General features: G+C 38.8%; 7 protein-coding genes across 11 annotated transcripts; 4 read left to right on the forward strand and 3 right to left on the reverse strand.

Annotated features, from left to right (window-relative positions):
- Positions 1 to 3119: 3119 nt before the first annotated feature.
- Positions 3120 to 8476, reverse strand: LOC121982049 (protein LOW PSII ACCUMULATION 1, chloroplastic-like). Of its 2 annotated transcripts, XM_042534908.1 has the most exons (11): positions 8058 to 8476; positions 7731 to 7976; positions 6587 to 6690; positions 6066 to 6201; positions 5709 to 5940; positions 4923 to 5080; positions 4605 to 4793; positions 4398 to 4498; positions 4060 to 4156; positions 3794 to 3890; positions 3120 to 3589 (listed from the first exon to the last, which is right to left on the reverse strand). In XM_042534908.1, exons 1-10 carry the CDS (start codon positions 8118 to 8120, stop codon positions 3816 to 3818), a joined length of 1401 nt encoding a protein of 466 aa, XP_042390842.1. In that variant the 5' UTR covers positions 8121 to 8476; the 3' UTR covers positions 3120 to 3589; positions 3794 to 3815. The 2 variants fall into 2 exon arrangements, with proteins under 2 accessions (XP_042390842.1, XP_042390841.1); XM_042534907.1 differs by lacking the exon at positions 8058 to 8476 and having other exon boundaries at positions 3120 to 3583; positions 7731 to 8023.
- Positions 8477 to 40525: 32049 nt separating this feature from the next.
- LOC121982050 lies at positions 40526 to 49891 on the forward strand. Of its 3 annotated transcripts, none has more exons than XM_042534910.1 (7): positions 40526 to 41297; positions 42777 to 42894; positions 44546 to 44898; positions 44978 to 45076; positions 46559 to 48285; positions 48371 to 48455; positions 49758 to 49891. In XM_042534910.1, exons 1-5 carry the CDS (start codon positions 40615 to 40617, stop codon positions 48087 to 48089), a joined length of 2784 nt encoding a protein of 927 aa, XP_042390844.1. In that variant the 5' UTR covers positions 40526 to 40614; the 3' UTR covers positions 48090 to 48285; positions 48371 to 48455; positions 49758 to 49891. The 3 variants fall into 3 exon arrangements, with proteins under 3 accessions (XP_042390844.1, XP_042390845.1, XP_042390843.1); XM_042534911.1 differs by having other exon boundaries at positions 49753 to 49888; XM_042534909.1 differs by lacking the exon at positions 49758 to 49891 and having other exon boundaries at positions 48371 to 48608.
- On the reverse strand, positions 49771 to 50163 carry LOC121982052 (putative glutaredoxin-C14). The gene has a single exon (XM_042534912.1). The coding sequence runs from the start codon at positions 50080 to 50082 to the stop codon at positions 49771 to 49773; it is 312 nt and encodes a 103-aa protein (XP_042390846.1). The 5' UTR covers positions 50083 to 50163.
- Positions 50164 to 62051: 11888 nt separating this feature from the next.
- LOC121982053 (phosphoacetylglucosamine mutase-like) lies at positions 62052 to 76726 on the forward strand. The gene is made up of 11 exons (XM_042534913.1): positions 62052 to 62708; positions 62936 to 63018; positions 73298 to 73376; positions 73464 to 73726; positions 73932 to 74051; positions 74140 to 74282; positions 74351 to 74590; positions 74687 to 75096; positions 75172 to 75347; positions 76116 to 76212; positions 76314 to 76726. Exons 3-11 carry the CDS (start codon positions 73313 to 73315, stop codon positions 76478 to 76480), a joined length of 1680 nt encoding a protein of 559 aa, XP_042390847.1. The 5' UTR covers positions 62052 to 62708; positions 62936 to 63018; positions 73298 to 73312; the 3' UTR covers positions 76481 to 76726.
- Positions 63534 to 64766, reverse strand: LOC121982054. Its single transcript, XM_042534915.1, has 4 exons — positions 64568 to 64766; positions 64347 to 64465; positions 63888 to 64242; positions 63534 to 63802 (listed from the first exon to the last, which is right to left on the reverse strand). The coding sequence occupies exons 1-4, from the start codon at positions 64689 to 64691 to the stop codon at positions 63633 to 63635; spliced, it is 768 nt and encodes a 255-aa protein (XP_042390849.1). The 5' UTR covers positions 64692 to 64766; the 3' UTR covers positions 63534 to 63632.
- Positions 76727 to 78010: 1284 nt separating the features above from the next.
- On the forward strand, positions 78011 to 82199 carry LOC121982055 (superoxide dismutase [Cu-Zn]). 2 transcript variants are annotated; one of them, XM_042534917.1, is made up of 9 exons: positions 78033 to 78114; positions 78292 to 78372; positions 78526 to 78614; positions 78748 to 78849; positions 78954 to 79049; positions 79206 to 79237; positions 79354 to 79429; positions 81754 to 81807; positions 81941 to 82199. In XM_042534917.1, the coding sequence occupies exons 3-9, from the start codon at positions 78539 to 78541 to the stop codon at positions 81961 to 81963; spliced, it is 459 nt and encodes a 152-aa protein (XP_042390851.1). In that variant the 5' UTR covers positions 78033 to 78114; positions 78292 to 78372; positions 78526 to 78538; the 3' UTR covers positions 81964 to 82199. The 2 variants fall into 2 exon arrangements, with proteins under 2 accessions (XP_042390850.1, XP_042390851.1); XM_042534916.1 differs by lacking the exon at positions 78292 to 78372 and having other exon boundaries at positions 78011 to 78114.
- Positions 82200 to 83377: 1178 nt separating this feature from the next.
- On the forward strand, positions 83378 to 84395 carry LOC121983297. Its single transcript, XM_042536238.1, has 2 exons — positions 83378 to 83757; positions 83916 to 84395. The coding sequence occupies exons 1-2, from the start codon at positions 83479 to 83481 to the stop codon at positions 84183 to 84185; spliced, it is 549 nt and encodes a 182-aa protein (XP_042392172.1). The 5' UTR covers positions 83378 to 83478; the 3' UTR covers positions 84186 to 84395.
- The last annotated feature ends 59784 nt before the right edge of the window (positions 84396 to 144179 follow it).

The following is a 144179-nucleotide window of genomic DNA, read 5'->3' on the forward strand; positions in this document are numbered from 1 at the left end:
CTATCCGTTGGATTTAGTTCAAACTCGATCTAATTTTAATTTAGTACACTTACTTCGTGTTTTACTATTTAATTCATCCATTTATTATTATATATTTTATTTTAAAAATTCAATATTTAATATTCTAAATCGTGATATTCCTTTGTAAAAGTAGCACCAATGAATAATTTAAGTTGAGAGCTTTTTAAATGTGATTATTTTTTTATAAATTGCACGGACGATTGCATCTAAGGATGATCATTCCATTAATTTGGTATAGATTTTTTTTTTTTATTTTTTTAAATAAATTCAGTATTATTCGAAATAACTAATTTTTTATTTAATTCAGTTAATTTAATTGTACTAAAAATTTTATTAAATTTGGTTAATTAATATTAAATTAATTTTTAATTAATTTATACATCGAATTAATCAAATGTACACTATCCATCCTATGTGATTATGTCACTCTATTTATTTTAGAATTAGCCGGATGGTAATAAAGGAATAACTGATATAAAAAATAGATTATTATAAATAAATAGATATCTTATAAAACGACTCAAAACTAATAATCTTGTTCTAATATTTAGGAGAAAAAACTTTCAGAAACATGTTTTTTTTAAATCTCATTGAAAAATATAATAACGACGTATACCTTTTAAAAGGACCATCATTTTTGAGGCATTCAATCAAAGTAAAGTCACAGTCTAGCTAGACTAATTTCTAAATTACGATTCCACCTTTTATATTATTATTATTTTCATGTTTTTTTTCTTAATCCAAATTAATTAATTAGCTAACATGATTGCAAAGAGGCAAGACAAAACATATACTTGGATAAACCCAATTAATTTCATTAAGTAACCCTGAGATGATGATTCTGGTACTATAAAAAAAAAATTATTGATCATTAAAAGTAAATCAGAAAACATTTATAGTGGGTAGCTAAGAAATTTAGCATCCTTTAATTGTGTGTCCCACATTCCTATAAATGTACCATACTTAGGGATCAAATCATGGATAATTAATGACAATCTTAATATCTTGTCACTCACCAGACTCTGAGGACAAGAAGACAAAATATATAAAAAAAAAAAATGATAATCCGAGTTAATCTTATTGACTATCCTTGGGATGACCGGTCCAGTTCCATGGAAGTTTCCCATCGACCACCAGAATAAATCAGGAAGTGCACGTGGTGGCTAGCTCAGAAGTTCAGTATCCTTTGATTGCACTCTTCATTTATAGGAAAAAAATCTTATAAATACGTCATAGTTAGGAATCGAATCATGAATATCTGGATGATAACTTAAATATTCTACTACAACACCATAATAACACGGAGGATAAGACAAAACATATACGATCATGCATGAGGTGGAATTGAATCAATCGTCTCGTCATTACCTATTTGTAATTAACTCAAAATGTCAAACATCATCCAAATCTACGCACTTAGTTATAATAATAATTATTATTATTATTATTATTCATCGATTGAACCAAGAACTTTATGTACTATACAAACAAAAGTATATTCCATAAGAACACCGAAATATTTAACTATTCACAAAGAATTGATTTGTCATTCGCATAATGACAAGGGGGAGGATGAACTTTATGTTTGGAGTTCGTCATTCCTTCGCTTTCCTAGACCCTAATTGGAAGATGCTCTTTTGAAAAAATAAATATATAGTTTTTAAAAAATAATAACAATAAGGGACCAATTCGTCTACTGTCAGTGGTCGATTTTGTCGTGTCAATGTTTGACGTTATTGTTTTCTTGTTTGTGTTGTTGGATTTGATTCTCTAATAACACCTCACAAAATTGATCTAATTTGTCTTTTGGTGGAAGGGGGAAGCATAAATTCTTGCATTACCTTTGCTATTTTCATATATCTTCCAAAATAAATAATTAGGATGTTTGATTTATGGACTTTTAGAATTTTTTTATATTCTTGTTCTTTTTTGTTTATTTTAATTATCTATGCTGTCTAAGAGAATGTTTTTTTCTTCTTATTTTGATAAAAAGTAAATAAAGATTAATTTTGAGGATTTCTATTAAAATTTGTTGAGATTTTTAAAATAATATCTTAATATCATAGTTAATAAAAATTGGGTAATTTTTAAAACAATGAGTCTACTTAAGGAATCTTTATTGTTGAGCTCTTCATTGATGTTGATATATTTCGTCTTTCCGGGAGCACAAAAGCATCTTGTCATCGTGTTTGCCTATAATTAGAACTTGAAGGATAGAAAAGGAGAGATCTTGATGCTCTAAGGCTCTACCTCAACCCGCTTAAAGGAAAAGCACCATCAAAATACTCTTTATTCAAATCGACACTTTAAAGTTCAATGACTACTAGGAGACTTTAACACTCATGGAAAGTTTAGATGTGGCAAGACTCTACCTCCCTATTCCTTTTGAACTAAAAACGCCTAAAGGAATCTTGCGTCGATAGCGATGTTATTCAATGGTCTCATTTAAAAGAGAAACATGATACCTAAGTGTTGGTTCCATTCTAATTCTTTTAAGTACAAAAACTATGCATCCACAATTTTATTAAAAAGACAAAAAAAAAAAAAAAAAGTAAGAATAGAACCAAAAAAAGGCTACTCAAATCCAACAATTCAAAGTCATTTTTCGGTTGTATAAAATGATGATGATGATGATGATGATGATGATGATGATGATGATGATGTATTTTCATCTAAAATCCGAAATGAAAGTTTAAAAACACTCAAACTAATTTTAAAATTTTGAAAAAGATTGTTGGCATTTTGTTTGCATCAAAATTATAAAAATTACAAGTATTCATATAAATTTATGAAAAATCTAATATCCTAATTTCTTAATCTTTCAAAATTTAATCAAAGTCACACTAGTTTGAAATCGATATTGTATTTTTTTTTTTTTAAACGAAATTATTACAGTCCATCCGATTATCAATATGGCGTTTTAAATTTTGAATTACAAAACAATCTTATAAATTTTTTTTCAAAATTCCTTTCGCGTTAAACTAGATTTTTTTTCACATTAAGAATAACGTTTATTTGTTTACTTAAATATTTTATTTAAAAAAGAAATCATTATCAGTGATGTTTTATCTTTCTTCTTAGAAAAAAGAATATACAACTTCTATTCAAATGAGCTTGACGAGGGCATAACTTGAAGCATCAAGTTTATACAAGCTTCATAAAATGAGAGATCATGGCCTTTGCAATGTGCTCGTAGGCCCCAAACCCATCTCCATTTACAAAGGCAAGATCGGGCTCTCTAGTTACATCGTGTGGATGGTCGCTCGGGCATATCTCTCTTTACAGAAACGCAATGGCATTATCTTATTTCCAAGAGAAAACGAGATCGATCTCATATCCTTTCATGATTTGGTATCCTTATGGACACTTAGTGTGATCTTAGGCATGTTACAATGCCCGCGAGATGAAGAGATGACAAGGTGCTAGTTGGATTCCCTTCATGGTAAACGCTAGATCCTCTTGCCGGACTTGAGAACTATGAGATTGGTCCTTGTTTGCCGGAACCGGTGATGGAGTAGTAGACAAGCTCGAGTTGCTAATCTTTTCAGCTAAGTTTGAAGTTCTGTTTCTACACGCGATCACCAAATTGTAACAAGGTAGCATGCAAAGAGAATGAATCAGAGGCCTAGAAACTTGGAGGTTTTGTGCTATGACATTTCAAAAGGATGTAACAAGAACACTAGCATCCAACATACAATTTTCATATATCAAACAACATGCGATAAAACCGACATCTAAATTTCATAAATCAAGCTAAAAGAAAGAAACATACTCCATTTGCAGTAGAAATGGATTCATCTTTCGAGTTTGCTGAGCAAAGCTTCTAGTGGCGGTAACTCTTTGACGATCTCCTGCCAATCTGGCATGCCCTGGAGAAAGAAACCGTAGAACCATGACATAATTTTTCTACCTTATTGCCTTTTCACAAAATAAGGCCTGTTTGGCAGTAAATGATAATCTACTGGACAATCTAGTACGAGAATGAAAATGGTGACTTGTGAAAGCACAATGTTCTTGCTTTGTATCTAAAAGAAATACCTGTCCTGATTTTCGAACACGTCCATCGAGACGTAAAACTATAAAAACATCGTCACCTGGTTCAACTCCTTCAGATTTTTGCTGGTCGCGTATCCACCTGACCATTGGTAAACACGGTTATTACACATGGACTTTGCCAAAAAAAACACAAATGATGGTTTCTTGAGATGGTTTGATTACATTTGGTACTGAGAGCATACAGATGAGCAGTTTACATATCAGATGGTAAAGTGAATGGCGCTCTACTTAGATTGCATAACTATCCTATTAGAATCTTAAGTTCATATTCAGATAGCAAAAACTGCATGTAATCTATATAGAAAATCAATATCACTAACCTCTCCCATTCATAAGGTGAAACTATATCAGCCTTGAAGCGCACTTCAGCTTTTAAACGTGACTTTACAGTTACGGATTGAGTTCGCTTATCGAAATCATCCTAAAAGTCATGCACAACATTATGCAACGACCTCTTCTCAGCATTTAGCTTCTAAGCTACATGGTCATGTACTCTGAATTTTAGAAAACACACACAATGAACTAACCCCAATGGAAGGAAGAGATGATGCAGATTTTGCAGGACCACCGAAGCCTTTTTTCTCAACAATACCCTTGCTGTAATCACCCCAAACAACAGGAATTAGAAGCACACCTCGCTTAAGCAGTTCAGTTCGGAACCTCTCAGCTTTCTCCATTGCCCTTGAGACAGTCTCCTTCTTCCCTGCCAAAATTACCTAAGCCATTGTTCAATAAGACCTCCAGTCATTTTCTGTCATATGCAACTATATTCATTAGAATGTGAATCTTACTGAAGGAAATCAGTATTCTGACCAAAAGGAAGCTAAAAAACATGTGATACTGACCGGTCGACAAGTGTCACGAAGCTGCACTAGTTCAACAATCCGATTGGTTGAAAGACGCAACGGCAATCTTGATAGAGTTTCATCACGTGATATTTGGGCAAGTTGTTCCTCTTCTTTCTTGTTGTCCCAGATAAAAAATGCCACAAGAATAATGATGCCTAGAAAGTGCTGATTCAAAAGCTTGATCAATTCAAACAGATTATTTACTAATGCCAATAAAAGTGCAAATTTGAAGAATTGAAGGAAATCATAAGAGCTTGACAAGATGAATCCCGACGGAGACTAATCATAAACAATTTATTAAGTAGCAAATTACATTCAATTTCATATTATACATTTGTGGAATGGAACAATGGCTTTTTAACCTCAATTAATTGCAGTATCGGTAACTTCCAACCGTTCCACAATGGAAAGAGTTCCACAGTGACCTATGAGTAAAACCAAACCTACTATCTAAAGAAATTCCATTTTATATCTCAATCTAACTAGATTTACTTGGTGCAGACTGTACAGGACAAATGGCAATGAACAATTTCTACCAGAATATAGGGTGGTCAAAAAGTGGAATTTGTCTACCAAAGAAATTGTTAAACAGGTCACATTCACAATTGAAACTGTTCAAAAGCTTGTTTCAGGGATTTTAAATAAGTGCAAATAGCATAAGGCTAACAAAGAAGCATCTATGACAACTTCTTGAACACTGCATTCATCTTGTATGTTCATTGAATCACACCACGCTGAAAGAAGATGATAAGTGATTCATGATAACGAGCTTATGCCATTTACCGCCAGCATTAATGGAGACATTTCCAGCAGTCTCCCATAGATCAGGAGCACCTTCACCACCATTAATTGCAAGAATAAGCCGTGGAATGGTAAAAAACAATGAAATTCCAGCTGCAGCAGTTAAAGCCACATAAAAGAACCTTCTCACACCACGAAATGGTGCTTGAACTTCACTAATAAGTTTCAGATCCCTTCGAAATCCATAACCAATTTCTTCACCACCCAGCCTGGCCTACAAAACCATGGAAAGAGATGAGTTGTAACCATAGCTGATAAGAGTGAATAGAAGTATGGGGAACTAATGAAGATGACAAACTGAGCAGAGATAATTGTCATCACAGATTGTTCAAAGCAAACCTCTTCTTGCAGTTCTTTGAATTCTGGCAATGCTCTGAATGAGGCCAAGTCAGGATCATCGAGAATAGTGCTGAATTTGAGATTATAATCTCGCAAAGCAGTTCGCAGACATTCTGCTGCTTGCCTACCTTCACCTCTGAAAGTAAAAAAAAAAAAATATTAAACAGAAATTACTTGATGGAGAAAATAATGCAGACAATCATAGAAAGGAAGAGTTGGATACTGTGGTTCTAGGAAAAAAAGAAAAGCGCAAGACAGAGAATGCTAGAACAGAGTTCTACCATTTGCTCTCAAGGATTATGTTACATTAGAATAAAGTGAAAAAAACTTTCTATTTAATTTCTCAAATGCAAAAGAAGAAACAGAGTTTCTACTGAACATATAAGTTCTTCCATCTTAATATAATCCATCTCTCTTTTATCAAACAATTAATCCGTTGACAATGGAACAAAGTTACCACTCTGCAAATTCAACAAAGAAAGTTATGCTGAATTCAAATGTCCTAAGCAGATTTAACACACCTGTATGCATGGCAGCATGCTTTGTTGTACAATGCTGCTTGCGATTCCTTAGGATTTGGATTTAAAGTCAGTGCATTCTCGAACTGCATTAGGGCTTCTTTTACCTATCACATTTCAAGCATGCTCAAAAATTTAGATAAAGATACAAGATTATGCAAGATGACAAAAATGGAATCAAGTTTTTCTTTGAATCAAGGAAACAAAACCTACTCTGAACCTGAAGGCTTGTCCGAGCAGAAACAGGAGAGAACTAAAAAAACCTTTAATTTTATTGGAACAATCAAATACATGGACATAACTTGGGAAATCACAAAATAGAATTAGTGAGTTCCTTCCTTTGTAGTTCTCTTTCTTGAGATAATTTGTATCATTCTATAAACTATTCTTATTGATACAAAAGAAGCCCCTCCTCTATTAGTTTATCCTATAATTTATGAAATTTGTAATCCATAGGAAGAGCAACAGTAAAGATCGGTGTATATGGCCAGTATTATCATCAGTTAGAAATTTTCTAATGTTCTTTTCTCTTTCTTACAGTTCTATCTATTATCCTCTTTCCTTATTTTCGCATACTTGGTCCTCTTTGCTTTAGCTTCACCCGGTCACCCCTAACTTGAAGCTGGTTCCTTCATGCCTCTGGGTTTTGGAATTGTTCAAACCTTCCTTTGAATGGTTCACAGCTTCATCAGATTCTTTGTCATCTTACACACCATAATTCAAGTCTTCCTCTCAGTCGATTATAGAATATAATTAATCTTTCCCCATTCAAAGAAATGCAACTAATCTTTAAATTAATTTAGTCCATTTTATCTACACTAAATCTTTCCTATTTGTCACTTTGTTTTTCTCAGTTGCAGACACATCTCATCCTAAACTACAACTCAGAACAAGCCCTTCCCTTTCCTAATGTAGAAAAGGTATTTGAAAATTCCAAATTTTGATAGATATTCAACAACTTATCAAATCTATGGTAGACACATTGAATGAAATTAACCTACCGTTTAAATTAAACAACGATTTAACAACAGGGAACTCCACAAAAAAACGACACTTAAAAATATTTCATGCCTCGGTAGTTTTCATTTATGATCCTAGAAAACCCAAAAATGATCACAAAAAAAGGGCATAAAGGAGCTTTAAGTACCCGCCCTTTGGAGAACAGTTCGAGTCCATCATTAACGCACAACTCCGCCGTCTGCGCCGTCTTCTCCGGCGAGGAGGAGGAGGAGGGCGGAGTGGAAGAGGAGGGGGAGGCAGAGATGGGGATAAAGCGACGACGGATTCTGAGATGAGACTTGCGCATAGTCCAAGAGTTCGACTTGGTGCCGCTGAGGAGATGTTGCTGGAGAGCGAGGGAGGAAGCCATGGCGGCCATCGGCTCTCGCCGGAGCTCGAACAGGACGACGAAAAGGATTAGAATGCATAAAACAAAAAAATAAATAAATAAAACAGATAAGAAAATCATTTTTACAATTATTCTTATCCACATATACGGCGGATGGAATCCAATCGTCAATATCAGCAGCTCTTGCATGGGCCGTCGATATAGCGATCGTCGGAGAGAACCCCGGAGCTGTCGGCTTTTTGTATTTTACCTTTCAGAATTTTCATAATAACATTTTGCTCCAGTGCGGCGATGGCGGCGGCGGAAGAGGAGGGGAGGCCGGAGTGGTTGGTGTACGGGCTCGCAGCACGGGGGACTATGGTGCTCGCGGAGCACGCCGAGCGCACCGGAAACTGGTCAGAGATACCCTACGCCGATGAGCTCTCTGCCTAGACCTACTGCGGCCACACCTTCGTCTTCCTCGTCCATAAAAGGCTACGGTAATTCCCCAATTAGTTTCATTAGATGGTCGATAGGGATATAGATCCTTGTGGTAAGGAAAAGCATCGACTTGATTAAGTTTAAGAAATTGCCTGTGAGTTGTACTGCGTGCATCTCCTGCGCAGTGTCAGATTGATTGCACACTGATCCGGTGGTAAGGGGGGCCCATCTGGCCGGAGATCAAAATGATCAACATCTGGTAGACGTTCGACCGAATGAATTATCTTCTTGATCAGTAGTAGGAATAATCGATCCGGCATTTCGATAGCTCGGCTTAACGCCGAGTTTCCAACGCTCATAAGGGAAGAGCAAGAAAAAACGGAAGCCAAGCGGTCATCCCGCTCGGCTAACAATAGACACGGCATTCGGTCGAGCGGACATCTGCCGGGAGGGCGTTAGCCGAGGTGGCCTCCGCTCGGTCCGGGAAAAGCACTAGTCGAGCGGCTCCTCCGCTCGGCCCGGTAAAGGACAGAGAGAGCAAGTGGCAAGATCTTCCTAGGAACTAGTATTGACGACAAGAGGCATGGTCAGCGGCCTGGTCAGACAGAGAATCGTACGATGGAAAGTTCCACTGTCACATCAGAGATATGCTTGTGCTATTAAGGTAGGGTGTCGGACATGCTTTTCTAACACGTCCATTCCATGTATGCTTTGAGGAGCGTGCACGCCTAGGGAAGCGTGCACGCACCCCTGGGGAGCCTTATATAAGGACCCCCAGACTTCGACGGAGGTATGCTCACTATTTTACCGTAGCTACAGTTCTCGTTTCTTTTTTGCCTACTTCTTTTCGCCGAAGATTTGGCTTGAGCGTCGGAGGGCCATCGCCGGGGAACCCCTCCCCGGTTCGGCGATGTGTTTGCAGGTTCATGGCGGAGAAGGATCTACGTCTTCGGAGTCTTCGACCAGTCAATAGGAGCACCACATCCCAGCGTCCATCGACTCAGCTCTCGGACAGGATCAAATTGGCGCCGTCTGTGGGAACACACCTGAATCCGAGGCAAGGAGATGGAAAAAGCTGGACGCCAACACACTGTGATGCTCTCTCAAGAGGAGCTTGACGCACTCATACAAGCGCAAGCAGCCAAGATAATAGAGCAGCAACAGAAGGCGCTGGCCGAGCGGTTGGCGCAACAAGCAACCTCAGCATCTGGAGGCCGAGCGGCGCACGAAGACCGGCTGGAACAACTCTCCATATGGGGTCAAAACAAAGGTCTGACCGGTACACAAGTAGAGGCGCCGCTCACCCCGATCTCATTCCATCGAGCCTTGTTCCAGACGCCCTTTGAGATCGCGCAAGCGAATCGAGATCGGTCTTCCTTAGACGAGGCTCCCGCTCGGGATGCAAGGAAGGGCAAAACGCCCCGAGCTGACTCATCCTCCGAGCGGATCAATCGTCAGTTCTCCGAGGCAATTCTGCAAGATCCTTTGCCAAGGCACTACGTGCCCTTGGCAATCGGCGAGTACAACGGGTCGACTGACCCAGACGACCACCTCGGTAAGTTCGACAACACTGCAACCCTTCATTAGTACACGGATGGAGTTAAGTGTCGGGTCTTCCTCACTACATTATCCGGCTCAGCCCAACGTTGGTTTCGAAGATTTCCGGACGGGTCAATTCAGAGCTTCAAGAACTTCAGGACGGCCTTCCTCCACCACTTCGCGAGCAGCCGGCGCTATCAGAAGACCAGCGTCAGTTTATTCTCTATGAAGCAAGGGCCGAGGGAGACTCTTCGGGCCTACATTCAACGCTTTAACCAGGCGACCATGGACATTCCCACGGTCTCATCTGAGACTATAATGCATGCCTTCACTCAAGGACTCATCGACGGGGATTTCTTCCTCTCGCTCATCAGGAAGCCGCCCCGCGACTACGACCACATGTTGAAGAAGGCTAGCGAGGATATCAACGTGGAGGAAGCTCAGGCGGCCCGAAGGAAAGAAGCACCGTCAGAACCATCGGTGCACGTCAAGCGAAGGCTGCCGACCAACCACCAACCTCCGAGAGGGCCCCTAGCCGATGTGGCACGACTGCATCAAGAAGCAAGACCACATGCCGTCCAGCACGTGGCAGCCGAACGTCCCAGACCCAAGGGGAAGGTATGGACTCCTATGTTCTGTTCCTTCCATCAGTCTGCAACCCACAACACCCGCAACTGCCGAGGAGTCCCCGCAGTCGCTCAGCCAACTCCCAGGAGTTATCGACGACGGTCGCCTTCCCCCAAACTGCGATACAGGCAGCCTAGTACCGGACGGCGAGAAGAGAACAGGCAGTCACCTGAACGGCGACATCATCATCAAACAAGGAGTGATGACCGCGCCCTAGCCTCACATGGGCAAGTTAGGAACTCCGCTCGGGAGGAGGAAAATCGAAGCAACGCCGCTCGGGGTGAAATCAACATCATAGCTGGTGGACCGACCAACAGAGATTCCAACCAAGCCTGAAAGTCGTATGCTAGACGACTGGAGATTCATGCTGTAGGATGTAGCCAAGAGAGGGCGAGTGAGCCCGAAATTAGCTTTGGCCTCAGGGATCTTGAGGGGATTGAAGTACCGCATGACGACGCCCTCATCATCCATGCGGTAATTGCCAACTACACCATTCATCGCATATTTATTGACACAGGGAGCTCGGTCAGCATCATCTTCAAGAAGACCTTCAACCAGCTTCAAATAGACCGGGTCGAATTGCTACCAATGACGACTCCTTTGTACGACTTCACCAGCAATGAGGTCCAGCCGATCGATCAGACAAGGTTGGCTATATCGCTTGGAGAGGAGCCGCTCCGAAGGACCAGGACTATCACCTTCATCGTCGTGGACGCCCCGTCAGCCTATAACGTTATCTTGGGCCAACCAGCCCTTAACGAATTCCGGGCAGTGGTCTCGACCTATTGCCAGAAGATCAAGTTCCCTGTGGAGGACCAGGTCGAAGAAGTCAAAGGAGACCAATTGGCCGCTCGACACTGCTATGTCGAGATGGTGAAGGCGGAGGCTAAGTCCGCTCGTAAAGTTCCCCGACACGAGGTAAACACCATAACCGAAAAATCCCCTACTTTACTTTATGAAGAGAAAGAAGAGGTGCAGATACACCCTAACCGGGCGGAGGCAATGACTTTCATAGCGGCCGAGCTGGTCAGATGTCTTTAGCGAAATCATAATGTCTTCGCCTGGTCCACTCATGAACTACCCGGCGTTTCCCCAAGCATAACGCAGCATGAGCTTCACATCCGGCCGGATGCTAAGCCAGTGAAGCAAAAGAAAAGGGACTTCAGCGCGGAGCAGAATCAGATAATCCGAGCTGAAGTAGAAAAGTTGTTGGAGGTCGATCACATCAGAGAGGTCCAGTTCCCGAGCTGGCTCGCAAATGTAGGTCTCCAAGTCTGGCAACAAGTGGAGGGTCTGCATCGACTTTCGAGACCTCAACAAGGCCTGCCCAAAAGACTTCTACCCACTGCCGAGGATCGACCAGATGGTGAATTCCACAGCTGGGTGCGAGCTGATATACATGCTAGACGTGTTGGAATGTATACTAAAAGTCTAGCTTTTGTATAAATATTTATTTAGAAATAAAGAATCACATTGGTCAAATGTCTACATTTATATGCTAAGTGTAGTTGTTCAATCAATTTATATTGTAGATAACATGGTGTGCGGTGTCACACATAGAAGATCATGTTATCGGTTCCTTATAAATTATAAATAGTAGTTCACGACTAAGATGGTTAGGAACAAACCATTAGAATAGTCGTAGTATAATTTGGTATTAGTTTATCTTGACTATAAAATTATACTAGTGCACTCTGAGTATATTGAGCAGGACCATTTGAGGTAGTTTCTTTTTATACTGACTAAATAAAAGAACAATACCTCTGTTATTATGGAAGTATGTGCTCTTAATCCTAATATAATAACAAGCACATATACTTAATATTTATTTCTTTGATTTATCAAAGGGTGTGATTTAGTTCGATAAATCAATAGGCTCGATAAGTTGGAAAATGATATTATTTATAGTGTGTGTTATTGATTATAGAAGGAAACTGTGTTCTAGAAATCTAGGTTAATAATGTCCCCAAGAGGAGCTCATAAGGATTGTCATGTTAAACTCTGCAGGTGGATTTAATCCGACATAACAATAAGGTTGAGTGGTACCACTCTTGGACTATGAAATTAATTAAAGTGAGTTGTCAGTAACTCATTTAATTAATGGACATTCGACATCTTAAATACAGGGAGATTAACACACTCATGATAAGAAGGAGCTCATATAGTAATGGGATTGGTGCGGTAGTTCAATAATAACTCTTCAGTGGAATGAGTTATTATTGATGAACTCAAGTTGGGTGTTCGGGGCGAACACGGGAAGCTCAAGTTCATCGGGAGACCAAAACCAATTCCTCCTCTCGGTCCCTATCGTAGTCTCTTATTTATAAAGTATTATACTCACTCATACCCACTTTCTTACCCACCTTAAGGTGGTCGGCCAAGCCTAGCTTGAAGCCCAAGCTAGGGCCGGCCAAACCAAGGTGAGTTGGTTCCATTGGGTGGCCGGCCCTAGCTTGAACTCAAGCTTAGGTGGTCGGCCAAAATAAAATAAAAGGGATTTTGTTTTTAAAATTTTTCTTATGTAGAAGTCATGGTTTTAAAAGAGAGTTTTAAATTTAAATCTTTCCTTTTATAACTTCCTACAAAAGATTAAGTGAAAGGTTTGATATCTTTCCTTATTTGTAGTTAAAAGGAAGATTTTAATTTTTGATAAAACTTTCCTTTTATGAAACCATCCTCATGATTTTAAAAGAGAGTTTTAAAATTAAATATTTCCTATTATAGTTTCTACAAAAGATTAAGAAAAGATTTGATATCTTTCCTTATTTGTATTTTGAAAGGAAGATTTTAATTTTAGAGAAAACTTTCCTTTTTATAAATCATCCACATGTTTTAATAGAGAAATTTTAATTTATAAAACTTTCCTTTTATGACCAACCATGAAGAGAATTTTCAAAAGAGAAATTTTTATTTAAAAATTTCCGGAAACAAATTAGGAAATTTTAATTTTATGTTTAAAACTTTCCTTATTTGGAGGGATTAAGGTGGTCGGCCATTAGAAGTTTAATAAGGAGATTTTAATTAAATTTTCCTTCTTAAACAATGGCAAGCAATATAAGGAAGTTTTTATTTATAAAACTTTCCTTATTTGTCAAGACCAAAGAATATAAAAGAGAAGGTAGAGGTGTCTTACCTTACAACATATGATCTATTATTCCTCTCTCTTTTCTTCCTTGGTGTGGCCGGCCCTATTCCTCTTCTCCTTTCTTCTTCTTGTGGCCGAACCTCATCATCTCTTAGAGCTCTTGTGGTGGCCGGATTTTGCTTGGAGAAGGAGAGAAAGGAGGCTTTTTTTCTAGCATCCCTTGGAGCTTGGTGGTGGTGGCTGAACCTCATCCTTTCTTGGAGTTATTGTGGTGGCCGAATTTTGCTTGGAGAAGAAGGTGGCTTGGGTGGATTCTCATCTCGGTAGATCGTCGCTCACACGACGTCCGAGATAAGAAGAGGAATACAATAGAAGATCGTGAGGTCTATAAGCTATAAAAGGTATAACTAGTTATTAGTTTCCGCATCATAACTAGTTCATCCTTTTATTTAGATCTTGAAATACCAAACACAAGAGGCTAGAGATTCTAGATTTTCGGATTTGTAATTCGAAGTTGTGTTTTTATTTTATTTTTCGATCTTGTGATTCGATTGTTCTTTTTGGTTAAATCTAAGATTACTATAAAGAAATTAAATATTGAATTTCGTTAAGAGACTTTGTCGAGGCAGTGGTGGATGTTCCCATACCCAAGAAGGCCAAGTGTCTCGTCATGTTTGACCTGGGAGCCGATTTCCGAAATAAATATTTAATTGAATTTGTAACATAGGTGAATTTGGATCTATAATGTTAAGTATCGTTTGCGATCCAAGTCTAAACCACTAAGAACAGATAAGTTAAATTTGGAATCAATAATGTTAAGTTCCATTTGCGATTCCGAATTTAATTTCTAAAGAACACAATAGGTTGTTAGGAAAGGTTCGACAAGTGTACAAAATTTTTGTACAGTGGAATCAGTACGATCTTCCGATTAGCAACCAACAAGACGCGTATCAAGGGTGCCATCAAGTGCTGCTCGCCCGGGAGGATCAAGAGAATGTGAGTTTCATAACAGTGGACGACATCTACTGCTACAACGTGATGCCGTTTGGACTAAAGAATGTTAGGGCTACCTACCAAAGGCTCATGAATAAGGTATTCCAGCAGCAGATTAGACGGAACATGGAGGTGTATGTTGACGATATACTCATCAAATCCCTCCGAGCTGCAGACCTCTGTGCGGATATAGAAGAAACTTGTCAGACACTCCGCGCATATGGAATTAAACTGAATCCCAATAAATGTCTGTTCGGCGCGAAGGGTGGAAAGTTCCTCGACTACATCGTCACCGAGCGGGGCATCGAGGCAAACCCTGGTAAAGTGAAGGTGCTGTAAGATATGCCACCACCAAGGAATTTGAAGGAAGTTCAGCGTCTCACCGGTCGGATAACTACATTATCTCGATTCATGTCTAAGTCTGCCGACCGGAGCCTCCCTTTCTTCAAGATATTGCACCGAGCCACCAAGTTCCAATGTGACGAAGAATGCGACAAGGCGTTGGAAGAACTAAAAGCATATTTGAATTCTCTGCTTGTATTAGCTAAGTCAGCTGTTGGCGAGCCGATTCGCATTTATTTATGCTCGACCGAGCACGCTGTCGGCTCAACGTTGGTACGTCCGAACGGCGAGGAACAACCAATGTACTTCCTGAGTCATATATTAAAATATGTTGAATCCCGCTACACTGGTCTCGAGAAACTCGCCTTTGAGTTGGTGCTCGCCGCTCGGAGGCTCCGACCATACTTCCTCATGCATACGATCATAGTAATGACCAACAACCCTCTGGGTAGAGTTCTTCTCAATCCAGAGGCATCCGGGTGGATGATTAAATAGACAACGGAGCTTAGTGAATTTGACTTACAGTATCAGCCCCGAATGGCTATCAAGGCACAATCCTTGGTAGACTTTGTCACTGAAGTACAAAATCTCGAGCAAGAAGCTACTTGGAGGATATATGTGGATGGATCGTCCACTCGGCAAGGGAGTGGAGTCGGTGTGCTGCTGATCTCCCCCCAGGAAGAGCGAATGTATTTGTCCGTTCGGTTGGAATACCGGGCAACCAACAACGAGGCCGAATACGAAGCACTCATAGCCGGCCTGCTGGCCGCTCGGCATGTCGGAGCAATCAAGGTTTTGATTCACTTGGATTCTCAGTTGACCGCTCAGCAGCTCACCGGGACATTCAAGATAAGCAACGCTCAGCTCAGACTCTACGCTAAGGCCTTTGAAAAAATAAAGGTCAACTTCCGGGAGGTGGTTATTCAGAAGATTCCCCGAGCAAAAAATCAAGTGGCGGACGAACTGGCTAAGCTCGCTAGCTCCATATCGCCAATTGTCATATCTCAGCCGATTGAGCAGGTATCTTTGGTGGCACACGTCGATCGGATGGAAGGACTCACCTTCCCAAATGATTGGAGGACAACGCTGATAGAGTTCCTGCGGTCGGGTATTACGCCGTCTGATCGGGAAGAAGCCCACCTGTTGAGAAGGAGAGCAAGAAGATTCACGATGATTGGGGACTAACTATACAAGAAAGTTTTCTCCCGATCCCTACTCAAGTGTGTCGGACCAGAAGACATCGATTACATTCTACAGGAGGTGCATCAAGGAACTTGCAGAGGACACCCTAGCGGTTGGTCATCGGCCAGAAAGATACTGCTGGCTGGATATTTTTGGCCAACCCTCCAAGCAGACGCAGCTCGGACAGTGTCTACCTGTTGGAACCCCAAGGTTGTTTTGGTGTGATCAACAAGTTAAGTTAGGTCCTGTGTGTTTTTAACCTTGTGTCTAAGTGTGCAGGAGCTTAAGAACACAGGTACTCGAGCGGAAGACGTAGCTAGCGAGAAGGACGGCACGTGGTGCGTCCGAGGGATAAAGACTGCGGAAGAGTACGCTAGCGGACGAGAAGGAAGCGTGCAGTGGTTCCGAGGGATGAAAGCTGGAGCGGAAGATTGCTCGGAGAGAAAGAGACGCAGCTAGCGAGAAGGTCGGCATGGGGTGCGACCGAGGGACGAAGACTGCAGATGAGTACACTGGTGGACGAGAAGGAAACACGTGGTGATTCCGAGGGACGAGAAACCGGAACGGAAGGCTGTTCGAGAAGACCGGAAGTTGGGTTTGAGTGAGCCCTATTCCGGATAGCAGAAATCACCCAAGCTGGAGTAGAAGACCCGGGGCTAGAAAAAGTCAATGGGGTTGACTTTTTTCCTCCGGGGCGCCCGGAGCTGACCGGGGCGCTCGGAATGTATCGGGGCGCCTGAAAGTCGATATTTGACCAGACCGAGATTTGGCTCGATCTGAGCGTTGGGGATAAAGTTTTATCCCCCCATGGCATCCGGAACCCTTCGGGGCGCCCCGACCAAGGCTATAAATATAGCCTTGGTCTAGAAGCTTTTGAACTCACTCAGAAACTCACTTCCAACGCTTGTGTGCTGTAATTTAGAGTTAAACTTCTGTTTTCTGCGCTTCAACGTTGTAAGAGGCTTCTCCGCCTGAAGGAGTATTTAGCGTTTCAACTTCCTTGGATTAACAACCACATCGGTTGTAACCAAGTAAATACTTGTGTCTCTTCTTTTAATGTTCTATTTACTTTCTGCTTACTTATTCTTTATGCAAGTATTAGTTTAAGAGTTCGAGAAGGGTTGGTTTTGTTTTTGTTTTTACAGGCTATCCAATCCCCCTTCTAGCCGGCCGCCAGCGGTCCTACAAGTGATATCAAAGCCGAGGCGCCTCAGAAGGACTAATCGTCGTCTGAAGCAACAAAATGATGGCCGGAGCTAGCATCTATCCACCAGCATTCGAGGGGGAGTTTTCTTTATGAAAGAAACAAATGGAGGTATATCTAAACACTGATTTTGGTATTCGTTTAATAATGAAATCTGATTTTGAAGCACCAAAGACAACGAATGGAGAAGAACTCGAAAACGCCTCTGGAATGATAAGCAATGTAACGAGTATATGGCAAACGCCCGGGCAGAATTTCACATTCTAAGCGTAATATCAAATGAAGATCTCGATAGAGTTGGCGAATATAAAAGCACAAAAGAACTTTGGGAAAAGTTCTTAAAACTCTACAAAGAACAAGTCAAAGTTGAATCCAACACCGATCCATCGTCAGAAGAGTCTGAAACCGAGGTAAGTGCTGTGACAGCCCCAACAGCCAAATTTCATCCCAAGGACACAGAAAGCTCTTCTTCAATGAGCATCAATGAAGGGAGAGAATCTTTGAAAGAAAGCAATTCAACAGGGGGAGAATCAATGGCCAAGAAGGTAAGTCAGATATGGACTTCATCTTCTAATCAATTGAGTGATTCAATCAAAATATCATCGAAAGAGTTTTTCGAATTAGAAAATCTACTATCAATAGATTTTAGCAAATTAGAATTTATGACAAAATATTTCTGCGAATTACAAAATATTTTTTCGAACGAATTTTGCAAAGTAGAAACATTGCCGAAAGATGTTTTACAAATTATATTGTCGAAAAATTTTATCAAGTTAGAATTTATATTATCAAAATATTTTTGTGAATTAGAAATTCAAAATATAACAAAAAATATTAAGTTAAAAGAAATAGCTTGTCGATTAAAGAATCTTGACAAACTAATAATAGAAATTAACATGATACAATTTTTTGCATGTTTAATATTAGTCGCTTTAAATTTGAAAAAGTGTGATTTGAGAAGTTATAATAAATTAAAATGAAAATTTAAAACTTTTTGATAATAGCATTAGAATTAAAAAAAAACATAATAATAAATGCTTAGAAAGATTTTGATTCTCTTCTAAATTTTCTCAAAAATATTTTTCTTGCATAAAGTTTTTTGCTTAGAAAGTTCTTAATTTTGATGACGAAAACTTAGCAATTGTTAAAATAAAAAAAAAAAAAATTTAATTGCAAAAACTTAGAAATTTTTCAAAAGATATTTTTAACTTACAAATTTTCCTTGAGAAATATTTTCCAGAAATCATTGAAATAGATTTTTTTTCTAAGTGTCAACCCTTAGATTTTTCTTACAACCTCAAATTTTTATGTGATCAAAGGGGGAGAAGAAAAAGTATAAGTCTAGGGGGGGTAGAAAATTGAAAATTGAAAATTTTTTGAAATTTAATTTTTCTATCTTGTTGCACGTTATTGCAATGTAAATTGTTTAATTTTCATGTCTATTTTTACCCTAACTTAACTTGGGTTGATCACATCAAAAAGGGGGAGATTGTTGGAACCCCAAGGTTATTTTGGTGTGATCAACAAGTTAAGTTAGATTATGTGTGTTTTTAACCTTGTGTCTAAGTGTGCAGGAGCTTAGGAGCACGGGTACTCGAGTGGAAGACACAGCTAGCGAGAAGGACGACACACGGTGCGTCCGAGGGACGAAGACTGCGGAAGAGTATGCCGGCAGACGAGAAGGAAGCGTGCGGTGGTTCCGAGGGACGAAAGCCGAAGCGGAAGATTGCTCAGGGAGCAAGAGACGCAGCTAGCGAGAAGGTCAGCACGAGGTGCGACCGAGGGACGAAGACTGCGGATGAGTACGCTGGTGGACGAGAAGGAAACACGCGGCGATTCCGAGGGTCGAGAAGCCGAAGCGGAAGGCTACTCTAGAAAACCGGAAGTTGGGTTCGGATGAGCCCTATTCCGGATGGCAGAAATCACCCAAGCTAGAGCAGAAGACCCGGGGCTGGAAAAAGTCAACAAGGTTTACTTTTTCCCTCCGGGGCGCCGGGACCCTCCGGGGCGCTCGGAACGTACCGGGGCGCCCGGAAGTCGATATTTGACCATATCAAGATTTGACTCGATCTGAACGTTGGAGATAAAGTTTTATCCCCCCAGAGCGCCCGGAACCCTTCGAGGCACCTCGACCAAGGCTATAAATACAGCCTTGGTCCAGAAGTTTTTGAACTCACTCAGAAACTCACTTCCAACGCTTGTGTGTTGTAATTTAGAGTTAAGTTTCTGTTTTCTGCGTTTCAACGTTGTAAGAGGCTTCTCCGCCTGAAGGAGTATTTAGTGCTTCAACTTCCTTGGATTAACAACCACATCGGTTGTAACCAAGTAAATACTTGTGCCTCTTCTTTTAATGCTCTATTTACTTTTTGCTTACTTATTCTTTATGCAAGTATTAGTTTAAGAGTTTGAGAATGGTTGGTTTTGTTTTTACAGGCTATCCAACCCCCCATTCTAACCGGCCACCAGCGGTCCTACACTACCTGCCTGTCCTGCCAGAAGTACCACAACCTCTCGCACCGACCCGCGGAAGAAATGACAGCGTCCACAGTATCCTTCCCGTTCAAACAGTGGGGCATGGATATAGTGGGGCCCTTCCCCGTGGCGATCGGCCAGCGAAAGTTTCTGCTCATCGCAATAGATTACTTCTCCAAATGGGTCGAAGCCGAGCCGCTCGCCAGAATAATCAAGAAGATGGTTCAGAAATTCATCTGGCAACACATCATATGTCGGTTCGGAGTTCCGTGTTGGCTCCTCTCTGACAATGGAAGACAATTCACCGAACAACGACTCAGAGAATGGTGCGAAGGCTACGAGATTCAGCAGGCCTTCACTTCCGTAGTATATCCACAGAGCAATGGGAAAGTTGAAGTCGCCAATCGAAAAATTTTATGAATTCTTCGACCTCGGCTCGACCACATCAGAGGCAACTGGGCAGACGAGCTGTCGGGCGTACCGCGTACTATGGGTAATTCACACGACTCCAAAGGAAGGGACGGGGGTGACACCGTTCCACTTGGTCTATGGAGGCGAAGCAGTCGTCCTTGTTGAAGTTGGAGTCGAGTCCGACCGGGTGTAGCAGTATAGCGAGGACAACGCCGAACGAAGACTTCTAGAGCTGGATTTGGTGGACGAGGTGCGCGCCAAAGTAGCCGTTCGGTTAACAGCCTACCGACAGAGAATGCGCCAGAACTACAACAGGCGGGTAATACCTAGATCTTTTCAGGTCGGCGACTTCGTGTGGAAGAAGGTGAAGTCGGTCGGAGATGTCACCAAGCTGGAGGCTCCCTAGGTCGGACCCTTCAAGGTTGTGGGCAAGCTCCGGTCTGGTGCTTATTACTTAGAGGATGAGGACGGGCGGAGGCTAGAGCGACTATGGAGTGCAAACCACCTCCAGCCGTACCGAGCTGGGTGAAAGGTGCGCTGATGTAACTAATACCATGTAATCTTTATTTTTTCTGCATCCTTCGGCTGCAGGATTAAAATCTAAAGCAAAGGTTTACAAAGTTATCGCCGAGCAGACAGCCCGCCTGGAAGACCGTCGAGCGGCGACATTAAACCCTAGAGTCGACACGGCAACTATAAAAACCCCGCTTGAAGACCGTCGAGCGGCGACATTAAACCCCAGAGTTGACGCGGCGACTATAAAAACCCCGCTTGAAGACCGTCGAGCGGCGACGTTAAACCCAAGAGTCGACATGACGACTATAAAAATCCAGCTTGAAGACCGTTGAGCGGCGACATTAAACCCTAGAGTCGGAGCGGCGACTATAAAAACCCCTCTTGAAGACCGTCAAGCGGTGACGTTAAACCCCAGAGTCGACGCAGCGACTATAAAAACCCCGCTTGAAGGCCGTCGAGCGGTGACGTTAAACCCTAGAGTCGACACGGTGATTATAAAAACCCTGCATGAAGATCGTCGAGCGGCGACATTAAACCCCAGAGTCGACGCGGCGACTATAAAAACCCCGCCTTGAAGACCGTCGAGCGGCGACATTAATCTCTAGAGTCGGAGCGGCGACTATAAAAACCCCGCCCCGAAGATCGTCGAGCAGCGACATTAAACTCTAGAGTCGGAGCGGCGACTATAAAAACCCCACCTTGAAGACCGTCGAGCGGCGACGTTAAACTTTAGAGTCGAAGCGGCGACTATAAAAACCCAACTCGGAAGACCGTCGAGCAGCGAAGTTAAACTCTAGAGTCGAAGCGGTGACTATAAAAACTCCGCTCGGAAGACCGTCGAGCGGTGATGTTAAATCCTAGAGTCGAACGACGACTATAAATATCCGTTCTGAAGACCGTCGAGCAGCAACGTTAAACCCTAGAGTTGGAGCGGCGACTATAAAAACCCCGCCGTGGAGACCATCGAGCGGCAACGTTAAACCCTAAAGTCGAACGATGACTATAAATATCCGTTCTAAAGACCGTCGAGCAGCGACGTTAAACCCTAGAGTCGGAGCGGCGACTATAAAAACCCCGCCATGGAGATCGTTAAGCGGCGACGTTAAACTCCAGCCTTGGAAAATCGTCTAGCATAGACGCTAAAATTGAAGTCGAGCGGCGACTATATGTAGGACCGCTGGGCCGGCTAGAAGGGTGTTGTTAGATATCCTGTAAAACCAAAAGAATAACCCTTCCTCGAACTCTTCAAGCTAACACTTGTAAATTAAAATAGCAAAGCAGTAAATTAAAAGCATAAAATAAGAGTCACGAGTATTTACTTAGTTACTACTGATGTGGTTGTTAATCCAAGGAAGATCAAGCACTAAAAAACTCCTTCAGGCGGAGAAGCCTCTTACAACGTTGAAGCGCAGAAATAGAAGCTTAACTACAACTAAAGCGTACAAGTGTTTGGAAATGAAATGCTCGTGATTTTTTGAAAAACTTCTGGACGAAGGCTATATTTATAGCCTTGGTCGGGGCGCTTAGAAGGGATTCGGGCGCCCTGGGGGGGATAAAACTGTATCCCCAACGTTCAGATCGCGTATGACGCGATCTGGTCAACAAATCAGGTCCGGGCGCCCGGAAGGGTTCCGGGCGCCCCGGAGCCTAAAGTCAACCAATGTTGACTTTTTCATCCGGGGACCACTGCTCCGGTTCAGTTTGCCTCGGTCAGGGTCTTCTACTCCAGATCCGTTCGCTTGGGTGATCTCTGCCATCCGAAAAATGGCTCACCGGAACCCAACTTTCGGTCTTCTCGAACAAGTTTCCCTCCGACTTCTTGTCCCTCGGAATCACCGCGTGTTCCCTTCTCGTCCGCCGACGTACTCATCCGCAGTCTTCGTCCCTCGGACGCACCGCGTGCTGTCCTTCTCGCTAGCTGCGTCTCTTGCTCCCCGAGCAATCTTCCGCTCCTGCTTTCGTCCCTCGGAACCACCGCGCGCTTCCTTCTCGTCCGCCAGTGTACTCTTCCGCAGCACCTCATCCCTCGGACTGCCGTCCTTCTCACTAGCTGCGTCTTCTGCTCGACTACCTGTGCTCCTAAGCTCCTGCACACTTAGACACAAGGTTAAAACGACACAGAACCTATCTTAACTTGTTGATCACACCAAAATAACCTTGGGGTTCCAACAATCTCCCCCTTTTTGATATGATCAACCCAAGTTAAGGTAGGGTCAAAAATAGACATAGAATAAAATAATTTATTGCAATCATATGCAACAAGATAGAAAACATTAAATTTCAAAAAAAAATCCAATTGTTAATTTTCTACCTCCCCCTAGACTTATACTCTTTCTTCTCTCCCTTTGATCACATAAAAAAAAATTGGGATGTCAAGAAAAAATCTAAGGGTTAAAGACTTAGAAAATTTTGAGAATTTTATCTTTAAAAAACTTTAGAATTTTTCTAAGTCACAAATATCATAGAACATTTCTAAGTTTTTATAAAAATTATTTTTGAAGATAAAAAGAAATTTAAGCAGAAATTTCTAATTCCAAAAAAAACTTTTAACTTAGAATTTTTTTTTTAAAAAAAATCGTTCTCAAGTTATTGTCGTTTCTTTAACATAATCATGATATCTAAATTTTCATTTTAGTTTATCATAATTTCTTAAATGATAATCTTTCATATTTAAGGTAAATAATATTAAACATGCAGAAAATTCTTTTGACAAAATATTTGGTAAAAGATCTTTCAAACACGTTTCAAGTTTGCAAGATTCGTTTGACAAAGTATTTTGTAACTTGCAAGACTCTTTTGGCAATACTTTTATTTGGCAACATTCTTTCAACAAAATAATAGGTAAAAAATCTTTCGGCAATTTTTCCATTTTTGCAAGATTCGTTTGACAAAAGATTTTTTAATCCGAAAAATTTTCCCGATGATATAAAAAATTCTTTCAGCAATGTGCAAGATTCGTTCGAAAAAATATTTTATAGTTTGCAGGAATTTTTTAACAAAAATTCTAATTTGCAGGAGTCTATTAATAATAGATTTCTTAATCTAAAAAACTTTTCCGAAGATTCAATTTCTGATTCGAAAAAATCTTCAAGCAATTTTTCAATAAATTTATCCAATTGCTCAAAAGGTGGAGACCATACCTGACTTACCTTGTCAGCGGTTGATTCTCCCCCTGTTGAGTTGTTTTCTTCCGATATCTCTCCCCCTTCATTGATGCTCACCTGGGATGAGCTTTCTGTGTCCTCGGGATGGAGATCGACTATCTCGACAGTTTCCTCATTCTCGGACTGCTCTGTCGACGGCTTGGTGTCCATCAAGGAGTCGAATTCGACTTCAGCTGGTTCTTCGTAGATTTTCAAGAACTTTTCCTAAAGTTCTTTTGCGTTCTTGTATTCTCTGATTCTGTCGAGATCTTCTTTTGGTATTACGGTTAGAATGTGAAATTTAGCTCTCATGTTTGCCATAAACTCCTCACGTTGCTTGTGAGTCCAGAGACGTTTATCGATTTCTTCTCCATACGCGTTCTTCGGTTCTTCATAACCAAATTTCATTATGAAAGAAATACCAAAATATGAGTTAAGGTATACCTCCATTTTTTGTTTCCATAAAGCAAAGTCCCCCTCGAATGTAGGTGGGTAGACGTTGGCTGCGGCCATCACTTAGTTGCTTCGTTCGGCGGTTAGTCCTCCTAAAGCGCCTCGGCTCTGATACCACTTGAAGGACCGTTGGGCCGGCTAGAAGGGGGTTGTTAGATATCCTGCAAAACCAAAAGAACAACCCTTCCTCGAACTTTTCAAGTAACACTTGTAAGTTAAAATAGCAAAGTAGTAAATTAAAAGCATAAAATAAGAGGCACGAGTATTTACTTGGTTACAACCGATGTGGTTGTTAATCCAAGGAAGATCAAGCACTAAAAAACTCCTTCAGGCGGAGAAGCATCTTACAACGTTGAAGCGCAGAAACAGAAGCTTAACTACAAATAAAGCGTACAAGTGTTTGGAAATGAAATGCTCGTGATTTTTTGAAAAGCTTCTGGACCAAGGCTATATTTATAGCCTTGGTCGGGGCGTCTGGAAGGGGTTCCGGGCGCCCTGGGGGGATAAAACTTTATCCCCAACGTTCATATCGCGTTTGACGCGATCTAGTCAACAAATCAGGTTCGGGCGCCCCGGAGCCTAAAGTCAACCGATGTTGACTTTTTCATCCGGGGACCACTGCTCCGGTTCAGTTCGCCTTGGTCCAGGTCTTCTACTCCGGATCCGTTCACTTGGGTGATCTCTGCCATCCGGAAAAGGGCTCACCCAAACCCAACTTCTGGTCTTCTCGAGTGGGCTTTCCTCCGGCTTCTCGTCCCTCAGAATCGTCGCGTGTTCCCTTCTCGTCCACCGGCGTACTCATCCGCAGTCTTCGTCCCTCGAATGCATCGCGTGCCATCCTTCTCGCTAGTTGCGTCTCTTGCTCCCCGAGCAATCTTCCGCTCTGGCTTTCGTCCCTCGGAACCACCGCGCGCTTCCTTCTTGTCCACCAGTGTACTCTTCCGCAGCACCTCGTCCCTCGGACTGTCGTCCTTCTCGCTAGCTGTGTCTTCTACTCGACTACCTGTGCTCCTAAGCTCCTGCACCCTTAGACACAAGGTTAAAAGAACACAAGACATATCTTAACTTGTTGATCACTCCAAAACAACCTTGGAGTTCCAACACTATAAACCCTAGAGGTATGATCCTAAGCGAATATTTCAATAATAGCATGGGCGCCACAGCCGATTGGGAATACGCAACCAAATGCTTGGAAACAAATAGCATATGAAAGAGACGCAAAGAGATTTCATTAATAAACAATGCCAAACGGCAGGAATACAGTTAAGGCTTACAAAAAACAAGGCTTACAAAAAATACTATCAGCTCCTCGCTCACTCAATATAGTCAAAAGCCTCATCAGGGATACCCTCAAGAATCTGGACTCGGTCAACATTTCGATCGGAGAAAGCTTTAGGGAGGTGGTCGTTCGCCTTCAACTGGATGAGCGTGGCGTCGATGGCCAGCTCGAACAAATAGACGATACGGTTGGTCGCCTTCTCCAAAAATGGCTCCGAGCGGAGGTATTGATGTTTCATAGCGGCAAAGCGAACTGGCTCGGCCTCCTGGTAGGTCTTTAGAGCAGCACACAAAGCCTCCAATTCCTCTTCAAGGTGCTTCACTTGACCTTGAAGTTCGGTCTCCTTGGTCGAACGGCTCTCTCGCTCGACAACCAGGAAGTTCTCCGCTTCTTTCAGCTTCTCGGCCAACCGCCTAACTTCCTTGTTCTTTTCTTCTAAGTCGGCAATGGCCTGCTGTTTCCGCGTGGAGGCCAGCTCAAGCTTCCTATCGTAGGTCCTCAACTAAGCCTCTATTTGACCCAGCCTACTGGCCTGCTCGGCCGATTTCTGCTGCTCCTCGGCGAAAAGTTGTTGGGCCTTCTCCAGCTCGGTCTTCAGGCGAGCTTACGATGATCCCTGGGAGGAGCCTTCTCCAGAAATTTTAAGCCTCTTCAGTTCATCCTCCACTTGTGTCAGTCGTTGGCACATAGCAATGTTCTCCATCTAGTACTGAAAGCAAATATCAATGCCAAGCAGAGGTAATATAACAGTTTATCAAAAATACTAACCTCGGTGGACATCTCCAGATGGCTGTCAGCCAGCACGCCCGGAGGTTTCATGGCCGCTCGCGCCCTCGGCTCCTCCTAGATGCGGGCGAGCCGACCTCTGATGTAGACTTGGTGTTGGGGAGAGCTGGGTTGGTTGCCCGGCGCCAGAAGATCCTCCGTTGGGAGGTGGAGCGTAGCAGTAATGGATCATCGTTCGGCCGGCGTTGACTGAGCAAAAGCGGATGGACCGGAAGTTTGGGCAGACGGTACCGGCAGAATAGCAGACCGAGTCACCTTCCGTCTGGCTGGCGGTAAGGAGGTAATCGGTTGAACGAGAAGTGGCTCCGGCAGCTCAGCCACGGACGGGGTCCGATCGGAGGAAGTAGCCTCCACTGTTGTGGGAGCTATAGTTGGGACACCTCCCCCCGCAGAGGTTTGTACGACCGAAGTGGCGGACCGGGAAGGTGACACAAGGTTAAGACCTAACTTAACTTGTTGATCACATCAAAATAACCTTAGGGTTCCAACAATCTCCCCCTTTTTGATGTGAGCAACCTAAGTTAAGCTAGGGTAAATAGAGTGCAAAAAAATAAAAAAATTGTAATTTACCTCCCCCTAGACTTAACCTTTTCCTTTTCTCTCTTTGATCACAAAAAAATGGGGTATCAAGAGAAAATCTAAGGGTAATAATTTTGAAAACTTTGAAAATTTTGAAACTTTGAAAATTTTGAAACTTATTTCAATACTTTTTAGAAAAAAATTCTAAGTAACAAAAAAATTCTTAAAAAATTCTAAGTTTAGACAATTTTCCAAGAAAAATATTCTAAAGATAATTTAAAATTTTTGCAAGCATAAACATTTTTAAGAATTTAAAACTAATTGAGTAACCTTTTAAAGTATTATTTAATTTTAATTTAATGCTTTTTCAGTTAGTCAATTAAACGTTTTATTTCAATACTTGGCTTCCAGACAGTAGTGAAGCACTAAGCATTCTTGGTTATTGGAGCAACAACTACTTTATAGACAAAGCCTCATAAAGAAATTAAATGTTTAATTTTCTCGCTGAAAGGATAAATTTAATTAAAGTTTAAGTTAGACAAGACTTTGGAACCCAATATATGTTCCAGTCAGCTGGATTAACTAAGAACTTTTTGGGGACATATTTCTTTGAAATATTCCTAATTTTTCCTTTGTGATATCTATAATATCAATTTAAATTAGTGAATTTTCTAAAACTTGTATTTGATTAACATGTATGATTTTTCAAGTTATCTACTTGTCTTTTTAAATTTTCATTTTCTAATTTTATTTTGTCTAACTCTTCTAATGGGCAAGATTTAGATAGAATTAATTTTAAATTTTTAATCTCTTTTTCAAATTTACAGCAATCTTTAGTTAATAATTTAACGAACTTAAATAATATATCGAGAGGAAGAGATCGTACCTGACTTACCTTGTCGATCTTGTTAACCGTGTCTCCCCCTGAACTGCTATTTTCTTTTGACGTAACTCCCCCTTCATCGATGCTCTTGATGCTCATTTCGAACAAGCTTGAATTGTAGTCCTCGTCTTGATGACTTGCCATTAATGCAAGTATGAAAAAAGCCTCGACTTCTGATTCGGATGGCGTATCGTCCCACGTCGCTTTTAGTGTCTTGAATTTGTTCGGTTGGATAAACTTCTTTCCTTTGTCCTTGTTTCTTAGCTTGGGGCAGTTGTCCTTGACGTGTCCTTCTTTGTTGCAGTGGTAGTATCAGATCATCCTTTTCTTTCTACCTCGCGGATGGTTAGTTTTTCAAGATTTACATAATTTCTTAAAGCGCCTTACCATCATTATCAGTTCCTCATCGTCGAGAGAAGACTCTGACTCAGGTTCGTCTCTCGATGTTTTGAGGGCGACGTTGTGCTTCATCTCCTTCGTACCTGCAAATCTCGATTCATGCATTTCAAATGTGGAAAATAATTCTTCTAAGGAAATAGTTTCTAAGTCCTTAGATATATAAAAAAACATCTACTAGGGATGCTCATTTTGTGTTTCTATGGAAGACATTAAGAGCGTACCTTAGCGATTCTCAGTTACTTAACTTTTCTCCGAGATTCGAGAGTCTAGTGATGAGCTCCTTAATTCTCGAGTGGAGATGCGCAATGGTTTCGTCCTCTCTGAATTGCAGGTTGGTGAGCTGGTTACAAAGTAAATCTCGTCTCGCGAGCTTGGCTTCAGACGTCCCTTCATGTATCTCAAGGAACTTCTTCCAAAATTCCTTTGTTGAGTTGTAGGTGCCGATCCGGTTGACTTCTTGTGGCGGAAGGACGCTTAGCTGATGAAACTCTGCTTTGTCGTTTGCTACGTAGTCGGCCTGCTCCTTTTTCGTCCACTGGTATTCCTCCTTACCTTCGGGTGCTACAAAACCAAACTTCATTATTAAAAGTAATTCAAAGTTGATTTTAAAAAATATCTACATTCGCTTTTTCCAGCTAGTGAATTCCCCTTCGAACTTCGACGGGTATATGTTTGGTCCGGCCATTGATTCGGTGCTTCGATCGGCGGTTAGTCCTCCTGAAGCGTCCTGGCTCTGATACCACTTGTTGGATCACGTTGGCCGGCTAGAAGGAGGGTTGAATATCCCTCTGCAAATTAAAACACAACCCTTCTTGAACTTTTAAAAGAACACTTGCATATAATTAAATAAAGAAAGCAATAAACTAAAAGAAAAGACTCACATACTTGACTTCGTTACAATTGGGGAGGTTGTTAATCCAAGGAATGAATCTCACACTAAAAAGATCTCCTTCAGACAGAGAAGCCTCTTACAGCAGTGAAAGCGCAAAAAGAGAAGCTAAACTATAAATGGAAGCTCACAAGTGTTGTATTACTAATTCTTGTTCTATTGAAACACTTCTAGACCAAGGTTGTATTTATAGTCTTGGTCGGGGCGCTTAGAGGGTCCAGGCGTCTGGAAAGGAGATAAAATTTTATCCCCTTTGCAACGGATTGTAGTCAAACGCGATCCAGTCAAAATCAGGTTCCGAGCTCCTGGAATCGCTCAGGGCGTCCGGAATGGGTCCGAGCGCCTGGACCACTAAAGTCAACTTAGTTGACTTTTGGTCTGGGCCCTCTGCTCCGGTGCTGCTCACCTCGGTCCGAGGCTTCCGCTCCAGCTCCGCTCGCTTGGGTGATTTCAGCCAACCGAAATAAGGCCCACCCGAACCTAATTTCGACTTTCTCGAGCAACCATCCGCTCTAGCTTCTCGTCCCTCGAAAATGTCGCGCGCTTTCTTCTCGTCCGCCCGCGTACTCTTCCTCAGCACCTCGTCCCTCGGAAGTATCGAGCTCGTCGACTCTCTCCCGTGCCGTCCTTCTCGTTAGCTATGTCTTTTACTCGACTCCCTGTGTTCCTAAGCTCCTACACACTTAGACACAAGGTTAAAAAACCGCATGACCTAACTTAATTTGTTGATCACATCAAAATAATCTTGGGGTTCCAACATTTTATACAACTGATCTCCGACAAAGGTGAACCATCCGACTCTATTTTTCAGTAGACGGGCTTCCTCCTGATCGGCTACTGTGACTCCCGATCGGAGGAACTCTATTAGTGTCGTTCTCCAATCACTAGGGCGGGTTATCCCTTCTGTCTTGTTGATATGTGCCACTAATGAGACTTGCTCGATCGGATGCTCTATGGCGATCGACGTCAAGGAGTTGGCTAATCTTGCCAGCTCATCTGCTGCTTGGTTCTCCAATCGAGGGATCTTCTGTATAACGATCTTCTTAAAGTTGGCCTTCAGCTTCTCAAAGGCTTCCGCGTAGAGCTTGAGCCGGGCATTGCTTATCTCAAACACCCCTGAGAGCTGTTGAGCAGCCAACTGAGAGTCCGAGTGGATGAGGACTTTAACGGCTCCCACATGTCGGGTCACCTGTAAGCCGACTATCAATGCTTCATACTCAGTTTCATTATTGGTGGCTCTGTAGTCCAGCCATACGAACAAGTACACATGGTCTTCTTGTGATGAGTTTAACATTATGTCAATCCCGCTACCTTATCGAGTGGACGAACCATTTACATATTGTTGGATCGTAGAAGTCGCTAGAAGGAGGGGGGTGAATAGCGATTGAAAATTCGTTATCAAATTAGAGTAAGCGACAGAAAAAGCACAAAACACAATGCTAACACAAACCAGTTTTACTTGGTTCAGAGCCTTCGTCGACTCCTACTCCAAGGCTCGCACTCATCGAGTGCTTTCATTGGGTAATTCACTAGTAGTTCGAAAAGTGTTTACAAATAAAAGTATAAGAACTCGTTTAAAAGAAAAAATATACCGACAACAATTAAAAATAACTTGAGCCGCAAGTTGTCGGAGAAGCGTCGTTGCGTCGCATAAGCAGAGCGCAATAGAGCAGTCGTAGGAAGCAGTTGTTATTTGTATCTATGGAGGAAGGTTCCTTTTATAGGAGTGCTCCGGGCGTCCGGATCCCTTCCAAGCGCCCGGACCATGATGTAGGCCCGGCCAATCAACGCACTCCATATCTGCGACGGGATAACTTTTGTCTCTCGGGCGCTAAGACCACCATTTTCCAGAAAACTCCTTTTCCTGCAAAAAAAATATTAGTCCAAGGCATAATACAATTTATACTACCCTGCAAAACAAAGTGTTAGCAAATATAATAAAAAGGGTAGTAATTAGACTCTGTCTCATCGAGACCAGAATCTAGTCACGATCTCAACTTAGATTCCTGAAATGGTTCTAAGTTGGATCGTTGCCTATTGTTCTCTTGAACGGGAAACACGTCCTCATCAAGTCACTCCCCTCTAGTGATTTAACTTACCTGTCAAACATCCGATCAACTCATCGACCTGTCTGGACTTCGTGCCAGCTACCTGGTCAGCTCGTCAACCTACTTGAACTCCCCTACAACACTAAGTTAGCACAATAAATAAGGCAAAACAGTGTTAACAGAATTCAAGTATAACCTAGGGTTATCTCCCCCTAGGGTTGCCTAGTTTCACTTACTAGGACTTCCATTGCCTAACTTCACTCACCAGGACTTCCTCCACCTAGCTTCACTCACTAGGGTCCGGCTTCACTCACCAGGACTTCTACCACCTAACTTTATTCAGTAGGGTCTGACTTCACTCACCAGGACTTCCACCACCTAGCTTCACTCACTAGGGTATGGCTTCACTCACCAAGACTTCCACTACCTAACTTCACTCACTAGGGCCTGACTTCACTCACCAGGACTTCACCATGCCTAACCTCCAGTTAGGACTAGTCACTTAGTAGACTTCTCACTTGCCTATCCTTTGGTTAGGACTTACATTTATTAGTCATCTAGTTCTAACTAGACTTCTCTCTTTCAAACATCAAGTCTTGTTTAGATCAACCCTTGGTCAAACTGATCAGACTTAGGTATATTGTCAAACATCGAAACCCTAGAGGTTGATTGCACCAACACATATATCTTCTAGGTTGTCTCCGGCTCAACATTCTAGACCTTTGTGACGAAATTATCTAAGGCTTGGGCCTTGATTACCGTCCAGGGTTGATATTCTATGTCAAATTCGCTTAGCTCGATCGTCCATTTGATTAGCCTCCTAGATACCTCAGTATTGAGAAGGACCTGCCCCAAGGCATTGTTAGTCAGCATAATGATTGAGTGTGCTAGAAAGTATAGACGAAGCCTTCGAGCGGCGAGTATCAGTGCAAAAGCTAATTTTTCTAGGTCGGTGTAGCGAAACTCTGCATCCTTCAATATATAGCTTAAAAAGTATACAAGCTGTTGTTCCTGGCCATTTTGCCTTACTAAAGCCAACCCAATCGCATGTTCGTTGGATGATAAATAAATCCAGAGTGGCTCACCCACAAACGGTTTAGCTAATACAAGTAAAGAATTAAGATACTCCTTGAACTCTCCTAATGCCCGATCACACTTAGTGTCTCATTGGAACTTTGTAGCCTGGCAAAGAACCTTAAAGAATGGCAAGCTCCAGTTGGATGACTTAGATATGAATCTGGATAGTGTTGTGATCTGACTTGTCAGCCGTTGGGCTTCCTTTAAGCTTCGAGGCAGAGACATGTCTTGTAGCGCTTTAACCTTGCTTGGATTGGCCTCAATGTCTCGCTCGGTGACGATGTAGCCCCGCTGAACATACATTTAGCCAGGTTTAAGTTTATCTCGTCTAAGAGTTTAGCGGGTCTCATCAATATCTGTGCATAGGTCAGCAACCTAGAGAGATTTTATCAATATATCGTCCACATATACCTCTATATTATGGTTGATCTACCTCCAGAACACCTTGTTCATGAGTCACTGGTAAGTGGTGCCCGTTCTTGAGTTTGAACGAAATGATGTTGTAGTAGAACGTTCCATTGGCAGTGATAAAGCTGACCTTCTTCTGGTCTTCTCGAGCGAGTGGCACTTGATGATAGCCCTGATAAGTATCAAGCATGCAGATCAACTCGCAGCCCGTAGTAGAGTCTACCATTTGGTCTATCCGAGGTAGCGGATAGAAATCCTTTGGGTATGCCTTATTCAGGTCACGAAAGTTGATGCAGATCGGTCATTTATTTCCCGACTTGGAGACTAACACTATGTTAGCGAGCCAGCTCGAGAATTGGACTTCTCTTATATGGCCGGCCTCCAGCAGTTTTTCTATTTCTACCTGGATGATCAAGTTTTGCTTCGTGCTAAAATATCTTTTCCTTTGCTTTACCGATCGAGCGTCTTGTCGGACGTGAAGCTCATGCTGGGCGACACTCGATGAGATTCCAGGAAGCTCGTGTGTTGACCATGCGAATACATCGTGATTTTGTCTGAGGTAGGCGACCACCTCTGCCTTCTTTTCCCCCTCTAGGTCGGCGGCGATAAAGGTGGTGGCCTCCGTTCGACTTGGGTGGATCTGAACCTCCTCTTTTTCTTCGTATATCAATGTAGGAGGTTTCTCAGTGATTGTGTTTACCTCCATGTATGAATTCTTCCGAGCATTCTTGGCTTCCAACTTGACCATTTCAACGTAGCATCGCCGAGCGACAAACTGATCGCCTTTAACTTCTCCCACTTGGTCGTCCACTGGGAATTTGATCTGTTGACAGTATGCAAACACCACTGCCCAAAATTCGTTGAGGACTGGTCGGTCCAAAATGACGTTGTAGGCCGATGGTTCGTCTACCACAATGAAGTTTGAGATCCTGGTTCTCCTCAGCGGCTCTTCTTCGAGCGAGATGGCCAGCCAGGCCTGCCCGAACAACAATACCTCATTGCTTGTGAAACCGTAGAACGGGATTGTCATAGGCAGCAACTCGTTTCGATTGATTTGTAATTGATCGAACATTTTTTTGAAGATGATGTTCACCAAACTCCCTGTGTCAACAAAAGTTCGATGAATAGTATAATTGACAATTACTGCTTGGATGATCAGCGTGTCATCGTGAGGGATCTCCACTCCCTCTAAATCTCTGGGATCGAAGTTGATCTCGGTCCCTACGGCCCTCTCCCTGCTACACCCCACGACGTGGATTTCCAGCCGACGGGAGTGCGCTTTCCTGGTTCTGTTGGATTCGCCACCGGTTGGCCCCCCGGCGATCATGCCTATTTCTCCTCTGGCGGCATTGCTTCTGTTTTCTTCTTCCCAAGCTGAGGGTCTATTATGCTCAGCGGGGAGTCGAGAGGGACCCGAGTTATCCCTCCGTTGGTATTGTGGATCGCGTTGCTTGGGTGTCCTTCTTTCGTCCTCCCGTCGCCCCGTGGATCTGTGTCTATGGCGCTAATCGGGTGACGGAGATCGGCGGCGGTATCCTCTAAGCGTCGATCGACTAACGATCGGTGTCAGATTGTAGCAGCCACGCGTGTTGTGTGTCGCTGACTGATGAAAAGAGCAAAACATAGGCGTACATACCTTGTCGTTTGTAGTCTTGTGACGACTGGAGGCCACATGCTGCACGACATGTGTCCTGCCCTCCTGGTGTGGTCGCACTCCCTCTGCCCTTAGCTCTTTGGGCGGTTGGTGGTTGCTCGACGGTCGGCGATCGAACATCACTGGGGGTTCAGTTGGCATTTCCTTTTTCCTTGCCGCTTGAGCTTCTTCCACATTTATATATTCAATGGTCTTCTTGAGCAGGTGGTCGAAGTCCTGAGCAGCTTTCTGATGAGTGATCGGAAGAACTCTCCTGGTGAAAACGTTCATCAGCATCTCGGAATAGACTAATGGAATGTCCATGGCCACCTGGTTAAAGCGCCTGATGTATGCTCTGAGCTCTTCCTTGGGTCCCTACTTTATGACAAAGAGGTTGACGCTCGTCTTCTGATAGCGTCGGCTGCTGACAAAATGGTACAGGAATGCAACTCAGAAGTTCTTAATGATGCATATTGATCCGTTCGGTAATCTTCTAAACCAGTGTTGTGCCGATCCGGAGAGGGTGGTGAGAAAGACTCGGCACTTCATCCCATCCGTGTACTGGTGCAGCGTGACTTCATTATCAAACCTATCTAGATGATTATCTAAATCGGTCGATCAGTTATATTCCCCGATCACCAGCGGGGTATAGTGTCTGGGCAGATGGTCATGAAAGATCTCATAAGAGAACTGCTGATTGATCCGTTCGAGCGAAGCGTGGTCTCAGGGCGCCTTGCCTTTTCGTGCATCCCGAACGGGCGCATCATCTGAAGATGATCTCCGTTCTTGGTTCGCCTGTGCTAGTTCTGAGGGAGTTTAATTTGAAACAAGGCACGATGGAAGGGGATTGGCATAGGCAGCGCTTCCCCCTGTGTGTCGGTCGACCTCCTATTCTGCCTCCATATGGAAACTTGCTCCGCTTGATCTTCTAGCCCCGCTCGTCTTCCGGCTATTGACGTTGCAGGCTGTGATGCTTGTCGATCAACTAACGCCTGTTGTTGTTGCTGCTCGACCATCTTCGTTGCTCGGGCTTGCATGAGCATGTCGAGCTCCTCCTTGGTGAGCGTCACGGTAGTGAGTTGTCCAGCGTCCTCCATCTTCTCAACTCGGATATAGGTTAAGTTCCCACAGACAGCACCAATATGATCATGTCTTAAAGTCGATGAGATGAAAAGCTAGGGATGTGGATGTCCCGCTGATCGCTCGTAGACTCCGCTCCACCTTACAAGATAGGTGACGTCAGTGGTCTCCGGTGTTGGCTCTCCGACGCTCAAGTCAGTCACCGGTGATGATGTAGAATGCGTAGCAACAAGAATGAAGAGTGTAGCACAATAGTGTATATCGTGTACCTCCGTCGATGTTTGGACCCCCCCCCCTTTATATAGAGCTCCTGTAGCGTGCGCACACTTCCCCAAGTGAGAACGCTTCTCAAAGTTTTTCCTAAAAAGACTTGTCAGTAAAGTATCTCTAACACAATACCTTAACAAGCCGAGCATATTTCTGATGTGACAGTGGAAGCTCCTGTCGTACGATCTTCTTGTCGGTCATGCCTGATATCAGCGGCACTAACTCTCAAAAGGATGTCGAGAGATAACACAGTGGGTCTGTTGCTGTGTCGAGCGAGTTAGCCGCTCGATCGGAACTTTACTGTACTTGTGCCGAGTCTGCTCGGCCAGAACTCCGCTGAGCCGAGTCTTGTTGCCTTGCCGAGCGGGATAGTTGATTGACCAAGATCCTATATATTGTCTCCTCCTCTTGGTGTCTAATAACACGTCATCGAGTATCGGTGATTTGACACCTCTTCAAGTCAAAGGTGGGATCAGACTGGAGCCTTCTCCTCCCGGTTGGGGGGTCTCATCGTCCGACCAGCCAATGCGATTATCTTGTGTTTGGCCATATGATACCTGAATATTGATCGCTTTGACAGGAGGCGCAGCAGTATGATCCGGCCATCAGGCCCATCTTCTTCCAGACCCTGGCCCTCCCTCTCGTCTTCGGCGGCTCGCCGGATGACCCGGTGGTGGCCGCGAGCCTAGAGAAGCTCGGCGCCATGCTCGGCGTGACTAGCGGAGGCGGAGTACCTCGCTGGCGACTTCCCCAGCTTCGCCGACATCTGCCACGTTCCCTACACGCACTACGTGATCAAGCACATCCCTCATGGGGCAGGGCTCTTCGAGGCGAGGCCGCGCATGAAGGCGTGGTGGGAGAGGTTAGCGGCACGGCCGGCGTACAAAAAGGTGGCCGCCGCCATGGTGCCGTCGCCGAACTCACTAGGGCATGACCTGCGGTGTTGTCTGTAATTCCAGATTGACTTAAGGGTATATTTGGAATTCGACTTATGTTCGGTGAGATCAGATCGCTTCAAATTAAAATAATTAAGTATATTAATTTATCAATTTAGATATATTAATCAAAACTTGAATCAAACTAAATCTAATTTAATCATTTGGCAACACTAATACGTTTATTAAAAAAAAAATATTGTCCAAGTTTCAGAATCTGTGGAAAAAATCAATTGATCCCGATTCGGCGATCCAGATTGATTCATTTAGATCAGTTTTCTCAAGCATGTTCTCACAGCCATTTAAGTATAGCACAATGCTGCTAGAGCAATTTCAGATCTAAGCAGAAATAAATGGGGCTCAAGTGGAATCAACAAAGAATCCTACAAATTTGTTATTTCAAGCAAAATCAACATCTAGAATCACTTGTGTCGAGCACGCTGCGATGATAAAGGGTGCTTCTTGGAGTTACACTATTATATCCACACTATAAATTCTATAAATGATTAATTCTCAAATGACAAGTGACCCTTCAACAATGAGCAAATAAGAGTACAAAGGGAATATCATTCTCCCAAATCCCAATCGTGGGCAAGTAGATGCCTATAGTTTTAAATATTTGCAAGTCGATATCTAGGCACCACTTTTATGAATTTTAATTTTTTTAAATGATGTTGTAGTATTTATAACTATTATAATATGGATATTTTAATTTAATCAAATACTAATAATATTATATTATAGTAATTATAAATTATAAATACTACAATATAAATATTTTATCTTTATCAATTTTGAATTATTATAAATATAATTTTTTTTTATCTTAATTAACACTAGTTGATATTATATTATAGGAATTATGTAATAGATATCAAACTATAATTGCTACCTAGTAATGATTGCTACAATAGTGGCTATAAGACTATGTTTGGTTGGATGTAATGTAATCTTACTTCTAATGTAATCAAATTTATAATGTAATGTAATCTTGATTGCATTACTACGTTTAGTAATGTAATGTATGTAATCTTTGATTACAAGGATGATTACATTCTTTTGTTTGGTGTCCATTATTTTTTATAAAGAATGTAATTCGTATTATTATAAAATGACAAAAATATCCTGCGACCTCTACCGATGGCCGCCGCACCTGGGCGTCGGTGGTGGGCGGTGGTCGCCGGGGCGGCGGTGGCGACGGCTTCCGGCGGCGGCGGGTGGTGATCGTCGGCGGCCGACGGTGGTCGTCGGCGGTGGCGGTCGGCGATGGTCGCCGGCGGCCGGTGATGACCGGCAGGTGGGGTCGACGGCGGTGGGCAGCGGCAGCCGATGGCAGTGGATGGCGGCCACGGTGGACTAGGGGTATATTCGACATTTAAATTTTAGTTAAACGATGACCTCGTAATGTAATCCGATTACATAGTATTTGCTTTGTAATCCAGATTACAAAACTTTACTACTTTTTGTAATTCAGATTACATTATGACTGCGTTTGGTAGAGGATAATCTGCCTTGTAATGTAATCCAGATTACATTACATTACAAGTTAAAAATGAAACCAAACAAATTAATCAGTCTTGTAATGTAATCTGGATTACAAAATATAATGAAATTTTGTAATCTGGATTACAAAACAAACACATTGTAATCCGATTACATTATAAGGTCATCGTTTAACAAAAATTTAAATGTCAAATATATCCCTAATCTGTCGCCGTCAATCGGCGACCGACGACGGCGGCGACCGCAAACTCCGACAGAGATGTAGCGCCCACCGGTAGAGGTCGTAGGATATTTTTGTCATTTTATAATAATACGAATTACATTCCTTATAAAAAATAATGGACACCAAATAAAAGAATGTAATCATCCTTGTAATCAAAGATTACATATATTACATTACCAAACATAGTAATGTAATCAGGATTACATTACATTATATTACAAATTTGATTACATTACAAGCTCAATTACATTACACCCAACTAAACGTAGCCTATATTACAAGTTTAAAATTAAATCAAACAAAATAATCAACCTTGTAATGTAATCTTGATTATATTATAAGGTAGATTATACCCTACCAAACGTAGCCTTAGTGTATTTAAGTCATTTTTTTTTCAAATACTATAGTGTTATGGCACGGGTAAAATAAAGCTGTGATGTATATTATTTTGCTGATATATTAAAAAATCTCTTTTGATTTTTTTTATAAAAAATGCCTGATTTTTACTTAAATATATTTTATCCTAACAAAATTTAATTTATTTACATTAAAATTGAATTACAATTTTTTTTTAAAAAAAAATTAATCAGATTGGGGTAACGTTGAGCCTGGAATGATTAGTTCGACTCCATAAAAGTTTTCCATCGGCTATCAGGGTAAATTGGGAAGCGCTTGCAGCTGGCAGCCCAGGAGTCTAACATCCTTTAGTTACGTATCCCATTTGGAGGAAAATTTTTTACAAATTCGTCATAGCTGGAGCTTGAACCACGGGTACCTGAGTGATAACCTGAATATTTTATCACTATACTATAGCTCCTGGGGGCTAATTGCAATTTTTAACGAAGTGGTACATGCAAGTTATAAAATGTGTCGTTTGGCAAACCTAATTTTCATAAAATCATCTAATACATTTTCATTATACTCCTCATTTCATTACTCTAGAGTCTAGAAAATGTACTTTCTAATTTATTTTGACAGTGAAAATTTTTTATAGGATTAAATCAGTCATCTCAAATTCAATGTTATTGATATGATTAATTATTTTTTAAAAACAAAATCTTTATTCTTTAAATTTTTTATTTATGTATTAAAAAAAAGCTAAAATACCTTTAATCCTCCTATATTTCCTGTCCAGTAGCATTTTACCCGTATATTTAAAAATCAACATTTAATCCCCTTTAACCATAAGTCAAATATAAGAAACCTTGTTGAAGGTGTGTGTGTTTTTTTTTCAATAATAAACTCAAGAGAGAAAAATTATGTTGAATTGATCATTATATTCTTTGATAAAATTTTTTATAAAATTAATACATACACCAACATAAGTAATGAAAATAATAACTCTTTTAACGACCAAAAATCATTCCATTATCCTCACCAAATAAAAAAAAAAACAAGAATTCTAAATTGATGAATCAAAATCAAAGAAGATGAAATAAAATTTAATATTAAAAATCTCCTCCTCATTATCAAATGTGACATACAATGAATAAAAAATAATTGTGCCATTGTTTTATTTATTATTTTCGATAATAACCTCAAGAGGGGAAAACACATTAAATTGATTATTATATTCTTCGATAAAAATCCTTGTAAAATTCATACATGTACCTGCATAAATAATAGAAAAACATTAATCCTGAAAGTGATAATTAGCCAAAAAGTTATTCCACCACCTTCACCAACCTTAAAAAGAGTTTTAATTCTAAATTGATGAACTAAAATCACTCCTACTTTATTGTACGTCATATTTGATGATGAGGAAGAGTATTTTAATGATGAATTTTGTTCCATCTTTATTTTATTTTGAATCATTAATTTAGAATTATGATTTTTTTGTTTAATGAGATAGTGGAATGAATTTTTTACTGGTTATCCTTTTTAAAATTGTTATTTTTCTATTATTTATATTGGTACATGTACGAATTGTGTGAGGATTTATACTAAAGAATATAATAATCAATTAAATATGTTTTTACTATTAAAAAATGATAAAAAAAAAGATAAGTGTGAGGATTTATACTAAAGAATATAATAATCAATTAAATATGTTTTTACTATTAAAAAATGATAAAAAATAAGGGTGTAATTATCTTTTATAAGATTTCTTATTTTTAGTAAAAATTGGTTAAATATTATTTTTTTAAATACAAACAGATAAAATGCTATGGGATAAAAAAACACAAAGGTTAAAAATATTTTAGCCTTTAAAAAATTCAAATTAAGATAGGAAGACAGATTTTGGTATAATGAGCAATCCCAAAACTCAGTTAAAATAAAAACCCTTGTCTCCGGTCTCCACGATGTGCAGCATAATCCCTCTCTCGAGGGTTTATGGAAACCAAATCGCTCTAGGTCACACTGCTCATGGCCTTCTCTCCTGCTTCGCTTCTTCTCCGCCGCTCCTCCGTCGCCGCCCCCTTATCTCCTTTGACCTCCCTCCGTTCGTCCCTCCTTGTTTCCCTCGTAAAAGTCCCTCCTTTTTTCACCTCCGCGCGCTCCCTCTCTGCCGCTCCACTCCCGCAGCACTCGTCTGACTCCTCTGATCCTCTTGACCCCCCTCGATCCTCCCTTTCCGCCCGCCTCTCCTTTGTCCTCGACCAGATCGACTCCATCGATCGTGATCGCGCTGATAAGGAAGCCGCTCTCCAGCGCATCCGCGCCTGGCACCAGGCCAAGGCCGCGCCGCCGCCCTCGCCTTCCCCGCCTTCGCCCCCGCTCCCGTCGCCTCCATCCAATGATGATGGCACTCCCATGGACCCAGCGCCTCGTGCGCTAACTGATACGAGCACGAATGGGAGTATGAGAGATGTTCTTAGGCAGGAGGTGGAGGTCGTACACCCCTGGCCCGAGTGGATTGAGCTGATTGAGAGATTGTCGCAGCAAAATTACTTTGACTTTCGCAGGACAGACGAGGAGCGCGTCGCCGCGAATTTGTCCATCGACCTTTCGTCAATAAAGGAAGAAGTGGGGTCTGATTTCTCAAGGGATTGGACCGCTGTGAGGAATGCTTGTTCGAATTTTGGCCGTGACCGCTTTGATATTTTGAGGTAGGCGGGAAATCTTACTCTTTAAGTTTTTTGTTTTGTTTATCTTGGAGGTGCTCGGTGATCTCGGATTTGTTCCTTTTCTGTGACTTCGTTTACATTTGGATCTTTTTGGTTGCACCATCATATTTTGTGGAAGAAAATTGGTATTTGAATAATGCAACTGTAGACTCATAATTTGGTTTGAGATAAAAGTTCAGACTCAAGAAGCATCTGCCACATTGTTAGTTTAGAAGGAATCAATAGATGGATGAATGTGTAGATGGATGGACACAAATGTCTATTATTTCAGTTGAAAGGATGGATCAATCAAAGGATAAACAGAAGGATAAAGTTTCTGATTTCTCTCATTTTTGGCCTCCCAAATTAGGCAAACTGAGAGAGAGGGGTGGATATTATAATTTTTACATACTATTTTAATGTTGTTCTTATTTGTTTCAGTTTTATAACCTACATTGGGCGCAATCTGATTTTTTTTGTCCTTTTTCAACTTTCTCTCTTACAGACACCCCTATGTCTCTTCATGTGTCTCATATTACGCCTCTCTTTCTCCCGATGTGTCTGTGCATTTCCTATCTCTCCTCTCGTTTCTTAGGACAGATTATTCAAAAAGGCCTTCATACTTTAATTCCTCTTTTCCCAACAACAAATCATCTAAAATTGACTAGTAGTTAGTTGACCTTCATTTAGATATAATCTATTTAATGTAATTAAGTTGATGATGATGATAATGATGATAATAATAATAATAATAATAATAATAATAATAATATTGATTTAACATTGTCTAGAGTTGAATGATGGGAATATCAATGTTTACTTTGACATTTTAATATTCTTACAACTGGAAGAAAGTTTGAAACGTTTGAAAATTAGCGAGACGAAATGAGAGAGAAATGTGAAAGGGGTTACAAACAGAGTATGGTATTGCCATTTTTCAATTTTATTACTTGTTCTTTGGTTTATCACTCCAGAACAGTTCAACGAATAGGTGTTAAATGAACAGGCAGAAGGACAAATTAAACATCCATCCAACCATCCATCCATCCATCCTCATTCATCTTATTTCCTTGAAGAGATGGTTAATAAAAGGGTGAATATGATGGAAAGATGAAATGGAGGGACGATAAGGAAATTATCCATGGAGTTGTTTCCTTGAATGAGCATATATAAAGAGGATGAATGATTGCTTTATTTATAATTGTGTGTTAATTAACTTTCCATCCAGTTGAGTTACAAAGGATGGATACTCAAATTCATGTCCTAAAAAATATATGATTTCCTTCTTTTTTGCCACCTCTGTTTGTCAAAAGGGAACAAGGGAGAGATTTTCCATCCTTTGACTTCTCTCTTGATCTTAGGCCATCCTTCAACTTCTTCATTCATGTAAATAATCCCCTAAGTTTTAGCTGGCATTGGATATTGTTATTGTTTATGTCATAATTCTTTGCATGATTAAGTTTAATGATAATTGGAATGTAGGTCATTGTCAAGGAATGATATTCAAGTTCTGGTGGGTCATGGATGCCCAAGTATGAGCCCAAAAGTTGTCTTCTCAGCAAAGCTGTTAAGAAAGCTTGTGCACCTTGACGAAGGAGATGTATGTAACACTTTCTCCGTAACATTATATTCACGAACTCGATGAAAGCTTGTTGCATAATGAACTGCTCTTAGCTCATGCCTCATTTTCTATGATTATTTCCTATTTTATACAAAGCTTGCATCACCAGATTGCTAGAGACAGTCCTATATTTGAACTTTGAAGGTTGTTTTATTTTTAGGCTTATTGACCTTCTTCTGACAAAGCATATGTCTTAGTTACCATGGAAATGCTGAAACACAGCTGAATGATAGTTGGATAGGATTGTGGAGGTTTTTGGAATGAAATTAATCAGAGATCTGAATGGCGCTTGAATGAACAACCGTGCTTTACTTGCAAATCTCTGTTACAACTGTTCCTTTGTGCAATGGCATTACACCTCCCATATATGTGAAATGTGATGATTCTGATTGAAGCTAGGAGGCCTTGATATTTTCAGGTGTAGATTTACTACTGACTGCAGTAAAGATAGTCTGGGTTTTGCATTTGCAAGCATATGGCTTGTTTTAGGTCTTCCAAGCTTTATACTCAATTCGTTAATCCATGTTCTGGAACCATTAGCGCATCCCAAGTTCCATCATGAATTATATCATAACTTTCCAAATTTGTTGTAGTTGCGAGCCATCTGATTCATGTTAGTACTGACTCCAGCTGACCTAATAATTGATGAATGACACTAATATGGATGATACTTGTGTAGCATGGACACTCCAATTTTTTTTTTTTTTTCAAGTATCGGACACGAACATGACACACAAATACACGTGTCAAATATGGCAAAAATTGTGTCATTGACTTTTTAAAAGTTTGACCAGTCGGATATGGCTAGGACACGGATGGGATACATTTCCGGATTCGTTTGGGCTCAATTGCAAAAATTTAAAAGTTGCAAGGGTTAAATTGAAAAATAATAAATTTCAGAGGACTAATTAATAAATAAATTAAAATGAATTGGGCCTAAAAGTCCTAAATTAGTCCTTTCTTTGATTTTTCTTTATTTGTTTAAGATGGATTTGGTGTTTTATATTTTGTTATGTTTACTTTTTTGTTAGTAATGGATATTATGATTGATGTAATATGGTTTTCTATTCTAGGATTTTTAATTTTTAATACTATATATATATAATTTTTTTAATAATCGCTATATCCTAGCCGTATCGTGTCTTATATTTTAAAAATTTTTCGTATAGCTGAATCCGTGTCATGTCCGATACGATACCCGTACCCATATCCATGCAACATAGGATGATCCTGATTCAAGCAATAGTCAGCTAAATTAGGTTAATAGGATAAAGAACATCTTTGTTAATTCTCTAGGATTGCTAGAGTTCTTAGCCACTACTAGTGTCATGTCAGTTTAAATAAGTGTTAGGGAGCCAGATCAGTTTCTACTTACCAGTCTATGTAACTATCTTCATTATCAAAAACTGATGATAATCACAAGCAACTTAAATATATGAGATGAATTCAACAAATGTGTTAATGTTTTAGAAATATGAGAAACATAGCATGAAAAATGAGCTTTCTTGTTAATTTTCCATCTTAAACCTTAGACTGAAGACCAGATGCAGTAAATTTCTATCTATTTCCATGTTTGAATCATTTAGATGAAGTAAACTGCACAGATACTGATGCTTTACTTTGACCTCAGGTATGTAGTTCATGCAGCCTAAGGAGCAAGTGTGGCAGAGGATATATCTTACCACGCAAGGAGGATGAAGCGCGCACTCTTGATGTTGTGCGTATCTTACTGACATTTGGTTTTAATCATGTAAAAGAAACAGTTGAAAATAAGCCTCTCATGAAAATGATATCTGTAAAAACTGTAATCCGCAAGTTGCTACACGAGATTGTTAAGTTGAGTGCGATTCCAATAGATCCCAATCTTCCACCTCCTGTCATCAAGAAGCCTCCTCCTAAGGTAAAGCAAACCCCTCCACCACCGAAAAAAAGAGTGGGGAGAGATGATGTAGAAATGAAGAAAGGAGATTGGCTTTGTACCAAGTACATCTTTTACCTTTTTGTTTGTGTTAGATTTTACTCCCTGTCGTTTTTTGGCTTAAGCTAATTATTTTGAATTCAGGTGTAACTTCATGAATTTTGCTAAAAATATTGTCTGTTTGCAATGTGATGCTAAACGACCCAAGCGGCAACTCCTCCCTGGGGAATGGGAATGTCCTAAGTAAGTGCATTCTATCTTTGGCCTTTTACCTAATGATATATTTTCGTTTACTTGAAAGTGTAAATAGACACACAAAAGGAGGGATGAATTGAGTGTTTTTGTTTTAAAAATGCTAAAATTTTCTAACTAAATATAACTTATACTAACAAATTTAAATAACTATGGCAAGTAATTCAAAAGCTAATAACCTAATACAACTTGTGAACTACAAACAAATACTCATCTAGGTACAGAGTTTAAAATTTTCAAATGCACAAGCTGTTTTTGTTAATTTCCTTAGCTTAGAGTTGCATTGATATGTAATTGCTAACCTTGTGCTAGAATGCTAGCATACACCTTCTCCATGGTCTTCCAACCTTAGTAGATAGCACAAAGTTGGCATTAACCACCAAGCAAGAAACTCCTCAAGACAATTAGTCTCTTAGCTACGTTCAGCTTGTTCGAGAATTGATGTTCCTACTAGAATGTTGTGTCTTACACTCAATGAAAGCAATTTAACTTATATTTATCCTCTAGATTGAATTATCTCAAACTGTGGTTGCAGCTAAGGACTATTTATAATCCATGAAGGTATGTAAAATAACAATTTTAGCACAAAGCAATGAGAAGTTAATTCTCAATAATGGAGTCATTTGTTGATAATTCTAAGCTTGCTCACACACCAATAAGAGATAAAGTATATGCTCAGTAGGATCAAATTGCTCTAGGAGGATTTTTGATGTATCAAGTAGGTTAAATCTTATTAAGGTTCATTAATTAATATGGTATACTAAGATCAACTTGTAGTAGAGTGGTAAAACTAGTCTTTTTGAGATGAAAAAGGATGGGTTTCAATAATTGAGCTTCAATAACAATTAACTTTGGCAACCAGTCAACCAGTTATTGGTCAATCAGTCAACTGATTTCTGAGGTGATTAGCAGTCTATCTACTGAAACTGGTACTTCTTGCCTTCACCACCCTATTTAGACTAGTTGAGATATATCCACGAGTTAAGTCAAAATTATGTCATTTCAAGTCACCCCCATCCTCCAACGTATCTTGAGCCATATTGACGTGTTAGGTTAAAGTTTGTATTCTTTTTATCAACTGTTTAGAATGTGTTGGTTTAGGATATATGGTTTTATAGAGAAAATATTAAGATAGCATGGACAAGGAATCAAATTATATCACTTCCTAAACCCGACATATGATCTACAAAGCATCTTTGAAACTTTCCAAATTTCAATGAATTCTTTGTTGTTTCCTTTTCATTGATTTATTTTGTGCTTAACATGAGTATGTTGATTACAATCCTACAATACAATTGCAAAGTGCAATTTAACAACGTTGTTTGTTATCATCAACATGGCTGTCAAGATGATCAGGGTATGAAATTTTTGCTTACATTACTATCTCTCATGATTGGCTACTTATCTTTTATACAAAGTAATTTTTACACTTTGAAGTCATTGATAATCTATTACCCTTTATCCTCTCTATAGGTGCAATTTCTTGAACTATAGACGAAACATGGCATGCTTTCATTGTGATCACCAGCGTCCCCCTGATGAATATACAGAAAGTCAAGTGCATACAAGAGATACAAGAGATTATAGTCCAAACACAAGATTGGAGCGGACTACCAGATTGCAAAATGTCTCTTCAGCCTGGAATTTTGACTTTGATGACAATGAATCTGATGGAGCTGATGTTGCAGCGTTTGAGTTTGCAGATCCCCATAAGAATGATCAAGGTTCTTTGGGCAATCAGTCTTATAGGGGAACTGATTTGGAATATAAAGATGATATGGTACATAATGACAGGGTGTCAAGAACCACAGAACGAGACCACCACTTTAAGGAAGATAATAGAAGGCAATCTGCCTTGGACTCTCGTAGAACAGGATTTGATGATTTTGATGAAGAAGAGGATGATGATGTAGATAGTTATGAACTTGATAGGACCCAAGCAAGCGAGGTTTCTCGGATGAATTTTTCGGAGCTAGAAAAGGCATCAGATTCTGAAGGCTCGGAAGCATTTGATCATTATATAAACTCAAAAAATCATGCTTCAAAAGATACTATGTCTGATTCTGAGGATGAAGGTACTGCTGAACATCCTTATTGGAAACCTGGTCATGATGAGGATTCTGATCAGATGGCTGGTGGCAGGGGTCACCTGCGACGTAGGGAGATGCCATTTGGGTCAGATGATGACTTCAAATCTGATTCTGATGAAATGGACGACAGTTTAGGGTCAAGATATGGGAAAGGCCACCAAGGAAATCTAGGTAGGTCCAGAGAACGAAAATTTGCCAATTCTGGTGACAGGTACCCTGCTGGTATGGTGTCTGATGATGATGACTTATCCAGAGATAGTAAGAGAGGAAAATTCTCTTCTAGAGGCTCACAGAGAGAATTTGGAGCTTCTGATAGAATGGGTGGCAGGAGGAATTCTTTCTCCCGTGGCAATTATGGTTCTTCTAGAGGACCACGCATGCATGGAAATGGTGACAGGTATGCTGCTGGTATGGTGTCTGACGATGATGACTTATCCGGAGATAGTAAGAGAGGAAAATTCTCTTCTAGAGGCTCACAGAGAGAATTTGGAGCTTCTGATAGAATGGGCAGCAGGAGGAATTCTTTCACTCGCGGCAATTATGGTTCTTCTAGAGGGCCACGCGGTCATGGAAATGGTGACAGGTTCACTTCTGGCATGGTGTCTGACGATGATGACTATTCTTCCAGAGGTAGCAAGAGGGGACAATCCTCTTCTAGAGGCTCACAAAGAGAATTTGGAGCTTCTGATAGAATGGGCAGCAGGAGGAATTCTTTTTCTAGAGAATCACGAATGCATGGAAATGGTACTGGAACCAGCCACAGAGGTTTCCGAGAAAATGATGGATTTCAACGATTCGATAGCCGAAGGCGAACTAATGAGGGAGGATTTGGTACACTGGACCAAAAAAGAAATAGGTCTGGTAATGGAACAAGAGGCTCACGAAGAAATGGTAGAGGTACGGATTGGGAGTAATTTCTTCCTAATGGCTTTTCAGACCGAGGGTTGGAACAGAACTGATGACGATGGCAAGTGCTTGTACCTCACATGTCCAATGCTGCTGCATTGAGTAGCCTTACATGCCTTAGCATTGCAACTGTGAGACCTCCATTGAAATATGCTATCTTTTCCGAATGACCGAATTCTTAATTTCTTAACTATTTTATTGAAGGTGAGAGTATTTAGTTTCCTCTACACTGAGAGATGTATTTTTTTTTTTAATGAAAATGTTTTATAATCTGCCTTTGTTTATCCAGATGATACATGCACCCTGCTACAATGAAATTCTTGTCACTTGATAGGAGTTGATAAGCATCAAGATATCCTTCAGTCCTGGCCAAAGTAAGCTGTATCTCTTTCACCAGCTGTGAGACTTCTTTTTCACTTCTTATTACTTTCTTCCATTTTGACAAACTGCAAGATTATGAGCATTGAACATGCAAAAAAAAAAAAAAAAAGTGAAAAAAAAAATCTATCAGACCTATCAGAATAAAATCCAAGTCCCTGTGTCAGTTCCATCACGCACAGGCATGTCAAGAATTTGTTCTTGTTGGGTATCTGTTGAAGATAATATTCATGGCCTTAGTCTTTATCATCTTTTGTGATATTGTGATCAGGGATTTAAATTGCAGAAATAGTACATTTAAAGTGGTTGGATTCCTTTTTTGAGATCATGTATCGACTGCAGTTTAGTACGTTGGATTGTCCTTTTTTTACTTATGCCGCGAACTGATCTTGGGCCGCGGTATTTAAATTGCAGAAATAGTAGATGCTTTAATCCTAATAACGTGAATATTCTTTGCTGTTGATTGGATGCTAAAGAATAGTTGACATGATATATATATAATCAGTGGATGATAAGACAAGTCATGTCACTCACCATCCATGCAATGCAATCGATTTGACTCGGGCACAATTTATTTAATTAATCATGACAATAATATATATATATTTTTTGAGTTTTTATGAATCACTGATTCTATGTTGTATATTATTTGTTTGACAGATCATGAGTCTCCTCATTTAGAGTATTTTTCAACTTTGTAGAATTTTGAATTGCCCTGTTTTTTCTCTAGATTTTTTGGAGGTGGAGATTTAGTCAATTTAAACAAATAAAAATAGTATTTTTATGATTTTTTTCTGAATTATTTATTTTTCTTTTGTTTTCTAATTTTTAGAGTTTGAATTTCTTGGAACGTATATCCATTTTTATTTAATATAAGTAGAGGTAGATATTTAAATTTGTTAAAATAAACAAGTTTTAGAATTTCATTAACAGGGATGGCTAATTGTTACCATGAAACATGCTAAACTTGAAAAAAAAAAAAATACTTTTTAATATTCAAGATAATTAAAAGTTAATTATGGGCAGAAACATATCACAAAGGAACACTATTATCTCTAGATCTCAAGAGAGAAGATTGATGAGCCAATTCACAAAAGATATTGATTTCTAATTAACATGCTAAAAAGCTTTATAATTTCCTTAGTAATATTTGAGACTAGTAGTTAAGAAAAGTCTAATTAGCATCAATTACATCATGTGAAAAATTACATGAAGTAATCTCATGAGTGAGCTTTTCTTTCAAGTCGTACATCTCTATACTTTATTTATTTTTTTGCATTTGGCTTTATTGAGTTAAGCAAGATCTACTTGTCAAACCCAAAGCGCGCCCGCATCGCGAAGGAGAGGGACCAGCCTGCCCCCGAGGTGCAACGACATGATTTTGTCGGTCGATCCAATCAACTTCCCTCCAATGAACACGACTGGCACCGGTGAGTTTCGCCCCACGAGCTTAGCCAGAGCTTTCTCCATCTCTCGCCCCCACGGGACCTCGTCGAGCTCATGGATAGCGGCATTGACACCAAGGTCATGGAAGAGGCTCTTCACGGTGTGGCACATACAACACGAGCTCAAGCTAAACACGACGACTGCCCTCTGCGACGCCAACTTCATCACCTTGTCCATTGCTATGCACAATGAAACCCTGCTAGACTACAACCAAACAAATCCAAGTGTTGGAGGCTTAGGCTTGTTGCTTGACTTAGCTTTTGTGTAGGCTTGCTTTTATAGAGAGGAGAAGTAAACAAAAATTGAAAAGCGTTTGGATTTTTGTATTAATTTTTTTTTATCATTGCTTTGATATTGACATTTTGATTGGATAATAGCAAGTTTACTTTTTGTGGGGTGGTATGAGATTGAGGAATATTTTGGTGGCTACCTAGTGAATATATCAGTTGACTTTTAGATTCCAAATGCCTTGTCATTTTGATAAAGGTTTCAAGCACCTTTTTTTTTTTTGTCTTTTTTTTTTTTTACTATGGACGATGCTCATTTTGGAACTACCGGACCTTCACCTTGTGAAGTTTGAGAAAATTAGGGGAAGCTTCAAGACTTACTAATCAAATATACATCGAATGGAAGAATAAGACAAAAAGATTAACATGTAAATTTAGTTGAACTAAACATTCCCTTTTACCACTTGTATTGAGATTCGTCACACTTTGTAAGCTTAAATTAACATGGTACTCTTGTGAGGTGATGTTAAATAAAAATATTAGATGATTATAGATTTAGATATGGAGTCCTAGGGAAGATTTATTGTATACAGTTATATCTTATTTTTTTTATAAGAGACTATTTTTAAAATTTGAATCTATGATTTTTGATCATAAAATAATAATTTTACGATTATTCCAAAACCCTCTTCAAATAAGTGGTTCTTAAATATCTTTTATTATACCGTCACAAAGTGAAATATCTTTTGATATGTGAAAATTGCATTCTAAGGGCGTGACAGCTAATATAACCAACTGGATTGAATTGACATAATATCTTATAGATGTCATTGAATATAGGTCCCTAAATCCTAAACCTTGGTACATTTTATTAAATCTAGCAATATATATATATATTTTTAAATACATTACAAAATAAAATATTTTTTCTAATGATTTTGAAGGAATCTTTGTGCAACATGACCAATCATCTTTATGTTAAGATAAAGTCTACAAAATATATAAGTTTATATATATCATAAGATAAACCTAGAATTTTGAAGAAAGGAGATTGATGAACTTATTCTGTTTTCTAATTGCCTTTGGAAGATACCTCCATATCTACTGATCACAGAGATCAGGGGATGTGGTTGCTCCTGCACTATCAAAATCTCTGCCCCAGGAATCCATCAACCTCACTTGATTTGGACTGCGTGATCCAATCCAACTCAAGCTGACTCATGCGAGGGAATACAATTCCTTGTAGGGACAGAGGCATGTCGTGTATCCCTATTTTGTGTTCCCTTGGTGTATAAGGATTTCGTTTGGATATCTAACCGCTCGAGATAACAATCGATGGCTATATCTGTCGCAAGGCAGCCCACACTCTTCTTGGAAGGGACTAAATCACGGCTTCATCCAGTAACAATAGCGCATACACGGAACAATCGATGACTATATCAGATATATGCAATATGTTTCACTCATTTAGCACTTGACACTCCTTAATGTGTTTGCAATTTGTCATGTAAGGTTCGAGCTAAAATTTTGCAACTTTTTCTACTTGATGGTCGACAAGATTCGAAATTCGTAGTAGACTTGCAAAAGATGCCATTTATATCTTTAAGCACATGACAAAAATGCTCAAGTTAATGATATTTAAAATAATTGAAGTCTTGCATTGAATTATGAAGGAAACCGAGCAATAGTTTTGTTAAGGCTTCTCTGTAGGTCAAACCTAGTAGACGAACATACATTACTTACATATACCCCTATCCCACCTCATTTCCATACCAATTCAATTTCAAAATTTCAAACTCTTCTTATCTTTTCATATTTCAATTCTTCAATTCAGAAGCTAGTGGCTCCGGTTAACAAAATGGCGAGTCTTTCTTTACATTTTATGTAACCGAGTTGTGTCGAAACGTGCTACAGGCGCATCCGCAGCGCACAAGGATCAGTTGTGAGGCCAGTCTTTGAAAAGGTTGTGCCAGGCCATAGCCATTCCAACAATGTGCCTGCGAGAACATGAGGCGGAGGCTCAACCTACAATGAGAGATGTAGTGACTCTTATTCTTGTCTTCACAAACTCATGAACCCAATCACATATCTTTCTTTGAATGCAACTAAGGAGCAGGTGTTCCTGTCCACAGAGCAGAGGAGAGGTTAATAGGAATCAACATGAAGCTCAATTACAGTTGTGGCCGATAGCATACAACTAGTGAATCAAATATCATCGTTGCAATTGGAATGTCAAAATGAAAGAAAATAGAAATAAGGATCCTGAATCCACATGGTCGGAATAATTCTGCAAACGGTAAACCCCTATGACTGTCCTACACCATTCGGAGAGCACATGGTGGGAACAAGAATAACACAGAAAGTCATAAAATGAACTTGATTGAAGACTTCTAATACAATAACTTATATACAAACGTTGGATGAAATATAGTGTCTATAGTAGCATATCAACAAGGTTTACTCAAAGATTAATAGGGTGTAGAAGAATTTGAATAAGTTGAAGGAAGCTATTTTTAATTCTCCCAGTAATAACCGCTCCACTATTTGATAATGTTCAAGTAATGAACAAATTTCCAGTTCAAATGGCCTGCATCTCATCAAACTGGTGTGATGCTCTAGTCTTTGTGTTTACTTGGTAGCATTAGCAGTGGAAAGCTGTTCTAAGTTGCGTAAAGGTGGTATATCATACATATCAAACCGTTATTTCATACCATGTTCTGTATTAAAAAATTCAATATTTAAAAACTATATGCAGATTGAATTTTTATATATCAAAATTTTGGTATACGAAATTTTTAGTATGATTAAATTTTATATTGTTTATATTAAAATTGTTCGGTATTTTGATATTTTCAATATATCAAAATTATAAAATATATATATTTGTCCAATTAAATAGTTATCATAAATCACTTGTTGAATTTCGAAAATTAGGAAATATTATAGTGTTCGAAAACTAATAATACAGTGGTATTGATTTTTCAAAAATAATGTGTCGGCAACGCTGTGTTGTTAGTTTTATAAAATAAGCAATGTATTACTATTGTTTGAAAATCGATAATTTATAAAAGAATTATTTGGTATTTTGATATATATATAAAAAAATAGTAAATATATATCGATATCGAAAAATTCGCTATGATATAAATCTATGTCAAATTTTTTGATATAAATAATATATATCAATATAGTACATATGATATACCTAAATTTTTAGTATTTTCCCCACGTCCAAAGGCTATTATCTCATTGCATATTTTATCATGATCGAATTAGTGACTGAATTACTGAATGAATATCAAACTCTAGTTAGAGACTTTTTTATTAATTCAATGTTTAATATAGTGGTAATAATATTAAGTCTTTAGTTAATGATTAAAAAATATATCAATCTATAATTAATCACTGAATAAAATTTGAACACTAATTTAGGACCAATATAAAATCTGATCACTAATTTAGGGGCTGATATAAAAATTGGTCTCAAATTAGAGACGAGATTTTACATCAGCCTCTAAATTAAAGGTCCAGACATTATGTCATGTTGGTATTTAACTGTTCGATGTGTAACGGAATATGTGAAAAATAGATTAAATGTCTTTTAAAATTTTTTTCACAACAAAATAATTTTGTTTAGATTGAACAAGTGATCTTGTTTAATTATAAGAACTTTTATAAATTCTCTTATAATTTAACGTACAAACATTATAATATTTTATTTATAATTCTCTAAAAAAAAAATTAGAATCATCATCTTGAGTTCGTGTCTAAGATTTGTAGGGCAACGAAGTTCTTTCAACTTCACGATCTTCCTCATCAATTTTTCGAATCAACCGATGGACAAAAGTGTGAGCTAACTCTCCTAACTTTTCTCACAAAAATCAACTATAGAATTTTTTACCAAAAATTCTTTTCCACTTACCGGGAGAGAAAGCGACATGTATTATATAGCACAGGAGGGAGGGGAACGGGTATATAAAAGTAGGAGAGAAAGAGGGGAACGTGTATTATAAAGTGGGAGAGAAAAAAGGGAAGTGTGTATTATATTTTGTGAGAATATTTATAATATTTGTCAAATATTTGATTTATCTCTTTTATATTTTATTTATAATCAAATTACAAATATTACAAATAGAATATCTAAATATTTGATTTCTCTCTCATGTATATTTTATTTGTAATCAAATTACAAATATAATATCTAAATATTTGATTTCTCTTTCATATATATTTTATTTGTAATCAAAATGCAAATAGAATATCCAAACATTTGATTTCTCTCTTTTATATATATATTTTTAATCAAATTAGAATATTCCCTTTAATTAAAATAATAAATAATTTTATTAGTTAATAAATTTTATGAGAATAAATAATTAATCAAATTAATTAATGCCTCATTGCCAACTCTAAGTGTCAACTCCCCATCAGCAAGCTCCCTCAAAGAACTAAGTAGTTGCATAGAAGAACAAACATGATTAGTGGCTCCTGAACCAATTATCCAGGAGGAGGAATCATCCTCTACTAAACACGCTTCTAAGACAAGTAAATCAAATTTATCTTTCTTCTTCTCCTTTAACTCTACGAGGTATTTTGGACAATTCCTTTTCCAGTGTCCATCTACACCACAGTGGAAACATTTTCCTTTAGGCTTCTTCTCGGCCTTCTTGTAATTGGGTTTGTTGTTCTTAGACCTATCCTTTGTCTTTTTGAATTTACCACCAAATTTACTACCCTTAGCCATTTTTCTCTACCTTTTGAAGAATTGGGTTTATCAACAATATTTGCTTCAGCCTTGTTCTTCACTAGTCTTGAGATAGCTTCAAAGGTTTGTAGTTCATTCAGCAGTTGAGTCATCCCATAATTCATCTTATTCATGTGGCAAAAGGCGATTCGCTCGCCCCCAGCGCCCCCGCCAACCTGTCCCTAGGCCAACACGGAGGAGGTAAATCACGGGTGGCTACTAGCCATTAGTGCAAATGGTCAAGACATGGGGGAGGTTATGCTCGGTCACGCCGAGTTTCGACCCCAAGACCTCATGTGGCAACACCCCATGCCTTAACCATCTCACCGCCCCGAGGGGACTATAATTTAGCTTATTCATGATATAGTTGCTGGTGAATGGGATGAAGTCACTAGGGAGCGAATTCAAAATTATGCGCACTTGTGTGCTCTCATCAATTACAACCCCATGCATCTCAGCCTCAGAAAAATAATTTGTCATCTGCATGACATGATCACGAACATGAGTGCCAAGAATCATTCTAGCATTCGTGTACTTTCTTATGGCCTCATGACGAGCTTGCTCAGATTGTTGCCCAAACATTTCTTGTAGATATTCCATGATCTCAAAAGCACACTCTTTGGGCTCCATCTTGCTTCTAAGTGCATCAGACATGCTTGCAAGCATATATGCCTAACCTTATTGTTGGACGCAATCCAACGGTCATACTGTTCCCTAACAACACAAGCGACATTTGCGGGTGGTATCAGTGGGCATTCATCTGTAAGAACAAACCTATTGTTTTCACTTACCAACATGATATTAATGTTGCTCTTCCACTTAGGAAAGTTTTTCCCGATCAAAGTATTGTTTGCGAGTAAAGACATAATTGGATTTCCCATTAACATTATTGCTGAATTCAAATAATAGCATAAGTTTATTAAATTGTTTGAAAAGAATATCCATATGTATATATTTAGGAATAGTAAACATGATGTAAGAATGCAAGGATAAAATCCAAAATCCCATATACTATTCCTTCGATAATTCAACTATCCACGAACAATGATGCCATCGTTGGGAATGTCACATTGTTTGCTTAGTCAAATCAAGACTCTTATTGATTAACATATGTGTACCAAAATAACTTTTATTTATACATATATTAACTACCGAAAAAAAAATCGGTCAAAGATATAATCAACAATTTTGATCTCATATCTTTATGAGTAAAAACCTTCATTTCAAATTTTAGACTTAACTCAAAAGTGCCACCGTAAGGGCAGGTCAAATTTGAAATACATTAAAAATTCTATCATCAGAGATCTAGCCTTGATATTGAATCAAAACGGACACCACTCGTAGGGTAACGAAATCAAAGCGTTAAGAGGTGCCATTCTAACTCTCATGGTGCTAGACCAACGAAGGAGACCAATAAATAATTACTCATTATTTAATTTCTTAGATAACTAATTATCCACAAATCTTAGATTTTAATAATCATATTATTAATTAGACATCTCATGTCATAATTACCTAGGTCTATAGAATTCTCAATAATTCTAATTAATTGTGGTCATGTATTACATAAAACTAACATAAACAATTTATGAATTACGTATACATGATGTTTGCGACATGCAACATGCGATATGCCGTAATGCATAGGATAGGCACATCTAATTCTAAATGACATATTACTATCACAAACATAAAACATCATTAAATAAAATATGGAACTGACTTAAACTTGTATTATTTAATTGCCTCTAATTAGTAGTTCTTGACCTTGAACTATTTTGTCAAAATTATAAAATTAACTAATTGAATTAACTTTATCAACTTTTTGAATCCAATTATTTAACTTTCGATAATTACATTAATTATCAAAACTATTAAATAAATTGATTATTTCGAATAAAATAATTATTTTATTCCTTTTAGTTTGATGATTATATTAATTATCAAAAACTATAACTCACTTTTGATAGTTATATTAAATATCAACTATTAAATATTTAAAATTGTTAATTCAATTTTGTCTACTGAAGTAATTGAAATATTTAACTTTTGATAATTACATTAATTATCAAAACTATCAACTAATAAAATAATTTTATACTAGAAGAGACTAATAATTGTATGGTGGATTTAGAAAACTATTCATTCATAAAAAATAATTTTGGCCTGATCTAAATAATAAAATCAGAAATAAACGGAGTCATAAAATTAACCAATCCCTATCATGTATTAATAAAAAATATAATTCACATTCAATCAAACATTGAACAAAACATGTGATCATTCATATAATTAAAATATCATAATGTTTTCTAAGAACCTAGTTCTGATACCATTTGTTAATTTTTAACTATTCGATGTGCAACAGAAGATGTGAAAAATAGATTAAACGTCTTTTAAAAAAAAAATTTCACAACAAAACAATTTTGTTTAATTATAAGAACTTTTATAAATTCTCTTATAATTTAACATACAAATATTATAATATTTTATTTACAATTCTCTAAAAAAAAATTAGAATCATTACCTTGAGTTCGTGTCTAAGATTTGCAGGTCGCTGAAGTTCTTTCAACTCTACGATCTTCCTCACCAATTCTTCGAATCAACCGATGGACAAAAGTGTGGGCTAACTCTCTTAACTTTTCTCACAAAAATCAACTATAGAATTTTTTATCAAAAATTCTCTTCCACTGGAGAGAGAGATATGTATTATATAGCACAGGAGGGAAGGGAACGTGTATATAAAAGTGGGAGAGAAAGAGGGGAACGTGTATTATAAAGTGGGAGAGAAAAAAGGGGAACGTGTGTTATATTTTATGAGAATATTTATAATATTGTCAAATATTTGATTGATCTCTTTTATATTTTATTTATAATCAAATTACAAATAGAATATCTAAATATTTGATTTCTCTCTCATATATATTTTATTTGTAATCAAATTACAAATAGAATATCTAAATATTTGATTTCTCTCTCATGTATATTTTATTTGTAATCAAAATGCAAATAGAATATCCAAACATTTGATTTCTCTCTTTTATATTTTATTTGTAATCAAATTACAAATAGAATATTCCCTTTAGTTAAAATAATAAATAATTTTATTAATTAATAAATTTTGTGAGAATAAATAATTAATCAAATTAATTATTTAAGAGTATCCATCCTAATTATACGAAGATGGTTTGGGACCATGGACCCATAATTTCAAGCTCCAATAAATTTAGATAAAATTAATTAAAACTCTTTAATTAATTATCTAATTTATTAACTCTAAGATTATTCCACTAAAATTCGGAATTGCACTCTTGAGAATTATGGAGCATTTTTACTCAAAAGATTTGAACAGTCCATTGATATAATCATTACATGTCGATCAACCCTCCGTTCATGGTTCACAAATAGAGCTGGGTGAAATTACTGTTTTACCTCTCTGTTTGTATCTAAAACCTTAAGTACCATTGATTCACTAGTGAACAGTTAATTCATAATCTAATTATGAATTAGAGCGCTCCAACTATTCAGTGCTAGAATCAACACTCAAGAGAACCATTTTAGCATCCTTTCGGAAGTTACGGATTCCGTATCTATAAATCATATTCTCAGCTGAATGTATAACTAAGTTTCCAAAATGTAAGTGTTACACCTATTATTTAAAATAGGTTTTAACAAACAAATCAAGAGACCTGTTAATACAAACAAGGAGTCTATGACAACTCAGGATTTAGATTGATCTACATATGATCATCTTAGCGATGTTGATTCAAGTCTTTGTAACGGTACTTAAACATAGACACTTAAATCACATTTGGTTTTTGTCCTATATAATCATATTATATAAATGCCTCTGCTTAGTGTCATTACACTGACTGTCCGGATAAGATTATCATATTCATAATGTTAGCAAACTGCATTTATGATTACCAATTAAAGATCTATACTTTAATTAATCATGGACATTTTAAATATATTATCTATGGTTTTAATCCTCTATATAACAATATTATATACTAAAATTATAGTTACAATAATATATTATGGATTTTATATGGATATCCATTTTTATATAAGTAAACATAAAATAATCAAATAATAAAATAAATGATTCTTTTATTTAATTCAATAATTAATAATAAATATTTATTTTATGGGCATATTCCCATTACTTGACTTTCTAAGTAGGAAAATACTGTGTTCAATGAAGCTAGCATTTACTTTAATTCACAGGATAATTAAAATCGAAACAAAATACTATAAATAAGAGATTGATTAGTAAGAGGGAATTGTGCAGATCATGCAGTTAGTTTGGGCCATAAAATGTACAATTCTAAATACTTATTTGATTAAGAACGAATGACATGGAGAATTAGTTCAAAGTTTACACCCACATCTTCACATACTTTTTTACAAAAAGGCTAATCCGATAATCCTAATATATTGCCGCTATGTGTCATCATCCTAAACCCCATTACTTTTAAGCGAAACTATTAGTGGACTAAATTAATCACTGAAAAAACTCTAATTATGAGATTCTCATAAACATCATTAATCATGATCCATAAGTTGCATATCAATAGTGCTAATTATATTAGCTTTCTGTTGTTCATTACAAACATAAAGTGACATCAATGACAATATTTTAGAACAATTACTCGGCACAAGTGTTAAAGAACTAAAGAAAATATCTAACTCATATATAAACTGGCAAACTATGAATCTATTTGGAACCAATCACTACAAAAAGAATAATAATTAGTGACCCAAATACTCAGTTGCTAAGTGCACTTATCGATCGATTAGCAATCAAATATTTCGGTCATGTTAATTTATCCACCGACCTCATTTTAGTGAATTCTATCGTTAAATTTAGTGATAGAAATTAAATTTCATTATTAAAATTAACAACGAATTTAATTTTCTGTCACTGAGTTGGTGACATAAAAATTTTCCATTGCTAATTTTAGGTCAAAATTAACCAAAACACCACTAGAAGATATTAAAATCTTGTATTACATCGTATTGATTTAATTCAGAACCTTAAACAAAATAACATTTAAAATTCAACCAAATTAAAATAATATCTACACCAATCATTAATATCAACCCTAATCAAAATAATATTATTAACAACATCCAAATATACACATTTAGCATATCAATATTATTGTAAGCACTATACATTGAAATTTACTTATATTAATTAAGTCCCAAGGATGTAGCACAAACAATAGATACATGACATCTCTAGCGGACTGATACTAGGAGACCGTTAATATACTTATATTTAATGATATTAATCAAAATCTTCTTCGTAACTACAAATATCTCAATTTGTTATCCAATCTTCAAAATTCCAGCAATTCTTCATGATTTTCTTAATTTACAATTGCATATAGGCAATTTCATTCTTCTCTTTCCCCAACTCCTCTAGAAGTGATTCAATAGCTCCATCCGTCATGATTATAATTATAATATTAAGACAGTAAAAATTGGTTTTGAATAAGACAATAAACATAGGATAATTATAACATTTTGCTTATATGCACCGTCCACTTATTATGAACATAAAAAATTGCATCTCAACAGACACAACTCATGCATGCAACTACAGGACTATCTAAGTTTCCACAAAATATTTGAAAAGCAAAATAATGAAAAAAATAATAAATTCTTCACTTAACACAGAGATAAACTTTATCTCTGATTAGCAAAGGAGCACATCAAGATAAAAAAGATAAGTAAAAGAAACAAATAGTCATGTATGATTAAAATCAAACAGTATTAATCAATAAATCAAAATGGACATTCATTTATAATGTATATAAAACAAAGTTATTTATTTAATGAGCACAAAAAGTAGTAAAAGAAACAAATAGTCATGTATGATTAAGATCAAACAGTATTAATCAATAAATCAAAATAGACAGTCATTTATAATATATATAAAACAAAGTTATTTATTTTATGAGTAACTCACTCTTGATTTAGCGTGAATACCAGGAGTTTGCTAATGTATGATCCTTATTCAATCAAGAAGAATGTTGAGGCGCTCAAATCTGGGAGAGAACCGTGCTCCATAACAAATAACTAAAAACCAAGCGTAAAAAAAATTTACCCCCAATTCAAAGCAGAACTAGTAATTTTAGTAGTGCTACTAATATACAGAAGGATAACAACTAATCTTTAGATTGTTGTCCAATAATTAATTAAAAGCATGCCACAAAGGTGAGGCAAAAAAGAAATAAAGAAAAATCACTTGCCACGACACACTTGGCTAATTGAAAAATTCTTCCCTCAACGGAAACTTTTATGTAAGGAGACATTTTCCACTTCACCATGAAGAACGACACATGGCCAATTGGGGTTTCAGCTTCTTGCCCAACTCTCTGAGAAATAACAAAAGAGCAATGATATACTCAAGAAAAAAATCTTAAAAAAAAGATACATAAATTCATGGTCCACCATTTCATTTTTTGTGGGCTCCATGAATTTATGTGTCTATTCTTGAATTTTTTCTTGAGATTTTTTATTTGAACACATCATTTTTCATAACAAAATGAACAAATCGGGTGTGTCAAAATTAGAAGCCTTAGTTTGTGGGTAGGTTGTTTGTTTTTGTTTTTCCTTATTCTAGTCTTTAAACATATTTATGTATTTCTCCTGACATAAAAAAAAAAGCTAAGTGATGGCTTCACTAAAAGCAGATAAAAGTAGGAATGATAATAAATAAATAAAAAATTGAAACAAGAAATCACTTGCAAAATTACTCTAAATCAGTTTTTTCTCTATAAGCTATGACAAATAAATAATAATAATATAATAAATATTAATTAAAAAAATTATCTAATAGAATTTTTTTGATAAATTAAAAAAAAATAGGATTTAAATTTAAGGAGATAAAATTTATTGAGTCGGATGAATCTTGTTTGAAATATTATTTAAATAGAAGTACGGAAGTTGATTGATTTATAAATATCAAAATTTAAGGGGTGTTTGGTTGATGATTTTAGGAATGAGGGAATGAAATGATAGTAAAACATAATGTTTGGATTGTGAATTTGAGAATGATATTTTGAGAATAATTATTAGATTTATGGAATCAATCGAACCCATATAATTTAATGGTTTCATTTCAATTCCTATTCCCATCATTTAACCAAACACCCCTAAATTCTGCTTCTCCTTTCATCAGTATTTCGCCCGAGCCCCCATTTCTCTCCCTATTTCCTTCTCCCTCGCGTTTGCACCGCCGTCTCCCATCGCCGACGCCGACCCCGACCCCTCTCGTCGCCCTCTTTCTCCACCGATCCACCGCCATCTCCTCGCCGCCTTCCTCTTCACGCACGCGCGACGCCCCCTGCGGCCGTCGCCGCGCCCCCACCGGCGGCGCTCCGATTCCCTGCCGCCGCTTCCACCTGCCTCGATCGCGCCCCATCACCGGGATCCATTCCAACAACGCCTCCGCCGTGCCGACGCCTCCCCATTGCTCCGGCCAGCAGCCTTCCTCTTCCTTTTTGCGTGCCCGACACACGCGCGCCGTGAGCCCTAACCTCAATCCATCGCTGCCTTTCCTCTACTCCGGCCTCCGCATCCCCTGCAGTCAGACGCGGCCGGCTATCTGTGGCCACCACAGCCGGTTCGGGCCCACTGGTTCTTCTACCGGCAGCCCAACTCACTGCTGACCATCCGCCAGCCCCACCTCTGCGGCTGCTTGTCTTTCCTTCATGACAGAAGGTGGCGATTAGTGGACTAGTGGACGATCAGACCTTTGGAGCTGAACCGCCGCTTGTCCCGCTGTGAATCATTGCTGGAGAAGAAGTGTCCGAACGGTAACGAATTTCTTGACCTGAGCTTTGTTGACCTATCTTACTTCCGATTAGAAATTGGAATTCGAATGGGATGTGCTGATTTGGGTAAATCTTGGATTAATTAGAATTATTATTTAATGCAGTAGGGTGAAGGAAATTGTGAAATAATTAGGTTGGATTAATTAAGGTTTGGTTTGCATTATCCAATCTACGTTACATCTAGGTGTTGATTGTGTTACTTATTCCAGGTTTCTGATTCGAAATAGAAGCTCAGAGGACATTCAACACGATCTACATTTGAGGCGGGCATTTTTTTTCCTTGCTCTCATAAGTATGTTGATCTTGATGCATGATTTATTACTTTGGTTGGTAGCTATATTTACTTTGACTTTATTTGCTTTACTTTATAAGTTTGATACTTGTTTGCTTGATCTTTGAGTTGATCAATTCGTATCCATGCAGTCTCATTTTGTTTTCATACCTTGTAGTTGTATACGTGTGTGGTGTGTATAGTAGTATGATTGACATGTAGCTATTCATATCTTGTAGTTGTACACGTGTATGGTGTGTACAATAGAAAGATGCTTATGTTTTGTGATTCATATTTTGTAGTTGTACACACGTGTGCGATGTGTACAGTAGGAAGATTGTTATTTTAGCTATTCACATCTTATAGATATACACACGTGTATGGTGTGTAGATCAGTGTTTTAAATCGCGTAGCGTTGGTTCATAGCGTTTTTGTCTTGTCATTGCGTAGCGTAAATAGCGTAGCATATAGCGCAAGCTTTTCGTGCACGTCAATGTTTAAATTTTAAAAAATAAAATATACTTATATAAGTAAAATAAAAATAACATAACCTAAAATTAATCATAATAATTCATTACATGTCAAAATATCCCATACCAACAATTTAAAAAGTCTTATAATTAAAACAACATAACTTAAAAATAATCAGTATCATCCAACTCTATATCACTATCATCATCAATAGTGTCTATGGTTGGAAAATTTCCACTATCAAAAGTTGGAATTACTCCATAATTTTCAGCATCAAGATGATTATCTTCCACATCAACAAGACTCAACCTTGCTTGTTTGTCTTTGCTTCCACCTATTATATAAGAGATACAACATTTAAGAATCAATTATAGGTGAAGTAGATATAAATAAATAATCTGCATATACTTAGTGCTTACTTGAATTTTCAGCAACTCTTTTTTTTGAATTCGTAGGAGCAACTTCAACTATATCCTCAACATCTTCGACTCGCTTATCTGAGTCGAAAAGACTTTCAAAGGTAGCAGATGGCACACTCACAATAGGATCACTTTCAAATAATTCATCATCTTCAAGCCATTTAGTAGTTACGGGGAGAACTGGACCTTCTTTCTCAGTTATCCATTCATCATCTGAATTAATTTCATCAACTACAATGGGATCAATCTTGTCTCTCCTCCTAATACTTCTCTCCCTAAGCTTGAAGTTATATTTCACAAACACCAACGCATTCAACTTTGCATGTTCAAGCCTATTTCTCTTTTTTGTATGAATCTAATATTACAAAAAAGAAAACATATATATATAAAAATAAACAATGATATGAAAATTATAAAACAATTAAAATTCAAGTAGAGTTAGAAACTTAGAATACTCACCGATTCAAAAGTGCTCCAATTTCTTTCACATCCCGAAGCACTACAAGTGAGACCAAGCACTCGAATTGCAAATGTAGTAAGCTCAGGTGTCTTACTTCCAAAACGTTTCCACCACGAGACTAATAAGTAATAACATAAAAAAGATTACAAGAATGTATATAATTTTAAAATACGAATGCTAGTATAATTTTACAAGAACAGTTACAAGAAGAAAATTTTACCTGAAGTTCGCAACATTCTTGTTCGTTTTGCTATTGGAGTTTCAAATTCTCCTTCAGCTTTGTTATACAAGTCCAATTGGATGTCCGCTTTAAGACGATCATCAGAAGACAACATCCTATCCATGTAAGTATACAATCCATCTCTAACTTCATCGCAATCAGAAAATCTTTCTTTATAACGCAATTGCGGGTTCAAATAATACCCGGTAGCGTGTAGAGGATGATGAAGTTGTGGAGTCCATCGTGAATCAATTTTTTCCAAATAGGTTTGTATTTTCGTCAACCCCCACAATTAAATTTTATTGTCTCTTTTGCCTTATCCATAAGTTCATAAATATATCCATGCCGATCTCTCCTCCGAATCAACTTCCCTTAACACACTTACAAGAGGAACAACACTCTTAACACAAAATGCAACATGTGGCCAAAAGTTGGGATCATTAATAACAATTCTCTTCACGACCTTCCCCTGAGTTGTTTGAGATAGTGGTGAACTAACCCAATCTTCGGAAGCAAACATTTGTTCAAGTGGCCTTTTAACTTTATACATACTCTGAAGAGTGAGAAATGAAGTAGCAAAGCGAGTAACAGCGGGACGGAGAATTTCTTTACCGTTTGTATACTTTCTCATCAAAGAAAGTATAGTCCCATGACCATAAAGGAATTTCACAACCATCTTAGAATGCTCAATTGTGTCAGAAAAAATCTTCAACTTTGCAATATCCTCCAACATTAGATCAATGCAATGCAATGCGCCGCACAAGGTGTCCACCAAATTCTATGTCTAGTCTCCATAATTTTTTTCCCCGCCTTAATGCAATTCGAAGCATTATCCGTGACAATTTGAATTACATTTTCCTCTCCCACCTCATCAACAACATCATTAAGATATTTAAAGATCAATTCCCCATTTTTAATAGAATCTGATGCATCAATAGATTTCAAAAAGAAAGTGTCGGCGGGACTATTTACTAAAAAATTGATCAAACTTCTATTCTTTCCATCCGTCCAACCATCGGACATAATAGTGCATCCATATTTTTTCCATGCCTTTTTATGCTCCTCATATATTAGGTTGATGCCATCAACCTCGACTTTAAGTATCCAAGTTCTTAACTCATGCATTGAAGGAGGCTTCAACCCTCTTCCATATTCCGCAATACCCTCAACCATAGGCAGCCAATAAGGATCATTCACAACATTAAACGGAAGTGCGGCAGAGTAAATAAAACGACCAATTCTACGCTTCACATCAACCAACAAATCTTTTTTGTATGTCGAATTTAGGGTTGTTTGTCGAGGTTCGGAACTAACAAACCCATGAAGAGTACCTTTACCTTTTGATTCACCACTACCAGAACATCCAATTGAATTTCCCCCTACACTTCCAACTTTTGATGATTGCGTACTCATACTTTGGGGACCTTCACCGATCTCTCGTAACAATTCAGTTTGTTTACTTTTAGATGCTCTAATTTTGTCAAGTGATTCTCTAATTTCTTTCTTAATATCATCCGGAACACTGACACAAGGTGCAACCCCTTTATGAGTTTGAGCTAAATGTTCCTTCAAGCGAGTAATCCCTCCATTCGATATATGATGACAAAATTTGCACCGAACAGCTTTTTCCCCTTCATTTTGATAACAATACTTCCTGTTGGAGGATCGGTGGCCGGCTTGAAGGGGGGTTGGATAGACGGCACCCCCAAATCGTTAGCTTCCTACACTATTGTTAGCTTGCGCAGCGGAATACAAACTAATACAAACAAGCTAAACTAAATACAAGATAAATAAAGGAAATGCAAACCAAACCGCTAACACGTTCGATGTAACGTGGTTCGGAGATGATGCTCCTACTCCACGGCTGTCCGTAAGGTGGACGATCCCTCAATCCGTCGGTGGATTAGTCCCCGGAAACTCCGACTAGCACAATCCTCCTTGTCGGTGGAGAAACCTCGCCACAACTCGATCAAGAACACTTGGATTGCTAGAGCACTAGATGACTACTAATTAGGCTTTAACCAAGTCTAATTTCGTCGCCTTGGCCGGCCATACCAAGCTCCTTCTTATAGAGCTTGGAACAAATCAGAACCTGATTTGCCCGTTACCAGTCGACTGGTCCTTGCACCAGTCGACTGATGCCAGCCCAACGGCTATCTGCTACAGTGCATCAGTCGACTGGTCCATACACCAGTCGCAGTAACGCTACAGTAAAACCCTAAAACTAGGATTTTACTCCGAGTACAATCTCTCATGCACTCGTACCCTCACGACTCATTTGACTCTTCTTTGCAGCCTTGACCTCTTGCCTTCAAGCCTACTTCCTTTGGCTCTCGTCCCTCGGATGCATCCAAGCCCGCGGCTTGTCTCCAATGCCATCCTTCGCGTATGCCTCGAAGTCGCTTCCCTCGGCCATTGTCCTTGCTGCCTTGTCCATGGTCCCTCGGATGCTCCATCCTTCACCGGACCCGAAGCTGTCAACCTGAGTCACATGTGTCACTTGCAGTCCTGCACAACTCAAGTACACATATCAAATAACAAGGGTAAACCTAACTTAAACCCTTTGCCCAAACACCAAAACACATGATCCCGCGGACCATTGGGATTTGCTCCAACACTTCCAACCAATATCTTTTTTATCTTTTTTTGATAAATTCGTAGACATTGCAAATTCTAACTAGACAATCAAAATCCTAGAAAAACAAAAGAAAAAAATCAGAATAAATAATTAATTAATTAGAAACAAATCAGCAAAAAAAAAAAAAAAATCAATCCAGGGCATCTGGATCGATCATTGCATCGATCCAAGGAATTGGATCGATCCAGCGATCGATCCAGGGTCGAACAGAAAGGATCTGGATCGATCCAGCGATCGATCTAGGGTCTGGATCGATCCAGCGACCGATCCAGATCCTTTCTGTTCGACCCTGGAAGGATCTGGATCGATCCAGCGACCGATCCAGGGTCTGGATCGATCCAGCGACCGATCCACTGTTCGAACAGAAAGGATCTGGATCGGTCGCTGGATCGATCCAGATCCTTTCTGTTCGACCCTGGATCGATCGCTGGATCGATCCAAATGCCCAACTTCTGGAAATCGCGAAATCGTTTTTGCCCCTTCGAGAAAAAAAAAACGAGAAGGAAAACCTAAACGAAGAAAACGAAAGAAAGGAGAAAAGCTTACCTCCAAATCTCCAATCGCTGTCCCTCGCCACCACTCACAGGTCGATTTGACTCACCTTTGCCCTAGCTATTGGTAAGTAATTTGTAATTTTAGCGCCCGCTATGGGGCGCTAGGGCATGATAGCGCACGCTATGTGCGCTAGCGCGCGATAGCGCGCTATGTAGCGCGCTATTCGCCGCTATTGAATACACTGGTGTAGATACATTCACATTATGGCCATATATATTTTGTTAGTAGTACACACTGTGTGGCGAGTGTTGTTGATACTTTATCACGCTAGTTGTGATTGGACACCGTTGCATAGAGTTCAAGTCATTTACTATATTGGTTGCATTGCACTGTTTCCTTGATGACCATGCCTCCCCTATGATGTTCAGAGAGTTGGCATGTCTCCTACTAGTGAGTCATCAGTGACTGTTAGTACATCATGATGACCATGTCTCCCTATAATGTTGAGAGAGTTGACAACCATGTCTCCTATTAGTGAGAGTCGTTAGTGACTTTTAGGTGACGTTTGGTTCTTTCTTAAGAATCGGAATGAGAATCATAGTATTGTGGAATGAGAATGGGTATGAGCATGAATATCACTCTTAAAAACAATGTTTGGTTAGTTGAATATTTTATATCGGTATAAATTAAAATTTTCTTTTTTACACTTAGAGGAAAATAAGAGAAAAAAATTAGATATGAGAGAAAGTTGAATGTGAGAGAAAGTGTAATGAGAGAGAAAGTGTGATGAGAGAGAAAGTGTGATGAGAGAGAAAATGTGATGGGAGAGAAAATGTGATGGGAAAGAATGAAGAGAGGGAAAGTGTGATGAGAAAATTGAGGAAAGAGAGTGTGATGGGAGAGAGCATGGTGAGAGAGGATGAGAAGAGAGAAAATGTGATAAGAGAGAAAAGTGTGATGAGATAGAAAGTGTGGTAAGAGAGAAAGTGTGATGAGCGAGTAAGTGTGTTTAGAGAAAATGAGGAGAGAGTGTGTGATGGGAGAGATTGAAGAGAGAGAAAGTGTGATGAGAGAGAAAGTGTGATAAGAAAAAAATGAGGAAAGAGAGTGTGATGGGAGAGTAAGCATGATTAGAAGTGTGATGGGAGAGAATGAAGAGCAAGAAAGTGTAATGAGATAAAATGAGGAGAGAGTGTATGATGGGAAAGATTGAGGAGAAAGTATGATGAGAGAGAATGTGATGATAGAATAAGGAGAGAAAAAGTATAATGAGAAAGAACAAGGAGAGAGAAAGTGATATGAAAGAAAAATTGAACAAATATATTAAGGGTATTTTCATCCAAAACATAATTCTCATTCCCATTCCATCAAAACCCAAGGGAGGAGGTGAGTTTCATTAATACCCAAGTTTTTGGGTTTCATTTCAAAATTTTAATTTCATTCCCATCAACCAAACATAAGATTTGGAATAAATCCATTCCCTCATTCTCAAACCTCTAAATCAAATACCACCTTAGTATATTATGACGACCAACTGCTAGTATATCATGACGACCATGTCTCTCCTATGATGTTGAGAGAGTTGACTCAGTATATCCTGTCGATCATGTCTCCTATTATTAGGAGTTGCCACTGTTAGTATATCATGACGACCATGTCTCCCCTATGATGTTGAGAGAGTTGACTCATTATATCCTATTGACCATGCCTCCTAGTGGGAGTCATTAGTGAATGTTAGGGTGTGTTTGGTTGGGGGTAATAGTTGACAACTTTGGTTATCGAACCAAGGTTTCATTGTTTAATGTTGTTTGGCTTAGGTAATAAATGATTCTTAAGTAATCAATCACTCTCGCCACATCAACAAACGACATCAAAACTAGGAAAATGATTATCTCTAAAATAGGTGGTTTTTGCTGATTCTAAGGTTAACAGAATTTTTTTCCCAAAATTATCCTCCCTTCATTCGGTCTTCCTCTACAATAACCTCCTCTCCGGCGCATTCCCTGTTGCTGCCTACGACGCCCCCTGCCAGGGTGTGATCGATAAGTAGGACTTGTGTGCCTAGATCTCTGCCACGCTCTCCCTCGCCACGGAGGAGCCTCTACTGCTGTTGTGGAGGAGGGCGAAGAAGCTGGTGGCGTTGCATATCTTAACAATGGTTGGCTACCTTTAGCGTTGCCCTCCCTCTTCCAATAATTGCCCCTCAAGCCTGTGTTTGTTGCCAATCTTCCTGTGAGAAGGTGTTGGCTAATGTGAGCAGGGTCGGTGGAGAGGCCTGCTTGCTATAGCCTGCCATCGTTTTGGTTGGTCTCGTCTTTGTTTTAATCCTTGTTTTTTTTTATCCTCGTTTTTTGCCCGAATCTTTGTGCCACTTCACTAGTGGTTTGGGGGGATTCAAAATCCCTTTTTGGTTGAGAAAGGGGATCCAAAATCCCCCGTTTTGCTGTTTTTGAGTTGGCTTCCTGGTGCCTGTGACAACATCTTCATTTGGTCCATCGAAGAGGTAGCATTGATGGGTGCAAAGTTAATCTCAGTAAATGCACGTAGTACCATCGGAACCACAAGATCCGTGAGATTCATTCCAAGACTCCTACGGTTACACTTGGAGGATAGGAACAAAGATTTTGCCAACAACACAGCAGGTAAAAGAACATAGGATAATTTTGATTAAGTGATTGTGACTTGTGTATAAGGGCCCGACAGGGCTTCCTGGTGAAGGCAAGCAAGATGAGGATAGTGATCTAGGTGATGAGTATAGCAGGGATGACGACTACGAGGGCCGTGCCCATGGAGAGGAAGCGACTGAGCGACGATCTCACTTCACTCTTCTCTCTATCTTCTCCTTCTTTTTTTTTTAAAATTAACTTTTTTGTGATTTTTTAACCTTCGAAGTTCAATTTTAGTAATTTTTTTGTGTTTACTAATAAATTGGGGAGAGGGATGGGAATGGGGGAATTCCCCAAAGGAAGAAGGTTAAGTCAGTCAAATGTTAAATTAGGTTGTTACATTATCTAGGTAGAACCAAACAATATTAGGTTATGTTTTATTTCCCATAGCTTTGGTTATGTGATTACTGAGTAATCACATAACCAATGTTATGCATAATAACTTGAACTAAACACACCCTTAGTATATCATGTCAACCATGTCTCTTGCCACAATGAGGTCTGGGGTTCGAATCTCGGCAAAGTCGAGGTAAATACCTCCCTTATGTGCTAGTCACTATTCCAAAGGCTAGTAGCCGCTCGTGATTTATCTCCTCCGTGTTGGTCCTGGGACGGGTTGGCGGGGACGTTGGGGGCGAGTGTATTCGCCTTTTGCCACAATGTCAACCATGTCTCTCTTATGATGTCGAAAGAGTTGGTAGTGACCGATATATCCTGTCGACTATGTCTCCCACTAGCGGATGACAGAGTCGTCAATGATTGTGACATACTTGCTGTATTGTTGTTACACCTTGGGCTGCTCATGGGGTATCTGTGGTAGAGTGATCTCCTGCAACCCGTAACTAGTTAGATAGCTACATCTTGTTTGCCCACGGGTTATATATGGTAAAAACATGTGACTTTTACTAAGTTATGCAAAATTAATCTATCTAGAAACATTTGACAACCAAGGAAGAAGGTAACTCAATTTGAAATTAGGTCTCCTCCTTCCGAATGTGGGCATCAGCCTTGTTGGCTGATAGTGCGACTTGGGACTTGTGTCCATAGTCTACTTGCGCTACAGTTCCCTCCCTATCGCGACGGCGGTGGCGGCTACCGACTGGACGGGGTGGGTGAGAGGTAGCTTTTCTGGTATTTCTCTCAAATATTTATGATTTCGACGTACACATCATCATTCAAATATCTCACTTTTTAAATATCTCAAATCTCATGATCAAATATTTCACCGATCAAATATTTATAAGTCTCACCTATCAAATATCTCAAATATTCCAAATATCCCCACGTCGACATCATCTTTCGGTATTTTTTTTTATTTTGTTTAAAACAAAAAAAAGGAAAGGGGATATTTGAGATGAGGATATCTGAGATGAGGATATTTGGAGAATATCCTCTCCAACTATTCCATGGTTGCCGTTGTATTTAAAATAAATAAATAAATAATTTTTTTTAAAGAAACAGGTAGAGTTGTAGGTTTTAAAACATAGCTTTTTGCAACTGCGTAGGAAAGTTTCTAAAATTTCTAAATCATCTATTTTAATTTCAAAATTATAAAATCATGTATTCAATATCCATTTTATTATTGTATAATAATCGATTTAGACATAATTATTTTTTAAATTATTAAAAAATCGTCTATGATAAAAAATTCATTGTTTTCAATATATTATTTCAAATTAATATTTGAGTGCATAGATATAATCATGAAATCTATACGAATATATAAGATTTGATTCTATATCATTCCGAGCTCTCGAGGTATATTAGTCGGTTTTGGTCAAAATCGGTTGATAGATCTAAATACCTTGGAATGACATAGAACCAAGTCTTATATTTTCGTCTAGTTTTACTAATTATATACATGTCCTCAAACATCAATTTAGCACATTATATTTAGAATAATAGATTTTTAATCATAGAATTTTTTTAATCAGTTTTTTAAAAAAATATGTCCGAATCGATTGATATGAAAATGAGCGGAGGGGCAAAATAGAGATGGGATATGTGATAATTTTGAAACTAGGGTCCTTTGGATATTTCAGAAACTTTATTAAGTGGTTTGGTAACTTGCAGCATGGAGCTTTAAGACCCATCGCATTTTTCTCTTTCCCGTGCCTTCTTCCCCGTCAACGCTACGCTACCTCTTATTCTCTCAAACCCTAATTCTCTTCATCACTCAAATAAAACCCCATAAAATTTCCCTCATGCCGCCGCCACTCGTTGTTTAGTGAGATCAAATTAGGTATTAGGTGTAACTCTGATAAATCGCTTCATATTTCTTAAGATGACAAATATGCTTTGATGGCTTTATCTTGAGAAGAAAGTTTACAACGGTGATAAGAGATTAATATTGTCAATCTTATTCCCAAAGAGTGTATTATGCATACAAATGCTCTGAATGCTTTTTTTATTAGAGCACTAGTTTTTTTCTTACCCTGGAGTTCTAGAGTGGAGATCACTTGTACTTGGGATTAACATTGGGTTGGATTTGCACTTTTTACCTCTTGATCAGGACTTTTTGAATGAGGATGAATGAAAATGAGTTAGAATTGTATAATGAGCAGAGATTGCTATGCTTATTTTGAAATATAGCTAGTTGAACATGGAAAGGTAATTTGATGGAACAAAACAATAATGACACATTTTTTAAAATATAAATACTCACAGAGGATCCTTGTTATTTGCTTTGATAAATTTTTTTTTCTTTTTTTAAAAGAAGTAATAATTATTGAACTATTTTATGTTGTGCTGATTTTTGAATTGTTAAAAAAATTATTTCATATTTATTTGGCATCCTACTTAAGGGAAAATGCTGGTTCCCCTAGTGGTAGTAGGGCTAAAGGGTGACTGCATTTGGTGGTTTTGGATTGAGTCGCAGATGATTTTCTCTATTACCAAATAAATAATAGCCTCTTTGAGTCTATTGTGCAGATTTGCTACATAAAAATGACACATGAGAAGCAACACCCTATTCTTCTCGATTATGTCCGTCAGTATCCGCTTCCTCATGGTTTGTATTTCATCTGTCACTAACTAATCTTTTTACAATATTTGTTTATTCTCTTTAGCTCACATTGATCTTGTTTGTGACTCTTAGGCGTGCGATTCACATATGGAACTGCTGGATTTCGTTCAGAGGGGTCGATATTGGCTTCGACTGTCTTTCGAGCTGGCATTTTGGCAGCATTGAGGTCACTCAAGACTGGATCCACAGTTGGCCTGATGCTTACCGCTTCCCACAATCCCATCTCAGACAATGGTGTGAAGATTGCTGATCCTGATGGTGGGATGATGATACAACAGTGGGAGCCATTCGCTGATGCCCTTGTCAATGCCCCAGACCCTGAGCATTTACTCCAAGTTAGTGCTTTATTCCATTGCACCCTGGTGCGAGCATATACCTCTGACATGCAAAATTTTGCATTTATGCTAATTTGTCTTTAAATTAACAAGTTTTGTGTTCTCTTTTCTTCTACATTGCTGCTTGCCATCTTGCAAAGTATCATTTTTTATTTTGTATTTTGTATTTTTGATGCTTCCTTTAAGCAATGCCTCTTGTATTCAGCTGGTTATCCAGTTTGTTAAGGAGGAGAACATACCATTTGGTGGAGGACAATCGGCCAACATATTGTTAGGAAGAGATACAAGACCAAGTGGAGATGCTCTCCTGGAAGCTGCAAAACAGGTACCTGCTGTTAATTTAACTACAGATACCATCAATTTATACAGTGCTAATATGTTCGATAATGTAATTAGCACTTGTGTTGGTGAAGGGGATCAATTCTGTAGTTGGTGCTTTTGCGATTGACATGGGTATCTTGACAACGCCACAACTTCATTGGATGGTTAGAAACATAAATAAGGGCACGAGGTCATCAGAGTCAGATTACATGGAGCAATTAGCCAAATCTTTTAGGTTAGTTGGGAGCACCTTATGTCAAACTTTTAGTATAACTAATTAATAATTTAAATATTGGGATGTAGGTGCCTAGTGGACCTGGCTCCTGATAATACTATGGAATCTAAACTGGTGGTAGATGGAGCAAATGGTGTCGGTGGAGAAAAGCTTCAACAGCTGAAGAAAATTTTGAGTGGGCTGGATATTTGTGTCAGAAATACAGGTAAGGAAGGAGAAGGGTTGCTTAATGAAGGTTGTGGTGCTGATTACGTGCAGAAGGAGAAAGCTATTCCATCTAGCTTTGGTCTTGATGATGTAGGAATGAAGTAATGTTGCTAGCTAATGTTTTCATGTCTATTTATCTCCTTGCTCTTTTTTTATTCAATTCATTGGCAACTGCTTAGACAGATGTAGCTTTTCAGGTGTGCTAGTCTGGATGGGGATGGTGATCGTCTTGTGTACTTTATACCATCAGCAAGCAGCAACAATGTGGATCTCGTTGACGGAGATAAGATATTAACCCTATTTGCTTTGTTTATTAAGGAACAACTAGATTTCCTCTGCAATGAACAAGGTTTTGATAATAAAGAAGCAGTAAGTCTTGGTGTTGTTCAGACAGCATATGCAAATGGTGCCTCAACCGCTTATCTTAAGAAGTTAGGTCTAGAGGTGGTGCTTGCTCCTACTGGTGTAAAATATCTACACAAGGAAGCTGCAACATTTGACGTTGGAATCTATTTTGAGGCAAATGGGCATGGAACAATACTCTTCTCAGAAAAGTTTCTCTCCCATTTGCAGGCTAGGAGTGATGAACTTTCTTCTACTGCTTCAGGTCCATTGACAAAGTAATTACTTTCTGCATAACCATTTCTGTGAGCTCTTGTAACTGTTGTTGCCTGCTTAGCAGGTTCTGAAAGCCACAAGTCTGGTTTAAGATTGTTGGAGGTCAGTCGGTTGATCAATCAAGCAGTAGGTGATGCTCTTAGTGGATTGCTCTTGGTAGAAGCTGTGTTACAATACAAGGGATGGTCAATCAAAGCATGGAATGAGCTTTATCAAGATCTGCCTAGTAGACAGCTGAAGGTATGAAGCATGCATCCTCTTGCAGACTTGCACACAGATGGATGACATACTTTTCAATTAACGAGACACAGTTTTCCATTAGATAAAGTGTACGAGCAAATATTTATGCGTGCTATGAAGACATTCTCAATTTAAGTATACTAGCAGTTGAAATCCTCATTCCCTAAAATCCAACTTGGGTTTAATATTCATTTTTGCAAACAAACAGACAATGGACATTGTCACAAAACTGAATATGAAGTTTGCATTATAGAAAATGCCAATTCTTTGGCATTGCAAAACCTTTTCTCCCTGCCGCAATCAAAGCAAGCTAGCATATTTGAACAAGGGTAAAAAATTTCTCAGACTGAACATAAGCTAAATGGGAATGCATCTAGCTCTTTGATTAGGTCTCTAGAAGATTTTGTGAAAGTAGATACCATTTCTAATTAAATGTATTAATGATTCTAGAATCACAAAGCTGGCACCAGGATCTTTAGTTGAAGTTTCATTTGAACCACTAGACAAATTTCATACAAAAGTCATCTCTTGAACTGCCTAATGTTCTTGAATACTCAGTTTGATCTATTATGTTAGTGCTTAAATTTCATACAGAAAGTCATATCATGAATGCCTTTTCTAAATTATTCCAATGTTTTTCAATACTTCATTTAGTTTGCCATTAGGTTTCTTCTTGCAAATCAGCTACTGCAGAGTTTTTATTTTGTCAACTATGCCAGTAGAACAACCTTTTATTTCTGTTAGCACTCAATATTTTGTACATTTTAGGCCAAAGTTGCTGACCGAAATGCTGTAGTTACTGCAAATGCGGAAACAAAGGTTGTCAAGCCACCAGGCCTACAAGAGTTAATAGATGAGGAAACAGGTTAGAAATTGCAACGATGAATGTTCCTGCAGTCACCAACGTGCCAATTGAGCTCATATCTATTCGTTCCTCTTACTTTCTGTTTTTATTGATATTGATAGCTAAGTACCCCTGTGGACGATGTTTCGTTCGGCCTTCTGGTACAGAGGACGTAGTTCGTGTATATGCTGAGGCATCCACACAAGAAGCAGCTGATAGTCTTGCCCAATCTGCAGTTCAACTTGTTGATCGTTTCCTTGGGTTTGCCGGCTCCCACCAGAAGGCTTGAACAGCGAATCAGAAGCCTTTTTTATACTCAAACTAGTCTTATCATCAGACTGAGAAGTGGTAATTTAGAGTTCATATTTGTTAATTGCCTATTTTTTCCCTGAAAAAATAAGGTTCTTCTAGTTACTAATCCTTTGCTACTTGGCCTACTTTCTTGTTTGCAATTACATATCTGAAGTTAAACACTTCGTTATTTAATTTGAGAAGACAAAGGAATGTCGGATGGTTAATCCGTCTGTTGTATCGAGCCATTTCTCAGACAAAGCTTTGTTGGTTATGTTTTGATTGAGGTTGATAATGTTCGAGTATTGATTTTCCTGAATTAAGAATAAGAAGAATTTATTTGTTTGCCCAAGACAATGATGCAACGGGATGGCCAATTTCGGTGAATTAATAATCATTGACTTAAGAATACGATAAGTGTTTTCTTTTCTGATTTATTCTTGGTGGATGAGAAATATTTGTAGGACTGGATTAGCAAAAGGATTAAAAAAATTTCAAAAGAATAAAAAAAATAATGTTTTGAATTATTCAAATTAAATTTTTAAATAAATTATTAATACAAAGACACTTCAAAATCCTTCTTTTTAGTTTTTAATATATTTTTTAAAATGTTTGACTTATTTTAATTAAAATTATTTAATATGTTATTTGGATAAAATTATATAAAAATAAAATATTTTAAGAATAAAAAATAGAATAAACTTTTTTTCGATATTTTTAATTTGAAATATCCATGAAGCTCTTTTTTAATTTTTGCCATAATAATTTTATCATATATGTAATCTCATTATAGACGTTCTCATAAGACGGTGAAAGTATTTAAATATATTGTGACATATAATAATATTTTCATAAAATACGATGCACAGAACCCACTTTACTAAAATATTTTGTACATATCATAACTCAAATTATAATTATTGGCTCCAAAGATAATATTTATATTGGTCATAATTATTCAACGATTGAATGCAGCATTTGATCCACTCCACTTTTGTCGACAACGAAAATGAATAAAAGATAAAAAAAAACTTATGACCAAAATGGTGTAGTTGTCTCATTCAGAAATTTCTTAGGTGCCAGAATTTAATAATGGATGTTTAAAAAAAATTACACCCGAGGAAGATTCTGTCCACACCGCTATTCCTGATTAGTAACGCGATCTCGCAATACGATGACCGTCGGTGTATTCACCCTTTTTCCGATATATTATAATTAATATAAATTTTGAAATATGATGTGATAAATTTTTATAGTAAAATGTAATTATATTTATCTCATATATCCATTAGTGAAGGAAGGTAAATTATAATTTTAATTTATAATCAATCAAACGTCAAATGGTTAAGAGTGGATGAAATTTGTTCCGGAGAATATACGTTATTTTAGATATTTTGTTTTAGGTTATGGGATTGGGAAGAAAAGGTAATCATCATATTGAGAATTACTCTAATCCTTAGTCTTACCGACGGTTAGCCTATCTCCTCTGTGATCAGCGGTCGAGTTAGACTTTGTTGGTTTTTTCCCTATTTAATGGCGATTAGTTTCCTCTCGCTGATTCACACACTGCTTCGGGAACCTTCTTTCTCGCTCCCATTTCCTATCTTTCGGAAAAAACAGGGGTCGCCTGAGGTAAATCTCATTTCTTTTTCCCCTATAGTTTAATCCATTTATCAAAGGTATACTTTCCGATCTGAAATTTGTCTTCCATCGTATTGTTGTTTTGTTTTCGATCCTTAGGTTTTATCGCTTTTTTTTTTTTTTTGTCGATTTTAACTTATGCGGCTGCTTTGATTTGATTTGGTGAAGAAAAAGTGGAGTTTTCTACTGAGATGTGATGGGTTCTCTGTCTATGATGGAGCGAGAGCTGAATTCGACTCCAGTTTGATGGTATTTGTTTAGCGTTTAGTCTGGCGATTGTTGAGTTGCTTTTCTTTTTGTATCTGGAAGACGAGATCGATTGCTTCTCATCTAGTGGCGATGCTACTTATTTTGAGACATTTAATGATGTCTTTGACCGTGTGTTTGATGTCTGCTGTGTAGAACACCTAAGGAAATGGTGAAGGCTGTTGCTGTCCTGGGTAGCAGTGAGGGTGTTAAGGGCACAATTTACTTCGTCCAGGAAGGAGATGGTGAGAAATCTCTTGAAATATTACTTGTGGAATGCTAAATTCCTTTCAGATCTAGGGTTTCAACTTGAACCATTTTGATTTTTCTGTGAATTTGTGATCCGATCTGATTTTGGGATGTAAATCTCTGTGATAGGTCCAACCACCGTCACCGGATCCATCACTGGCCTCAAGCCTGGGCTTCATGGCTTCCATGTGCATGCTCTTGGAGACACCACCAATGGATGCATGTCAACTGGTAAAATTATTTACCTTTTCCTTCATGGCGATCTACTGAGTTGCAAGTTTCTGATTGAAAGGATTAAATTACTGATTATGTACTCATGCTCTTGTATACTGCAGGGCCTCATTTTAATCCTGCTGGAAAGGAACATGGTGCTCCTGAAGATGAAAACCGACATGCTGGTGATCTAGGCAATGCCACTGCTGGCGAGGATGGTAAGTTGCTTTATCATCAGCTCATGATGTTACTTTTGTTATCTATTTTTACCCATATTTACTATAATGTTTTTTCTTGTAACAGAAAAAAAAAATCAAACTATGGCTTGATCAACATTTTTAATTCTAGTGTTTTGATTTATTACCATGTTTCAGGTATTGTTACCGTCTCAGTTGTTGATAGCCAGGTGACATGCTGCATCCTTGATTAGTTTTTGTATTACAGCAATTTTTTTTTATTATGCTACTATTTTGGTCAAATTGTATGGTATACTGAGATTATTGTATTTATCAATGCAAATAGATTCCCCTCTCAGGACCGAATTCCATTATTGGGAGAGCTGTTGTTGTCCATGCTGATCCTGATGATCTGGGCAAGGGTAATTCTTACTTTCCTAAAATCTGTGCTAACTTCTTGTTCTATTAGCTGATTATCTTTGTCCACCATTGCCTGAGATTACTTCCACTTTGAAAACTGTGTTATTAAACTATTCTGCTACTTCTGTGTGCTTCGGTACAAACATGTGGAGCAATTCTCTCTCTGTTTTTTTTCTATCTTAATTATTTGAAACATTTTCTCTGTCCTTGTGAATTATCTTTCATGGTATGCAATTCTATTTTGATAACCATAAAAGTTTGTGCTCAAACAAAACCAATGTCTTTGGTATGCATAGCAAGGTCACCGTGCCCATAACTCCCCTCGCATTACGAGGAACTATACTTTGTGGATTAGAGTGTTGGATTGTTAGGAAACAACACACACAAGAATAAAATGTAAGAAGAATGAGAATGCTAGGATGGATGTGAGACATTACTAGAATATTAGATATAAAAAAATATATCTAAAGACAATTTTGTAATGATAAAACGAGGCCACATAGGTTCAGATGGCACAAACATGTTAAAAAGCTGACTACTAAATTCTAGTGATAAAATAGTTAAATTGATTATAATGGTTAATGAAAAAAAGGTAGATAGACCTAAATAATTATCATGCCCTTGGTGAGCCTCTCCCCATTATTCGACCTAGAGAAAATGCTTGTAAGACATCCATGTTTGAGATTCATAGGATACAAGAGCATTACACACTAGTAGTAAACAAAACAAGAATAATTTATTATAAAAAATAAAACACCATTTAATTGCATTTTTTTTGGTCCTAAAGCATCAAGTTATGTACTAGTCTCATAATCATCAAAAGAAAGTTAAGCAATGAATAACAATAAGACAGGCAAAAATTTCACAAATCGCAAACTTTTTTAACTCTAGTGGCAATGGTCTTAAAGCAACAAATGTACTAGCACCTAACAATCTTACTCAACACCATTACCACCCCCCTATGGCTGATCTATAAAAGTAATAGTACAGGATGCTAATCAAACTGGTACGAGAGCATTACGAGAGGTCAAAGCAAAATAAGTTTTGTAGAAACAAAGTAAGAATGAATAAATGCAAATGCTCCGTAACACAAGCCTTTTCATCAATATAAACAAGAAAATTATACTCTGAATATCATATAAACCTCCATACTCACACACGCAACTCATCCTCTTCATAAAAAAGGATGGAACATCAAAATCAAGCTAAATGGGTCTCTCATTGGAAGTATAATAGTTGTATTAAATACTAACATCCCTACCCTCACTTCTCTCTGCTGCAACTTGCCTACCTAACAGGAAGCACATGCTAAAGTAGAGTGGAACAACAAGATTCATGAAGCCAACCTAAATAGTTGGGGCCAACATGTCTTGTGAATATAGAAGTTGCATTTAAACACTTGCAAGATAAACATGTGCCAAGATAGGCTGTTGTACCCAATGGTCCTCCATGTTCCTAATCCATTAGCCTCTTCTTACCTGCTCAATTAATAATCGCTACTGACGTACATGATATCACATGTATCCTGTGTTTTTTGAGTTAGTGTTGCTGACAAATCATTTACTAAACAAGCATCTTTTTTGAAACTCTTACCAACGATATTTTGGAAATCATTTTGTGCTGTTAGATATCTCTTAGTTTGCCATTTGATTTTTTTTTTGTCACTCAAACTGATGTATTTATCTTGTCACTGTAGGATAGTTTTCAGACCCCCACTGTTTGATTTTTTATGCTTAGATGCTGCCCTAATTTGCTTAGCTTATTTAGAGACCATGTTTTGTGTTTGTCTGATTCAAGTTAAACTTATGGTTTGATTCCCCATGTAACCTGTAGATACCATAAAAAATACACACCACTATTCCTACTTTAAAATACCAATCTATTTTCTCCCACTTCGTTGCTCAAATGCTGTTTGCATAATCCCATAAGATGATAGGATATTTCAGTATATCTTCATTAAACTTTTTGTTTTGGTAACTATGTTTATATAAGAAAGAATTCATACTTGATGTTTCTTCCATTAATAGATATCTAATTTAGCCCAAGCAAGTACGTAACATTTTAAAAAAAAAAGGAAGAAGAAGTTCTCTCTTGATTTTATTAGTCACTGATGAAGTAAATAGTTGTGTTGGCATTACTGCCTGTTATGCTTGGGATAATAACACTTGGAATTTGTACTTTGATTTTGTTTGATTGATCTGACCCAGCCTGCATAATTTGCTAGTCACATCTCTTGCATTAGCAATCTAACTAGAAATCGTGTTAATTCCTAGTCACAATACTCATAGGATCAAATCTGCTCTAACAAGCCTTCTTGTGTTCTTAGGTGGGCATGAGCTGAGCAAGACCACTGGAAATGCTGGTGGAAGAGTTGCCTGCGGTGGGTAGATTCTTCCATTTCAGCTGATATTCTTCTTTTGTCAATCCATTCCTTTTCCTACAACTTGGGAGTCCAAATTTTCGTACTTTGAGACTAATAACACAATTATCTTGTTTTCTTGTTTGTTTCGTAGGTATCATTGGGCTTCAAGGTTGAGTTTCATATTCCCAAAATCTGTCGGCAATGAATATCCCTTATTGCGCTGCAGCTATCATTTCCTTTTACAGCTACTCTGTCAGTCTTCCTTAGAACTTGGCTTTCCTGGTGTCAGAATAGTGTTAAATAAACAGGGTAAACATTTGCCTTGCGGAATGCGAACTTAATGATGTAGAACTCTTTATTCAGTACTCTCCTTTTGGATTATTATGCAGTTTAAAATTGGTGTTGCGTTCCGTTCTCTTCTGGTTGATTTTGTTTTAAACAAATGAGTTTTTGCAGTTTAAACTCAAATTTGTTGTGCTTGTGTGACGTTAGGATCTAGGGCACAGGGATCTGCAATCTGAGCACATTTGGCCGAGCTAAATACATGAGGCCATATCATACAGTTATCGTTATTCTTGAACGCCCCTTTCAGTGCACCGAGGGTGGTACATGAATCGATTACGTTTTGATAAAACTTATTTACGTTTATTTAATTTATAAATAGTCCTAAATTTTTTAATAGTAAACTAAACTAATTCTATAATGTATATTGATTTACTTAATTATTTTTATTTAAAAAATTTAAAATGATATATAATTTTTTTAAATACAGTATATTTAAATTAGAATCTAAGATATATATTTGTTTTTATAAATTGAACATAGTTAATATATTAGAATTTAATATATCTTTTATAAATTAAACATGATTTTTTTTATTTGACTAATCAATTAATATAATGATATAACATTTAAATTTAAGTTTAAAGCTCAAACTCATACAAAATAAATCAAATAAATAAATTAAGTTAAACTTAAATAACTATTTCAAAAGATTACTGATAATAGCAATTTTATTTATTTTTTAATTTAAATTTAAAGACGATCTATATTCGAATTAAGCATTCATTTTAGTATAATCATTTTCCCTTAATATACTATATTATATAAATTATGAAATAGTATATTATTCCAATTTTAATAAAATAATTAAAAAATTTATTTTTTATTATGGAACAGACATACCAATATGCATGTATAATAACTTTTCTTCCCCTTCTATTTACTATGTCAATAGGATTTGGATTCTATTTATTCAGTCATCAACAAAAAATATTGTATATGGATTTTTGTTAGTATTTTTTTCTTAAGTATAATTATAATATTTTCAGTCAATTTATCAATTCAAGAAATAAAATTCATTTTACGTTGGACTAGACTCGACTCAACTTATCAAATAACTTAAACTGGACAGCTCTAAGTGAACCCTTTGAAACGCCAGCAAAGGTTCATTTTGCACGCTCGCCGACGAGAAAAATTCTTGTAGCGAAAAAAGTTTCTCAAGCATCCCGAGACACGATAATTATTATTTTTTATTTATTTTTCAAGACAGATTATCTTACCAGAAATGGGGGAAAAAACAGCGCCCAGCTTATTTTTCCTTTTAACCCCTGCCCCTGCCCCGGGTACAACTCGGAGCGCTGTCTATCACAGAGACACGGGGGCGAGAGCAAGTCGGAGCTCTAAACAATGACCAGCTTCGCGTCCCCGTCGCATCCCGTAAGCCTCGCCTTCACACCGTCTTCCAATAATCATTCTCTGCTCTCTTCTCCTCCTCCCAATTCGATCGTCTCCCGAAAGCCCCAATTCCACATACCCGGACGGCTCCGACCCAGCATCCGTCAACACCGATCGCCGTGCCTCGCTGCATCCACCGCCGAAAACGCCCCGGAGGAGGAGGAAGAGGAGGCGCCGGTCCGGGAACTCAAGGTTCCCGTCGCTTGGCTGACCCCATCGATTGCCCTACAGGTCTGCCCTAGTCATGAAAAATCGTTGTCCTTGCCTTCGATTAGATGAATTGTAGGAAAAAAAAAATATGATGCGATCTTTGATCTAGCAAACCAGTCGAGATACCACATCTGATCGAAATTTCAGGGACTTCTTCGTTTTCATTCTACTTTCATCAGGAATCGGAGTGGCTCCGAGCCGCTTTGCACAGGTGGTTGGACGACGAATACTGCCCCGAAGAGACCAATGTAGACATCAGCAAGGTCGCGGCGAGATCGTACCTGGAATCGCTGATGGAGCGGCGGTCGGAGCTGGGCGAGATATTGCTCAAGATGGCGAAAGACTTGGAGAGCCAAGTTTCGTTCCGAGAGAGCTTCCATGGGGCGTTCTCATCGGCCAATGCGGCCATCCATTTGATCACTTTGAGGATCGGCTCCATGGCTGATTGACCCCGAAACAGATGAGGCTTCTTCAGGAATAATAATAATAGCAAATTTACTGAAAAAGAATACACGATTAGCAATGGACAATGTGACGATACAAGTTCACGTATGACTTGAGAGTTTAAAATCACGATTTTTTTTGGGTTAGCACTGTGTATCTGATTTACTGTCCTATTTCCTGAAAAATTTCGGTGGAATCTGCCACCAGCGGCTGTACACAGCTGGCCCCGCGACTATTTATGAGAATGTAAATAGGGAAATTGGTTGGACACCGTGGGCAAGGTTATTTTTTCTCAATGATACGGGATGCGCCATAGCAAGGAAGAGTAGTAAACATAGAGATCAAAATCAAAGAGATATGATCCATGAATCATGTGAAGCCGGCCAAATGGGATAGCAAGGCCGGCCGGATGGCATATCCAGCCCAAGCGGACGGGCAATGCTAGACGGGCGGCATGTTCGAATGGCCATGCTCCGGAAACCTACAACGGGCGTTTAGAGACAATAGTAAATCCTCTGGATTGCCGTCTCGGTCGACTGAACGTTATGGCCGATCAGATGAAAGACAACTTGTTGATAACGAGAAAGGCGAGTGAAGGAAGATAACTTTATTTAGTACGACCGAGCTGGGATATCTTATTGGGACATGTCTGATGTAGTGTGTGTTAAAACACGTTTCATAAACATGCGCAACGGAAAATAAAACAATAATAATTCCTAAATTATTGCATCATACGCACCATACACATATAAGGATATAACATGTCAAACATGATCGCATAATTAAATTTTTGCGGAAAGTAAATTGGCAGGTGTACATTACGAATGACCTATAACGAGAAGGGCATCAACCGTAGCGACGTTGTCGAACCTCGTCTCTATTTGTGTCTACGTCGAGCTCCTCAAGACAACTCATTGAGTATAAGCCTTTTCTTCGGAAGTTATTAGCTACAAGCGAAGAAGAGGGATTAAGAGAAAGAGGAAGAGAAGCACACAAAGAAGAGATTTTTTTCCTTGTGGTGGTCACGACAACAAGGGGAAGGGCTTCCCCTTATTGGCGGCGGCAAAGAGAGAGGGGAGAGGGAGAGGAGAAGAGAAATTAGGTTAAAGTTTTCCAAAAACCTTATAAGCTAATTAATGATCTCATGTGTATAATCTTCTCTCAACCATATCAATATATAACCTGTTGGTTGCTACTCGGAAAACCTATAGGTTCCACTGTACAAAAATTTTGTACAAAGGTCTGAACCTTTTCCTAGCTACCATGTGTTCTTTTAAATTAAATTTTGGATCGCCTGCGGAACTTAACACGTTTGATCCAAAACTTAATCTATTTGTTCTTTTAGGTTTTGACTTGGATGTCCTGCGGAACTTTACACGTTCGACCCAAGTCTCCTTAAGTTATTAATTCCATTAAATATTAATTTCCATAATTGGTTCCCAGTACTGACGTGGCGAGGCACATGGCCTTCTTGGATATGGGAGCAACCACCACCGACTAGACAAAACCTTTTATAGAAAGCTAATATTTAATTTCCTAAAATAACTTTAGGTTAACCAAAGAGAACAATCAAATCACAAGGAAAAGAAAAACAAAAGAACACAGCATCGAAAAAAACATATTCGAAATTCTAGAACGTAAGCCTCTTGTATTTGGTATTATTTCCATAAATAACTAGCATGATGCGGAAATAAAAATTACTAGTTATACCTTGTAGAAAAACCTCTTGATCTTCTACCGTATTCCTCTTCTAACCTCGGACGTTGTGTGGGCAACGATCTACCGAGATGAGAAACCACCAACCACCTTCTTCTCCTCCAAGCAAGGTTCGGCCACAAAGGAAGAACTTCACCAAAGAAGAAAACCAAAATACTAACCAAGCTTCAAGAGATGCTAGCTTTCTCTCTTTCTTCTTCTTCTTCTAAGTAGTATCCGGCCACCACAAGAACTCCAAGAGGGATGAAGTATTCGGCCACCACAAGAGGAAGAGAGGGAGAGGATGATGGCCGGCCACAACACGAAGGAAAAGAGGGAGAGAAAACAATAGAGGTTGTATCTCATGAAGGCACCCTCACCCCTTCTTTTATATTCCTTGGCCTAGGCAAATTAGGAAATTTAATTACAATAAAATTTCCTCAATTTCCTTGATATGATTTAATTGAGAAAAATAAAATAAAATTTCCCAAATAAACCTACATTGGCCGGCCACATCATTGGAGAACAAATTGGACAAGTTTCAATCAACAATTAAAACTTCCTAATTTGTTTTCGGAAATTTTAAAAAATAAAATTTCTCTTTAAAAATCTCTTCATGGTTGATAAAAGGAAATTTCTATAATTTTAATTTTATCAACATGTGAATAATTTTAAAGAGAAAATAAAATATCTCACCAATCTACAAATAAGGAAAGAGATCTAATCTCTTTCTTTAATCTTTTGTAGATCTTTTATAAGAGAGATATTTTAATTTAAATTCTCTTTAATAAATTATTTCTTCCACATAATAAAAATTAAAATTAAAATTCCTTTTTAATTTAATTTGGCCGGCCCCCACTAGCTTGGGTTCAAGCTAGGGCCGGCCACCCAAATTCATACCTAGGCCGGCCCTAGCTTGTTCCCAAGCTAGCTTGGCCGGCCCCTATTGGGTGGGTATAGAACTCTATAAATAAGAGGCTATGATAGGGACCGAGAGGAGGAATTGGTTTTGGTCTCCCGATAAAATTAAGCATCCCGTGTTCGCCCCGAACACACAACTTAATTTTATCAATGATAATTCATTCCACTAGAGAACTATCATTGAACTACCGCACCAATCCCAAATTACATTTTTGGGCTCTTTCTTATTATGAGTGTGTTAGTCTCCCTGTGTTTAAGATATCGAATGTCCACTAATTAAGTGAGTTACTGACAACTCATTTAATTAATATCTAAGTCCAAGAGTAGTACCACTCAACCTTATTATCATGTCGGACTAAGTCCACCTGCAGGGTTTAACATGACAATCTTTATGAGCTCCTCTTGGGGACATTATCAACCTAGTATCTCTAGGACACAGTTTCCTTCTATAATCAACAACACACTATAAGTGATACCATTTCCCAACTTATCGGGCTTATTGATTCATCGAACTAAATCTCACCCATTGATAAATTAAAGAAATAAATATCAAATATATGTGCTTGTTATTATATCAGGATTAAGAGCACACACTTCCATAATAACCGAGGTCTTTGTTTCTTTATAAGGTCAGTATAAAAGAAACGACCTCAAATGATCCTACTCAATACACTCTAAGTGTACTAGTGTAATTATACAGTCAAGATAAACTGATACCTAATTACACTACGACCTTCTAATGGTTTGTTCCTTTCCATTTTGGTCGTGAGCTACTGTTTATAATTTATAAGGTACTGATAACATTATCTTCTGTATGTGACACCACATACTATGTTATCTACAGTATAAATTAATTGAACAACTACAACTAAATGTAGACAATTTGACCAAATGTGATTCTTTATTCAAAATGAATGTTTACAAAGCTTAGGCTTTCAGTATACACTCCAACATAACCCTCATTAATGAGTTGAATTATAAAGTCCAAATCTAACCCGTTATCCCTTAACTAAAAATTAGCTCATTATCTCCTTAGTTTGGTTCACAACTAAACCAAGTTGGTTTATAACTAATTCATGATTAAACCAAATATGGTCCAACTCTTCCAAAAGAGATGTGGCCCATCCATGCTTCCATTGCGACAAATATTTCCATATTTGTCTTATGTGTGGTCCAACAAAAAATTTATCTCTTGATCTAAGAATCTTATTCTTTAATTTTTTTTACATCTTTTAGAGACTTGTTAGTGCATGTGACCCAATAGGTTCTCGGTTTATCTTGGTCGTTCATAATTAACTACTTAATTATAGAACGATCATGAGTGACACTGATGAGGCGAATCTGTCACATCCGCTAATCAAATTGTACAAATGTATATATTCACTGAACCCCTTAATTTCACAATAATGTTGTAGTAACGAGCCCAGGATCGATCCGAGGAACCAACGGTAGAATGTAATTTAGGATTGTCTTTTATTCCTATTTTTTTGGGGTTTTCGATATAAAAATGGAGTTGGGGGGATTTAAACTTTGAATCTAAATCTAACAAAGGAAAAACACAGCAATTAAGAAATTAATCTAAAGCAATAGTGAAATCTACTTGTGTGCCAATGAACACTTATGTGCCAACAATCAAACCCAAACGCATTGTCACTCTACGTTTTGATTAAATTATTAACACACACTTAAACTAAATATGAAATTACAAGACAAAAATAAAATTTAATCTAAAGCATGATTTAAACCCTAATTTGGAACTTAAACTCTAAACCCTTAACCAAGCATCAAGTTAACTTAAACTAAGCTTCAATTAAGTAATGAAATACTAAATTACTGCTAAAAACATAACAAACAATTAATGAATCCAATCTAAGCTATAAAACAGAAATGAAAAAGAACTAAAATGAAATAAAATGGTAAACCAATCCATTCTCACAATCAATCTCACCAAAATTCACACTCAAGCCGTCACACAAGAGGCCAAAATCGAGACCACCCAATTTCGGACCTCAGTGGAGCATCTAAGCTGCGTATCAGCTCAAGGAAGGTTCAAAAACGCCGACGGACCACCCCCGACGAGCTGAAACAACCCTAAACCCAAGAAAATGCCGAAAATCTGGAAATCTGCCTCTGGATCTGATGGAAGGCTATGGAATGCGGATGGGCATCGGATGAAGCTCAATAACGGCGGCGGACCACCTCCAAGCGTCACTGATGGGAATCGGAGCGCAGATTTGGAAGACCACCTCCAAATCTGGCGAAAACAGAGAAGTCGCCGTGAGCAGATTTTCCGCCGGAGAGAACACTCACCGGTGCTCCAGATGATCGGGATGAGCTGCTAAGAAGTCTTCCACCAAGGTAGAAGCTCGGGAGGATGATCGGAGAAGGAATGGCGGTCGGAATCCACTGGAAATCTCGCGGGACGCGGCGCTGTGCGCGGAGGAGTCGACGACGGAGAAAGGCACTGTAGCTTCTCATTTAAATCAGATCTGGATCTGATCGGACGGCTGAGATTGATTCCGGGCTAAATCAATAGTGAAATGTCATCCAAAATCCGATCCGAAGGTACTGATGTTGGTCTAGGGGTCTGGATCTACCCTCCCGTAGGTCGGATCGATCAGATCATCACTGGATAGCCCAGATCTGCACAGTCTTCAATGAACGACCCAAATTAATTCGGGCTGGATCAATGGCTGGATGAACTCAGATCTGGATCAAAACTTCTAGATATTCATAAATGGCTTAGATCTGCTCCCCATTAAGTTTGATCGGCCAGATCTTCAACGGATGGTCCAGATCTGTCCTATTCTTGATGAACGGCCCAAATCGACCCAAAGCTTGATCTTCTTGTTTCAACTATGATTCGAGCCCAATTTCGGTCCAAATAGATCCAAATCTAAGATCCTTTGATGCCTACAAAATAAGAATCAAATATTAGTATCAAATAACACAAAAAATAATATCATTTGCAATTAAGTCCAAAAATACACACTATGCACAAAATGTGATGTAACCATGATTTACCTATAAAATCAACCTCAAAACCATGCATAAATGAATCAAAATAATGCAGTAAAATCATGGTTATCAAATCCCCCACACTTAGTCTTGAACGCCCCGTGAAAGTAAAGAAACTAAAAATCATCTCCATAGAAAATTTCCTAGCAATACCTAAAAGATAGTAAAAAGAGTTTAACTAAGATCATCTTAAAGATCACAAACAATCATGAATACAATCCAAGCACTAATCAGTAGGTATGATAGTTTCAATCCAATTGAAAAATTAAGCAAGTTGCAATCTCATAAGGGATTTACCTATTCTAGCTCTCACACTCAAAATTGCATATAAGTGGAGCTCTCTCAATGCAACTCACAACATTTCACTACCATAAGCTTGCTTATTTTCTAATTCTCCACCACTATAAACATAGCATACATGAATCAAAAGGATTTAATCAACAAGAATTGAAATAGAAGCAAAAAAAAACAATTGAAATGGATGAAATAGGCAAAAGAAAAGGCATTAATGAAGAAAATTAGAAGATGAGAGTATTGGAGGAGTATACTTGATGAGTTGACCATTTTGATGTGAAAAGAGATGAATACCATTTGTTTTTATCAATTCAAAATGCCAAGCTAACCTCCCCTCCAATTTAATAACAAACCAAAAATCTTGATACTCTTCCTTCACCTTTGATACTCTTTTGATGTGCCACATTTTTTTCCTTTCCTTCACTGTGTTTACTGAATTTCCACTTCAATTCTATCACTTCAAAGCTAAAACCATCTCACAATAATTAATCAACAAGAACCCCCTCCTCCACACTTAAAATTTGGCCGTCTCGGACAATAAAGAATCACATGCTTTCCAATTCTTAACACACTTCAAAAACCACTGTTTACTCTGTTACTGCTGCAGAATTCTTTACTTTCTCTGCATATCCGAATACAACATGAACAAATAGCATTACAAATTGGGCATTTAACTTGGATTAGTCACTGTCCAAGAAGTACATAAGAGAAGGTGGCACAAAATATGATTGGTAGTGCATATTCTGAAATCTGAAATTTAAATTTGCAAACAGATTTTCAGAAATTCATTGTCATTATCACAGCTTCAAATCTGATAAGTGATTCCATTATCCAGCATAATTCATTTTCAGAATTGGAAAGAAAGAAACACCAAATGATAATAAAAGAACAAAAGCTTCACAAAATTCTGTTTCAGCCAATGGCAGCATCATTTTTCTGTTCTGTTTCTCTCTAGTAATCTGTTTCCAAATTAATCTGTTGAACATGATCAACTGAATTGAGCAGAATTCACAGAACTGTAGCATAAAAATCAGATTCTGCAACTTTTTCAATCAACAACTACTTGCAGATTTTCAATCAAACAGATTTTTACAGATTCTGTTCAGTTCTGTAAAATTCTGTTCTTTAGTGTCCAGAATCCTATACAATGAAATTTAAACACCACGTGAAGCTCTGAAAAATAGTCAATTGATAATGAATCGAAATGACTTTAATATCAGTCATCTCAGATCAGTAATAGCCAGAAAACTTGGCACACGAAAATTGAATGTCCTACTTGAGTATCACCCTCTAATCTTTCCTTCCAACAGAACCTTGGAATTTATACTTGGCCGGATTTTGAAGAAACTGTAATACCTTTCAATATCTACCCAATTTACTCTCAATCTCAATTACTTTCTTACACTTCTTAGGCTTGGAGACACTGCAACATCAATTCCAAAAATCAGATCTACCTATTGCTGATGTCTCTACTCTTCCTTTGAATGAATGACCTCACTTGCAATTTTGAAGATCAGCAGGAATCAGAATCATAGTTCTGTTTGCAAAAATTAGCTTCAACAACACAATTTGGCACACTAACACTTAAGTTGGTACATTCTTTCACTCCTTGTTTATCTTGTATACTTCATTTGAAGAAAAGTTCTATTATCACATATGTCAAGGCTTCAACTTCCATTTCAAAACTTCCTCAAAAACAGCAACAATAATGTTTCAAAGACTGAGCTTTCACTTCACATAAGACATAGTTCATTAATATCCTAATGTTTATCACATAAATCCACAAGACAAGCTGAAAATTTCCGAAATCAGGTTCAATTCAAGGTCCCTTTCTGTTCTGTTCCTTCTTGTTGTTCCATTTCTACATTTAAACTTCAAAAGACTGAGCTTTTACCACTATTCCTTCATGTGTATTTAACACTTGTTCCGTGGTTGAATGGAAAATAATTTCATCTATGTAATCTATGCAACACTTCCTTTTCCATACATTTCATTTTCTTCCACAGATTTCTACATTTCTACAGCTTTAAAGAATTGTTCCTACTCTTCAGCCATAGCTTTTGAAAACTCTATCTAGTAAACTCATATAAGTCATAGAAACACAAAGGCACCATTTGTTACTGCAAATCCCAAAGCTTCACTTAAACTTCTTAATAGTTTAAATGCTACTTCTGATTTTTGATACATCTTGGCACATAAACAATTCTGATCTTCTCTATTACTGCATTAAGTTTCAATTTCAAGAATTCTGTTCTGTTCAAAGTTGTACCTACTGAGAATTTTCAGTTGGCGCATGAATTTGGAACTAAAGAAATCAGCAATTCAAGTTGTTAGCAGCACCATCTTTTTCTTTCCATTAGAAACTCAAGATCATTATTGAAAATTTGATTTCAGCAATCTGATTTGTTACTCAGCTTTTGGTACTTTCAGCAGTTTTAACATTTCTGTTTTGCCACTTGTTTGGTACACATTTTAAACCACTGTCCTTCCTTATCTGAATTCCCACAAAACACATGCTGCAATATCAGTGACAATAATGCTGATAAGAACAACTTTAACAGTTTGCACAAGAAATACAATCCAATGCAACAACCAACTTTATCAACAGCAGCCATTTCTACATCAATTTCCTATCTATAACTCCATAGCCAACATCCAAATCCTTCCTAATACTTTGCAGCTATCAGCCTTTCGAAAACCAGCAGAATTGAAAATGTATTAATTGCCTATAGAACTTCACAGATTCAACTTGGTTTTATACTGCATTTCAGGTTTCCACCTTCAATTCCTTCCAATCGAAAAGTTCAGAATTCCAACAACAAAATGCAAAAATCAAATTCTCTGCTTTTCTTTTCTTCTTTTCTGTTTTCTTCCTCCCAATGGTTTGATACCCACAATAGATTGTAGAATATTGCAATTCATGAGTTCCCTTACTGCTGAAACTATAGCATTCTTCATTTCAAATTTCATTCCTGTGTTTGTACAGATTTCAGCTTAACAAAGATTCCCATTCAGCATAGAATGAATAAGAATTGAATTTCAGTTGTTGATGATCAGAATAATTCAAGTTTTCAGCAGCAAACCTTCAAAACTCCTCACATCTTTAATCATCTACTTGTCTCCTGCATCAACTTATCACTTCCAGCAACTTGAGATTTCAGAATTTCAGCCTTCTTTACTCTTAATTAGTCAGACTATAGAATATATCTATAAGCACTTAATGAACAAGTTTGTAGTGGGAAGACTTCAGCTTCATAAAGATTTGCAGAAAAGACAAGACCTTCAAAAGTCAAGTTCAGAACTTAAAACTGATTTCCGGATTCTGATTTTCTTCCTTCTGTTCATCATCAGAGTTTTTCTATAGGACTACACAATCATTTAAGTCCAAGGACAGCTTGATTTCACTCTTGTTTCAGTTTACAAAATCACTTAGAAGGCTCACTGCTCAAGGTACCAATTTTTTTGATCCAATATTGATCCAGTAGCTTCAAGAGCTCATTCTTTCAATTCTGTTTTTGAATTTCTTGCTTTTTTTTCAATCATTCCTCATTCTGAAATTCTGTATCAAATTTTGTAGATGCCATGGCAGCAAGAATACTTTTTGTTTCAGCACTAAACGGAATTTAACTTGAGTTTCACATAGGTTTTAAGGCTATTCTTGATTTCCGGCACAAAATGCTATGGAGATATGCAAAATCTGCATTTCTCCACATCCTCCAAAAGCTATAGCAAAACTCATATCCAGCAACTCCAAATATAAACCAAGATTTAAGCATTTTCAAAACCTTCTTGCCACAAAGTCTTGAATGGAACAACATAGTATCAAGTCTCTAAATCCCAAGCAATTGTAACTTGCTCTTGACATGATAAAACTCAAGGAATTAATTCATTTAGCATACAATCATTCATAGCAATATTTTCATCATTTTACTTTCTAGAACAGTAGCACTCCAACCTGAAAAACCTTAAGCATTTAACTACATTTCATCTTCCCAAAACTTCATCTTTGGCTCGAATTTGAATCCTGTCCATTAACAAATGAATCCAAGAATTCAAAAGCTCTAAACATCTCCCCCACACTTAATCCATTGTCCATCTAGTCAATACAACTCATCAAGAATTCAACCAATACTCCCAATAGAAACATATCAAGCAAAGATGATCAAAGGTTAAAATGCTAGAGGAGAGGAGGATGTTTCAAGAAAATTATGGAGAAAGAAATTAGAATTTATGATAGAATAAAAATGACAAATATCCTTTCTTTTCATGGATACATATGCTATTGTGACTTTGAAAAGAATCTAAGCAAATTCTAGAGTTCAATTGTTGTAAATGCATGCCACACAAAAGAATATAATCGTGTATAGACTTAAAGTGGTCCTCTCTAGGTATTTTTATGCAATCAAGCTTAATTAATCAAAATGGAATCCACCACCAAATTAACCAATATAATGCAAGAAAAGCATCAAATCATATTAAATGACCTAAAATTGATGGTCAAATTTAAGAGACTTTTACCATCTTAAAAGTATCACTAAACAATTCATGGAGACTTTTATTCAAATTGAAATTGCTATGTATGCTAAACAAAATGCAAAGAGTATAAAACTAAAGAAACGTATAACAAATTTATTAACAAAGCATGACTAAAAATTCAAAAGCAAGCTAAATCGGAACCAACTCCCCTTTAATTCCCGGTGGCTGAAGAAGATCTAGAAGAAGAAGCCACCCCGGAAGTGGAGTAATCATGGTTCCACTTAAATTCTTTTTATTCATCCTTTTTCCCTTGAAAACTTTTTCCGGAGGTCGTAGACGGTTCAGTTTTAATACCCACTCCGGAAGCTTATGTTCTCCTACAACATCAATAAAACAAAACACCTCCCACACACATGTGCGGCAAAAAGAAAATAGGAGAATATCAGTGTGGTTTAAAGATATTTCAAGAAATGAATAACAACTAATAAAATCAACAAATGGTACCTCTATAAAATTCTCTGAAAAATTACACAAAATACTCACCTTGTCATCTTGAGAGGTACCTGGAGTGGTGATTGTTACCTCTTTTTCATCAAGAAAATGCTCAGACTCTAGTTCTGGTAAATGTACATCTTTATGTAGTGATTCCTGGGTGCTTGGCTCCATAGCACAAGTCCCTACACTTACATCTTCAATTCTTGGTGATTCTTGAGGTAATGCTTCCAGTAAGCATTCCCCTACACATAAATTATCTTCTGCAACAAGACCTGCATCATTCACATCATCTAAAGCAACACTATTAGTAGAATCAGAAATCTGAACAACTACATCATCGCAACAAGACCTGCATCATTCACATCATCTAAAGCAACACTATTAGTAGAATCAGAAATCTGAACAACTACATCATCACAAATAAAACTAGAAAATTGTTGTGAAGAAATAGAAGTAGTGTCAGGCCTGACAAGATCTCCACAATCCACCTCTTCACTGGCTCTTTGTGCTTGTAACTGATTAATAGATGATGCTATCTGATCTAACTGACTCTGTATATTCTGTATCCTTGCAAATTGCTGCTCTTGATGCTCTCTCATTTGTTGCATAACTTCATTGCATTTCCACATTGATTCTTCAATTTGTTCTTGTGCATCCTCATACCTATTCCGTTGCTCCATAGGTAGGTAGGACTGAGATTCAAGCTGATAAAACTGAGTCTGAGGTTGATAATTATAATTCTCTATCCCATCTCCAAAATACGGATAATATGGATCCATGGTCAAAAAAAAATTTTCTGTTCTTACACTGAAAACACTAGCAAATAAAATTAGAAGATTCAGGAACAAATAAAATCAAACACATGGATATATAAACATGAAAGCAATCAAAACAATCCTAAGATTACCAAACATTACATATTTTAAAGTGCTCCCCGTCAACGGCGCCAAAATTTGATATTATAAACTTTTGCAACTGTCACTTGCGCTAATATCAAATTAATAAATGTATATTCCACTGAACCCCTTAATTTCACAATAATGTTGTAGTAACGAGCCCAGGATCGATCCGAGGAACCAACGGTAGAATGTAATTTAGGATTGTCTTTTATTCCTATTTTTTTGGGGTTTTCGATATAAAAATGGAGTTGGGGGGATTTAAACTTTGAATCTAAATCTAACAAAGGAAAAACACAGCAATTAAGAAATTAATCTAAAGCAATAGTGAAATCTACTTGTGTGCCAATGAACACTTGTGTGGCAACAATCAAACCCAAACGCATTGTCACTCTACGTTTTGATTAAATTATTAACACACACTTAAACTAAATATGAAATTACAAGACAGAAATAAAATTTAATCTAAAGCATGATTTAAACCCTAATTTGGAACTTAAACTCTAAACACTTAACCAAGCATCCAATTAACTTAAACTAAGCTTTAATTAAGTAATGAAATACTAAATTACTGCTAAAAACATAACAAACAATTAATGAATCCAATCTAAGCTATAAAACAGAAATGAAAAAGAACTAAAATGAAATAAAATGGTAAACCAATCCATTCTCACAATCAATCTCACCAAAATTCACACTCAAGCCGTCACACAAGAGGCCAAAATCGAGACCACCCAATTTCGGACCTCAGTGGAGCATCTAAGCTGCGTATCAGCTCAAGGAAGGTTCAAAAACGCCGACGGACCACCCCCGACGAGCTGAAACAACCCTAAACCCAAGAAAATGCCGAAAATCTGGAAATCTGCCTCTGGATCTGATGGAAGGCTATGGAATGCGGATGGCATCGGATGAAGCTCAATAACGGCGGCGGACCACCTCCAAGCGTCACTGATGGGAATCGGAGCGCAGATTTGGAAGACCACCTCCAAATCTGGCGAAAACAGAGAAGTCGCCGTGAGCAGATTTTCCGCCGGAGAGAACACTCGCCGGTGCTCCAGATGATCGGGATGAGCTGCTAAGAAGTCTTCCACCAAGGTAGAAGCTCGGGAGGATGATCGGAGAAGGAATGACGGTCGGAATCCACTGGAAATCTCGCGGGACGCGGCGCTGTGCGCGGAGGAGTCGACGACGGAGAAAGGCACTGTAGCTTCTCATTTAAATCAGATCTGGATCTGATCGGACGGCTGAGATTGATTCCGGGCTAAATCAACAGTGAAATGTCATCCAAAATCCGATCCGAAGGTACTGATGTTGGTCTAGGGGTCTGGATCTACCCTCCCGTAGGTCGGATCGATCAGATCATCACTGGATGGCCCAGATCTGCACAGTCTTCAATGAACGACCCAAATTAATTCGGGCTGGATCAATGGCTGGATGAACTCAGATCTGGATCAAAACTTCTAGATATTCATAAATGGCTTAGATCTGCTCCCCATTAAGTTTGATCGGCCAGATCTTCAACGGATGGTCCAGATCTGTCCTATTCTTGATGAACGACCCAAATCGACCCAAAGCTTGATCTTCTTGTTTCAACTATGATTCGAGCCCAATTTCAGTCCAAATAGATCCAAATCTAAGATCCTTTGATGCCTACAAAATAAGAATAAAATATTAGCATCAAATAACACCAAAAATAATATCATTTGCAATTAAGTCCAAAAATACACACTATGCACAAAATGTGATGTAACCATGATTTACCTATAAAATCAACCTCAAAACCATGCATAAATGAATCAAAATAATGCAGTAAAATCATGGTTATCATGCAGTAATTTCACAACGATCATGCAGTAAATCTCGGTTTATCTTGGTCGTTCATAATTAACTACTTAATTATAGAACGATCATGAGTGACACCTAGCAGTACATCATGATCCCCAATTAGCCGAAAAATCATATCTCAGTGAGTCGTGCCTCGTTCCTTTCACTCATCTTATGCCCATTTAGTTTAGGACATGGTCTATGTGTCTTGTCCCCACTAGGCTGACTACATTACACCTAGCTCAAGTAATATTTCCTCGTTCTACGGATTCAAATTACTCGTACATGTGTACAAGAGTCTCACACTCTTAACATGTGATATTTTGGCCAAAGACTTTGAGTAATAATCCTAACGAGTGGTCATAGGGTATATGTCGCATCGCAAGGAACGGTGAATCTTCTGTGGGCTATCCAAACACCTTTGGGCACTTCAACTTATACCCAATCATCCCGGGTCTATACCTCAATGAGATGCTTACTTAAGATGTCAAAGTATAAGTCTCCATGACCAAGATGACTTGTATATCTCAAGTCAAAAGAAACTTGCACTCGTGCTGCAGTAAGAACTTCACAGACATATCTATATATATGTAGAGAACCATATGAAGTTTTACAAAGAGAGACTCCAATGAACTAGTTACCATAACCAGTATCCATGTTTAACTCTTGACATCCCAATGTCTCTAGCCAGTGAGAAAATAGCTATTTGACCGAACCAAGGAGTATAACCCGTGCTAGTCTTATAGAATTGATGATATTCGAATGTATCAATTCGACGACTAGGGCACACTACAAGAAAATCCTCATTAAACAACACTCAAATGACAACGATTTTATACTAAATCATTGTTTTTTTCCTTTTAACAACGATTTTAATAAAAATCATTGTCTTTTAGCAATTTTTTTGGCCTACGACAATGGTTTTTAAAAATCGTTGTCTATTTATGTTGTTTTGGGGCTACGACAACGGTTTTTAAAGGCTACGACAATAGTTTTTGAAAACTGTTGTCTATGTACATTTTTTTGGGATTATGATAATGGTTTTTGAAAATCGTTGTCTATTAATTGTTGTTGAATACCGTTGTTTTTTTTTCTTTCGCTGCTTTTTCCCCTTCGCAATTTTTTGCCGCTGCGTTTTGTCTTTCCCTCTCTCTGAAATTTTTTGCCGCCGCATTCCGCCCCTTTACCTTCTCGATCCCTAAACCTCTCACTTGCTCTCTCGTTTTCTATGGTGATGTTGAGCGCACGGCTGTGGGATTGGAGTAGAATGGAAAGATAGAAGAAGGCTTAGAGGTTTTCAATGCTCGGCGATCTCTGTCGAGGCATCCTAAACCTCATCGCGTACCTCTGATCTGCAACCACGGATCGTACCAACGGCGACCTCGACGACCTTGGAAGACTGCCGCATCCTCCAATCATCCCTAGTGCGACGTCTCCCATAGAGAAGGAAACTCCTTTATGGTATATCGATTCCTCCTTCGTTATTGTCCGATCACTTTTCTCATGAGATATTTTCCGGTTAAATCGAATAATTTATGGGTATGCAACCACTTCATGGCACTTGGCTGATACCGATGGATTTTTTTTTGCTACAATAATCGTTATCGATGATTCTTTGGTGATGAGTTTAGTAATGATTCATTTGTTTTGATTAATTTTTTTTTTGAGATACCAAGTGGCTTTCCTTTTGAGATCCAAGATGAGAAGGGAATGAACACTGTTACTCTGAAGAGAAACTATCATGGAGAGAGAGTATCGAGGTCATAGTTTCCATGCCTAGCTTATGAAGAGAAACTATCATGGCTTGCCTATGAAGGACCTGATTTCAGGTTTGTATTCTTTTCCTTCATTTTGTTATTTTGTATGATTATGTTAAGGAACAACAATAAAATATTTTTTTTTGTACAGTGATCTGGATGAGAATCTGTAGAAATTCTTTCACAAGTATCTAGAGATAAGAGGAATTTCCCCTTTGACAACCAATTTCCTGCATGAGTACATGATAAATAAAGACAATCGTGAGTAATTGCGGTGGTTGAAGAATTTGAAGCATTTTATCCAAAAGTAGAATGTTTCAAAAAATTTCAATAGATTTTCATTTAATATAGTTTTATCCCGAACTCATGATTCTTTATTAAGTTTTACTACCAATGTGATGTATGAGTTGTTTCTAGATGGTTCAGTGTAGGGAAAGATGATACTTGACAATTGTATGCATTTGCCACTTCTTGACATGTGAATGTCCTTGTAGATGAGGCAACAGGGCGATTTACAATACTTTAGACCAGCTCTTTGTGTAGTATGCAAACCAAACGCCAAAGATGTTGCAACAATTCTATATTTAAACATGACTAACCAGCCATCTAATTGAATTAACTCTCTAGCTTGATTGGTTAGGAGTTTATATATATATATATATATATATATATATATATATATATATATATATATATATATATATATATATATATATATATATATATATTTATTGATTGTCATTTGAATGATCTAAGCTAATCTTATTACTTCATATCTTGTTCTAAACTTTGTAGAAAATGGTAAATGGTGGGAGAGTGAATAGTTGGACATGTATCAATTTTGCAAAGAATGTGCGAGATAATTTGGCTAGGGGGTTTTGTCATGAGCTTGCTCAGATGTGCCAGGTATCAGGAATGATATGACTTCAACATTTTTACTATAACATATGATTTACTACATGCAACATAATTCTTAATTATCTTATATGAGGAAAAACCACATAGATCATTATTTTTATCTACATATTTTATAGGAATTTTCTCTAGATCCGGTGCTTCATCCTCTAACTGCTCGGCCTGATCATGTTGAAAGAGCGCTTTCAGCACGCTATCATGATGTAATGACTATACTCCAACCTTAGGGAAAGGAGCTTGATTTGCTCATTGTAATATTGCATGATAATGATGGTTCTCTTTATGGTATGATATCTTTCTTGCACTTGATCTTGTTCGACACAACTTGATATCTTTGCTTGTTGATAAATATCAATTGGTTGAACCTTTTAGCTTTAATTTTTTTCCCTTTCCTTGTTCGCTTTATTATTATATGCCATAGTTATTACAGGTGATTAAAAGTAGATATGTGAGACTGACCTTGGTTTAGTTTCACAATGTTGCTTGACAAAACATGTTTTCAGGATGAGTAAATAGTACCTTGCCAATGTTGGCCTCTAGATCAATGGAAAGGTGAGTACGTCTGTACGTGGAAGGTGGATCTATTTTTCTTGTTCTGCTTTGTGTTACTAAGGCTTGATTCATAGGTTGGAGGAAGGGACACAATTCTTGTCGATGCATTGTTAAGGCGCATTCCTCTTGTTAACGACTGACCAGCTATAATATTTGGTGCTGACGTAACACATTCTCATCCTAGGGAAGATTCAATCCCTTCTATCGTAGTTGTAAATAATTTTGTTAATCTTCATTTCTTAGTCTATGTATAGTTGCCTTGATGTATCCTTACTTTTACATGCAATGTATTAATATTTCATTTAGACAAGAAATTGCTAGAATCAATATAAAAATTTTGTTGGCTTAATGTAAAGTTTGTTCTTTATAATCAAATTTAATTGCATGATTTATTATCCTTTCTCTTTTTTTATCAAATACAATTACTTAAATGAGGGTTAGTTTACATTGTTTAAAGTTCAGACATGTTTGTATTGTAATGCTTCATAGTAAAATAAAAAACCTAACTAGTTGAGGGGATAATGACCTTGTTTTGGATATTTTTATCTTCTAATGTATGTTTATATTTTGCAGGTTCTATTGGCAAAGTTTCCTAGCGTGCCACCAACGTTCCAAGTAACATCAAATGTTGTCCAGGATTTGACAATTACAAGTAATATTCACTCAACAATCTATATTTCTTTATCTATTTTTTTTCATAATTAATTAAATGCATTAGTTGAACATAACAATTAAAATAGACTTATATGGAACATGTTAGTCCATGTTCCCGTATGAATTGCACTTTTATTTGAAACAGAAATTCTTATACACATGTTGATCCTTGTTACTAGTGTTGTCAAGCACTAACATTGCAAAATAGTATGACAATTGACAATCAAGACTACATGGAATAATATCATCCTCAAAGGTACACGCAATTGCTGTATAAGGTTTATACACGCACTTGCTGTAAAATTTTAGTATGAAAATAAGCTCATTATAATTTTTCATACGGATTGAACTTCCTTAATTAGTATTACTCCAAAAAAGACATATTTGCATTATCTGCATAAATGCAGCAGATTCATGTCTACAAAAATGATTTGCTCCTATTTATAGAAAATATGACCATGTTAGTTGCAACTCGCAAGAATTGATTCTATTTTCATTGGATTATAATTTCTTTAGCGGGATTGGCCATATGTGATACACGTTCATGTTTGCAAATTTCATACTTCTCCTTGATGTATTTATTGGACTGCTACTCCAGATGCTTCCAAAGCTTATTTCTGCCATGAAGGGAAGTCGCGCACAGCATGGTTCACCATCGAACTTCAAGTTACATGTGAAATGGGCTCTTCATGTCTATGATTCACCATGCACCTTACTATCACACACTGTGAAGAAGAATCACCATCAACTTCCCAAAGCAAGGAAAAATTATTACAACAAGCACAAGACCAAGTCAGCTCGAGGAAATAACAATGATAGAAGAACTGCAAATAGGAGCCCGACTAACTATAAGACTGAGTCCTTCAACACAAGGTTTACAACAAGCACAAGACCAAGTCAGCTCGAGGAAGTAACCGTTGTCTTTTCATACTATTGGGATAAATTTTATTTGAACATGAGATATGTTTCTTCTTTTGTCATTGTAATTCTTGTATAACTAACATTTTGAATGATATTGATGTGGGGAATATTCTTTCTTGATTATGATTCTTTATTATATATTTAAATTGAAATATGATATATTAGTATTAAAAGATAATAATTTAAAAGACAACGGTTTAAAACCGTTATTGTTGTCTATCCCCCTCAAAGACAACGGTTAAAAACTATTGTCGTAGCCCCAAAAATGATTATAACTGGCAGTGTTATTAAAAATGCTCTAAATAACAACGGTTTTAAACCGTTGTCTTTTCATTCAAAGATAACGGTTTAAAATCATTGTAGAACAACGGTTTAAAACCGTTGTTGTAGCCCCTACTTTTAACAACACTGCCAATTACAACGGTTTTAAAGGGCCTACGACAACGATTTTTAACCGTTGTCTTTTAATATTTTTGTTGTAGTGGAAATTTCAATATATTCATAATTGCACATGTAGAGATAATTACTAGTTGCAATTCAATCATAAATTTTTTCATGCTATGAATTATATTACGGGTATTCAGTAAATAAGTTTAAGACAATCAAACATATAATACACACTCAAATAGTGAATCTATACTTATCAAATAAATAAAAAAAATCGTAAGGTGATTGCCTTAGGATATCCCTTAAATTCTAACATATCTCGGCCAAGCGAATTCCGGTCGCCCTATAGTGGGACCTATCTGCATATCTCATCGTACCCTTTTGAGGTTTGTACCACTTGTTGGGATGTATACTATAAGCCTAGCTTTTGTATGAACATCTGTTTTAAAATATTTTGAAATGAGAATCGCTTTGGTCAAATGTTTGCATTTTATATTTATATATATGCAGTTGTCCATTTAATTTATATTGTAGATAACATGATGTGTGGTGCCACACAGAAGATCATGTTATCGGTTCCTTATAAATTATAAATAGTAGCTCACAACCAAGATGGATTGGGATAAATCATTGGAACAATTGTAGTGTAAGTTGGTATTAGTCTGTCTTGACTATAAAATTACACTAGTACACTATGTGTGTATTGAGTAGGACCGTTTGAGATTGTTCGATTTGTACTGACTACATAAAAGAACAGAACCTCTGTTATTATGGATGTACGCCCTTTTAATCCCTATATAATAACAAGCACGTATACTTAGTATTTATTTCTTTAACTTATCAATGGGTGAGATTTATTCGTTAAATTAATAGGCCCGATGAGTTGGGAAATAGTACTATTTATATGGTGTGTTGTTGATTATAGAAGGAATCTGTGTCCTAATTATTTAGGTTGATGATGTCCCCTTGAGGAGCTCATAAGGATTATCATGTAAACCCTACCAGTGGACTTAGTCCGACATGATAATAAAGTTGAGTGATACTACTCTTGGAATTAGATGTTAATTAATTGATTTGTCAGTAACTCATTTAATTAACGGACATACGATATCTTAAACACAGGGAGATTAACACATCATGATAAGAAGGAGCCCATATTGTAATATGGGATTAGTGCAGTAGTTCAATAATAACTTTTTAGTGGTATGTGTTATTATTGATGGACTTGGGTTGGGTGTTCGGGCTGAACACAGGAAGCCCAAGCCCATCAGGAGGCCTAAACCAATTCCTCCTCTAGGTCCCTGTTGTAGCCTCTATATAAAGTCTCACATCCACCCACCCATAACTTGGTTTGATTTAACGTAGTTTTGTTTAACTTAACTTGGTTAAACTTGGTTTGGTTTAACTTAACTTGGTTTAACTTGGTATGGTTTAACTTAATTTGGTTTAACTTGGTTTTGGTTTGGTTTAGATTTTTTCTAAACAAAATTCTGTTATTTTTTCTTTCTTTGTAACCGACGGTAAGCCTATAAAAAGGAGTAGGAGGTGCCTCCTAAAATCGAACTTTCTAATATTCTAATTCTCTTCTCTCCTCTATAGGGTCGGCGCCCCCTATCTTATCCTCCTTAGGGACAACACCCCTATCTTCTCCTCCTTAGGGCCAGCGCCCTTCTCTTCCTCTATAGGGTCGGCGCTCCTCTCTCCCCTCATCCTTGGTGGCCAGTGCCCCTCCTCCTTGGTGGCCGACGGATTGGAGAAGAGGAAGAAGAAGAAGAGAATGAAGAAGATTAGAAGATGCCCCACCCTAGAGCCTCCTTTTGTAGTCGACGGTTTGGAAACCGAGAAGAGAAGGAGGGTGGTGTTGTCTTGGTAGATCGTCGCCCACACGACGTCCAAGAAGAGGAGAGGAATACAGCAGAAGATCAAGAGGTCTTTAGCTATAAATAAAAGGTAAAACTAGTTCTTTAATTCCGCTGCATAATTAGTTTGTTTTCTTTGTATCATTTTTGAATACTAACACAAGAGGCCAGCGATATTGTACTTCGATCAAGATGTGCTTTGATCCGTCAAGAACTTGCTTGATTGATCAAACACATGTCTGATCGAACATGCGGGTTGCTAGGAAAAGTTCAGTACTTGTACAATTTTTGTACAAAGAAATTTAAACAGAACGGAATTCCAACGCCTTCACCACTGACAACATAGAATGTCCAGCAGACAAATTGTACTTTAGAAGCTTCCAATTTGTTACGTCAGAGATTCCGGTCGGCCTACAGTGGGACCTATTTGCATATCTCATTGTACCCTTTTGGAGATTTGTGCCACTAGCAACAGAGCATGCCAATCAGACAAATCATACTTTAGAAGCTTCCAACCTGTCACGTCAGAGATTTGTATGCTCACTTAAGCAAATGTGTTAGAGATACCTTTTGACTTGTCTTTTCCTATGATGCTTTGGAAAATGTGCATATACTTTGAGATGCGTGCACAGACACTATAGTGACACTATAAAAAGGGGTTCTCCTCTATGGGCGGAGGTATGTGTTACTTTGCTATTTAACATTTTCATCACTACAGCTTGTCTACTATTCTCTACTGTGCCAAGGACTGACTTGAGTGTCGGAGGGTTAATGCCAAGAACCTCTTCCCGGCCCAGCGCTAATGCTCATTAACTTGAAGGACTGTGTGAAGTGTTCATCTAGTCAACCGCAGAGCCACATCCTCAGCCAACCATTTTCTCCACTTTCAGACAGGATCATATTTGGTATCGTCTATGGAAATGTTGCTTGTCGCCGAAACGTGAAAATGGAGGACGTTGAACGACTCACCACTGTGAAGCTAACTTAAGAAGATTTGGAAATACTGATAAGTGCCCGAGCTGCAAAGATGGTGCAGCAACAACAAGAGACGGTAGCCGACTACTGAGCGTCAAACGACCTTGCTGCATCGGTGACAGGCCAACGCGCTGACCTAAGAGCCCGAGCGAAAGTCCTTGTCGGTCGCAAGCCAAACAACTAGCCGACTGGCGCCTTCCGAGAAGCACCAAACACACCGATCCCATATCATTGGACATTATTCCGCACACTTTTCGAGGAGCAAGGCTGAGCGGAGAGGACTAAGGATCCTCTTAAGAGAACGTGCCCATCCAGGATGGGCAGAAAGGCAAAGCACTCTGACTCGACGACTCTCCTAAGTGGACCAATAGATAGTTCTCCCAAGAAATTCTCGACGATCAGCTGCCACCCCATTTTAGGTCTCTTACGATCGGAGAGTACACAGGGGCAATTGATCCCGAAGACCGTCTGATCAAGTTTGACAACATGGTCACACTCCACTAGTAAACCGACGAAGTCAAGTATCGGGTATTTCTCACTATTCTATCCGAATCAGTGCAAAGGTAGTTCAAGTGCTTGTCGATCAGATCCATCAGCAGTTTCAAGGACTTCCGAACGATTTTCCTATAGCATTTCGCAAGCAGCTGCCACTACCAGAAGATGAACGTGAACTTGTTCGCAGTCAAGCAAGGGCCCAAGGAAGCATGCGACCCTATATTAAGAGGTTTAATCAAGTGGACATGGATGCCCCATCGATCACCCCTGAGATCTTGGTAAGTTTCTTTTCCTAAGGACTTATAGATGACTTCTTTCGCTCACTCATCCGAAAGCCCCCACGAGACTTTGATTATTTGCTCGGGCGAGCTACTAAGTACATCAACGTTGAGGAGGCCCAGTCAGCTTGGAAGAAGGAAGTAATTCCCAAGTCGACGGATGCCCTAGAGTGTTAAGCGGTCCACACCTATCAACCGCCAAAAGGGCCCCGAGCGGGTGCCATTCATCAACATTAGGAGTCTCGAGCCCATGTCGTCTAGCATGTGGAAGCAAAGCGGGCGAAGTCCACTAAGTCCAGATTGTTGGGTTGTAAGGTTGCAAATAAAGTCCAACATTGAAAACACATGGAAAAGATCATGGATTTATAAGGAAAAGATATTTTCATTGGTATTAGGCCTTTTGGGTAGAGCCCAAAAATAAAATCATAAGGACTTAGGTCTAAAGTGAACAATATCATGTCATTGTGGAGATATCTAAATCCCTTTTGGTCTTAAAAATTGATATCAGAACCCGGACTACCAGAAGGTCTAACCGTCGACTGTGCACAAGAGCTATGGTTCAATTGAGCCATGTAAGTAAAATATTAATCTCGAACAAAGGAAGTGGGGACTCCCGTATCTGAATCAAGAGGACCAGACACTAGGTAGAAAGTCCTATTTGCAGCTAGACAAGGAAATCTTAGTAGGTCAGGTGGACCGAGGTGCAGAAAGACCTGGTGGGTCAAGGATCAGACGTGGGAAGTCTGTGGTCCTTCATTTGAGGGGGGATTGTTGGGTTGCAAGGTTGCAAATAAAGTCCCATATTGAAAACACATGGAAAAGATCATGGATTTATAAAGGAAAGATATCTCCATTGGTATGAGGCCTTTTGGGTAGAGTCCAAAAATAAAATCATGAGATCTTAGACTCAAGAGTGAACAATATCATGTCATTGTGGAGAAATCTAAATCCCTTTTGGTGCTAATACTGACTGTGGACCTCGGTCTTCGACTTGCATCATCGCTCGACCACTCATAACACCAGAGATTGCTATCATCTCAAACCCAAGCCATGCCGACCGACTCCACCGAGATTCTACTGTCGATCCCCGTCGCCTGATTGTCACCATCATCGCCAATTGGGGGGACAACACGAGGAGGGTAGGTTAGCCATGGAACAACACCAATCACAGCCCTAGCGAAGAGATTATCAAAGGCCTACCCGGGCATCTGCCAAGCGGACACTCATGTTAGCTCGGGAGGAAGAGAACCGTAGCAATGCCACTCGGGTGTGACATTTACATGATTGCAGGAGGTTCGACCGATGACGATTCTAATCAGGCTCGGAAGTCACATGCTCGGTGATTGGAAATCTATGCTGTCGGGTGCAACAAAGAAAGGGCAGAGGGGTCAGAGATCAGTTTTGTTCCACAAGACCTAGAGGGAGTAGAAGTCTCCCATGATGACGCCTTGATCATCCGAGCAGTAATTGCTAACTATAATATTCACCGCACTTTTGTAGATACAAGTAGCTTGGTGAACATCATATTCAAAAAGACGTTTGATCAACTACAAATTGATTGGAGCGAGCTATAGCCCATGACAACACCTTTATATGAGTTCATTGGCAATGAAGTGTTGCCGATCGGCTAGGCTCGGCTGGCCATATCAATCAGAGAGAAGCCACTCAAGAGGACGAGAACGACAAACTTCATTGTGGTAGATGCTTCGTCTGCTTATAATGTCATCTTGGGTCGACCAGTGTTGAACGAGTTCCGAGTGATCATCTCCACATTCTGCTAAAAGATCAAGTTTCTTATAAATAACTTGGCCGACGATGTTAAAGGCGACCAGCTAGTAGCTTGCCGTTGTTACGCATAAATGGTAAAAATGGAGTCGCTAGTTGCTCGAAAGGCCCAACGGTTGGAGGTAAATACAATTTTAGAGGAGCCTCCCACGCTGGTTTATAAAGAAAAAGAGGAAGTTCAAGTGTATCCCAGTCGACCGGAGGCCACTAAATTTATCGCGACCAATATTGTTGGATCGAGAAGCGTTAAAGGGGGGGGGGTGAATAGCGCTCGTGGCTTTCACTCGTTTTGGAATCGTAAAACTCGAGTAATAAACGCAGCGGAAATTAAAAGAGCAATTACACACAAAGACACGAGGAGTTACTTGGTTCGGAGCCTGTGACGACTCCTACTCCAAGGCCCGCAATCTTTGATCGTTTCCAGTGGGCAACAACGATAAGCTCGAAAATTATTACAATCTAAGTACAGAGATAAACAGTAATTAAATTAATACCGACAATAAAATACTGAAAAACTGACGCTCCGGGTTGTCGGGATGATGTTGCAGTACTTCGGGATCGTCTCGTTAGCAGCTTGTAGCGTAAGGATTGCTTAGAAGGTGTTGTCCTGGGCTGCTGGTCGAGACTCCCTTATAAAGGGTGTCCAAGGCGCCTCCATCAAGCTCCAAGGCGCCTTAGAACCTAAGTTTTATCCCGCTTCGATTGCTATCAATCAACCTTTGACCGCTGCTCATTATCCACCTGAAGGCGCCTTCAATGCCGATCCAAGGCGCCTTCGAGCAGTGATCCAAGGCGCCTACAGTCCCCATGAAGGCGCCTCCAGCTCCTCTGGACAGCTGGCTTCGGCTTGCACCTGAGGCGCCTCCAAGCTCCATGGAGGCGCCTCAGACACTGCTCATCCGAGGTGAAAGTTGCTCCTTTGTTCCTGCAAAATGTGTTAGTCTCAAACACATACCATGCAAAACAAAGTTAGCACACAATAGATATGGTAAATAAAATATTGATAGTCTTTGGACTATCCTGAGCCTGACTTCGGATTTCCAACCGGAAACCCTAGGTCGACCCGACGCCTACTGTTCCCTTTGCGGGGAATGTGTCCTCACCTACTCCTCTCAGGAGAGTTACCTATTGACAGTACGATCCTCCAAATCGACTGGACTTTTGCTCAGTGCTCGATGCTTCCGGACTTTCTGCTGGATGCCCGCTCCCCGATCCGTCCAGTCTTTCAACTAGTTCGCGACACTAGGACTTTTCACCTAGGGTTACCACCCCCTAGGACTTTTGCTTGAAGCCCTCGACCCACTAAGACTTTTTGCATAGGGTTACCACCCCCTATGACTTAGGGTTACCACCCCCTAGGGTTTTCCACCTGCCTAACCTCAGTTAGGACTTTTGCCTAAGTACATTTAGGACTTTCCTGCAAGCTCATTCAAACTTGTTAGATCACAATTTAATCTTAACTTTGAATCCTTTGCCATTATCAAAACACTGGTTTGACCCACACCAATAAATATGAGCGAAGAAAATAAGGCAGAGTTGGTGGCATGCCTAAGGAAAAATCACGATGTATTCTCATGGGCAACTCATGAGGTCTCGGGTATCTCGCCAACTATAGCGTAGCATGAATTGCATGTCCGACTGGATGCTAGACCAGTGAAGCAAAAGAAAAAAGATTTCAGTGTGGAGCAGAATTAGATCATCTGAGCGGAGGTGGAGAAACTACTGTAAGCAAACATATCCGCGAAATGCAGTTACTGAGCTAGCTTGCCAACGTGGTGCTGGTCTTCAAACTGAGTAACAAATGGCAGGTTTACATCGACTTCCAAGATATGAACAAAGCCTGCCCAAAGAACTACTATCTATTGCCTCGCATAGATTAGATGGTGGACTCCACAATGGATTGCGAGCTGATCTGCATGTTGGATACTTATCAGGGCTACCATCAAGTTCTGCTCGCCAAGGAAGATCAAGAAAAGGTTAGCTTCATCACTACAGATGGAATCTTCTTCTACAATGTCATGCCATTCAGGCTGAATAATGCTGGAGTCACTTATCAAAGATTGATGAACAAAATGTTTTAGAGGTAGGTCGGTAGAAATATAGAGGTATACGTCGATGATATATTGATAAAATCTCTCTAAACTGTTGACCTTTGTGCATATATTGAGGAGGCCTGTCGAACCTTAAGGAAGTATGGAGTCAAGCTCAATCCTAGCAAGTGCTTGTTCTGGGCAAAGAGTGGACGATTCTTCGGTTACATTGTAACCGAGCGGGGGATTGAAACAAATCCAAATAAAGTAAAGGTGCTCAGAGACATGCCCCCTTCTCGCAACTTGAAGGAAGGTTAGTGACTGACCGGACGGATTACATCCTTGTCAAGCTTCATCTCCAAGTCATCCTATTGGAGCCATCTATTCTTCAAAGTTCTACGCCGAGCTACCAAGTTTCAATAGGACACTGATTGCGATAAAGTGCTGGAGGATTTTAAGAATTATTTAACTTCTTTACCTGTATTGGCAAAATCCATCACTGGTGAGCCACTCTGAATGTACCTGTCATCCACAAAGTGAGCGGTCGGATCAATGTTGGTGTGACAGAACGACGCTGAGCAATAGTCGGTGTACTTTTTGAGCCACTTATTAAAGGATGCTAAATTCCACTACACCTATCTTGAAAAGTTATCGTACGGATTGATCCTCATTGCTTGTAGGTTACACCCTTATTTTCTCTCACATCCCATAATTGTGTTAACTAATAGCACACTAGGGAGAATTCTCCTCAACCTAGAGACGTCCGGGTGGCTAATCAAGTGTACCACGAAGTTGAGCGAGTTCGATATATAGTACCAACTCAGATCGGCGATCAAGGCACAAGCCTTAGCCAATTTTGTGACTGAAATACAGAATGTCGAGCCATAGGTAACTTGGAAGATATATGTGGAAGGATCGTCCACCCGGTGGGGCAGCGGAGTAGGCATACTTTTGATATCACCACTTGAAGACCGAATGCAGTTGTTCGTTCGGCTAGATTACCAAACTACAAACAATGAGGCAGAGTACGAAGCACTGATCGCAGGTCTGCAAGCAGCCAGGCATGTGGGAGCCACTCGGGTCCTTATCCACTCAGATTTCTAACAAACAGCCCAACAACTTTCAAGTACTTTAGAAATAAACAACGTCAAGCTAAAATTATATGTGGAGGCTTTCGAGAAGTTAAAGGCGAGATTCCAAGAGGTGATGGTGCAAAAAATCCCTCGAGCGAACAACTAGTACTTAGACGAGCTCGTTAAGTTAACAAGTTCCTTAAGACCTGTAGCATTGGATAAGACGATCGAGCAAGTGATGTTGGTAGCTTACATTGAGAGATCGGTTAAAATGGGAACCTCAAACGATTGGAGGACACCTTTGATCGAGTTCCTCTGATCGGGTAATGTGCCGGCCAACCGAGAGAAGGCTTGGTTACTTAAAAGGAGAGATGGAAGGTTCACATTAATTGGAGGTCACCTATATAAAAGAACTTTTTTAAGGCCATTGCTCAAGTGCATCTGGTCAGAAGACGTCCAATACATCCTGTGTTGTGCCCAAAAGGATGTCCACATATCTTCACAATGACATGATATTGTCCACTTTGGGCCTAAGCTCTCATGGCTTTGCTCTTGAGCTCTCCCCAAAAGGCTTCATGCCAATGGAGATATCATGTATCCTTTTAACCCCATGATCTTTTACCAAATCTTTCAATGTGGGACTTTGATTGAACCCCAACAATCCTCCTCTCAAACGAAGAACCACAATTACTCTTATGGTCTGGGTCTCCCCGCGAGCATCTGGTCACCTGACTTGCTCTGGGCCTCCCCGCAAGCATCCGCACCCGGTCACCTTGACCTACTTCGGGCCTCCCTGCGAGCATTCAGTCACCTTGACTTGCTTTGGATCTCCCTATGAGCATCCGGTCACCCTGACCTATTCGCCTCCCCGCGAGTATCTGGTCACCCTGACCTGCTCCAGGCCTCCCCGCAAGTATCCAGTCATCTTGACCTGCTTCGGGCCTCCCCACGAGTATCCGATCACCCTGACCTGCTTCGGGGTCTTTCCCACAAGTATCTGATTATCCTGACCTACTCGTCTCCCTATAAGTATCCGGTCACCTTGATCTGCTCCGAGTCTCCCCGCAAACATCCAGTCATCTTGACCTGCTCCGGGCCCACCCTCAACTTCGTTCAAGGGCTCCCCACATGACATCTGGTCTGGACCATGGCTCTGATACCATTTGTTGTGCCCAAAAGGATGTCCACATATCTCCACAATAGCATGATACTGTCCACTTTGGGCCTAAGCCTTCATGACTTTGCTCTTGGGCTCTCCCCAAAAGGCCTCATACCAATGGAGATATCATGCATCCTTTTAGCCTCATGATCTTTTACCAAATCTTTCCAATGTGGGACTTTGATTGAACCCCAACAATCCTCCCCTCAAACAAAGGACCACAATTACTCTCATGGTCTGGGCCTCCTCGTGAGCATCTTGTCATCCTGACCTGCTATGGGCCTTCTCGTAAGCATCCGCACCCGGTCACTTTGACCTACTCCGAGCCTCCCTGTGAACATTCGGTCACTTTGACCTGCTTCGGGCCTCCCTGCGAGAATCCGGTCACCCTGACCTGATTCAGGCCTCCCCGCAAGCATCCAGTCATCCTGACCTGCTCCAGGCCTCCCCGCGAGTATCCGATCACCCTGACCTACTTCGAGGTCTTTCCCACAAGTATCCAGTTATCCTAACTTGTTCCGAGCCTTCCCGTAAGCAGCTAGATGCTTCGGGCCTCCCTGCGAGCATCCGGTCACCTTGACCTACTTACCTCCCTGCAAGTATCCGATTACTCTGACTTGCTCCGGGCCTCCCCGCGAGTATCTGGTCACCCTGACCTGCTTTGGGGCCTTTCCCATTAACTTCGTTCAAGATCGCCCTATATTGCATCTGGTCTGGACCATGGCTCTGATACCATTTGTTGTGCCCAAAAGGATGTCCACATATTTCCACAATGACATGATATTGTCTACTTTGGGTCAAAGCCATCACAACTTTGCTCTTAGATTGTTGGGGTTCAATCAAAGTCCCACATTGGAAAGATTTGGTAAAAAATCATGGGGTTAAAAGGATGCATGATATCTTCATTAGCATGAGGCCTTTTGGAGAGAGTCCAAGAACAAAGCCATGAGGGCCTAGGCTCAAAGTGGACAATATCATACCATTGTGAAGATATGTAGACATCCTTCGGTCTCAACAAATGGTATCAGAGTCATGATCTAGACCAGATGTAATGTAGGGTGGCCTTGAACGAAGTTAATGGGAAAGGCCCCGAAGCAGGGCAGGATGACCGGATACTCGCGGGGAGGCCCGAAACAGGTCAAAGTGATCGGATACTTGCGGGGAAGCAAGTAGGTCAGGGTAACCAGATGCTCGTAGGGAGGCCCAAAGTAGGTCAAGATTGACCGGATCCAGCTGCTTACGGGGAGGCCCGGAACAGGTTAGGATGACCGGATGCTTGTGGGAAAAGCTCCGAAGTAGGTCAGGGTGACTGGATACTCGCAGGGAGGCCTGGAGCAGGTTAAGATGACTGGATACTTGTGGGGAAGCCTGGAGCAGGTCAGGGTGATCAGATGCTCGTAGGGAGGCCTGAAGCGGGTCAAAGTGATCGAATGCTCGCGGGGAGGCCCGGGGTAGGTCAAAGTGATCCGGTGCAGATGTTTGTGGGGAGACCCAGAGTAGGTCAGGATGACTAGATGCTCACGGGGAGGGTCGGACCATGAGAGTAATTGTGGTGCTTCGTTTGAGGGGAGGATTGTTGGGATTCAATCAAAGTCCCACATTGGAAAGATTTGGTAAAAGATCATGGGATTAAAAGAATGCATGATATCTCTATTGGTATGAGGCATTTTGGGGAGAGTCCAAGAGCAAAGCCATGAGGGCCTAGGCCCAATGTGGACAATACTATACTATTGTGGAGATATGTGGACATCCTTCGGTCCCAACAAATGGTATCAAAGCAATGGTCCAGACTAGATGCAATGTAGGGCGGTCTTGAACGAAATTAATGGGAAAGGCCCCGAAGTAGGTCATGGTGACCGAATACTCGCGGGGAGGCCCGGAGCAAGTCAGAGTGATTAGATACTTGCGGGGAGGTAAGTAGGTGAGGGTGACCGGATGCTCACAGGGAGGCCCGAAATAGGTCAAGATTGACCTGATCCAGCTGTTTACGGGGAGGCCCGAAACTGGTCAGGATGACCGGATGCTTGTGGGAAAGGCCCTGAAGTTGGTCAAGGTGACCGAATACTCGCGGGGAGGCTCGGAGTAGGTCAGGATGATTGGATGCTTGCGGGGAGGCCTAGAGCAGATCAGGGTGGCCCAGATGCTCGCAGGGAGACCTAAAACATGTCAAGGTGACCGAATGCTCGCGGGGAGGCCCGGGGTAGGTCAAAGTGATCGGGCGTGGATGCTTGCGGGGAGGCCCAGAGCAAGTCAGAATAACCAGATCCTCACAGGGAGGGTCGGATCATGAGAGTAATTGTGGTTCTTCGTTTGAGGGGAGGATTGTTAGGATTCAATCAAAGTCCCATATTGAAAAGATTTAGTAAAAGATCATGTGGTTAAAAGGATGCATGATATCTCCATTGGCATGAGGCCTTCTGGGGAGAGTCCAAGAGCAAATTCACGAGGGTCTATGTCCAAAGTGGATAATATCATACCATTGTGGAGATATATGAGCATCCTTTGGGCACAACATCCTGCAAAAAGTTCACCAAGACTCTTGTGACAGTTATCATGGCGGCAGGTCACTGGCCCAGAAAATCTTATTAGCAAGATATTTTTGGCCTACCTTGTAATCAGATGTCCCTCGAACAATGGTAGCTTGCTTATCCTATCAAAGGTACCAGAACATATCGCACTGACCTACTGAAGAGCTGAAGACATCCATCATTTCCCATCCGTTCAACCAGTGGAGCATGGGCATTGTTGGACCTCTCCCCCTAACAATCGGTTAGAGGAAGTTTTCACTCGTGGTTGTAGACTACTTCTCCAAATGGGTGGAGGTAGAGCCGCTTGCCAAGATAACTGAGCAGATCGTTAAGTTTTTGTGGAAAAATTTTGTGTGTCAGTTCGGTGTCCCTCACAAACTCATCTCCGATAATGGCAGATAATTTCAAGGATGGAGACTTAGGAAGTGGTGTGCCGACTATGGTATTTTGCAGGCCTTAATTTTGGTGGTCTACCCCCAAGTAACGTCCAGGCGAAAGCCACTAATAGAGAAATCTTCCAAAGACTCAGAACGCGGCTCGACCATCTCGAAGGAAGTTGGGCCAACAAACTTCCAAGTGTACTATGGGCATACAACACCACTCCCCGAGAAGCCACCGGTATAACTCCATTCCACTTGGTGTTGTTGGATTGAGACGCGCTAGAGAGAGGGTGAATAGCGCTCATGGCTTTTACTTATCGTATTTAAAAATTCAACAAGAGTTAAGCAACAGAATAAGAAAACAAACACAAAAGGACGCCAAGTATTTACTTGGTTCGGAGCCTAGGGCGACTCCTACTCCAAGGCTCACACTCGTTGAGCGTTTATTTTGGGAAACAACTATATTGTGCAAAAGGTTACAACTTTAGAGTATAATATTAAAATTAAAATAACAATTATATCGACGATGAAAATAGCAATCTTGAAGCTTCGGGTCATCGGGGTCTTGTTGTAGCTCAGTCGGATTGTCTTGTTAGCAGTACGCAGCTCAAAGATGTCTTGGAATGTGTTGATTACAAGTACTGGTCGAGACCTCCTTATGTAGCCTGTTGAGGGCACCCTCAATCCCTTTGAGAGCGCCTCCAATCCCCGAGTCAATCGCGCATGGATAAGCTGAGACTTCTTCTCGCTTATCCTATTGAAGGCGCCTCCATGCTCCTTGAGGGCGCCTTCAAGGCTGTCCAATGCGCCTCAAGCCTCCATGAGGGCGCCTCCTGCCTTGCTGCATGCACTTCTCCTCCTTTGCACCCGAGGCGCCTCCAAGCTCCATGAGGGCGCCTCGGGTACTGTTCATCCGAGACACACTTTGTTTTTTAGTCCTTGCAAAACATGTTAGTCCATAAAATACCTACATATCTTGCAAAACAAACTTAGCACATAATAAACATAATAACAGAAATATTTTGTCAGTCTTCGAACTATCCGGTTCTGACTTTGGATTTTCGACCGAAAATTCTAGATCGAACCGACGCTTACTGTTCCCTCTGCGGGAAATGTGCCCTCACCTACTCCACTTAGGAGAGCATACCTGTTGTCAGTCCGGTCCTCCAGATCAACTGGACTTTCTGCCTAGGATTACCACCCCATAAGACCTAGGGTTACCACCCCCTAGGGTTTTCCACCACCTAGGGTTACCTTCCCCTAAGATCTAAGGTTACCACCCCTTAGGATTTTCCACCACCTAGGGTTACCACCCCCTAGGAACTAAGGTTGTCGCCCCTTAGGGTTTTCCTCCACCTAGGGTTACCACCCCCTAGGACCTAAGGTTACCGTCCGTTAGGGTTTTCCACCACCTAGGGTTACCATCCCCTAGGACCTAAGGTTACCGCCCCTTAGGGTTTTCTATCTGCCTAACCGCAGTTAGGACTTTTTTGCAAACTCATTCATACATGTTAGATAACAATTAACCTTAACTTTGAATCCCTTTACCATTATCAAAATTTAGGTTCGATCGTCGGATGCTTCCCGCACCAACAATCTTCTCCTTTTTTATTATGACAACAAAATTCAAAGTTTTTAAAAAATAATGTCATAAAAGGTGATAGTTCAAGCATAAGTATGATAGTACAGACATAAAATTAAGTATAGAGTTCCCCCTTAACCAAAGCTCCCTTTAGTCAGAGCTAAAGTATAAAGACTCTCCCTTAATAAAAGCTCCTCTTTAAGCTTAAAAAATTTGAATTTTAAATTTCTTTGAATTTTCTTATACTAATTTGAATTTTGAATTTCTTTGAATTCTCTTATACTCTCCCCCTTTGCCATATATCAAAACCATCAACAAAATGAAAGCTACTAAAAACTGAGAAAATGATCATCGGCCTTAGCTAAATATTTAGCTAATAAATTCGAAAAAGATATTAGCTTTTCAAAAGGTTTTGAAAAACTTAGCTTTCAAAAATATAGTTTTAAAGATTTAACCTTAGAAAACTTTAGCTTTTTATAAAATCCTCTAGTTAAAACTAACTTAAAGAAAGTTTAATAGAAGACTAATCCGTAACATATTTTGATAAGATATTTAGCTTTTGGAAATGAATTTTCTTGAAGACTTTTTAGCTAAGTAAAAAACTTTTATCAAAAGTCAAGTATGGAGCTAGAAAACCTTTTCCTTAAAAAATAAATTTCAGAAACCAAGTTTACAAAGATATTTTTAGGTAAAGAAAAATTTTTGACTTGAAAAGTGACTTAGCTAGCTTTGAGTTAAAGGAACTTTTAAAAAGACACTGTGTTAAATCCTTAATTTTTAAAGAAGGGAGCATATACTTAGCTTTTGAGATAAGTAATTTTAAAATAATCAGATTTAAAAAAAACTTTTCCTTAACAAATTACTCAAAAAGGTTTTGGAAAGAAATTTTAGCTAAGAAAATGATTTATTTTTGAAAATATCACTTAGCCAATTTTGAGTTAGAAAAATTTTAGTTTAAAGAGCGAAACAGGAATTTTTAGAGATTGGAAATTTAGTTAAATTTGAAAAATACTTAACTTGAAAATAGTATCTATTTGTAAAAATTTTAACTAAGGCCATTTTCACTTAGAACCATAGAGAGTAAGAAAAGTTGTTCTCTTTCCAAAAAGTCCTAAAGCCCAAGCATGAGTAACTTAATTTCCTTAACCACATGTCTAACCATTAGCTACTAGCTGTTTACCTAGAGGGCAACAGTTTTCACTTGGTTAGTCAAGTTAAGTTAGTAATCCAGTTAGTTTTGACTAAGATAGAATAACTTAACTTGATTAATGTAATTTGATATTTAACACCCAGACTTATGTCGATGCATAGACATAAGCATTCTTACTAGGCAGTACCCTATGCATCTCACACAATTCTAAGTATTTTCAAACACAAGCAAGTTAAACCTAGTGTGCTTATGAGATGGTCTGACTTTTTCTAGGGGGTACATGATTTCTAGGGGTAATTTCCTAGGCTAATTCTAGTTTTTTAAAAAACTAACAAAAGTTAGAATTTTGAAAAATGATTTTTCCTAGAATTTAAAAAACAAACTGAATTAAAAGTATAGTAAGCAGAAATAAGTTCTAATCTACTAAGCATGAAAACAAACCAAAAAATCAGTCATCCATACAAGAAGTAAGTATAATCCTGATAAATACAATGCAAGTAAGATCAAATAGGAGGGTCGTCAGCTGGAGGAGGTGATGGAGGTCGCTCAGGTATGTGCAGTGCTCAACGAATCTCCTCTCGGAGAGTAGTGAACTCGGAAGTCATCTCGGCCCGTAGTGTCTGGAACCTGTCCGAGACAAGTCGTAGAGTCTGCGTGGAAGACTCCTCGAGATAAGCGAGTCTTATCCTCAATAGATAAGGAAGTGGAAGGTTGGGTTGACGTCAAGGGTTGTGATGGATCAAGAAGCCCCCCAAATATCTGATCATGAGTAAACTCAAATAACTCCTCCTGTCCCTCGGGTGGCTGAAAGAACTCATCCGGGGGTAGGCCGAATCCCTCGACTGGAGTAGCTCCCTCGGCTGGATCGGCTGGCGGCAACCCACCTCTCCATGCAAGGACCCCCTGAGCAGTGATGTCTATATGTGCTAACCTAAGATAACGCTGGCCAATCTCATCATACGGTGTAAGGTGGGTAACCGTCCCCTGAGTCGTATCTATACCATCTATAGTCGAGAAGATATATGTCAACACATGATAGTACGACATGTGGACTACAAGGGACGTAACGAGACTGACCGCATGAATGATGTTATAAAAAATGTGTAATGCAATGTCGATATCTAAATGATGACATAATGCATACAAAAAGAAGGAATGAGATGGACGCATCTTCGGGACATCCCGAGATGAGATAGGCAAAATGCATGAAGTCAGGACTCTATACATAATGTAGTCCTGAACCCTAAGAGAGAGTGACCTGAAGTCAGAAACTAAAAGTGGTCTCTCTTCCCCCAAAAAATACATATGGAGTGTATCCAATGTAATGTGAGAGTAGGGCTCGTCAAATGGAAAATCCCTACTAGGGTAGCACAAAAATGGACATGTAGAGGGTCTAAGATCTAGACTAATACGTAATAAGGAGGGGATAAACTGAAAATTCTTTCCACCAACTCTGGAGGAATATGTCAAGTCATCAAACCCTTTCCAGGTTGTTATAGAATTGAGCACATAAGTTCTGATTCACTGCATTACTGCAGTAAACCAGCTTATCAAGCAAGAAGTGCTCGATCATCTGGACGACAAGCTGACAATAGCTAGCAAAAAATGTCCTACTTAAATATCTACATTTAATTGGGGTATATGTATGCTCAATGAAATCGACCCTATGTCGCTCAGTGAGGAATCTAGCATCGCCGGACACGACACTACCGGAAGTGGACGCAACATTGTGTCGTTTCTTAATTTTATCCAAAACATAGATATAACACCAAAAACTGCATAATAAAAGTATATTGAAATCTTTAAGATGGATTGGGATATACCTAGGTGGCATTGTGAAGCTTTGATGAGTTTTGAAGGGGAGAAACTTGGGTTGAGGGCGCCTTGTTGTCGTTGTGTTTGGGAAAAAATGGGAGAAATGGCGAGCAGAGAAGTCTCTATTCGCTGTGAATTTGTGGGTTGAGGGCGCCTTCAAAGCCTTTGAAGGCGCCTTGAAGGTGGTGTGGGAGGCGCCTCAGTGTCGATGGGAGGCGCCTTAAACGAGTTCGGCAGGAATTTTCTCGCCGCTCTCGAGGGCGCCTCCTCTGCGTTGGAGGCGCCTTCGAGAGGCGCCTCCTCTGTGTTGGAGGCGCCTTCAAGAGACGCATTGCCGAGGGTTTAGTATCAAGTTTAACTTAATTTGAATATATTTGATAAATTAATTAACTAGTTAAATAATTAATTTGATTGGTTAAGTTAATTAATTGGATGAAGTTAATTAATTAGTTAAGTTTAGATTAAGTTAATTAAGTTGAATATATTTGATAAATTAATTAAATAGTTAAATAATTAATTTGATTAGTTAAGTTAATTAATTTGATGAAGTTAATTAATTTATTATTAAGTTGATTAATTTTGATTAGGTTAAATTAAACTGGTTAAGTTAGTTAATTTTGACTGAGTTGATTAATTAGTTAATTTATTATTAAGTTGATTAATTTTGATTAGGTTAAATTAAACTGGTTAAGTTAGTTAATTTTACTGAGTTGATTAATTAGTTAAGTTAATTAATTTGATTAAAGTTGATTATGTTAATTTGGTTTATTTATTAAGTTGATTAATTCCAGTTGATTAATTAATTAAGTTGATTTATTTATTAAGTTAATTAATTAAGTTGATTTATTATTAAGTTAAATAATTAAGTTGATTTATTATTATGTTAAATTAATTAATTTTGACTAAATTTATCCTAGATCTATCTCACCCGATTCTAAGTTATCAATCAGGGAACCTTAAGTAGTTTTGTGAGATGGTTATATTTAATTTAGATTATTTCTAAGGATTAATTTATATTTGAGTTAGACTCAGGTTTTTCAATTAGTCAATTAAATACACATTTCAAAGATTGACTCCCAGGCTGTGGTGAGACACTAGACCTTCTTGGGTATGAGATCATCCATCACTTATAGACAAAGCCTTTCAAAAAATAATATATTTAAATTCATTTTTGAAACCCCTAGGTTTAACTAGACAAGTGTAAATTATGCTTAGGTCCTTAATCTATCCTAATCTAAATATGCATATTATAAAGAAAAGGAAATAAACAATCATCAAGCAATTTTATCTATTTATCAAGATAATTTTTCTATTGGCTCCCCCTAGATCATAGCCTCAATATGGTCTGTCAAGGTAATGAACTTGATCCTTAGGGCCCCAATATTGACCAAGCCCAACTTGATTGACTAAGTTGGACTTAGGTACCCATTCTTGGACTACTTTTCTATTCGATCTGTTAACAAGCAATAGATAAGACCGGTACTTTCTTCTAGCTTTAAACCCTAGTCCAGATCGATTGTATACGACCTTCTATTTTCCAAGAATCAAGTCAAGATTGTTGGAACCCAGTGTGAACATTTCCAATGCTATCTTCAAATCCTTGACTTGAGTTTTCATGCTGGAATTCTCTTCCTCAAGCTTTTGGACTTGAGTTGAGGTTCCAGTTTGAATCGGGTCAGTCAAGGATTCGGAGTTGGTTACTTCTTTAAGGGATGTTATCTCCTTTAGAAGTGATTTGATCCGAATGTTGGATTTAGCTAATTTATGCATTAAATAATTAATTAAATTGTATAAGCGAGAAATACTTATAGAGGGGTTAGGCCCTTCGGAAACGGATACGGATCCGTGACTTCTCATGGACTCAGCCTCCGATTCGTCCTCGCTTCCGGATTCATTGATTTGGTCCTGAGCCGTCATTGCAAGGAAACTCGTCTATTCGAGTTCTTCATCGTCAGACTCTTATGAAGAGGACTCATCCCAGGTCATCTTCAGAGCCTTCTTCCTTTTAGGTTTCTTCGCGTCTTTCTGGTTGGGACAGTTCGCCTTGATGTGCCCCTTCTGGTTGCATTCGTAGCAGGTGACTTCGACTTTCATCTTTGAGTTTGGTTGGGCCTCCTTGGATTGATTTACCTTTTTGACATCCTTCTTGTTGAAGCCTTTCTTCTTTCTATAGAGCTTCCTCACCAAATTGACGAGTTCGACCATGAGCTCGTCGTCGTCGTCATCTGAATTCGATTCTTCTTCTGACTGCGGTTCGGTTCTACATCTTGATTTTGACTCACGCGCTCTGCCTGTACCTGCAACCAAAGCTATACCCTTCTCGGCCGCACGTGAGTTAATCTGTTCATGCAATTCAAATTCTGAAAATAACTCATCCAATTTAATAGAGGAAAGATACTTAGATACCTTGTAAGCATCTACCATGGACAAGGTATTCCTCGGAAAAGCATTTAGGGAATACCTGATGATATCTCTATTTTCTTCCTTTTGTCCGATTGTATGGAGACCGTTGAGGAGGTCTTGGATGTGTGCATGTAATTGGCTTGCTGTTTCTCCTTCCTACAACTTAATATTATATAGTTTATTAAGAATAAGATCCCTCTTACTTATCTTGGTGTCGGATGTTCCTTCATGCAATTCAATCAGCTTCTCCCATAGTTCCTTGGCGCTGGAGAACGTGTAGGTGCAGCGGAGGCCGGCAAGAGGGGGGTGAATTGCCTGAAAAAAAAAATTAAAACTATACCCTCCTCGGATTTTTCAACTCAAAAGTGCAATAGCAATAAAAATAAGTGAAAATAAAGTAACAGAAAAATAAACTAGAGACTCAGCAGTTAACCTGGTTACAACCAAGAAGGTTGTTAATCCAGGGCAATGAAAGAACGCATTAGAAAAATCTCTTTTGCTGAAGGCGGAGAAGCCTTTCACACACTGATTGCTCAGAATTATTGCTAGGAAGTTGTTATAGAGTTGAATGAAGAATTGATTGCTTGAGTTGTTGTTTCTTTCCTAGCTCCAGGGGCCTTTATATAGCTCATGGAAAGTCTATCCCGAGGGTCCAAGGCCCCTCCAACAAGATCCAAGGTGCCTCCAACGAGAGAGGGGATAAAACTTTATCCAAATAGCTCAACGTTCACTTCGGTCGGGTCCGAGGCGCCTTCAACAGGGGTGGAAGGCACCCTTAAGCTGGAGGCGCCTCCAAGCCTGATGGAGGCACCTCCAAGCTGGCTGGCAGCTTTTCCAGCTTGGTTGCTTCTTTGCTTCGTCTTCCAAAGTCTCATTCTTTTGCGTGATTCCGGCCAACCGAAATAGGGCTCACCCGAACCCAATTTCTGACCTTCTCCTCGAGCAAGCTTCCGTCCGACTTCTCATCCCTCGAACGCCGCGTACGTTCTTCTCGTCCACCGGAGTACTCTTCCGCAGCTCTCTCGTCCTTCGGATGCATCGAGCCCGTCGGCTCCCTTCCCATGCCGTCCTTCTCGCTAGCTGCGTCTTCCGCTCGACTTCCTGCGCTCCTAAGCTCCTGCACACTCAGACACAGGGATCAAACACAAAGAAGGACCTAACCAACTTGGTTGATCACATCAAAACATCCACGGGGACCAACAGAACGGGCCGACGTGGTTCAACTCCTCCTTTGTTAGTCCACATTAGAGGGTGCAGGTTGCTTTGACATTGGCTTCTACTATCTTGATCAGAGTCGCATCCTAATTCTCATACGGTATCAGTTTGTCGGCATCATCAGTTGGTAGTTCGAGCCCGATTTTGATGATCATCCAGGTTTCAAAGTGAGTCTGAAGGTATGCCTCCATTCGGCCCTTCCAATAACCGAAGTCATCTTTGGTGAAGAGCGGCGGGCGAGCGGTGCTATAGCCTTCTTGGAGAGCCATTGAAGATCTAGCACAAAAAATGAAAAGAAACGTGTCCCAGGACTTGATCCTGGATTAGTAGTGTGGTTTAAAAGAGAAGATACTACGCGATCTCGAGTGGTGTTGCACCAACTTCGAGTCAAATTCGATTACGAAAAAAATAGATTAGAAGACGGCAAGAATATCGATTCCAATCAACTCCGAAAAGTTGAAAGACACCATGAAAATGTGCTTGACTGGCGGTTGCACCAAATCGAAGCGACCTAGCTCTGATACCAATTGTTGGATTGAGACGTGCTAGAGGGGGGGGGTGAATAGTGTTGGTTGCTACTCGGAAAACCTAGAGGTTCCACTGTACAAAAATTTTGTACAAAGGTCTGAACCTTTTCCTAGCTACCATGTGTTCTTTTAAATTAAATTTTGGATCGCCTGCGGAACTTAACACGTTTGATCCAAAAATTAATCTATATGTTCTTTTAGGTTTTGACTTGGATCTCCTGCGGAACTTAACACGTTCGACCCAAATCACCTTAAGTTATTAATTCCATTAAATATTAATTTCCATAATTGGTTCCCAGTACTGACGTGGCGAGGCACATGGCCTTCTTGGATATGGGAGCAACCACCACCGACTAGACAAAACCTTTTATAGAAATCTAATATTTAATTTCCTAAAATAACTTTAGGTTAACCGAAAAGAACAATCAAATCACAAGAAAAAAAAAATAAAAGAACACAACTTCGAAAAACATATTCGAAATACTAGAACGTAAGCCTCTTGTATTTGGTATTATTTCCATAAATAACTAGTATGATGCGGAAAGAAAAATTACTAGTTATACCTTGTAGAAAAACCTCTTGATCTTCTACCGTATTCCTCTTCTAACCTCGGACGTTGTGTGGGCAACGATCTTCCGAGATGAGAAACCACCAACCACCTTCTTCTCCTCCTAGCTAGGTTCGGCCACAAATAGCTTAACCAAGGATGAAGAACAAAACACCAACCAAGCTCCAAGAGATGCTAGCTTTCTCTTCTTCTTCTTCTTCTCCAAGTAGTATCCGGCCGCCACAAGAGCTCCAAGCCTTTGAGAGATTCGGCCACCACAAAGAGGGAGAGAAGAAGAGGATGGCCGGCCACTCCAAGGAATAAAAGAGGGAGAGAAATAATAGATGTTGTATCTCATGAAGGCACCCTTACCCCTTCTTTTATATTCCTTGGCCTAGGCAAATTAGGAAATTTAATTATAATAAAATTTCCTTAATTCCCTTGACATGATTTAATTGAGAAAAATAAAATAAAATTTCCTCAATTAATCTCTAATAGCCGGCCACATCAAAAGAGGTAAATTAGACAAGTTTTAATCAACAATTAAAACTTCCTAATTTGTTTCCGAAAATTTTAAAAATTAAAATTTCTCTTTAAAAATCTCTTCATGGTTGATAAAAAGAAATTTCTATAATTTTAATTTTATTAACATGTGGATAATTTTAAAGAAAAAATAAAATATCTCACCAATCTACAAATAAGGAAAGAGATCTAATCTCTTTCTTTAATCTTTTGTAGATCTTTTACAAGAGAGATATTTTAATTTTAATTATCTTTAATAAATTATTTCTTCCACATAATAAAAATTAAAATTAAAATTCCTTTTTAATTTAATTTGGCCGGCCCCCACTAGCTTGGGTTCAAGCTAGGGCCGTCCACCCCAATTTATACCTAGGCCGGCCCTAGCTTGGTTCCCAAGCTAGCTTGGCCGACCCCCTATTGGTGGGTATAGAAGGTGGGTATAGGTGGGTATGGTACTCTATAAATAAGAGGCTACGATAGGGACCGAGAGAGGAATTGGTTTTGGTCTCCCGATAAAATTAAGCATCCCGTGTTCGCCCCGAACACACAACTTAATTTTATCAATAATAATTCATTCCACTAGAGAACTATTATTGAACTACCGCACCAATCCCAAATTATATTTTTGGGCTCCTTCTTATTATGAGTGTGTTAGTCTCCCTGTGTTTAAGATATCGAATGCCCACTAATTAAGTGAGTTACTGACAACTCATTTAATTAATATCTTAGTCCAAGAGTAGTACCACTCAACCTTATCGTTATGTCGGACTAAGTCCACCTGCAGGGTTTAACATGACAATCCTTATGAGCTCCTCTTGGGGACATTATCAACCTAGTATCTCTAGGACACAGTTTCCTTCTATAATCAACAACACACACTATAAGTGATACAATTTCCCAACTTATCGGGCTTATTGATTCATCGAACTAAATCTCACCCATTGATAAATTAAAGAAATAAATATCAAATATATGTGCTTGTTATTATATCAGGATTAAGAGCACACACTTCCATATTAACCGAGGTCTTTGTTTCTTTATAAAATCAGTATAAAAGAAACGACCTCAAATAGTCCTACTCAATACACTCTAAGTGTACTAGTGTAATTATACAGTCAAGATAAACTGATACCTAATTACACTACGACCTTCTAATGGTTTGTTCCTTTCCATTTTGGTCGTGAGCTACTGTTTATAATTTATAAGGTACTGATAACATCATCTTCTGCATGTGACACCACATATTATATTATCTACAGTATAAATTAATTGAACAACTACAACTAAATGTAGATAATTTGACCAAATGTGATTCTTTATTCATAATGAATGTTTACAAAGCTTAGGCTTTCAGTATACACTCCAACAATCTCCCACTTATACTAAAAGACTAAGCTGTCATATCTGCTGCCATACATCTGATTCCCAACCCTTCTACATGCCCATCAAAAGCTCTTGCCTTAAGGACCTTAGTGAAAGGATCTATAGGTCATCACCTGATGTAATCTAGGCAGCAACAACTTCTCCTCGTTTATACGATTTCTCGTATTGGGTGGTACTTGCGCTCTATTGTGTTTACTTGCCTTATAGACTTATGGGTTCTTCGAGTTTGCTACTGCACCAACATTATTACAATAAATTGTAACAATCTTTGGACAAACCAGAAATCATATCTAAGTCTATCTTGGGGTTATTGAGTCATTCAGCTTTTATGGCTACCTCAGAGGCTTTCCATATACTAAGCTTCTATGGTGGAGTCCAGAAAAACACCTATGCTTATCACTCTTCCATAGTTATGAATTTACCTCCTAAAGTAAACACAAAACCCCGAGGTTGACTTATTATTATCCCTATCCGATTGGAAGCCAAAATCCATGCAACCCACTAGGACCAAATTAACTGCCTTGTAAGCTAGCATATAATCTTTAGCGCCTCTAAGGTACTTCAATATATGCTTTACTGCAGTCCACTGTCCTTGTCTAGGGTTACTTTGATATCTGCTAACTATGCCCTTGGCAAAACAGATTTCTGATCTCGTGCATAGCATATATTAGGCTTCCGATAGCCGAAGCATAAAGAACTGCCTTTATTTCCTTTATCTCCTTTGATGTCTACAGAGACATATCTTTAGATAAAGTTACTCCATCCTAAAAAAGTAAGAAACCTTTCTTGGAGTTTTGCATGCTTAAAACGAGCAAGGATTTTTCCGATGTATGAAGCTTGGAATAAGTAAAATATTCTTTTCTTGCGATCCCTTATTACTTTGATCTCAAGAATATATATATTCTCCCAAGTCCTTTATATCGAATTGTTTGGACAACCATACTCTTACTTCTGACAACATTTTGATATTGTTTCCAACTACCAAAAATGTTATCTACGTATAGTACAAGAAATACCACCACGCTTCCATCACACCTTTTGTATACACAAGACTTATCCAGTTACTAAATGAATCCAAAGGTCTGGATTACTTTGATAAACTGGATGTTCCAAGACCTTGAAGCTTTGTATCAGTCCATAGACTGATTGAGCTTGCACACAAGATGCTCTTAGCCCTTTGCAATGAACCCTTCTGGTTGCTTTATATGGATGCTTTCTTCAAGACTTCCATTAAGGAATGCTGTCTTGACATCCACTTACCAAATAGATAAAAGAATCGGGATAGACTTAAGCATGACTACCAGTGAAAAAGTTTCCTTTTTCATCTAGCCTTGCTTTGAAAGTTTCTACCTTCCTGTCTATCCCTCTTTTCCTATTATAGACCTTTTTATACTCAAATGCTTTTACACCACTTGGTGGTTCTACAAGCTTCCAGATTTTATTAGAATACATATATTCTAATTCTGTTATTCATTACTCTTTGCCAAGATATTGCATCTTTATCTTGGTGTGCTTCGTCATATGTCCGGAGATCAGGTTCATGTCCTCCAGGGATCGAGTCCAAAAACTCTCCCAAAACATGAATCTTTTTAGGTTGCCTAACAACCCTCCCACTACGACAAGGCACTTTCTGCAATTGTGTATCATTTGTGATACGTGTTGCAGTTTCCTTGTGGTATCTCATCTTGTACAATTGGTACTAGATTAGACATGTCTTTTATTATTTCCTTAAGAACAAGTTTTCTTATGGGCACATGGTTTATTACATAGTCATTTTTCTAAAATTGGTCATTGATGCTAACAATGACCTTCTGATTTTTAAGACTATAAACCTACTTTCATTTCTCTAGGATAACCCACAAACAGGTGAATTCCTGTCCAACTTATCATTGTCTCTCTTCAGCACATGTGCTGGACTACCCGAATCCAAATATGCTTCAAAATAAGCTTACGCCTATTCAGCAATTCTATATGAATAGAGAGTTCTGACTTTGGAAGGTATTATGTTCACTTTCGTTTCCAGAGTATATCCTTAAAATGAATTTGGTAAAATAACTCATCATTAATCTACTTATTTCCATAAGAGTCCTATACCTTCTTTCTACTACACCATTCTATAGAGGTGTACCAGGTGCAGTTAGTTTGGATTGAATCCCTACTTCTGATAAGTGACTTCTAAATTCTCCCAAGAGGTACTTGCCACTATGATTTCACCATAGTGTCTTTTTACTTTGTCGTTTCTCCACATCAGCCTAGTACTCTTTGAACTAATCAAAGTACTTAGTCTTGCGGCACATTAAGTAAATTTATTTGTATCTTGAATAGTTTTCTATAAATAGACGAAATATTCAATACTACCTCTTGTCTGGATAGTTATAGGATCACACAAATCAGAATGAACCAATTTCAACATATCTTTGACTCCATACCCCTTAGACTTGAAAGCTTCTTGGTCATTTTTCCTTCCAAGTAAGACTCGCAGGTTGGAGAGATTTCCACTACTAATGAACCCAAAAGTTCATTAGCTACCAATGAATCATACTCAAGTTAATATAACCTAGCCTTAGATGCCAAAGATATAATTGGTTCATTTCCGAAGGTTACTTTCTCTTAAAGTTAGAAGATGTGTTACTAATTTCCATTTGTTGCATCGTGAGAGTTATTGGATTTATAAATTGCCAACCAACGTACCAGAACAGATAACTTCCCTCTTTTTCTTAATAATAACTTTGTTATTAAAAGAGGCAGAATATCAAGTTCTTTTAGAAACTGAAAACTAGTTCTTTCTAAACTTGGTGCGTAAAGACAATTACTCAAAAATCCATGTTTTATTCTTATCAAAAGATAAACATCTCCCACTGCAACAGCTACCATTTTTACAGTAGTGCCCATGTGGACGGTGTTTTAATTTTCATTTAGTTGTCGGGTTTCCTGGAACCCTGCAACGAATTGCGGACATGATTAATGGCATCTGTACCTACACTCCAGGTTATGGTAGATAACACCACTAAACATGTTTCAACTAATGAATTAAATACACCTATGTTGTTCTTAGTTTTAAGAAGACAGTCTACCTTAATGTCCAAGTCCTATTTCCAATCACTACAATTGAGACTACTAAGCCTTTTCTATAGTATGACTACTAGGGGATTGGCAAATATTTAAATCCTAAGAATCACAAAAATATTTGGTCAAGATCAACTCCTTAAAAATCCCCATGAATTTTGTATGCCACGATAGTGTGGACGTATACAAAAACGAAGAGGAGATTTTATTCATTAATTTTATTATCTCGTCAACTTTACTTTATGACGAATAAAATTAATAGTTGATCTGTCTTTGATCAAATATTTGGTCAAAAACTTTTGAATTTTAAAAAAAAATATTGATTCCTCAAACAATATTATTTAAATTCACCAACACCTCAAACACCGTGAATTTTGCATGCCACGTTAGTGTGGACGTATACAAATTCAACATTTGTAAAAGGAGGGTTTTAACCCATTAATTTTATTATCTTGTCAACCTAACTTTTTGACAAATAAAATTAATAGTTGGTATCATTTGGTCACACAAATAATAGCAGTGACTCCGATGGGGAGGATACTATTAGATGTGTCTAAGTGTATACCATTACTTGACACTAAGTCCATTAATAAGATTATGCCCCTTCCGTTGGGGAAGATCACACGCTCTTAATTAACTTCCTATAGTCATCCAGGAAGTCTGTTCTAGTGATCCACAAACAAGCTCATCTGTTATGGAGGAAGGCACTCAGAGCCAACGCGCAAGCTTGTTTGCATCACTTACAAACCAGTAATGGAGACCATGGGATTTACTTAAAAATCCCTCTCCCACTTAGTTATTTATAAATGAGGAATTTTAACTATGCTAGCCTACTAAATATGTAAACTAACATGCACACACAGCACAATATAAAAGTAATAAATAGAAAATCTAATTTTCAACTATTATGGCTTTTATCTCTTGTTGTCCTCCGTGTGTTGTCATCCCAAGCTGTTGCCATATTTGGCCACTGCCACCGGGTCTAGCTGTCGCATCCATCTTGCTCCTTGTTCCGCTGCGCCTCTGGTCCTCAAAAGGTTCCACGCCTTGCAAGATTCGATCCGCGACATAAATAGAATTTTACATTTTTCGATCCTATATTCCTCGAAGGAATGTACATGTAAACTAGATCGAACATAAAATAAAATTTACATCCATTGATCCTATATTCCATAAAAGGAATGTACATGTATCTAGATCAAAAATAAAATCCTAATAAAACTAAATACAGCTCCTGCTGTATTTTTAATACAATCATGCACACACACATATAAATGCCCTTGACATGTCCAAGGGTCCAATCACACACATAATAACTAAAAGCCATAATAGTTGGATCCTGCATCCACAAAGTTAGCACATCCTACTATTATCCTGCCTAAATTATGTATGACATGTGCATAATTAAACTAATACCAAATACACAGAGGCAAAACCCTAGCTCTGATACCAATTGTTGGTTGCTACTCGGAAAACCTAGAGGTTCCACTGTACAAAAATTTTGTACAAAGGTCTGAACCTTTTCCAAGCTACCATGTGTTCTTTTAAATTAAATTTTGGATCGCCTGCGGAACTTAACACGTTTGATCCAAAAATTAATCTATATGTTCTTTTAGGTTTTGACTTGGATCTCCTGCGGAACTTAACACGTTCGACCCAAATCACCTTAAGTTATTAATTCCATTAAATATTAATTTCCATAATTGGTTCCCAGTACTGACGTGGCGAGGCACATGACCTTCTTGGATATGGGAGGAACCACCGCCGACTAGACAAAACCTTTTATAGAAATCTAATATTTAATTTCCTAAAATAACTTTAGGTTAACCGAAAAGAACAATCAAATCACAAGAAAAAAAAATAAAAGAACACAACTTCGAAAAACATATTCGAAATACTAGAACGTAAGCCTCTTGTATTTGGTATTATTTCCATAAATAACTAGTATGATGCGGAAAGAAAAATTACTAGTTATACCTTGTAGAAAAACCTCTTGATCTTCTACCGTATTCCTCTTCTAACCTCGGACATTGTGTGGGCAACGATCTTCCGAGATGAGAAACCACCAACCACCTTCTTCTCCTCCTAGCTAGGTTCGGCCACAAATAGCTTAACCAAGGATGAAGAACAAAACACCAACCAAGCTCCAAGAGATGCTAGCTTTCTCTTCTTCTTCTTCTTCTCCTTCTCCAAGTAGTATCCGGCCTCCACAAGAGCTCCAAGCCTTTGAGAGATTCGGCCACCACAAAGAGGGAGAGAAGAAGAGGATGGCCGGCCACTCCAAGGAATAAAAGAGGGAGAGAAATAATAGATGTTGTATCTCATGAAGGCACCCTTACCCCTTCTTTTATATTCCTTGGCCTAGGCAAATTAGGAAATTTAATTACAATAAAATTTCCTTAATTCCCTTGACATGATTTAATTGAGAAAAATAAAATAAAATTTCCTCAATTAATCTCTAATAGCCGGCCACATCAAAAGAGGTAAATTAGACAAGTTTTAATCAACAATTAAAACTTCCTAATTTGTTTCCGGAAATTTTAAAAATTAAAATTTCTCTTTAAAAATCTCTTCATGGTTGATAAAAAGAAATTTCTATAATTTTAATTTTATCAACATGTGGATAATTTTAAAGAGAAAATAAAATATCTCACCAATCTACAAATAAGGAAAGAGATCTAATCTCTTTCTTTAATCTTTTGTAGATCTTTTACAAGAGAGATATTTTAATTTTAATTCTCTTTAATAAATTATTTCTTCCACATAATAAAAATTAAAATTAAAATTCCTTTTTAATTTAATTTGGCCGGCCCCCACTAGCTTGGGTTCAAGCTAGGTCCGGCCACCCCAATTTACCTAGCTTGGTTCCCAAGCTAGCTTGGCCGACCCCCTATTGGTGGGTATAGAAGGTGGGTATAGGTGGGTATGGTACTCTATAAATAAGAGGCTATGATAGGGACCGAGAGAGGAATTGGTTTTGGTCTCCCGATAAAATTAAGCATCCCGTGTTCGCCCCGAACACACAACTTAATTTTATCAATAATAATTCATTCCACTAGAGAACTATTATTGAACTACCGCACCAATCCCAAATTATATTTTTGGGCTCCTTCTTATTATGAGTGTGTTAGTCTCCCTGTGTTTAAGATATCGAATGCCCACTAATTAAGTGAGTTACTGACAACTCATTTAATTAATATCTTAGTCCAAGAGTAGTACCACTCAACCTTATCGTCATGTCGGACTAAGTCCACCTGCAGGGTTTAACATGACAATCCTTATGAGCTCCTCTTGGGGACATTATCAACCTAGTATCTCTAGGACACAATTTCCTTCTATAATCAACAACACACACTATAAGTGATACAATTTCCCAACTTATCGGGCTTATTGATTCATCGAACTAAATCTCACCCATTGATAAATTAAAGAAATAAATATCAAATATATGTGCTTGTTATTATATCAGGATTAAGAGCACACACTTCCATATTAACCGAGGTCTTTGTTTCTTTATAAAATCAGTATAAAAGAAACGACCTCAAATAGTCCTACTCAATACACTCTAAGTGTACTAGTGTAATTATACAGTCAAGATAAACTGATACCTAATTACACTACGACCTTCTAATGGTTTGTTCCTTTTCATTTTGGTCGTGAGCTACTGTTTATAATTTATAAGGTACTGATAACATCATCTTCTGCATGTGACACCACATACTATATTATCTACAGTATAAATTAATTGAACAACTACAACTAAATGTAGATAATTTGACCAAATGTGATTCTTTATTCATAATGAATGTTTACAAAGCTTAGGCTTTCAGTATACACTCCAACAAATAGCGCTCATGGCTTTTACTTATCGTATTCGAAAATTAAATGAGAGTTAAGCAGCGGAATAAGAAAACAAACACAAAAGAACGCCAAGTATTTACTCGGTTCGGAGCCTAGGGTGACTCCTACTCCAAGACTCATACTCGTTGAGTGTTTACTTTTGGCAACAACTATATTGTGCAAAAGGTTACAACTTTAGAGTACAATATTAAAACTGAAATAACAATTATACCAGCGATGAAAATAGCAATCTTAAAGTTTCAGGTCATCGGGGTCTTGTTGTAGCTCAACCGAATCGTCTCGTTAGTAGTACGCAGCTCAAAGATGTCTTGGAATGTGTTTATTACAAGTGTTGGTCGAGACCTCCTTATGTAACCTGCTAAGATGTCTTGGAATGTGTTTATTACAAGTGTTGGTTTAGACCTCCTTATGTAACCTGCTGAGGGCGTCCTCATTCCCTTTGAGGGCACCTCCAATCGCCGAGTCACCTGCGCGTGGATAAGCTAAGACTTCTTCTCGCTTATCCTATTGAAGGCGCCTCCATGCTCCTTGAGGGCGCCTTCAAGGCTGTTCGAGGCGCCTCAAGCCTCCATGAGGGCGCCTCCGGCCTTGCTGCATGCACTTCTCCTCCTCTGCACTCGAGGCGCCTCCAAGCTCCATGAGGGTGCCTCGGGTACTGTTCATCCGAGACACACTTTGTTTTTTAGTCTCTGCAAAACATGTTAGTCTACAAAATACCAACATATCCTGCAAAACAAAGTTAGCACATAATAAACATAATAACAGAAATATTTTGACAGTCTCCGGACTATCCGGTTCTGACTTCGGATTTTTGACCGAAAATCCTAGGTCGACCCGACGCCTACTGTTCCCTCTAAGGTAAACGCGTCATCACCTACTCCACTCAGGAGAGCATACATATTGCCAGTCCGGTCCTCCAAACCGACTGGACTTTCTTCCTAGGGTTACCACCCCCTAGGACCTAGGGTTACCACCCCCTAGGGTTTTTCGCCACCTAGGGTTACCTCCCTCTAAGGTTATCTCCCCCTAGGACCTAAGGTTACCACCCCTTAGGATTTTCCACCACCTAGGGTTACCACCCCCTACGACCTAAGGTTGCCACCCCTTAGGGGTTTCCTCCACCTAGAGTTACCACCCCCTAGGACCTACGGTTATCGCCTCTTAGGGTTTTCCACCACCTAGGGTTACCACCCCCTAGGACCTAAGGTTACCACCCCTTAGGGTTTTCTACCTACCTAACCACAGTTAGGACTTTCCTACAAACTCATTCATACATGTTAGATAACAATTAACCTTAACTTTGAATCCCTTTACTATTATCAAAACTTAGGTTCGATCGTTGGATGCTTCCCGCACCAACAAGTGTATAGAGGAGAAGCGGTGCTGTCGGTCGAGATAGGCGTGGAGTCCGATTGGCAACAACTCTATGATGAAGATAATCTTGAGCGATATCTTATGGAATTAGATTTGATAGATGAAATTAGAGATAAAGCAGTCATTTGACTAATGACATATCGACAAAGGATGAAATAAAATTACAATCGGAAAGTGATTCCCAGATCATTTCAGGTCGACGACTTAGTCTGGAAGAGAGTCAAACCAGTCAACAACGTTACCAAGATGGAGGCCCCATTGGGTGGACCATATAAAATGATCCAAAAGATCAATTCGGGATCTTATTATTTATAAGATGCAAAATGGGAGGAATCTAGAACGACCGTGGAGCGCGAACCATCTGCAACTCTATCGGGCTAGGTAGTAAGTTCATGATTGAATTTATATAAACTATAAGAATATCATTCTATGAATACAGGAAGTTTTGAATGAAAAATTATTTAGTGTCAAAGACTCTCAACCTATTCAGACGAGTTATAAGTGAGCTAAGCTCTCACACCTCCAGACTCTTGAACTGTTCGGCCAAGTTATAAGCGAGCAAAGCCCTCACGCTAAGTGTCAAAGACTCTTGATCCGTTCGGGCGAGTTATAAGTGAGCTAAGCTCTCACGCCTTTAGACTCTTGAGTCATTTAGCCAATTATAAGCGAACAAATCTCTCGCGCTAAGTGTCAAAGACTTTTGACCCGTTCGGGCGAGTTAAAAGTGAGCTAAGCTCTCACGTCTCTAGACTCTTGAGCCGTTCAGCCAAGTTATAAGTGAGCAAAGCCCTTGCGCTAAGTGTCAAAAACTCTCAACTCATTCGGGCGAGTTATAAGTAAGCTAAACTCTCATGCCTCCAGACTCTTGAGTCGTTCGGCCAAGTTATAAGTGAGCAAAGCTCTCGCACTAAGTGTCAAAGACTCTCGACTCGTTCAGGCGAGTTATAAGTGAGCTAAATTCTTATGCCTCCAGATTCTTGAGTCGTTCGATCAAGTTAAAGTGAGCAAAGCTCTCGTGCTAAGTGTCAAAGACGCTCGACTCATTTAGGCGAGTTATAAGTGAGCTAAGCTCTTACTCCTCCATACTCTTGAGCCATTCGACCAAGTTATAAGCGAGCAAAATCCTTGCGCTAAGTGTCAAAGACTCTCAACCCATTCGGGCGAGTTATAAGTGAGCTAAACTCTCATGCCTCTAGACTCTTGAGTCGTTCGACCAAGTTACAAGAGGACAAGCCCCTTGCGTCAAGTATACTAAAATATCAAGTCAGGCGACCAAGGTTTTGAGTACGCCCTACTCTCACGCTTCGTATTACTCAAGTGGACCGAGGTAGCTATGTCTTAAATGATAGAAGCTAGTTTTGAATTAGAACACCTACAGACCAAATACTCAAGTTAGAATAGGAGTGCATTGAACTTGACTTAGCATATTCTTACATGAAATACTTAGCACGTACAAGGGGTTGTTTCTAAATGCATAGAAAAACTATGCTAGATCGACGATTACATCATCGGGGAGTGTCTCCATGATCTTCTCCCTTTTAATGAATGCCGTCGAGACCTCTGCTGCAAGATATCCGTCATCCTTTAGCTGCTTAATGGTCCCCTCGATGCCATAGTTGAACAAGCAAATGGTCTGGTCTGTCAGCATTTGATTGAATTCTCTAGAGTGAAGATACTCCAACTTGTGGGTTTCTGGCCAAGCAAGTTCTTCTTCTTTAAGTTTGGCTAGTTTAGTGTCTTTTTCACTAACTGTCCTTTTGAACTTGCTAAGCTGGAGTTTGTGGCCTGCTTGTTTGGCTATACGACCCACTTTCTCCTTAGCCAATGTGTTTTCTGCCTCCTCGAGATTTTTGGCGAGAACCCGAGCTTCTTTGTTCTTTATCTCTAAGTCTTCAATAGCCCTGAGCTTCCTAGCATTGGCAAAGTTGATTTTGACCTTGAAATTATGAGCCTTCTTGGTCAGTCGATCGAGCTAGAGGGCCTAGTCATGATTTTTATTCTTTTCAATCGTTAGCACTCGCTCGGACCCTAGCAACTGTTCAGAGGTCTTCTCTAGGTCCTCTTTTAGCTGAGTCACCTCAACAGTGAGCTTATCAACCATGGCTCGCGAGGCACTAAACTCCCAGGTCGAAGCTTTCAGCTGCTTGTTCTTATGCTCAAGGAAGGCTAGTTTTTGGCACATGGACAAGCTTTCCACCTGGAATTGCAAGAAAAATAAGTCAATTATGGTTGACCTGGAAAAATGAATAAGAAATTCCAAATAGGCTTACTCTAGTGAATTTTTGAGTAAAGCTATCAGCAAGCTCCTCCGGCAGAATAGTCGCTGCCCTGCCCCTAGTATCTGCCCAGGTCTGGGCTAGGGGACCTTGTATCTTGATCTAATGTTCGGGGGAGCGTGACTTGGCTGCGTCTAGATGGCGTCAATTGTCGGTTAGTAATATGATGATGATTGTAATATGCCTACAGCCGCTTGGGTTCGAAGGCTCCAAAGTAGCTTTGTCCTGGGACTTGGACATTGGGAAGCAGAGGATGATTGAAGTAGGGGTCGCCGGGTCGGCTGGTGGCGGCGACAAGTAGGAAATCGATTGTGCTATCATCGTCCTAGTTGGCAGCTCGAACAAGGAGGGAGTCCAATTGGGCGATGGTGGTGTTGGCAAGTCAACCGTCCTTTTAGGAACATCGAATGAAGAGCTCTTGCCAAGCTTGGATGGAGGCTGAGGAGTAGAAGCGACCATAGAAGTTTACGGAATTGAAGCCTCCGAGCGGGAGGAAGCCTTCAACCGGAGCCTCTTCCTTCGTTGGTGCTGGATCAAAGGCATGCCAGAGGTAGTCGACTTAGAAGGGGCTACCACTGGACCATGGAGGGCAGGGCGAGTGGAAGCTCATCGTTGGTAGCCGCCACGCTGCTTGCCGCCACTCGGCTTGCTTCTCAGGTTTTCTCTTTTGAATGCTCAATCAGCAAGCGCCCGTGGCTCTCTAGCTTGGTCGCCCCATTTACGTTGATTTCTGTATCAATTAATTTTCTAGAGCCGCTTAACAATGACTTAAGCATGATTTAGGCTACAAAAGAGAAAAAGAAATCAGTTAGATTAAAAAACAATAGAAGGAGGGATGACTTACCAAAGGAGCCGGGCAGAGGGGTTCAGATGTGACTCAACCCAATCATATAGAGAACGCCCTCTAGCAATAACTTATGGATGTGGTACTTCTGACCTGCCAGATGCGCGACTGCTTGGAGGTAGGAAGACTCCCAATAATATTTGACAACTCCATTTGCTAGCCAGTCAGGTAAGTGGGCTGATCGGGAAGTCGAATGTAGAAGTAATGGTCATTCCAGTGCTTAATAGATGAGGGCATCTTGTCAAAGTAGACAACACCCACTTGGGCTTGGAAGAGAAAGCTACCCGACTTGGATGACTTCGGATAATAAAAGTAGTGGAAAATATGGGGTATAATAACTAGCATTTTTTATCTATTATTTTAGCTCTTAGACTTAGCATTTTTATATTTTCGTATGCTTAATTTTGTGTTTATATTATGTTTTGTGAATAGGATCTATTTTAGACTTAATTGTAATTTTCCTACAATCATGACGTGATTTCTTATATGTTTTGAATTTATTTTTGTAGAAAATCTAAAGAGCCATGAATCCGAGTTGAGTCAGATCAAGTTCAACTTGATTTGAAAGGAAAAGGAAGAGATCACATTTTGGAGCATCTAGGCCGTTGATTGAGGCATCCAAGGGGTTCATTAAGAGCTCTAATTCAATTTGGATCTAAAGAAGAGAGGAGCCCAATTCTAAAAGCTCAATTTCAAAGCCTTATCCAAAGCCTGATTACAACATCCCAATTTCATCCTCTTATTGGATCCATATCTCACTCCACCCAAAATCCAAGATCCAAAATCCAAAACCCATTAAGGAATGCACAATGCTTCTAAAAGTCCATAGGAATGCTCACTCATGAATATCTCTGTTCGGCGTCTGCCTTTTTAGGGTTCGTGACACCCACATAGTGCCTCCCTCTCCTCCTCTTCTTCCTTTCTCCTCACAACCGGTCGACGACCTCTTTCCTTACCTTCACTGTTGCTAGCCAGCCAACCCTTTCCACTTTACTCTGCTTCTTGATTCCAGCGGCAAGCGATAGCGGCATTCTTCCAGGTGGCAGGGAGCGACAGCGTCAACTCTGATCAACTTCACCTTGTTGGAGGGGTTCTCCGATGTGACTTCCACCTTCTAGCAACCTTTCGACAACTTTACCATTTGGGGTTCAGGCAGCAGAGCAAGAAGAAGGCAGCGACTGTAGTCCATCTCCATTTCCTATCAACTTCCATCTGAGGCGGTTCTTCGGTGGAAGATTGGTAGTCATCCATTGTTGTTGTCAAAGTGTGTTTTGCAGATCAACAATGTACTACTGTTCACCGGAGTTCGGGGTTATTTCTTCGGGCCTTTGTATGACCGCAAGGGTAGTCCTTGATATTGAAAGTTGATGTGTGGATTGTGGTTTGGGTAACTTAGTTTTATTTATATTGATGTTTATTAATTGTGTTAATTTCTTGTGTTGATGTTTCTTATTGAATGCTTGTATCAAACTTGATCTTCCATGTTTACTTTGTAACATTTGGTTCAACTTAATTCATGTCTACAATGTGTTTAACGAATTGTCTCTTCCATTAGATAGAATTTAATTGATGCAATTTCTTTAGTTTACTTCTTGCAATGCTTTGTTAGTTAAATGTTTTATTTTTCTATGATGTTTATTTTTCATTTGAATGCAATTAGGTTAGATTATATTTCGTTACATGCTCTAGGTTTCATTCAATGCTTAGTTCGTTAATTGTTCACTTTATGTTTTTTTTTAATTCTAGTGCAATTGTAATTTAGATTAGGTTAGTTTTCCTTTACTTGTATTGTCTTTCATTTACTGGATTAGATTTCATTTAATGTTTTGCTATTTCATTCCTTAGTTTAATTGTGTTAATGGTGAAACCTATAGTGTAGAGTGACAATGCGCTGTAAATTAATTATTGGCACTTAGTTAGATTTCATTCAAATATTAAATTAGTTTCCTACTTGTTTTACTTTTCATTTGTTAGATTTAAAATTAAAAATTAAACAACCTCCATTTCCATATTAAAAACCCCAAAAATATGAATAACAAATAATCCTAGATTACTATTTTATCATTACATTCGTTGGGAGACGACGTAAGTCATTTTTATATTGCATTAGTGTAGTTAGAAGGGTTCAGTACTCAAATTCTTTTGATATCATTTCATGACAGAAACAATCTTTATCAGGGTAAAAGGGGAATTCCGTACATGCGGAATAGTACAACAACCCTGCACAGTAATCTAAAAGAGTTAGGTATTACCTGATGCAATAGAATGTGCAAGTATCTACAAACGTTAGAGAAAAAAAGGATGAATGGGAAAGCACGAGCCGATGTAAAATTGATCTTTAAAGAAAAGGAGAAAGTTGTCTAGAGACGTATGGGGGTGAGCATATGTAGAGGGAATGACAATTCTATAATCGTCAGGAATATAGTAAGTTTCATTTAATCAACCTCATCACTGTTAAAATCAGACGCAGAGGAGGTATACCACAGCCAGGGGGAGCGCCATGAAAGGAGGGACGAAAAGTAGAGATTGAAAGAAGGGAAGAACTTATTGGAAAAAAGGGATCACCGACAACGAACAGAGAAGAGAGAGCAAGAAAGCGAACAAAAGAAGGCAAAGGTGCAGAGACGAAGAAGAAAGAAGTTGAGGGTTTGAAAACCCTAGGGACGACTGCCCTGAGCTGTCCGATCAAGGGTTTAAGAAAATGAGGTTAAATCCTGGCAGCTGAATTCGAAAGGCAGTCATCACATCGGATCCAAACAGTCATCTATCACACCATACATGCGGCGATAGTAAAAGGTGACACGTGACATTCAATTACATGTGACATTAATGAGAAATGAGAGCGTATGATTAAAACGCGTGGCCGGCGGACTTTACATTAATGCCCAAGGATTTGAATGTCCAAGGATTTGAATGATTTCTAAGAAATTATGATGACATCAGCGGCAATTAAAAGACACTAAATGAGTGTGGTCGCTTGGAGAAGAGATCAGAAGGGAGTTAAAAATATGGCTAAGTGTTGTCTGTGCTAGATCTGAGCGGCATCAACCTCGAAGTATGAACGACTGATCGGAGAAAAAAATGAAAGGGAGTTAAAGAGCAGCTAAGTGTTGTCCATGTCAGATCTGAGCGGTATCAACCTCGGAATATAAATAGTCGAGTGACGGCTCTAAATCCTAGCATGTCGAGTTGGGAAAAAGGCAGCTTCTTGACAAACGACAATAGCAGTGAACGCCATAGTCGAGCGGCGACTCTAAATCCTAGAACACCCGATCGGGAAGAAGAGTTGCCAAACATACTAATAGTCCAGTTAATCGGGTTTGTAGCCTATTTCGACTAGACTTGACGGAAAAACTTGTGATACAGTGATGAAAAGAGGCCCCATCAAGGATGATTCAAAGTAGGGAAGAGCGGTTGACTTGGAAGTCAAAGTTAAAGAGACATGAACCATAGATTGGGCGAAGCCGGCCAAACGGGACAGCAAGGTCGGATGGGCATGTCTAGTCCAAGCGGACGGGCAATGCCAAACAAGCGGCATGTTTGAACTACCATGCTCTGGAAACCTGCAAGAGGAGTTTAGAGACAACATTAAATCCCCTGGACCACCGTCCCGACCGACTAGACATCATGGTCGATCAGATGAAAGGTAGCTCACCGACAACGGGAAAGCTGAGTGAAGGAAGACAACTTTGTTCAGTACGACTAAGATGGGATGTCTCGGCCAAGGGGACTCCTGTCGGCCTACAGTGGGACCCACCTACATATCTCATCGTACCATTTTGGAGGTTTGTGACATTGACAATAGAGCATGTCCAGTAGATAAATCATACTTTAGAAGATTCTAACCTGTCACGTCAGAGATTTGTATGCTCGCTTAAGGAAAGGTGTCAGAGACATTTTTTGACTTGTCTTTTTTATGACACTTTGGAAAACGTGTATATACTTTGAGATACGTGCATAGACATTATAGTGACACTATAAAATGAGATTCCTCTCTATGGGCGGAGGTATGCGTTATTTTGTTATTCAACACACTCATCACTACAGCTTGTCTACTATTTTCTACTGTACTGAGGATTGATTTGAATATTGGAAGGCCAACACCAGGAACTTCTTCCCGGTTTGGTGTTAACTCTCCTTGTCTTACAAGATCGCATGGAGTCTTCGTCTAGTCAACCACAGATCCACATCTCCAACCAATCATTTTTTTCATTTTCCGACATGATCACTCAACTTTATTCAGAATAGACTCCTAATCCTACAACAATATCTACTATAGTAGCCAACTAAACATGCTATACAAACTTAGTTATTTTACTGGTTGAAATTTGTATCAAGCCGAGCTTGTGCTCAACTAGCCACGTTGTCAGTTTTATTTATTTATGAAATTCATATTATTTTTTATGTTTAATATATTATGAATATTAAATTTTAAAAAATATATAATTTTTTATATTACCAATTAAATTTTATACAAATTAATAAATGAATTTGTTCATGAGTTATTCATGAATATCATTTATAAATGTTAATTAATTGAGTTTATTAGTATTTAAATTTATTTATTTTATATATTTTTTATAATTGAACAAACATAAATCAGATTTATTGAATTGAACACTAAATTTGTTAATGAATATGTAATTCATTTACATTTTTTTTATTAGTGATGACAATTTTTTTAGTCAGGGCCGTGGAGAAAATTTGAAAGGGGATGGGGTATGATTGGAGAATCTTTTTAAGATCTGATACGATATGATGGGAGTTGAGGATTGAGATGGGGTATGCATTCTCCGACATCTTTTTAAATTTGTTCTCAAGGATGGGAAGCGGGTATAAGGAAAGATATGAAGATTTAATGCTGACAGGGTCGGGGATGAGGATTCCTCGATTAAATATAACCGGGGATGGCGATGAGAATGTAATTATGGGGCAGGGATGGTAAACCCGTCCCCGCCCCTCTCCATTGCCATCTCTACTTATTGTCAATTAGTCAACCAGGTAAATTTAAGACGATGCCTGATACGAGATAGAATGCACTCTCATACAATGAAAGTTCGGTTCTCACGTAGGACAATATAAATATTTTGTGGTGCTCGAATCACTTGTAATATTAGGTTGTATGTCAGGACCCATATGTAATTAATCTTGATTTTGTCCGTTCAAAAAATTGAATAAGTAGATTATAAAAAAATAGAATTTAAAAATAAATGTTAACTTAATATGTAATGATCTTGTCCGAAAGTCGATAAGATGGAAAACTGGGGATGTAGATGTCCAACTGACCACTCATACACTCTGCTCTGCCCTGCAAGATAGATGACGTCAGTGCCAAGATAGGGAAGGGGTCCCTGACGTTGGCCCTCCGACACTCAAGTTAGTCACCGGCGATGAAGTAGAAGGCGGAGCAACAAGAACGAAGACTGTAGCACAAACAGTACATCACGTATCTCCGTCGATGCTTGAACCCCCCTTTATATAGAGCTCCTGTAGTGCACGTACCTGCTCCCCAAGGCGGGCACACTTCCCAAAATTTCTCCTGAAAAGACTTGGCAGTAAAGTGTCCCTGACACAATACCTTAACAAGCCGAGCATATCTCTGATGTGACAGTGGAAGCTTCCGTCGTACGATCTTTTGGTTGACCATACCTGGTGTCAGCGGCACTAACTCCCAAAAGGATATCGATGGATAACACAGGGGTCTGCTACTAGGCCGAGCAGAATAGTCGCTCGGCCATAGTTTCGCTGCATCCATACTACGTCCACTCGGCTGTAACTCTGCTGCGACTACTGAATCCTATTGTCTGGCCGAGCGGGATAGCTGCTTGGTCAGGATACCATATCTTCCTGGCGTTCAACACCTCCTTAAGCGTCGATTGTTCGGCGCATCCCCGAGTCACAGGTAGGGTCGGATCAGGCACCGTCTCCTCCTGGTTGGGGACCTGATAGCCCGACCGACCGATACACTTATCGTTCGTTCGGCCATATGATACCCAAACGTTGACTACCTTGACTTTGACCCATATCATGGCTACTATCCCCCACAGGGTGGGCCCCTCCTTATCAC

Source organism: Zingiber officinale, chromosome 5A (genome assembly GCF_018446385.1).
Source record: "Zingiber officinale cultivar Zhangliang chromosome 5A, Zo_v1.1, whole genome shotgun sequence".
Lineage (NCBI taxonomy): Eukaryota > Viridiplantae > Streptophyta > Magnoliopsida > Zingiberales > Zingiberaceae > Zingiber > Zingiber officinale.

Bases quoted from the DNA above. Each gene is read 5' to 3' on its own strand.
- LOC121982050 (XM_042534910.1), top strand. From the start codon at position 40,615: ATGGCCTTCTCTCCTGCTTCGCTTCTTCTCCGCCGCTCCTCCGTCGCC. The intron at 42,895-44,545 runs GTATGTAACACT...CTTTGACCTCAG, and splicing joins TGCACCTTGACGAAGGAGAT to GTATGTAGTTCATGCAGCCT. The intron at 45,077-46,558 runs GTAAGTGCATTC...TCCTCTCTATAG, and splicing joins GGGGAATGGGAATGTCCTAA to GTGCAATTTCTTGAACTATA.
- LOC121982052 (XM_042534912.1), bottom strand. From the start codon at position 50,082: ATGGACAAGGTGATGAAGTTGGCGTCGCAGAGGGCAGTCGTCGTGTTT.
- LOC121982055 (XM_042534916.1), top strand. From the start codon at position 78,539: ATGGTGAAGGCTGTTGCTGTCCTGGGTAGCAGTGAGGGTGTTAAGGGC. The intron at 78,615-78,747 runs GTGAGAAATCTC...TCTCTGTGATAG, and splicing joins CTTCGTCCAGGAAGGAGATG to GTCCAACCACCGTCACCGGA. The intron at 78,850-78,953 runs GTAAAATTATTT...TGTATACTGCAG, and splicing joins CAATGGATGCATGTCAACTG to GGCCTCATTTTAATCCTGCT.
- LOC121982053 (XM_042534913.1), top strand. From the start codon at position 73,313: ATGACACATGAGAAGCAACACCCTATTCTTCTCGATTATGTCCGTCAG. The intron at 74,052-74,139 runs GTACCTGCTGTT...GTGTTGGTGAAG, and splicing joins TCCTGGAAGCTGCAAAACAG to GGGATCAATTCTGTAGTTGG. The intron at 74,591-74,686 runs GTAATGTTGCTA...GTAGCTTTTCAG, and splicing joins CTTGATGATGTAGGAATGAA to GTGTGCTAGTCTGGATGGGG.
- LOC121983297 (XM_042536238.1), top strand. From the start codon at position 83,479: ATGACCAGCTTCGCGTCCCCGTCGCATCCCGTAAGCCTCGCCTTCACA. The intron at 83,758-83,915 runs GTCTGCCCTAGT...TACTTTCATCAG, and splicing joins CCCCATCGATTGCCCTACAG to GAATCGGAGTGGCTCCGAGC.
- LOC121982049 (XM_042534908.1), bottom strand. From the start codon at position 8,120: ATGCAAGAGCTGCTGATATTGACGATTGGATTCCATCCGCCGTATATG. The intron at 7,977-8,057 runs GTAAAAATGATT...GTCCTGTTCGAG, and splicing joins ATATGTGGATAAGAATAATT to CTCCGGCGAGAGCCGATGGC. The intron at 4,157-4,397 runs GTTAGTGATATT...ACCAATGGTCAG, and splicing joins TCACCTTATGAATGGGAGAG to GTGGATACGCGACCAGCAAA.
- LOC121982054 (XM_042534915.1), bottom strand. From the start codon at position 64,691: ATGGATAGGATGTTGTCTTCTGATGATCGTCTTAAAGCGGACATCCAA. The intron at 64,466-64,567 runs GTAAAATTTTCT...ATTACTTATTAG, and splicing joins AAGAATGTTGCGAACTTCAG to TCTCGTGGTGGAAACGTTTT. The intron at 63,803-63,887 runs GTAAGCACTAAG...CTTATATAATAG, and splicing joins AAGAGTTGCTGAAAATTCAA to GTGGAAGCAAAGACAAACAA.